At 43.4% G+C, this 144,179-nt stretch overlaps 1 protein-coding gene across 1 annotated transcript; it reads left to right on the top strand.

The window, feature by feature from the left end:
* Window positions 1–33,051: 33,051 nt before the first annotated feature.
* LOC126273365 (uncharacterized) lies at window positions 33,052–120,347 on the top strand. Its single transcript, XM_049976914.1, has 4 exons — window positions 33,052–33,290; window positions 88,676–88,829; window positions 107,921–108,060; window positions 120,131–120,347. Exons 1-4 carry the CDS (start codon window positions 33,052–33,054, stop codon window positions 120,345–120,347), a joined length of 750 nt encoding a protein of 249 aa, XP_049832871.1.
* The last annotated feature ends 23,832 nt before the right edge of the window (window positions 120,348–144,179 follow it).

Genomic DNA, 144,179 nt, shown 5'->3' with positions numbered 1-144,179 from the left:
GTGCACCAATCATAATCCCACTCCACACCATCAAACCACGACCTCCATACAGGTACCTTTCAAGGACATTTAGGGGTTGGTATCTGGTACCTGGTTCACACCAGACTAAAAGCCGGTGAGAATCACTGTTCAGACTATACCTGGACTCGTCCATGAACATAACGTGTGACCTTTGTTCGAATGACCATGTACTATGTTCTTGACACCAGGCTTTACCGCCTCTCGTGTGACCAGGTGTCAGTGGAATGCACCTTCTAGGTCTCTGGGCGAATAAACCATGTCTGTTCAGTTGTCTGTAGACTGTGTGACTGGAGAGAATTGTTCCAGTGGCTGCGGTAAGATCCCGAAGGACACTACCTCCAGTACTCCGTGGCCGTGTGCGGGTACTGATGGTGAGATATCGGTCTTCTTGTGGTGTTGTACACCGTGGACATCCCGTAGTGTAGAACCTGGACAAGTTTCCTGTCTGTTGGAATCGTTGCTATAATCTTGGGATCACACTATGTGGCACACGGAGGGCCTATGGTTCGACCTGCTGTGTTTCACCAGCCTTCAGTCGCCCTAGTAATCTACCCCTCATAACGTCATCAATATGTGTTCTTTGAGCCATTTTCACCACACTGTCACCATAAGTAAGTCTGGAAACGTCGGCACACTTACTCGCTGTACCATGCGTATGTGGACTGCTGCCAGCGCCACCGTGCGACGACCGCAGGTCAAATGCACCGCATGGTCATACCCCGAGGTGATTTAAACCCACAGACCGCCTACCAGAGCATTGTTTCACCATGTATCAGCATTATCCTCAACTTTTGAGCATGAGTGTACGAATGCTTCTTGTCTGACCGATCCGCTCTCCATTCTGGTGGGCTACGTTCTCTCTGTGGTTCTGTCCAGAAGTACGCAGCGTCCTCACCTTCACTCCGGGCGGCGGGGTTGTTGCGTCGCTCCCGCCCTAAGACTGCGATGACGGCTCCATTCTCGCGGCCCTTCAAATTTCCGTGTGACGCCTAATGGCAACACAGTCTCTGTTGCGAGAACTTACAGTAGCAACTGCATTCATGTTATTGTGTCTTTGCCTTGTAATAAAATAGCGACTAAACCAATATTAAGGACTATACTTCGATGAAAAGCTTTTTGTTGGTACTGTTGTAATCTGAGATTCAGTTCTTTGTTCTTTCCCTGCGTGCACACTGTGGTGATTAATTCGTACAAATTTAAGCTCTGTGGCTAACTTAGACGTTTCCTAAAACGTCAGCTCTCCGCAGGTTTTCCACAGTACCGTCGGAACGTCGTAGTGACCTTTCGCCTTTGCTGTAGGACTAGCACCTCCCACACAATGGTTACAGAGGAGAGTTTGGCTTCGCCGCTTTATCTACTCCAGGATTGAGAGATATGTTCAGTTTTTCAAGTGCGAACTATTGAACAGGTTGGTGAGTAGGAAGTAGGAGGAATGGAACATGTGGTTCAAGCAGCAGCAGAAAGTCATTAACGCAATGAAGATAATGTTTGTGTTTATTGCAGTTAGGGTTCACATTGCGACCCGCTGAGACCCTCCAGTCTCATTAGCAACAGGGTCGGGTGGCCTTAAGTCATCGGAAATTACTCGTAGGAAACGGACAACGGTATTACAGGGGCGAAAACCTAATACTAGAGTGGATTGGGTGAGTAGGAGGGGGGGGGGGGGGGGAGGCTCAGGCAAATGTTGCAAGAGGAAAAGGGGCAAAAGAGTAGGAGGCCAGCTAAAACATAAGAGAGCCAGAGTTAGACGGCTTAAAGTAGGAACAATACGCATTCTAGTGTGTCTCTCTGCTCGCAGACGCAGGATGCAATTATATTATTGCTGCATGCAGTTACGTTATTGTTGGATGCTGTTACATTTTTAAATCAATAATGAGCGATGCTGCATCTTCGTACGGGATGTGTTCTGCTCTTGGACTTTGGTTTATTGATTCAACAAATGGTTCATTTAGGGACTGAACATCTGAGGTCTTCAGTCCCCTAGACTTAAAATTACATAAACCTAATTAACCTAATGACAGCACACCTTTCCATGCACGAGGCAGGATTACAATCTGCAACCCTAGCAGCAGCGCGATTCCGGAATGAAGCGACTAGAACTGCTCGGCCACAGCGGCCGGCTATCGATTCAACACTCAGGAAAAGCCACATATAGACGACTGGCTACTGAACATAAAATCTCATCGATAGCTAAAAAGATAATACACTCCTGGAAATGGAAAAAAGAACACATTGTCACCGGTGTGTCAGACCCACCATACTTGCTCCGGACACTGCGAGAGGGCTGTACAAGCAATGATCACACGCACGGCACAGCGGACACACCAGGAACCGCGGTGTTGGCCGTCGAATGGCGCTAGCTGCGCAGCATTTGTGCACCGCCGCCGTCAGTGTCAGCCAGTTTGCCGTGGCATACGGAGCTCCATCGCAGTCTTTAACACTGGTAGCATGCCGCGACAGCGTGGACGTGAACCGTATGTGCAGTTGACGGACTTTGAGCGAGGGCGTATAGTGGGCATGCGGGAGGCCGGGTGGACGTACCGCCGAATTGCTCAACACGTGGGGCGTGAGGTCTCCACAGTACATCGATGTTGTCGCCAGTGGTCGGTGGAAGGTGCACGTGCCCGTCGACCTGGGACCGGACCGCAGCGACGCACGGAAGCACGCCAAGACCGTAGGATCCTACGCAGTGCCGTAGGGGACCGCACCGCCACTTCCCAGCAAATTAGGGACACTGTTGCTCCTGGGGTATCGGCGAGGACCATTCGCAACCGTCTCCATGAAGCTGGGCTACGGTCCCGCACACCGTTAGGCCGTCTTCCCCTCACGCCCCAACATCGTGCAGCCCGCCTCCAGTGGTGTCGCGACAGGCGTGAATGGAGGGACGAATGGAGACGTGTTGTCTTCAGCGATGAGAGTCGCTTCTGCCTTGGTGCCAATGATGGTCATATGCGTGTTTGGCGCCGTGCAGGTAAGCGCCACAATCAGGACTACATACGACCGAGGCACACAGGGCCAACACCCGGCATCATGGTGTGGGGAGCGATCTCCTACACTGGCCGTACACTGGTGATCGTCGAGGGGACACTGAATAGTGCACGGTACCAAGGGAACTTGCTGTTCCAACAGGACAATGCACGTCCGCATGTATCCCGTGCCACCCAACGTGCTCTAGAAGCTGTAAGTCAACTACCCTGGCCAGCAAGATCTCCGGATCTGTCCCCCATTGAGCATGTTTGGGACTGGATGAAGCGTCGTCTCACGCGGTCTGCACGTCCAGCACGAACGCTGGTCCAACTGAGGCGCCAGGTGGAAATGGCATGGCAAGCCGTTCCACAGGACTACATCCAGCATCTCTACGATGGTCTCCATGGGAGAATAGCAGCCTGCATTGCTGCGAAAGGTGTATATACACTGTACTAGTGCCGACATTGTGCATGCTCTGTTGCCTGTGTCTATGTGCCTGTGGTTCTGTCATTGTGATCATGTGATGTATCTGACCCCAGGAATGTGTCAATAAAATTTCCCCTTCCTGTGACAATGAATTCACGGTGTTCCTATTTCAATTTCCAGGAGTGTATGCATTAATTTGTACGAGTCCACGTTGCGACTGGCAACTACGGTTGTACGCTAACGACTATAGATTTACACTCCATACAGGACGAATATTATCAAATTTTACTACCAACACTGCGGCTACGAGCGAGCGCCAAATTTCCAAGGGCAGATATGTGGAGCGAAATACCAATAGAGCACACAGACTTACAGTCAAATAAATCTTTTCATTTCACGTAAGATGGCGTCGAGGACAGTGTTGCTACCGAATTTTTGATGTGGAAAGACTAGTTATTAACATTCTAGATATCCTATACATATCCGCAGCTCTCTGTCTCTAGACGGCTCCCCTTTGCACCGTTCAACAAGGTGGTGTGTAGCATGAGTATGACAATGTGTGAGAAACAGGGTGCTGTAATCGATTTTCAAATCCCATGAGTTCGTTCACACATGAGGCACCCTCTTCTTCAGCGTGACAATGGCAGACCACACACGACCTCTCCTTAATCTCTAACAATCTGAATCTCATGGATTCAGTGCCATCAATCATTCTCCATACAGTACCAACTAGACCTCGTCCGATTTTCATCTGTTTCCTGAACAGCACGTTGCAGGGCTTCACTTTGATAGTTATGAAGCGGTGCAAGCAGAGATGAGATTGTGGCTCCGTCAACGGGGTGAAACATTCTACAATGACGGTATCAACGAACAGGTTACCGAGCGAGGTGGCGCAATGGTAGCACACTGGACTCGCATTCGGAAGGACGACGGTTCAATGCCGCGTCGGGCCATCCTGATTTAGGTTTTCCGTGATTTCCCTAAATCGCTCCAGGCAAATGCTGGGATGGTTCCTTTGAAAGAGCACGGCCGACCTCCTTCCGCAATCCGATGACAGCGATGACCTCGCTGTCTGGTCTCTTCCCCCAAACAATCCAATTCAACAAACAGGTTTTTCGTTGGGAGAAATATGTTGGTCGCCAATGTGACTATGTTGAGAAACAACATGTAGGCTTGACGAATAAGCATGTAGAATGTTAATAACTTTTGTTTTACTTCAAAAGATTGATCAGTTTTCACAAAAAAATTTGGAGTCATAATTTTGTAACACGCCTTCCTTCCTTGAGTAAATTTCACGTGTTTCGGTGCCTTGATTGAGTCTACAATTCCCTTATTCATTTGTTGGAGGAAAATAATCTATAAACTAGTTAATGCAGAACAGGGAATCAGCGATCATAAAGCGGTTACTGCATCGATGATTTCAGCCGTAAATAGAAATATTAAAAAAGGTAGGAAGATTTTTCTGTTTAGCAAAAGTGACAAAAAGCAGATTACAGAGTACCTGACGGCTCAACACAAAAGTTTTGTCTCAAGTGCAGATAGTGTTGAGGATCAGTGGACAAAGTTCAAAACCATGGTACAATATGCGTTAGATGATATGTGCCAAGCAAGATCGTAAGAGATGGAAAAGAGCCACCGTGGTACAACAACCGAGTTAGAAAACTGCTGCGGAAGCAAAGGGAACTTCACAGCAAACATAAACATAGCCAAAGCCTTGCAGACAAACAAAAATTACGCGAAGCGAAATGTAGTGTGAGGAGGGCTATGCGATAGGCTTTCAATGAATTCGAAAGTGAAGTTCTATGTACTGACCTGGCAGAAAATCCTAAGAAATTTTGGTCCTATGTCAAAGCGGTAGGTGGATCAAAACAAAATGTCCAGACACTCTGTGACCAAAATGGTACTGAAACAGAGGATGACAGACTAAAGGCCGAAATACTAAATGTCTTCTTCCAAAGCTGTTTCACAGAGGAAGACTGCACTGTGCTTCCTTCTCTAGATTGTCGCACAGTTGACAAAATGGTAGATATCGAAATAGACGACAGAGGGATAGAGAAACAATTAAAATCGCTCAAAAGAGGAAAGGCCGCTGGTCCTGATGGGATACCAGTTCGATTTTACACAGAGTACGCGAAGGAACTTGCCCCCCTTCTTCCAGCGGTGTACCGTAGGTCTCTAGAAGAGCGAAGCGTTCCAAAGGATTGGAAAAGGGCACAGGTCATCCCCGTTCTCAAGAAGGGACGTCGAACAGATGTGCAGAACTATAGACCTATATCTCTAACGTCGATCAGTTGTAGAATTTTGGAACACGTATTATGTTCGAGTATAATGTCTTTTCTGGAAACTAGAAATCTACTCTGTAGGAATCAGCATGGGTTTCGAAAAAGACGATCGTGTGAAACCCAGCTCGCGCTATTCGTCCACGAGACTCAGAGGGCCTTAGACACGGGTTCACAGGTAGATGCCGTGTTTCTTGACTTCCGCAAGGCGTTTGACACAGTTCCCCACAGTCGTTTAATGAACAAAGTAAGAGCATACGGACTATCAGATCAATTGTGTGATTGGATTGAGGAGTTCCTAGATAACAGAACGCACCACGTCATTCTCAATGGAGAGAAGTCTTCCGAAGTAAGAGTGATTTCAGGTGTGCCGCAGGGGAGTGTCATAGGACCGTTGCTATTCACAATTTACATAAATGACTTGGTGGATGACATCGGAAGTTCACTGAGGCTTTTTGCAGATGATGCTGTGGTGTATCGAGAGGTTGCAACAATGGAAAATTGTACTGAAATGCAGGAGGATCTGCAGCGAATTGACGCATGGTGCACGGAATGGCAATTGAATCTCAATGTAGCGAAGTGTAATGTGATGCGAATACATAGAAAGATAGGTCCCTTATCATTTAGCTACAAAATAGCAGGTCAGCAACTGGAAGCAGTTAATTCCATAAATTATCTGGGAGTACGCATTAGGAGTGATTTAAAATGGAATGATCATATAAAGTTGATCGTCGGTAAAGCAGATGCCAGACTGAGATTCATTGGAAGAATGCTAAGGAAATGCAATCCGACAACAAAGGAAGTAGGTTACAGTACGCTTGTTCGCCCAATGCTTGAACACTGCTCAGCAGTGTGGGATCCGCACCAGGTAGGGTTGATAGAAGAGATAGAGAAGATCCAACGGAGAGCAGCGCGCTTCGTTACAGGATCATTTAGTAATTGCGAAAGCGTTACGGAGATGATAGATAAACTCCAGTGGAAGACTCTGCAGGAGAGACGCTCAGTAGCTCGGTACGGGCTTTTGTTAAAGTTTCGAGAACATACCTTCACCGAAGAGTCAAGCAGTATATTGCTCCCTCCTACGTATATCTCGCGAAGAGACCATGAGGATAAAATCAGAGAGATTAGAGCCCACACAGAAGCATACCGACAATCCTTCTTTCCACGTACAATACGAGACTGGAATAGAAGGGAGAACCGATAGAGGTTCTCAGTGTACCCTCCGCCACACACCGTCAGGTGGCTTGCGGAGTACGGATGTAGATGTAGATGTAGATGAAAATTAGAAATAATTTTTTTTCTAGAAATTTAATCCCAAGTTGGTTTAGGAACAAAATTTTTCACTACTGGTTTACAAATTAAGTTCAGGAAAAAATATTTGTAGCTGTTTCATGGGTATTTTTCACATACAAATTGAGACCTTCCCTCCTCCGTAACGCAGTTCTGTTAAGCACCAACTTTTCTGCAGTTTTCTTAATGATTTGCAGATCAATACTGAATTTATTTATTTCTTAGGCGCTTATTCTTCCATATATTTCCAGATAGATCAACAAAACAACTTTAACGAAAGTAATTAGGTTCATCTTAATATAATTCGTTTCAAATCAATTCACGTTAGACGATCGACACTTAATAAATGTTTCCGTGATGTCAGACTACGCAGCAACAGACACGCGAATGGTTATCCCCCTGGAGGCAGGAAAACAAGCCAGGAGAAATGAGATGTATTGTGAACGATGTTTCTCGTTTCGTTCCCCCCGGTAGCGAGAAATGAGCTCCACAGCTGCGGAGTGACTGGCGTCTGGGCGTGCTTTCTTTTTACGCCCCCGCCGTTGCGTCGAGCACTCACCGGAATATGAACTCATTTTCCGCGGTCGGCCACTCTGCCGCCGGGAGTGTAGACGAAGAGATGGAGTCGCCCACGGCTAGCGATACACGGCTCTCCACATGGCAAGCTTTCATTCTCTCTCTCCCTCCCCTCTCCCTATTATGTACGCGTGTTTGTGTGTGTGTGTGTGTGTGTGTGTGTGTGTGTGTGTGTGAATGTCAACGGGTGACTGCAGCAGCAAGGGAGAGATATAAAGAGCAAAAGCAGAAGAAGGTGCCTTACTCTCACTCACATAGCACTCAGCCCAATACAACGTTTCTGGTCCGATATCTCGGTTCTCTAAATCTACATCTACATCAATACTCCGCACACCACCTTACCGTGCATAGGGGAGGTTACCAGTACCACTACTAATTATTTCCTTTCCTGTTCCAGTTGCAAACGGACGACCGAATAGCGACTATCTATATGCCTCCGGATCAGCCATAATTTCTTGTATCTTATCTTCATGATCTTTACGCCCTAAACGCAGTGTACACTATGTGATCAAAAGTATCCGGACACCTGGCTGAATATGATTTACAAGTTCGTGGCGCCCTCCTTCGGTAATGCTGGAATTCAATAAGTTATTGGCCCATCCTTAGCCTCGATGACAACTTCCATTCTTCCAGGCATACGTTCAGTTAAGTGTTGGAAGGTTTCTTGGGGAATGGCAGCTCATCCTTCACGGAGTGCTGCACTGAGGAGAGGTTCCGATGTCGGTCGGTGAGGCGTGGCATGAAGTCAGCGTTCCGAAACATCCCAAAGGTGTTCTACAGAATTCAGGTCAGACCCTGTGCAAGACAGTCCATTACACGGATGTTACTGACGTGTAACAACTCCGCCACAGACCGTGCACTATTAACAGGTGCTCGATCGTGTTGAAAGATACAGTCGCCATCCCCGAATTGCTCTTCAACAGCTGGAAGCAAGAATTTGCTTGAAACATCAATGTAGGCCTGTGCTGTGATAGTACCACGCAAAACATCAAGAGGTGCAAGCCCCCTCCATGAAATACTCGACCACACCATAATACCACTGCCTCCGAATTTTACTGTTGGCAGATGAGTTTCGCCGGGCATTCTCCATACCCACACCCTGCCATCCGATCGCCACATTGTGTACCGTGATTCGTCACTTCACACAACGTTTTTATGCTGTTCAATCATCCAATGTTTGCGCTTCTTACACTAAACGAGGCGTCGTTTGGCATTTACCGGCGTGATGTGTGGCTTATGAGCAGCCGCTCGACCGTGAAATCCAAGTTTTCTCGCCTCCCGCCTAACTGTCATAGTACTTGCAGTAGATCCTCATGCAGTTTGGAATTCCTGTGTGATGGTATGGACAGATGCCTGCCTATATTACACATTACGATCCTCTTAAATAGTCGGCGGTCTCTGTCAGTCAACAGACGAGGTCGGCCTGTACTCCTTAGTGCTGTATTTGTCCCTTCACGTTCCCACGTCACTATCACATCGGAAACAGTGGACCTAGGGATGTTTAGGAGTGTGGAAATCTCGCGAAAAGAAATATGACACAAATGACACCGAATCATCTGACCTTGTTCGAAGTCCGTGAGTTCCGCTGAGAACTCCATTCTGTTCTCTCACGATGTCTAATGATTACTGATGTCGCTGGTATGGAATACCTGGCAGTAAGTGGCAGCACAACGTACCTAATATGTAATATGAAAAATGAATGTTTTGGGGGGTGTCCGGATACCTTTGATCACATAGTGTATTTTGGAGGCAAGAGAACCGTTCTACAATCAGCTTCAAATGCCTCTTTTCTAAATTTTCTCAACAGTATTCCTCGAAAAGAACGTCACTTGCCCTCCAGAAGCTTCCATTTCAGTTCCCGAAGAGTACCCGTAACATTTGAGTTTTTTCGAACCTACCAGTAACAAATCTAGCTGTCTGCCTCTGAACTGCTTCGATATATTCCTTTAATCCGACCTGGAACGGCTCCCAAAAACACTTACGTCTTTTATGCAGTCTCCTTCTCAGAAGAACCACACTTTCCTAGAACTCTCCCATTAAATCTAAGTCGACCATCCGCCTTTCCTACCAAAGTCATCATATGCTTGTTTCATTTAATATCGCTTTTCAGCCTTACACACAGACTCTTAACGACGTGACTCGGTCAAGCGGAACGCCATTAATGCCGTATACCAACTTTATAGGTTTGTTTTTCATCCGCATTAACATACATTTTTCTACATTAAAAGCTAGCTTTCATTTATAACACCAACTAGAAATTTAGTCTCAGTCATCTTCAATCCTCGTGTTCCTGTTGTTGTTGTTGTTGTTGTGTAGTTTTCAGCCCGAAGACTGGTTTGATGCAACTCTCCATGCTACTCAGTCCTGTTCATGACTATTCACATCCGAGTAATACAGCAACCTACATCCTTATGAATCACCTTACTGTATTCAGGTCTTGCGGTAGCGTTCACGCTTCCCGAGCACGAGGTTCCGGATTCGATTCCCAGCGGGGTCAGGGATTTTCACCTGCCCCGAGATGACTGGGTGTTGTGTTGTCTTCATCATCATCATCATCACCATCATTCATCCCCATTACGGTCGGAGGAAGGCAATGACCAACCACCTCCTTTAGGAACTTGCCTAGTACAGCGATCCGGGCCTCCCGCATCGTTCTCCCAAGCTGTGTCAAAAAGCATGGGACTTCATTTCCATTCCGTATTCATCTCTTGGTCTCTCTCTATGATTTTTATCCCCCAGCCTCCGCTTCAATCCATTATCAAATTGGTGATTCCCTGATGTCCCATAATGTGTCCTGTCAACTAATCCCTTCTTCTAGAGAGGTTAATTGCGCGATCTACCCATTGCATCTTCAGCATTCTTCTGTAGCAGCACATTTCAAAAGATTCTACTCTCTTCTTGTCTAAACCGTCTGCCGCCCATGTTTCACTGCCGTACACGGCTACACTCCATAAAAATATTTTCCGAAAAGACTTCCTGACACTGAACTCTATACTCGATGTTAACAAATTTGTCTTCCTCAGAAACGCTTTTCTTGCCATTGGCGGTTTACATTTCATATCAACTCAGTTATTTCGCTGCCCAAGTAGCACAACTCTTCTCCTACTTCAAATGTCTCATTTCCCTATCTAATTCCCTCATATCACCTGATTTAATTCGATTACATTCCAATATCGTCGTTTTGCTGTTGTTGACGTTAATCTTATATTCCCTTTCAAGACACTATCTATTCCGTTCAGCCGCTGTTCCTAGACCTTTGCTGTCTCTGACAAAATTACAGTGTCATCGGCAAGCCTCAGAGTACTTATTTCTTCTCCTGGAATTTAACTCCTCCTCCAAATTTTTCTTTTGTTTCCCTTACTGCTTTCTCATTATACAGACTGAATAACGTCAGGAATAGGCTACAACCCTGTCTCACTCACTTCTCAACTACTGCTTCCCTTTCATGCCCCTCCATATTACAGGGTGTCACAAAAAGTTACGGCCAAACTTTCAGGAAACATTCCTCACACACAAATAAAGAAAAGATGTTATGTGGACATGTATCCGGAAACGCTTAATTTCCACGTTAGAGCTCATTTTAGTTTCTTCCACCTACGATCAATGGAGCACGTTATCTTGATTTCATACGGGATACACTACCTGTGCTGCTAGAACATGTGCCTTTACAAGTCCGACACAACATGTGGTTCATACACGATGGAGCTCCTGCAAATTTCAGTCGAAGTGTTCGTACGCTTCTCAATAACAGATTCGGTGACCGATGGATTGATAGAGGCGGACCAATTCCATGGCCTCCACACTCTCCTGACCTCAACCCTCTTGACTTTCATTTGAAAGCTCTTGTCTACGCAACCCCGGTTCCAAATGTAGAGACTCTTCGTGCTCGTATTGTGTACAGCTGTGATACAATACCCCATTCTCCAGGGCTGCATCAGCGTATCAGGGATTCCAGATGACGGAGGGTGGATGCATGTATCCTCGCTAACGGAGGACGTTTTGAACATTTCTTGTAATAAAGTGTTTGAAGTTAGGCTGGTACGTTCTGTTGCTGTGTGTTTCCATTCCATGATTAATGTGATTTGAAGAGAAGTAATAAAATGAGCTCTAACCTGGAAAGTAAGCGTTTCCGAACACATGTCCACATAACTATATTCTTTCTTTGTGTGTGAGAAATGTTTTCTGAAAGTTTGGCCGTACCTTTTTGTAACACCCAGTATAACTGCCACCTGGTTTCTGTACAAATTGTAAACAGCCTTTCACTCCCTGTATTTTGGCCCTGAAGTCTTCAGAATTTGAAAGAGATTGTTCCATTCAACATTGTCAAAAGTTTTCTTTGAGTCTGCAAATGCTATAAACGTAGGTTTGCCTTTCCTTAACCTATATTCTATGAGAAATTGTAGTCTCAGTATTGCCTCGCGTGTTCCTGCATTTTTCCGGAATCTAGACTCATCTTCCCTGAGGTCGGCTTCCATCAGGTTTTCCATTTTCTGTAGGGAATGCGTGTTAGTATTTTCCTGCCATGATTTATTAAACTGATAGTTTGGTAATTTTGACACCTATCAGCACCTCCTTTCTTTGGAACTATAATTATTATATTCTTCTTGAAGTCTGAGGGTATTTCTCATGTCTGATACATCTTGCTCTCCAGATGGAAGAGTTTTGTCAGGGCTGGCTCTCCCAAGGCTATCCGCAGCTCTAACGAAATGTTTTCCACTGATGGGCCCTAGGTTAGACTTACGTCTTTCAGTGCCTGTCACATTCTTCACGCAGTATCATATCTCCCATTTCATCGTCATCTACGTCGTCTTCTATTTGTATAATACTGCCCTCAAATACGTCTCCCTTGTACACCCCATCTACAAATCTTTCCACTTTGCTGCTTTCCCTTCTTTACTTAGGACTGGTTTTCCATGTGAGCTCTTGATATTCATACAGGTGTTCTCTCTTCTCCTATGGTCTCTTTAAATTTCCTGTAGGCGGCATCCATCGTACTCCATCTGATATATTCTTTTAAATCCTTACGTTTGTCCTCTGGTTGTTCGTATTTAGCAGCTTTGCACTTCCTGACAATCTAATTTTTAGACGTTTTTATTCCCTTTCATCTACTTCATTTACTGCATTTTATATTTTCTCCTTTCATCAGTTAATTCCTCTGCTGCCTTCACTCTTCCATCTGCGAAAGCTAACCCTTTTTCTTCTACTGTATTCTTTTCCCCTGCTCTTGTCAATCATTCCCTAATGCTCCCTCTGAAAATCTCTACAACCTCTCGTTCTTTCATTTTATCCAGGTCCCATCCCCTTATATCCCTACATTTCTACAGTTTCTTCAGTTTTAATTCACAATTCATAACTAATAAATTGTTCTCAGAGTCCACATTTTACCCTGGAGATACGTTAGAGTTTAAAATCTGATTCCGAAATCGCTATCTTACCATTATATAATCAGTATGAAACCTATCGGTGTCTCCAGGTATCTTCCATGTATACAACCTTCTTTCATGATTCTTAAATCAAGTGTTAGCTATGATTAAATTATGCTTTATGCAGAATATTACCAGGCCACGTCGTCTTTCATTACTTTCCCCAGTCCATTTTCACCTGCTGTTTTTCCTTCTCGTTCTTTTCATACTATCGACTTCCAGTCTGCCATCACTGTCAAATTTTCTTCTCCCTTAAATATCTGAATAATTTGTTTCATCTTATCACACGTTTCTTCACTTTCTTTCATCATCTGCGGAGCTAGTTGGCATGTAAACTTGTAGTACTGTGTGGGAGTGGGCTACATATCTGTCTTGCCTACAATAATATATTCACTATGCTGTTCATAGTAGCGTGCGTGCTTTCATATTTTTTTATTCACAATTACACCTACTGCTGCATTACCACTATTTGATTTTGTATTTATAGCTCTGTGTTCACCTGATCAGAAGCCCTTTGCTTCCTGCCACCAAACTTCACTAACTCCACATTGTCTAATTTTAACCTATTCATTTCTGTTTTTAAATCTTGTAACTTACCTGCCCCATTAAAGGATCTGACATTCCACGCTCCGATCCGCAGAACGCCAGTTTTGTTTCTCCTGATAACAACATCCTCCTGAGCAGTCTCCGCCCGGAGATCCAAATAGGGGACTATTTTAACTCTGGGATATTTTACTCGATAAGGTTCCATCATCATTTAACCGTACAGAATAGCTGCATTCCCTTGTGAAAAATTACGACTATAGTTTCCCTAGTGCTGTTCGCAGTAACAGCACAGCAAGGCCGCACTGCTTGATGCTACAAGGCCAGTCTCTCGTCCAGACTATTAGCGCTGCAGCTACTAAAAAGGCTGCTGCCCCTCTTCAGGAACCACACGGTTGTCTGGCATCTCAATAGATACCACTCCTCTGTGATTGCACTTACGTAATCCACAGGAAGCGTTAGCTCATAATAAATGACGAGCTGACGTGAACTGACCCAAAAAGCACACCCTGCTCCCACGCGACGGCACTAAGAGCAGAATAAAAAGAAGAAGTAGAGGAAGAAGGCGATACAAGGAAAAGAAAAGCTATTGAAGATAGATGCGTTTGAAGTAGTATGAAATATGTCACAAATCTCATTATCTTATCCTGAAATATACTGTTATGCTGTTAGTCGGATCAAACTGTAATTACATGCATATTAATTTAACTGTATCACTAAATGAAAGCAGTTATCGATGTAGAGGTGACAGATTCTGAAATATTGTGCTAGGTTGGACATTCCTGAAATGTTTTTCACAGTGAAGTGCTTTCCTAGTCAACAAACTTCGTTAGGAATTAAGTGGGCGTTATATCTTCCTGTCACAACCAGCTTGTACAGTGCAACGCGCAGCGCATTAGTTCAGAAGACAGGTGGGCATAGGCGGCAGATTAAGGACCTTAGCGTGGTACAAGGCCAGCTTAAGTGTGGTTTTTAGGCTGTTTCCCACTTCCTTTTAGGTAAATGCTGTACGGGTCTCCACATTCCACCTCAGGCAGTACGGTTCACAAATATTGCTTACCTACTGTCCGAAGTGGTTTAACTAAATTTCAAACAACTTAAGTCAGGATTATCATATGGGGACTTGCATTCCTCTCTTCCCGAACGTGAAGCCAACGTTCAAGTCATTGCATAACCTCCTTCAATAAATGTTTCTGCTTAGTTTACCTAACTGCTGACTCATAAATGTTGTTTTCATTGTCGGAAAGTCTAGTACTTCTTCGGCAAAACTAACAGAACCAACAATTTAACGCTGTCTCTGTTTTGGACACTAAAACGTGGCAGTGATTAAGTTTGAACTGGAAAAACTCTCTCTTCCTCTAAATGAAAGATTGATGCAGTTATTGAAATGGGATTCTCTTCCTGTGTTGTCTGAAGTCTACTCAGTGGTCTGAAATTTGGACTTAGTATCAACGTGCTTTCTACATCTGAGTGGCGACATCTTCAAATCCTTTATGTTTAAAACGACTCATCTTCTCAGGTCTTGCAGATTTTAGCTCTAATATCGATACAAGGATTCCATCTAAGTTAATAGTAAGCCTCACTGTATTTTTGTAGCAGCTGCAGCCATACATCACTTTATGTACATTAAAGTGATAAAAATCCTGGGATAAATCCTAGTATCGTGTGGGACCTTCTTTCGTCCGGCGTAGTGCAGCAACTGGAAATGGCGTGGTCTCTACAAATCACTAGGAGAGCCTTGCAGATATACTGAGCGATGATACCTCTGTAGCCGACCATAACAGCGAAACTGTTGGCGGTGCAGGATTTTGCGTACGAACTGACCTCTTGATCATATCCCATAAATGTTCGTTTAGATTCATGTCGGTTGGTCTGCATAGCCAAATCATGGTTCCAAATTGTCGATAATGTCCTTCAGACCAATCGCGAACGATTTTGGCGCGGTGACATGGCGCATTGTCATTCATAACAATGCCATCATTGTCTGGGAAGAGGAAGTCCATAGATGGCTGCCTATGGTCTCCAAGTAGCCGAACATTGTAATTTACAGCCAATAATCGTTTCAGATGGACCAGAGGACCCAGTCCATTTCATGTAAACACAGCCCGCACCATTGTGGAGCTACTCTCCATCAGATCTTACCAGCTGAAATCCGGACTCATCTGCCCAGGCCACTGTTTTAAAACGGCGTCCACCATTAGGTCACGAGCCCAGGAGTGGCAATGCAGGCGATGTCCTGCAGTTAGCAAAGCCACCCAAGTCGATCGTCTGCCGCCATAGCCCATTAACGCCGAATTTCGCAGCACTGTTCTAAAGGATATGTTCGTCGTACGTCCCACATTTTTTTCTGCGTTTTTCGCAAGCACGGTTGCTTGTCGGTTAACTCTGAAAACTCAATGCAAACTAAACTTCTCTCGGTCGTTACATGCAGGCCGTCGGCCTCAGTGTTGTCCGTGATTATAATGCCTGAACTTTCATATTCTGTGGATCTCGGAATACTGAATTAACTAGCGATTTCCAAAATGGAATGTCCTGTGCGTCTAACCTCATCTACTGTTCTTCCTTAAGAGTCCATTAATTTCTGCTGTGCGGCCATAATCATGTCGGAAACCTTTTCTTATGAATCACCTAAGTACAAATGATACTAGTAGTTCCGCCAATGCACTGACCTTTTGTACCTTGTGCGTGTGATACTAACGCCATTTGTTTATGCACATACCGCTATCCCATGACTCTCTTCACCTCAGTGTGTGTCAAGAGAAATTGTTTCCTGCTCACATTTCAATTACAAAGCCAAATACAAAGACAGTTGTTTAAGTTGAAGTATGATACTTTTCTGTGAATAAATTGTAAATTAATAAGTGTTTGAAGGTATAGAACAGTATTATAAGTGGTGTTGAGACGAGAGGTACTAACTACGTAGATAATATTATTCGTCCTGCACGAAAGTAGTTTTGCGTAATTTAAGTTGTTATTCGGCGCCTTTCCTTCCATAATTACTAAACTTCACCAGGACGGTAGTGACCGTTAGATTGGTTCCTATGTATAGAGTTGGAAACCCTGAGCACAATAACACCTTGCTCAGGCAGGAAGCTGGCAGACAATAGCGAGCTAACAAATGTGTAAAGTACCTATAGAACGCACTTGCAAAAGAGGGTTACTTACTTTGATATCCCCGCCAGAGGACATACTGTACATATGGACGCAAATGGGCTGGTCTGGGTCACACGACAGAATAGTGCTCTAAGTTATCAAAGATGGCGCGCGCGGAGCATCAAACGGGTAGAACTCTGATCCAACTGTTTACTTGCCAGCAGCAGTAGGCCGGACCAGTCAGTTATTACGCTGCGAAGAGTGCCACAAGCAATGGGGTTCTTGTAATTGTTTTTATGTATGATACGTGAGTTCGAAACTCAATTGTTCGGTCCCCAAAGCTGTTCGATGCAACTGAAGAAATACTTGAGAAAATCGTCTTTGGAGTTTTCCTACCACGTTTAATGTGCTAAAATAAGGTTTGGCTCTGTGGTTTATGCTCGTTCTCTACATGCGGAGTCATGGTTCGTTTGTAGTGGAAATCAGTTTTTTAAACAAAGATAGATGTTCTATGAGCGTTTCCGTAAAGCGTAGAATGCATAACATGCACGAGACTGGTAAACGCTAGACCGAGTCTCGTTTCGCTCATTATTTTTTATTTTTTTTCCGTCCATTTAGATTACCTGAATCGTTTAAATACAAAATTCATCAAATACAGGGTGTTCAGCATAAAATGTCTAATACTTTCAGAGGTGGTAGTACTCAACGAAACAAGAAAATTAAGTCCAATAAACATGGTTCCGGAGACGCATACTTCCCGAAATAAACACGTGTTTATAGGAAGGGCTGCACGACGCTTGGGTGCCAATATTAGCACAGGCTTTGCATTGACGCTCCATCCAATGTGTCGGCAGGGTGTTATGAAGTCTTACTCACAGTACTCTACCTACCACTTGGTGGCATGCAGTCAGTTGTGTGGTTAGAGTCGTGTTGTAGGCTACGTTAGTTTTCATAGTGTTTGTGTGCCTTGCTGCCAGTACTGTGAACCCTGGGTGCGAATTGTGGTGTCTGACCTTCATCCAAACGCAGATTCACTTATGGGTTTACTGTTATTTGGCTGTACGGGCGTACAAATGGTGTTGTACGTTTAAGTTTCCTTTCTTCCACCAACTGTTAGCAGTGGAAGTATGCTTACTCGACAAGTGAAATGACGGATTTGATATTCTGCTGTGGTTCAGCAAATGGACGTAGCCTGCGTGCCCATTCTCTCGTCGATGAAAAATGTCCAGAGCACAGAGTCTCCACTGATCAGCTGTTCGGCACCTTTTTCCAGCGTCTGAGGAACACAGGTACCCTCGCACCTCGCAAGACGGGCATTGGAAGGCCCTGCACAGTCCACGCGTCTAAAATGAAGCAGCGTGTGCTACATTTGCTGGAAGAAACCCCTGGGACCAGTGTGCGAAGATAAGAAACATCAGAAAGTCTGTCTCACTCTTTTACCTGGAAGAGGAGGAGTTATTTCGTGAATAATTGCAGTACACATATTCTCTACAGCACGTCCATTCCCTAAGGCCACAGGATCACCACGGCAATCAGCGACTCTGTAACTGGCTGTAGCAGAAGCGTGCAGCAGATCCACTGTTCACAGCCAAGATTTCATTTACCGATGAGACAGAGTTCACAAGAGATGGTGTCTTGAGTTTCCATAACCATTATGTATGGGCAGATGTAAATCCCCAAGCAAGTCAGCAAAGAGGGCATCAAGACCGATTCTCAATCAACGTATTAGTAGGCATACTTCGGGATAGATCAATAGGGCCATGTGTGCTACTACAAAGGTTAACTGGGGCGAATTATCTGGACTTTCACCTAATATATTGCCCATCTTGCTGAAGGCTGTGCCACTGCAGCAACGAATACAAATGTGGTTCATGGACGATGGCACAACACCACACTTTCGTCACAGTGTACGCGAACATATGACGCGGACAATTCAGGACCGCTGGATTGGTTGGTGGGCCACACACCTTGGCCTGCTCGTTTCCCAGGCCTCAATCTCCTAGAGTTTTGGTTATGGGAGCATTTGGAGGAATTCGTCTACTCCACGCCAATCAACGATGTGCAGACAGTACAGCGTCGAGCCTTGAATGCGTGCCATCAGGTACATAAATAACCCAGTATATTTCAAAGGGTGCATCGTTCCTTACGCCAGAGGGCAGGTGGATGCATTGTCATGAATGGTTTTACGGACCCAGGTTTCTTGGACTTAATTTTCTTGTTTCGATGAGTCCTGCCACCTCCTTAAGTATTCGATACTTTTTTAAACACTCTGTATATGCTAATTAACACACCTCATCGTAGCTTTTTATTGAAAATGTAAGTATCCTTATTTCTAGTTATATTTTCTACACAAAATTCCAGTTTTCATTTGCAAACAAACATTCTTATTTAGCGCTCTTCGGGTAGCCGCGGCGGCCGAGTGGTTCTAGGCACTTCAGTCCGGAACCACCCGACTGCTACGATCGCAGGTTCGAATCCTGAAATGGGCATGGAAGTGTGTGATGTCGTTAGTTAGATTTCAGTAGTTCTAAGTTCTAGGGGACTGATGACGTCAGATGTTAAGTCCTATAGTGCTCAGAGATATTCAGCGATCTTTCATAAATGATTATTAATGAGGTCGTATAAGTAAAAAAAAGCATTAAATTCTTTTTAATTTTCTATTTTACTTTTGACTTAAAGAGCCATAGAAAATTCATCTTTGCTTATAAACTGAATTCGAAAGGGATTCGAATCGAGGCACTGCCACATGTCGGCCAAGCACTCTACCCCGTAGCTATGTTGCTTGTAAAAAGAACATCACCTAAGCTTACCTTATTAATTATGGTAAAAACTTCAAAGAGGACTTTTTCGAGGATATCGCATGTCACCTTTCTCTTGATTCCGCATGCTATATGCGGCTATTTGCGCTGGTCGCGTTTTATGCTTTTTGCCCGTGCCAGTCTCTAACGGTGTTCGGGCACCCTGCTCTCCGGAGGATTGCCCCGCACGTGGAGTCTTTTCCCTTCCAGGGCCCGCTTCCAGGTCGAGTCCCACTGCTGTCTAGAATAGTGACATTTTTGTCGACAGGACAGTTTCGCGACGTCATCACGCTAGTGCAGTGCTTCGTTGAAATCATCAATTTCAGGTGGCAACATAAATTACTGCCAGTCACTAATGCATAGTGTTTTCCTGCTAGGATCTATTATCCACTTGGATCAACGTTCCTCTCTTTTGTCAGTTTACTGGAGAAGTCAAAGATACACGTCTAGACAGTGTAGACAGTGTCAATATATCTCGTGTTGTAAGTAGGCTGTTTAGGTTTTTTTATTGGTAACGCCGCCGCCACGTAGCGCTCTGTATGAAAATCACTGGCTGTGCCGTTTGCAGTCTGTGGCTGGTTGGCATTGTTGTAATACTTGCCATTGGAGTGTTGGGCAGCTGGATGCTAACAGCGCGTAGCGTTGCGCAGTTGGAGGAGAGCCGCCAGCAGTGGTGGACGTGGGGAGAGAGATGGCGGAGTTTTGAAATTTGTAAGACTGGATGTCATGAACTAAAATATTTTGACTATTAAGGTAAATACACTGTTTGTTCTCTATTAAAATCTTTCATTTGCTAACTATGCCTATCAGTAGTTAGTGACTTCCGTAGTTTGAATCTTTTATTTAGCTGGCAGTAGTGGCGCTCGCTGTATTGCAGTAGTTCGAGTAACGAAGATTTTTGGTGAGGTAAGTGATTTGTGAAAGGTATAGGTTAATGTTACTCAGGGCCATTCTTTTGTAGGGATTATTGAAAGTCAGATTGCGTTGCGCTAAAAATATTGTGTGTCAGTTTAAGCACAGTCGTGTATAACTTTTCTAAGGGGACGTTTCAGTGTAGACATAATATTAGTAAATGTCTTGTATTGAGGGCTCATTCACTCAAAAGGGTACTAAGATATTCAGATATAATCTGAATAGATTAATTAACATTTTGCACTATCTGCATCACCTGTACATCTGCGAGAGTCTATATGCCAAGTATTAAAGGGAACAGGGAACAGGGGAAAAAGCTTTATGTAACAAAACAGAGCTTTACAGTGAAATAAAAGCAAAACAAACGGAATCTGTTTAAAAATACACGTTTGTAAAGTCAAAATCTACTGCCCGGTATCTTCCAGTTCCGCATTGTCCAGCTTCATGCATTGACACGTGCTTGGGCCCTCCGTAACATGTCCTTCCACACGGTGGTCGAGACGTTCCTGCCAGTCCTCTCCAACACTTCGACGGTGACCCACCTGAGATGATAGCGTAGTGACCCAGATGGCCCTGTGGCACTGGACTTGGATTCCGGGAGATGACTTTTCAAATCCGCGTCTGCCCATCCTGACTTAAATTTTATGTGAAATTTGTCCATTTAAATGCCGGGATGTTTCCTTCGAAAGGGTATTTCCGATTCCCTTCCACTTTCTTGAAACATTTCGATCTTGTACTCCGTGTGGAATGACTTCGATATCGATAGGACATTAAACCCTAATCTTTCTTCCTTCCTTTTCTAGTGTGTTTTAGAGGGAGTCCGCTTCCAATTAATTTGCGTGAAGACGACTCGGAAGCTTCAGATGACGGTAGTAGGATCCGGCGAAGTAAGTATATAAATAAATTTGTCCAAATAAAACTTTCGTCATCCTGTAGGACCTCTTTCCTTTCTTGGCTCCGGGAGGACGGGAACGAGACATTGTAAGCAGGTTTTAGAAGCTCACCTCTGCCTTCTTTGCCCCCAACCTTCCTCTTGGGCTTCTAGAGCATTCCAGAGACGACACGGTATAAGCGTCGTTTCAGTCGCCTGCACGACGTTGTTAGTGATATACGCTAAGTGTGCTCGTTCTCTGTAGCCCTGAAAGACGAATCCATAGCCGAATTTGGTCTCTAGGACTAGACTATTGGCTGTAGGATCCTGCCACGATACCGCACACCCTTGAAATTACGATCGATAGGGATAGAGGGCGGCAACAATACATCAACCGGTCCTTAAATTGAGCTTGACAGCGACGTAACACGTCCGACATCAGTAGATAATATTGCCAGAAAAATGTTTGATCCGTCTCCTTGATAAGCTCTTGGGATTGCATACACGAGACGTGCGTTGGTGCTAGCCCATCCCCACGCTTTTATACAATGAAAATGTGGAATGTCACATCTCAGTCTTCCCCTGGTTTAAATTAAGTTTCACATGGTTCAAATAGCTCTGGGCGCTATGGGACTTAACGTCTGACGTCATCAGTCCCCTAAAACTTAGAACTGCTTTCTGCTCTTACATCATCTATGTCAGTCAACAGTCGTATGTAAAATCATATAAACCTTGCACCATGGAAATGGAAAATGTTATAGACTTGCTGTTTCCCCACAGTGGGTTGGTAGTCAGGGGCTCCTATTCCTAGCCAATCAATATATTGTAATTATACTTAGAAAGAATATTTCTGTGCGAACATACACTTTTTTAAAGTGAAACAATGTTTCCTGACTTTAAAAAACTAGAAGTAGGGTAAATTAAAATGTCAGTGGTATTTGTTGTGGCATTCTAGTACATTCTAGTGGCTTACAAAGTGCTTGTTTGACCGATTTTTGAGTATTGTCCATTAATATTGAATCCTTACCAGGTAGGACTGAGAAAAGACAAAGAGATGATACAACACAGAGGGCACGATTCGTCACAGGATTGTCTCGCCGGCGCAAAAACATTACAGAGATGCTCAACAAACTACAGTGGCAAGCATTCCAAAAGAGGCGTTGTGTATCAGAGAGAGAGAGAGTTCTGCTGTTGGATTTCTGAGAGATCGCTTTCCGGGAAGAGCCGGACAAAATATAACGTCTTCCCAAATATAGCTCCCGAAATGACCACGACAAGAAAATTCGAGGAATTAGAGCTAATACAGAGGCTTACCGACAACCGTTCTTCCCACGCGCCATTCTCGAGTAGAACAGAGAAGGGGGGAAACAGTGATACCAGAAGCATCCTCTGCCACACGCCGTTTTGGGGCTTGCAGAGTGTGATGTAGACGTAGCTGTAGAACCAGCGAAACACGATCGTACGTGTCTTCACGGACCCTAATGTCTCTCAGTTTATTCTCATGACTCCTATGCGAAATATATGATGGGAATAGTAGTATCTTCCTTTAACACCGAATCTCTCAAATTTGTTCAACAGAGACTCGGGAACTCAATATCGCCTTTGTCCTAAGTCGATTCAAGTCCTTTGATGATCTCAGCACTATGAATCACATTCATACAGTGCTGTTTTTGAAAATATGTCTGATTTTGTTCGATGAATGCTCGAAATTATTCTTTATTGCGGCTTCAAAGCCTAGAATAATACTCTACTACTACTACTCATTCTAGAGTCTTATGCACTGCCAGCTTTGCAGATGCACCATACCACCAGAAGATTTCCAACAGTCTAAGACGTCTATTCGTTTTTCGTTTCGCATTGCAGTATTACTCCAACTTACATGCACATTATGATGTGCCGTAGAGCTTAACTACTAATCCTGTAATCGATAACTAACTTGCTCTTTCTCTTTGTTATGGGCGTTAACCGTCAGTAAAACACGTACCATGGAATACACTAGCAAGGAAAGGACCCCAGCGTTGTGATCGACTTTTTGAAATTGTCTATACTGTGATGTACACTGGAACCATTCGCCCTGTTGGGCCCTCGTTTGTCAGTAATTGACGAATGAAGAAATCGAATTTTTTTGTGAAACGCAATAGTTGTGTGGTGTAATGAATAGCTTCCCATGCAGGCGGTTGTCGGTTCGAACCTCGTCGGCAGCTCATTTTGTTGTTGTTTTTTTAATGATTATCATTTTTATTCAGTTAATTGGTTGGAATGTAATTTTTTTAAATCCATCCCTTTTTCTAACAACTTTAATCATAATGTCAACTTCTTCATTTACTCTCATTTTTATTCCTGTCATTCTTTTTCCGCTTGAATCTTTATTCGTATGTTTTTAATGAATTTTATGTACTAATTTCGATTTAGTATCTTTTGTTCTGTCACCCTGTTTTTTCGTCCACACTACTGAGTACTTTACATCTGTTTAACATTTTACTTGAATTTCGTTTTACTCATAAACCAGTCTTTCATTTAAATTTTTATCTACGTTATTTTTTCCACAGTACAATAGGTATTTAGGTTATGTTTTACATGTTTGTATGACGATTACCATGCAATAAAAACTTGCACTTCTGATAACAAAAATACATTTTTCACACCACTGCACAAATATAAATAGATTATTACGTCTTTTGTTTTTTAACTGAAAGACCGGAATTTTCGAATAATTGCATATTATAATAAATATAATTATATTCATATTCACAAAAATTCCGACTGAAAAAAGAAAAATGAAAAAAATAAGAAATCTCATAGAGTGACTAAAATAATACGATAGAGGAATAGAAATAAAAATATTCATTTAAAATAATTAACTGAATAAAAATAATGACCACAGTAATTTCGAAAAAGATTGTAAAATTACAGAAGCATAAATTATGCACCAGACGATATTCGAACCGAGAACCTGCTACGCAGAAAGCTGTTATTGCATTCATATCTTTTAATGTTTATATAAATGAATTCCTCAACAGGTATCACAAAACTTCTACATTGACCTCAATTAGATGTGTAAATGGTAACAACTTCTCTCTTTTTCATTTATTGATCAGGGTTGTTTTTTCGTTTTTCGTTCTTCAACCAAGCAACCACGCTACAGAGCGCAGCTTTTGTTAAGGTTATTAAGCGTCACACTTTTTTTTTTGTCACTTACTCGCTAACGAGAAACAACTTGAGTGTATGGCTGCAGTGAGTGATACCTGGGATCCTAGCCTACATCACTGTATAGACAGTTTCAAAAAGTCCATCACACAAATGGGGACCTCTCCTTGTAACTGAACACTCTCTGTGTGTGCGGGCCATACTGTTATGCACCGACGTAATTTTTCTGTAGAGAGTATCATCATCAGCGAAAAGTTTTAGACCAATCGCGGAACCAGACTTTGGCAACCGTTGCATAGCCCCGGAGCCGCGAGGGGTGCACGGGCCCCTGGAGCACTAAATAAAGACGTGGGAAAAATAATAACCTATCAGGAAAAATTAAAATGCCGAAGTTAATGAAATCGATCGTCCAAGCCAAGTACTTCCCTGTATTAAAATGATCAATGCGGGTTTCGGAAATAATTCTTGCATTCGAATCAATTAGTCAACTTTAACTAGTGCCCATTGCATCTATGTACTCGTAAACGAAAGCTGACGGAACACGTGGAGTTAAAGATAAACTAAGTGTTGCATATAATTGAACATGAAATGGTTGAAATTTATCGAGACGCTGTATGAAGATATTCTTTACACACAATATTGAAAGCTAAGATTGGTAGCAACTGCAAAGAACGGCATGAATCCATACGAGTCGTTCGACTTCTATCGAAACAGTTACTGACATCAGCCACTTTTCTGAGAGTATTTATAGAGTAGACGATTAATATTTTTTGAGTCACATCATCGTATACACAATGCCGTAAGAGGATGTTTTCAAATGGTACTCACTGCTACAAATTACCCATGACCGAAATGAAATAATTTGTTACACGACACCGCTACAATGTCGGACCCACTGCACAGAGTATCATTTGATCGCCAAAGTAAGCAGAGAGAAGAATCAACGTATTAGCAACTCAAATTCCAGTGGCGTCCGCAAGTTCAGTAATAGGGAGACGAAATTCCAATAAAATTTGGGCTTTGTACTGGGACTGAAGATGCAAACTGCTCTGGCTTAAAAACCAAAGCTGGCCCACCTTCTGTAATTATACGTGATCAGATCCCATCTCATTCTGTTTTATGAGAAAAATCAAATTAAATTTTTACCAAAAATACTGTCCACTGTTTGAAATTCATCTACAATCGTTAAAATTCTTATAAAAAATTATTACACGTAATATGTGCACGGCATATGTCTGTTATACGGCAGCATGGTGGCACTCTTGACTAGTCGATCAATACCTGTTTTCGAGCGAATACAGAGATCATTTGTCACGGAAACATAGTAGAAGAATCTATTGTTTATAGTATTCTTCTCTAATTATTCCTAGTATTCTTCTCTAGTTGCGAATGTATGACATTCACTTCCCCAACATAAAATGCCGCAGACAAACGTTGTTAACAAGTCTGGATGACTGATTTGTAAAAGCAAATTACACTGAACATACATGCAGTGTCCAATATCTCCATATTCATTAAACATGCATAAGTGACAACTTACGTGTTGCATACGCAGAAAGTTGCAGTCCGTTACGTGCCTGTGTTTTTGCTTTCATGGACTGCCAGAACTCAAATGATTATTGATGTCTTACCTTAGGGCCCGCTATTGTTGCTCCGCGATCTTCAGTGCATGTCGCAGCGGATCGAAACAATTACGTTTTTCGCTAGTCGCTTAGACTCTCACTGTTGCCACGCAACGGTCTTTGCCGCAGCAGCAACCTCGATATTGTTGAAAACTGCGCCACTTCGCGAAGGGGATGAAATGCAACAAATCTTCACCACACAGCGATAATAGAAGGCGCGCAGCTCAGGTGGGGCGACCGGGGCGATGCCTCCGATGATAATGGTCACCTGTAATGAAAAAGAAATAGGAGAGAAAAAGAAAACTTAAAATTGGGAGGCGGAAAAAGCTTTTAATATTGATCGGTTAAGGGAAGTCTATTTCTAGATTAAAATAATGTTAAGCTGGTAAGGAAATCATTCCGGCGTAAAGAAATGGGAGCCATTTACCTCCTTTATCCAGATAAATGTAACTCTGCAGTACAGTACCAACATCAGATAATTAACTATATAGAGCGAAAGTGCCAATATGTTTGCACGTTTTCTGGCCAATGCCATGACAGAGGATTCGTCATGACTGGCTATTACAATGGCACTTTAAATGTAGTCCCAAAATGCGCTGTAGAGACTAAGATGTTAATCAACAAATAACCCTGTATTCCGATACAGTCGAGAACAACCCGTTTTTTTGTTGGCCACAGTATGAGACATTAGCACGATTGAAAAATTTGTTCTGTGATTACTTCCAAGGTAGAGCTGAAAACAGCAAACGCAAAGCGTTGGCCTTGCAGAAAAGAAACCTTCTACGGACTGAAATAGAGATTCGATTGCATTCTTAAAGCTCCGAGAAACATAATTGGTAACAGAGGAAAAGCAAAGCACCAAGTGTAGCAACACGTCATAAAAACACGAACTTCCGCTTTTCAGAGTCAATAACATCGCCTAGAATGAATAAATACAGCTAACGGCGTGTTATTCTGAGGGTATGTACGTTACAGCTGCGTTACTTCCTAGGATCGTCCCATAGAGGATTAATGTTTAACGTCCCATCGGATGACGAAGCTATCAGGAACGGAGTGAAGACTTTCATGGGGGAAGAATAGGTAAGGAAGCCCGGTGTATTCTTTTCAAAGCAAACATCCCGTCATTTGTCTCAACGACTTAGTGGTCAATCACGGCAAAACTCAGTGAGAGAGGGCAGACAGGGCTTTGATTCACCGTGTTCCAGAATGCAAGCCCAGTGCCTTACTAGTGCTGTGAAAGATAGTACATGGAGTGTAAATTACCTAACAGAGTTATAGAGCAGCAATTCGACGAGCTTTGTATGGACGAGAAGCTGACACACCCAATAACTGAACTTAAAACGCCTTTTTTATGCAATGACTGAAAACATCTATTAGCAACTAAGTACCTGGTTTGAGGAAAATGGTTCAAATGCCTCTGAGCTCTATGGGACTTAACTTCTGAGGTCATCAGTCCCATAGAAATTAGAACTACTTAAACCTAACTAACCTAAGGACATCACACGCATCCATTCCCGAGACAGGATTCGAACCTGCGACCGTAGCGGTCCCGCGGTTCGAGACTGTAGCGCCTAGAACCGTTTGGCTATTCCGGCCGGCGTTTGAGGAAATTATATATATATATATATATATATATATATATATATATATATATATATATATATATATATATATATATTTATTGCAGATACCTACGTAGCAATAAAACCTCGAAACATGGCTACTGTTTGTTACGGAGATTTTAAAAGTGAACTTATTCAATGACATTTTTTCATGACATTTCTCTTTTGATATTATCACAGCTAAAGTTGGTAAGATTTTTATTTAAAATAAAAATATAAAAATGTCTTGTATACGAAACTTAGCAGTACTGAATTCAAATACCCTGAAGTATGCACAACCGTCTTGACGTATCTACCAACCGAGGTGAAACAGTAGTTAGTGAACTGGGCCCGCATTCGGGAGGACGACGGTTCAAATTCGAGTCCGGCATTCTCATTTACGTTTTCCGTAATTTCCCTAAAACGCTCCATAAAAACGGTGGGATGATTCCTTTGAAAGATCACACCGATTTCCTTGGCCATCCTTGAAAATTTCAGAGTGTGTGCTCCACCTCTACTGTCCACTATGTCTACGGGACGTTAAATCGTATTTTCCTTCCTCCCTCGTATATCTAATAAAACCTACGTATATTGAATCACAGAACGTTCTTTTTCTAAGCCAAAACTGTTTCTAAAATGGTTCTAAGCACTATGCGACTAATTAAACCTAACTAACCTAAGGACATCACACACATCCATCCCCGAGGCAGGATGCGAACCTGCGACCGTATCGGTCGCTCGGTTCCAGACTGCAGCGCCTAGAACCGCATGGCCACTCCTGCCGGCAAAACTGTTTCTAAAAACTACTTACTGTGGTAGATCGTGTTATGTATGGAGTCCCACTGTGGGCTTCATGAATGTGGTAATTCTCATGAGATTAAGCCCACGTTGGGCACTGGAATTTTTAGCGGAGATGTAATTGACTTCCAGTTTTGTGGGTGACAGGCTCGATCATAATTAATCAGACATAAAGACAGCTTCTCAATGGATGTGTGCAGGACATTAGAACGACTGAAAGGTGGAGACAGTAGTAAAATCAGGGCAGTTCCATAAAAGAACAAAATAAATCAAGAAACATCATTAACTATGTGCTCTCAAACCAGAAAGGACAGAGATGTGTTTTCTGAGGACTGCCTTGTCAGATATCACCAAAGTCTTGAATCGCCGTTGGCAGAGCAATGTTGGTTGTCGGCGGTCTCCGATTTGTGCCGGGATGTGCCTTGTGCAGTCACCTTGTCCTTGATCTCTGCGGGCAGGCACTGCGTGGTGGATGATTGACTGCTGTCGGCGGTTGCATTACCTGTTCCCTTTGTGGCTGCTTGATTGATATGGGGGTGGGGACGAAACAGCGAGGTTATCGGTTCCATCGAATTAGAGAAGGATTCGGAAGAAAGTCGGCCGTGCTCTTTCAAAGGAACCATCCCGGCATTTGCCTGAAGCGATTTACGGAAATCATGGAAAACCTAAATGAGGATGGGTGGACGTGGGCACATCCAGCGTGCTAAACAGTGCTTCACCTCGCTCCTTGTTCCCTTTGTGCAGACAGAGAGGATAAGGGCTGTGGTCCACTGACGAAGGGTAGGAGGCTGGGCCGTTCACCATTCAAGTATTTGCGTGACAAGGGGTGGGCACTCCGAAGTTTTAAATGCAGCTCGATTACGGAAACGGCAACCAATGCGTTGGATTAGAACCGTTTGACTGTGGTCAGAAGCGTAACTTCCACGCCAACGGAAGATATCGATTGCAATTGACAGGCGACAACAGAAGCGTGAGCGTCACATGGGGCCGCTTGCTTGCAGCACGGAGCTAGGTAAGCGGCCGTGGTTCAATCTGTAATAGTAGATGGGAAAATGTAGAAACGGGCACAGCTGTAAATATGGACACTCCTTCCCAAAGGGGTACCGTAGGTACTCCAGACAGGTGGCCATGTGTGTCAGCAGTACCACTTGTTGATAGATGACAGAGAGTAGCCGGGAACTTCTTTCCTCAAGTAGTGTGGATGCAACGTCGGTTGTTGTGCGAAATGGGCCGGTCTTGTGGCCCAGCGGTTCTAGGAGCTTCAGTCCCGAACCGCGCTGTACTACGGTCGCAGGTTTGAATCCTGCCTCGGGAATGGATGTGTATGATGTCCTTAAGTTAGTTAGGTTTAAGTAGTTCTAAGTCTAGGTTCGTTGAAATCAATATGCAGTGTGTCCCGGTAATCAAAGAACAGGCTGAGCATCACCGAGTTCTAGGAGTTCTTGGAGCGAGGGGACGATGGATGACACTACTGTATCGTCAATGCTTTCGACACAAGTTCCAAGTGGTGGCACCAACTTTCGTGACGAGGCTGGCCTTGCTCGTGTGTTGTGTCCCATAATGGGTGACGCTGACCTCCCAGATCGTCCGGCCTCTTGTGTCAAACCGTGATCAGCACGGAACTTAAGCACCATTCCGCAACAGCGATTTTCGGCAGACCTGCTGCCCAATATACATCCTTCATTCTCCGGTGGATGTGTACCAGTGTTTGCCCTTCGACAGCCACGAAAAGAGTAACAGCACTTTTCTCCTTTTTGGATTCATCTCCTAATAGTTCTCCTTTCCGTATTTACCGTGTCACACTAATCCTTTGCCTACAGGGCGGAGCTTATGTACCCGCATCAGAGTCGCGCTACGTTGCACATGCACTGCTGGAACGCCCTCAGGCGGAAACTTTTTGTCGCCACTTATGATTAAATTTTTACGGGACCCTCAGATTGCGAGTCCTACTCGCACTTCTCTGTTTCTGTTTTCTGAACTTGGCGATCTGTGCAGTTGATATAAGGAGAATTTAGAAGAAATTTTTAGGTGTGCACTTAATTCTATGGCTCATTTCTTTGAAACCTTATACAGAGCCAAAATCCTGCAGAGCTCGCCAAGTTCTACTTGTGATTCGTTAGGTCCTTGTGGTGGAACTTACAGAGCTTCAGGACCAAGCTATTATATCCCCTATTTCCATCAGTCAATGAAAGACACCTATGGTCGTCATTCAAAAATCGAACAGATCGTTACACATTTGTGGTGATTGTATGTCCACTATGAACCGTTAGTCAGCCGTTGACCTCTACACGATGCCTCGCCCAGAGGAACAGCTGAGTGGACCACTGTGCCCGAGCGATTCTTGGCGATTCAGTCCGGAATCGCGCTGTTGCTACGGTCGCTGGTTCGAATCCTGCCTCAGGCATGAATGTGTGTGATGTCCTTAGGCTAGTTACGCTTAAGTAATTCTAAGTCTAGGGAACTGTTGACCTCAGATGTAAAGTCCCATAGTGCTTGGAGCCATTTGAAATATTTTTTTGGAACTGTTGAATTGGTGGACTCAGTGCACTATTATTCAAAGATTGATTTAATGGATGCCTATCTCTGACTCCCATTAGATAATTCATCACGTCGGTTGCACGTCTTAAATACGCCATTCGCTTGGTAGGGTTTGCAAGTGCAGCTGCCGTTTTCCAAAAGTATATAGAACAAATGATTCAAGGTATTCCGCACAGTGGCTCTGAGCACTATGGGACTTAACATATGTGGCCATCAGTCCCCTAGAACTTAGAATTACTTAAACCTAACTAACCTAAGGACACCACACCCATCCATGCCCGAGGCAGGATTCGAACCTGCGACCGTAGCAGTCGCGCGGTTCCGGACTGAGCACCTAGAACCGCTAGACCACCGCGGCCGGCTCCGCACAGTGTTAATTATTTGGACGATATCAGTGTTACGGAATCGACGCAGTCGGAACGTCACAAGAATATTGATCACTTTCTAAAGGGCTCCAAGAAAAACGCTTAAACTGTGTGTAGGAAAAGTGCAGTTTCTTTGCTCCAAGCGTGAAATGCTTGAAGAAAATTCTTAGTCACAGCAGTATCACACCGACGCACCAACCTCATGTATGTCATGACAAATGTGCCAGCCTCTACTAAACTTAAACAGTTACTGTCGTTTCTGAGCAAAACCCACATACTGTGCCAAGTTCGTTGCCCATGTGGCACAGGACGTGCACCTTCTCAAGCAGGTGAGCAAATGCTCTGTCATATTTGAGCGGTCGTCCGCTCGTGAACGGGTTTTCGGCGCCTGGAGGGAGTTCCCATGGCGGTGCCATTACCACATACGATAAGCCTGCTGTTGACACTCGTGGTGGTCGCGTCCCAACACGGCATTCCGCCATTTTTAAGCTCCCGGATAATACAGCGCATCTTCTACAGCAATTGGAGGTGTTTGTAAATTGTTACCACGTTCACACCATCAACCAAAGCACCAGGTCCCTCTTAGCCCCAACTCGGAACTCGATGGCCTGGAAGTTGTTTTGCCCTCGACAAAACCTACAACAAACCCGCACGATTTCACAATGACTGCCTGAGAGGCAGACACGGGATCGCCCTACATTCCATTCCTGAATAAAGTCTTATCGGCGATCAGAAAGGGTAGTCAGAGCGTGATACTCTCGTGACCGACCTGGCTTTTCGCAATTGTTTCGCATTGTCTATAGGATCAATGCCAGTAAGGGGGTCTTTTCGGTGACCACAGAGGGCTATGAAAGCCGGTTCGGCCACGAATGTTCCAGCTCCTTCCTATTTAGCATTGGCAAATGACGTGTCTGAAGGCTTGGCCAGGCACGACGTTTACTGGTGCGGCATCAATGTCAACAATTAGCGCACGTGCCACTCCTGTGGAGCCTGCCCCTCCACAACGTGTCTTGCCATGTCCCCGCATTGACCACCCGCGGGCTGAGAGACCACGTCTATTTCGCTACGTCATTTCAGAGCGCTATGCGGCTCTGGGTAGTGGTCGCCCTCTCGAGCTTCCCGTATGCGGCGTGGACGCCGACCACTGGCGATCCTCCCTCGTGGAGGTCAGACATGTTCTATTGGAACTGTGACAACGGGTATATCTTCCCTCAGGTGCCCATGCAGACCATCATGGGGCAAGTGTCACATTCGAATGCCCCAAAAATCTGGATATTGCACAATCCGACCAGCTGGCCAAATGGAGACTCACGATGAGGTCGCCTTCAAACTCTGTTAGGTGCTGGTGACGGCGTCTCACACGAATATGTGGCATCTTCCTGTCCACAAGGGTCACTCAACACCTGCCGCTATTCACTCCCTTTGTACACACTACTATGTCTACCAACAACATTTATCACGAACAACGCAAATGCATTATGATGGCGTGTCTACCTGTCACACACTATTCCATCTCTAATCATTTTCATAGTCGCAAATGGTGTTTACGTTTATAAAGTCACATGGACAATGGAGCAAGCTTTCTGGATGCTTCTTTTTTTTTGTCTGGCATAAAATTTCATCAAGGCCTGGTATCATTTTCGCTTCTAGAGGACTGTTGGTTACGCAACACACACAACGAATTTAACTGCCGTACTGCACGAGTTTTTTACCCGTCGAAGAGTTAGTATCTCGCTTGCGTGCTGTGAAATTCGTCCTGCGAGGTTCCGTGACTGGAGGTCATGACGTCAGACGGGTTGTGCGCAGCGCCTGGAACAGGCGGCGTCCGGCTGTCGACCCATCTTCCGGCGCCGCGCCGCTACTTGTTGCCGGGGCGCTGGGGCGTGCAAATATTTGTGGGATCTCTGGAGGGGAAGCACCCCCTCCCACCACCCCTAAGTCTCGCTTGCTCTTCCAGCGCCGCCCCTCCCCGTGGCGCGGCGCCAAAGCGTCGCATCGCCTGCGGCCTCTTTGGGGGCCTGTGATGAGATCGACGCGTCGTGGAACGCGGGAGCCATGAAAACAAACATCCGGCCCGTCTCCCCGTCATTCATCCCACCATCCCTCAAGCAATTGTTCACTTCATTGCCGAGGGTATGATGGTTTTATTATCGTTTAAGTGCCTTACTGTTTTAACAGTAAATGGAGCAAGGAGGCACGATCGTCTATCTAGCCCCAAGAGACCTCTCTTAGTTTGACGTCAGTTCTTGCACGGAGAATTGGGAGGAAACAACAGTTCTCTAAAGGAACAGCTAATGGCTTTCAACTTCGGTCAAGTATTTTTGCAACGTCTGCATCCACACTCTGGAAACCAGTCCGAAGTGCGTGACAGAGAATCCTTTCACTGTAATGACATAATACGGTTTTTCCTATTCCTTTTAAGTCTTAAGTACTGTAACTAGTTTCATGTCTTCAAGGTCACTACACGAGGAATACATAGCAAGTTGTATTACTTTCCTAGATTTCTAACTTCGTAATGTTTCTTACACATTTATAAGAAGACCTTAGAAGAATAATTGACACCTAAATGTAACATTTCCGTGACACTCTCCTGTCAGTGAAACTAATCCCTGACTATACGCGATGCTCTTCATTGAAAACGTAGGACATTTCTTGTTAGTTGTATTTGGCATTGGAATTTTAACGTTAATGTAGAATGAGTCGCATGAGTATTTGTAAGCAGTCTCCCTTTTAGCCTGCTTGCATTTTCCTAGTATCTCACTTGTGAACCGGTGGATACTACCCACTTCATGTTCAACTGTGACTATGTGATCATTCCATATCTCATCCTCACAAGTCATTACACCCAGGTATTGAGATCAGTAAACCGACTGATACTGTGATTCAGTGACATTTTAATTACAGGGCGCTACGAATTTGCGTTTCGTGATATGCCATCAGTACTACTAAAGAGAAATATTATCAGGACTTGTGATATTTGTGATTTTTATTTTTCAGAGAGTAGGCCTACTTCATTAGAGAAAACTGTAGCGTCTGTATCAAATCTGAGACTACAGTTAGTGCTATCTGCCAAATCGTCACTATTTATACAATTTATTGCGGATTAGTGGCCGCAGTGACATTTGTTTATATTCTTTTCGGATTTGTAAGTGAATGATGAATCTTAAGTCTGTAACGTTTTGCATGAAACCTTTCGAGCCTCCTCAGGCGCTATGGAAACCCTCCCGCCAAAGTACAATTTTGAATTTTTAACGTATTTAGTCTTAGGTAATGATGCACGATGCACCCATCGCGTTGTAAGTAGAAGAACATCTGCACTATTTCAGTACGCCCTTTAAGTGTGAAAACTTGTTTGTTGATATACCTGTATACACACTGATAAACCAAACATTGCGACCACTGCTCACCGCGAGAGTGAACGCCGTCTGAATGCGTTGCGGGCGTGTGATATGGTAAGGTAAGTGTATAAACGGAGACGAGACGAGTGGGGAATCATTCTTATGATGATAAAGTACCGTGTAACCACGAGAAGGCGACAACGTGACGGTCGTTTACTGTCTCACCAAGTAATGCAGAGGTCGGAGGCTTTCCCAGTCCGTAAAGCTGCATAAGCGCAGATCTACTCTGTAGGAATCAACATGGATTCCGGAAACAGAAATCGTGTGAGACACAATTCGCTTAATTTGTTCATGAGGCCCAGAAAATATTAGATACAGACTCCCAGGTAGATGCCATTTTCCTTGACTTCCGGAAGGCGTTCAATACAGTTCCGCACTGTGCCTGATAAACAAAGTAAGAGCCTACGGAATATCAGACCAGCTGTGTGGTGGATTGAAGAGTTTTTAGCAAATAGAACACAGCATGTTGTTTTTAATGGAGAGACGTCTACAGACGTTAAAGTAACCTCTGGCGTGCCACAGGGGAGTGTTATGGGACCATTGCTTTTCACAATATACATAAATGACCTAGTACATAGTGTCGGAAGTTCCATGCGGCTTTTCGCGGATGATGCTGTAGTATACAGAGAAGTTGCAGCATTAGAATTTGCAGCGAAATGCAGGAAGATCTGCAGCGGATATGCACTTGGTGCAGGGAGTGGCAGCTGACCCTTAACATAGACAAATGTAATGTATTGCGAATACATAGAAAGAAGGATCCTTTATTGTATGATTATATTGATAGCGGAACAAACACTGGTAGCAGTTACTTCTGTAAAATATCTGGGAGTATGCTTACGGAACGATTCGAAGTAGAATGATCATACAAAATTAATTGCTGGTAAGGCGTGTGCCAGGTTGAGATTAATTGGGAGAGTCCTTAGAAAATGTAGTCCATCAGCAAAGGAGGAGGCTTACAAAACTCTCCTTCGACCTATACTTGAGTATTGCTCATCAATGTGCTATCCGTACCAGGTCGGGTTGACAGAGGACATAGAGAAGATCCAAACAAGTGTGGCGCATTTCGTCACAGGGTTATTTGGTAAGCATGATAGCGTTACGGAGATGTTTATCAAACTCAAGTGGCAGACTCTGCAAGAGAGGCGCTCTGCATCCAAGTGTAGCTTGCTGTCCAGGTTTCGAGAGGGTGCGTTTCTAGACGAGGTATCGAATATATTGCTTCCCCCTACTTATACCTCCCAAGGAGATCACGAATGTAAAATTAGAGAGATTCGAGCACGCACGGAGGCTTTCTGGCAGTCGTTCTTCGAGCGAACCATACGCGACTGGAACAGGAAAGGGAGGTAATGACAGTGGCACGTAAAGTGCCCTACGGCACACACCTTTGGGTGGCTACCGGAGTATAAATGTAGATGTAGATGTAGATCTGTGGCAGTCTGAGGACGGAGTACACAGCACGTACAGCCACCAGTGATACGGAATACATCGTTCAGTACACAATGCCGAACATGAGACTACGCATCAGTTGAACCCTACGTGTTTCCATGTTAGTCCGATGACATCGTCGATTACGTTTGCAGCTGGAACGAGATCATAGAAATTGCACGGTGTACCAGCGGAAACATGTCGTTTGGTTGTAGGAATTACTTTCCTTGTTACGCTAGAGCGATGGCAGGGTCCAGATACGCCGTCATCCAGGCGGACGGTTGCTCGAAACATTCGCCGTGCCTCCGACCCCGCACCTCTTCCTCTGCTAAAAAAAGAATCATTCTCCCGAGCTTCTGTGGGACCTATAAATTATTCATAATCGAAGGCACACTGACAGCTGAGAAGTGAGTGGGAACTGTTGCGGATCTGCTCCGTGCCTCCATGCTTGATGTCTTCCCCGGCGATGATGGCGTCTTGCAGCAAGATAACGCGGCCAGAATCCTGCTGCAAGGGTTCGAGTAGCGGGATTGTGCACACACGTTGATGTCTTGGCCAAAAAATTTGCCTGTCCTTTACCCGATGGAACACATGTGGTAAGTTGTCGGGAGCCAGCTCAGCACCTTCAGACCTCTTCCTCTGCTAAAAAAAGAATCATTCTCCCGAGCTTCTGTGGGACCTATAAATTATTCATAATCGAAGGCACACTGACAGCTGAGAAGTGAGTGGGAACTGTTGCGGATCTGCTCCGTGCCTCCATGCTTGATGTCTTCCCCGGCGATGATGGCGTCTTGCAGCAAGATAACGCGGCCAGAATCCTGCTGCAAGGGTTCGAGTAGCGGGATTGTGCACACACGTTGATGTCTTGGCCAAAAAATTTGCCTGTCCTTTACCCGATGGAACACATGTGGTAAGTTGTCGGGAGCCAGCTCAGCACCTTCAGACCACTGTTCCGTAACTAACGGTGATTGCATGACACCTGCATAGAAACCACTGGAAAACTACCACTGCATTTTCCAGTCATTACTACGTAGAATCGCTGCCGTATGCGTTCCAGAAGTTGATCAACACGCTACTAAGCATGTGGACACATAGTGAACCGTGTTTACACAACTAATTTATATATATCAAAAGTACTTATCAAACATTACTCAATCTACAAACGAGACTGACAACATTTTATTGATAAATATCTTTGTGATCCGTATTACTCAATAAACATCAGAAATAAAATACTTAAAAAATTCCTTTTTAGCAGCAAGCAAACTGTATATCAGTTCAAATACAACATTTTCGAAAGTAAAAAGAAAAATCAAATCTGTCATTTCGTTTTGCATAACGTAATATATTTAACGCACATCAAAAAGGTTCAAATGGCTCTGACCACTGTGGGACTTAACACCTGAGGTCATCAATCACCTAGACTTAGAACTATTTAAACCTAAATAACCTAAGGACATCACACACGTCCATGCCCCAGGCAGGATTCGAACCTGCGACTGCAGAGGTCACGCGGTTCCAGACTGAAGTGCATTCTTGTTCACCCTCTGTTAGAGTGCTGTTCTGCGGAATGGGATACTTACGAGACAGGACTGACTGAGAACATGGAAAAGGTCGAGGAAGTGTAGCTCGATTTGTATTATCTCGAAATAAGTGAAAGAGCCTCATGCACAAGATGCGAGAACTGGGGTCCCAAATATTAAAACAAAGGCGTTTTTCGTTGCAGCGAGATCTTTTCTCCAATTTTCTTTTCCGAATGCGAAAGTATGTTATTTACACCTGCTTAAGTAGTTAGAAATGATATTTGTAAACAAAACAACAAGAGAAATCAGTTCGTACGTTTGAGTGTTGGTTTTCCCGCGCGCTGTTGGAGAGAGGGACGGTAGAGACACAGTGTAAAAGTGGTTTGCTGCACCGTCTGTCCGGCACTTAAGTGTGAATGGCAGAGTAGTCATGTAAATGTAGATCAAACGGAAATATAAGGGACGGGATTAATTAAATCAAAAGCCTATTTCAGTTTAGTTGCTGTATTTCGACTGAGAAAGCATAGACTGTTAACTGAATAATGTTTGAAAATGTGAACATATCTCAGTTAAACACTGTTGAACCAAATATCGCTTAGACACAAGCATCAGAACGTAAAGCGGGTTTAGCAAACTGAACCAATTCATTCCGGTCAGTTCCTGCATTAAGTGCATTTAAAAGGATGTGGAGTGATGCCAAGATTTTCTGAGTTTATGTTTGACAACCTCGAAACATTAAGAACTGAGTTTCTGTATCATGACTCAAGAAATAAAATCTTCCCCAACTACGTCGTTCGAATACTCGCATTTGTAGTGACAACATACGCAACTGAGTTGGCAATTATGATCTCATTCAGCGTACACTGACATAAACAAAGTAGCATCCGGAAGATAGAATTTTCATACCATCACTTCCAACGTACCTGGATTATTGCAAATTTCTTACTAAAGATAAATGCAAGCGTGTTGAGCATCTGCTAAGCATACCCTGAGCAAAATGCAATGTAAGTGAATGGAACAATATTTGCATGCAACGAAGATTAATTACTCAAATATGAGGGCATGGTACACGAGGTAGAAATTTTGAACAAACGAAAGGTGTAAAACAACAAATCCAGATGTATGAAAAAGGATAATACAAGAAGAGATGTGATATACTAGACAGCCATTATACCTACGAACAGACATAGAGTTACAACACCTAACATCCCTTCCGAATAGTATACCGCAAATCGCAAAATTAACTGTACAAAATGTTTAGCGAATGATAGAAGTTGTTTGTTAGTCGCTTGGATTTAATAGCGGTTAATACAGAGATGGATATCGATCATTACTTTCTGAAACAACTGAAAACGAGAAGAAAGACCAAAATCATCCACGGCGAGTTCACATACAAAAGTCAACAAGGAAAGCATATGAGTTTCATTTGTACTTCAGTTTCCAGTCATGTGAAAGCAACCCAACTTCTCGCTGCTTGGGATCTAATCATCATGCTGAAGGTCGGACCTAATCAAAGCTCTGGCTCTGCAGTAAGAAATCCATGCTGTTCTATGTGTCACAGAGATCCACCGCTTTCGTGGACAGGAACAATATGCGACTGATCGTCTGTGAGTCGACAAGTGACTTACACACAGCACGGGTACACGAAGTATGGAAGGTCGCCAGTATAAAACAGGTGCTTTTCATAGTGAGCCAGAGGAGCGTCCCAGTTAGAGAGGCAGGGACAGATGGCCTGTAGAAGAGGTGAAGCGAGATTCATGTGTGTGTGTCTGCAGGCAGTCGTATGGACCTCTTTCACTTCGTCACATTCAATATTGAAAGAATGCAAGACTGGGTCGTTCTTCATAAGGGGTCTTTACTGCTGTTGGTCTCTGATATATCGAATCAGCACTCATGTAGCAGCACTTGTAGCTGCCAATTGCAAATCGGTGTGGTCGAAAGTAGCACCTTAACAACAAATTAAAAAGTGTAAAATATTTTATTCTGTATGTGTTCACAATCATACTGACAGCTGGGTTTGTACAATTCATTCAAGAGACTCATACACTCCTGGAAATGGAAAAAAGAACACATTGACACCGGTGTGTCAGACCCACTATACGTGCTCCGGACACTGCGAGAGGGCTGTACAAGCAATGATCACACGCACGGCACAGCGGACACACCACGAACCGCGGTGTTGGCCGTCGAATGGCGTTAGCTGCGCAGCATTTGTGCACCGCCGCCGTCAGTGTCAGCCAGTTTGCCGTGGCATACGGAGCTCCATCGCAGTGTTAAACACTGGTAGCATGTCGCGACAGCGTGGACGTGAACCGTATGTGCAGTTGACGGACTTTGAGCGAGGGCATATAGTGAGCATGCGGGAGGCCGGGTGGACGTACCGCCGAATTGCTCAACACTTGGGGCGTGAGGTCTCCACAGTACATCGATATTGTCGCCAGTGGTCGGCGGAAGGCGCACGTGCCCGTTGAACTGGGACCGGACCGCAGCGACGCACGGATGCACGCAAAGACCGTAGGATCCTACGCAGTGCCGTAGGGGACCGCACCGCCTCTTCCCAGCAAATTAGGGACACTGTTGCTCTTGGGGTATCGGCGAGGACCATTCGCAACCGTCTCCATGAAGCTGGGCTACGGTCCCGCACACCGTTAGGCCGTCTTCCGCTCACGCCCCAACATCGTGCAGCCCGCCTCCAGTGGTGTCGCGACAGGCGTGAATGGAGGGACGAATGGAGACGTGTCGTCTTCAGCGATGAGAGTCGCTTCTGCCTTGGTACCAATGATGGTCGTATGCGTGTTTGGCGCCGTGCAGGTGAGCGCCACAATGACTGCATCGACCGAGGCACACAGGGCCAACACCCGGCATCATGGTGTGGGGAGCGATATCCTACACTGGCCGTACACCTCTGGTGATCGTCGAGGGGACACTGAATAGTGCACGGTACATCCAAACCGTCATCGAACCCATCGTTCTGTCATTCCTAGACCGGCAAGGGAACTTGCTGTTCCAACAGGACAATGCACGTCCGCATGTATCCCGTGCCACCCAACGTGCTCTAGAATGTGTAAGCCAACTACCCTGGCCAGCAAGATCTCCGAATCTGTCCCCCATTGAGCATGTTTGGGACTGGATGAAGCGTCGTCTCACGCGGTCTGCACGTCCAGCACGAACGCTGGTCCAACTGAGGCGCCAGGTTGAAATGGCATGGCAAGCCGTTCCACAGGACTACATCCAGCATCTCTACGATCGTCTCCATGGGAGAATAGCAGCCGGCATTGCTGCGAAAGGTGGATATACACTGTACTAGTGCCGACATTGTGCATGCTCTGTTGCCTGTGTCTATGTGCCTGTGGCTCTGCTAGTGTGATCATGTGATGTATCTGACCCCAGGAATGTGTCAATAAAGTTTCCCCTTCCTGGGACAATGAATTCACGGTGTTCTTATTTCATTTTCCAGGAGTGTACAATTCAGATGACAAACTGAGTACGCTGTAGAGCTGATAGCATATACTTATTAGAACAGTTATACATACTATCAACAACAAAAAATAAAGTACCTGTATCAAGTTTGAAGTCAAAAATCTATCTCTGTTGGGAATCAATAGTGACATTCATATGTGTGACACTGTTAGGAGATGTGATTCACTTATCTCATCAGTCAGCCTTAATATAGCATAAAAATATTTAGTTATTGAGCCGCAAAAATTTTGACCACTTAGTGGCGAGATACAGAACCTAATCTCTGTTAACAATAAATCTGTGAAACTGTCGTGTCTATTTGTTTGTCTGTTTGAACACGCTTCTCCAAAATTACTAGACGAATTTTCATGGAGTTTCTAGACATAGCTTGTGAATAGCTTGGGTCACCATATGCGCTATATTTCGTCAAAACTGGATCACGAAATTGAAAACTTTACCTGTACTAATATTAAAAATGCGCAAGTAACTCTGTTACAACTAACCTGATCAACCAATTTCGTTAAAATGTGGTATGGAGACAGCTTGAACGCTGAAGAAGAAGTCAGGTTATTTGGAAAGTGTATAGTGCAAAGTTCTTATTGATTTGAAGATTATTAAGTGAATCAATGAAAAATATTTAGTCTTTGAAAAAACTATTTACTCTTTCAAACAACCATTTACTCTTTGACTTTGATTGTAATCACGTTTGTGATCCTCTGCCTGAACACCTTAAAGATGCCTAGAAATCAGTTCTTCCACCTAGTACGACGGCTTAGTGAGATACTTCGCCTGATGCCGTGTAGCCCACATAACATAACTGTCATACGTTTCGTTCTTTATTTCTAGTCTTGGCCGCAAGCATATACACTCCTGGAAATTGAAATAAGAACACCGTGAATTCATTGTCCCAGGAAGGGGAAACTTTATTGACACACTCTTGGGGTCAGATACATCACTTGATCACACTGACAGAACAACAGGCACATAGACACAGGCAACAGAGCATGCACAATGTCGGCACTAGTACAGTGTATATCCTCCTTTCGCAGCAATGCAGGCTGCTATTCTCCCATGGAGACGATCTTAGAGATGCTGGATGTAGTCCTGTGGAACGGCTTGCCTTGCCATTTCCACCTGGCGCCTCAGTTGGACCAGCGTTCGTGCTGGACGTGCAGACCGCGTGAGACGACGCTTCATCCAGTCCCAAACGTGCTCAATGGGGGACAGATCCGGAGATCTTGCTGGCCAGGGTAGTTGACTTACACCTTCTAGAGCACGTTGGGTGGCACGGGATACATGCGGACGTGCATTCTCCTGTTGGAACAGCAAGTTCCCTTGCCGGTCTAGGAATGGTAGAACGATGGGTTCGATGACGGTTTGGATGTACCGTACACTATTCAGTGTCCCCTCGACGATCACCAGAGGTGTAAGGCCAGTGTAGGAGATCGCTCCCCACACCATGATGCCGGGTGTTGGCCCTGTGTGCCTCGGTCGTATGCAGTCCTGATTGTGGCGCTCACCTGCACGGCGCCAAACACGCATACGACCATCATTGGCACCAAGGCAGAAGCGACTCTCATCGCTGAAGACGACACGTCTCCATTCGTCCCTCCATTCACGCCTGTTGCGACACCACTGGAGGCGGGCTGCACGATGTTGGGGCGTGAGCGGAAGACGGCTTAACGATGTGCGGGACCGTAGCCCAGCTTCATGGAGTGGGTTGCGAATGGTCCTCGCCGATACCCCAGGAGCAACAGTGTCCCTAATTTGCTGGGAAGTGGCGGTGCGGTCCCCTACGGCGCTGCGTAGGATCCTACTGTCTTGGCGTGCATCCGTGCGTCGCTGCGGTCCGGTCCCAGGTCGACGGGCACGTGCACCTTCCGCCGACCACTGGCGACAACTTCGATGTACTGTGGAGACCTCACGCCCCACGTGTTGAGCAATTCGGTGGTACGTCCATCCGGCCTCCCGCATGCCCACTATATGCCCTCGCTCAAAGTCCGTCAACTGCACATACGGTTCACGTCCACGCTGTCGCGGCATGTTACCAGTGTTAAAGACTGCGATGGAGCTCCGTATGCCACGGCAAACTGGCTGACACTGACGGCGGCGGTGCACAAATGCTGCGCAGCTAGCGCCATTCGACGGCCAACACCGCGGTTCCTAGTGTGTCCGCTGTGCCGTGCGTGTGATCATTGCTTGTACAGCCCTCTCGCAGTGTCCGGAGCAAGTATGGTGGGTCTGACACACCGGTGTCAATGTGTTCTTTTTTCCATTTCCAGGAGTGTATTTGGTGAACTGGAAGTGCTACGATTATTTGTGTGACTGCGATTTACGAGGTATGCATCGTCGTATGTGAACATGTGGCGAACAGTGATTTCGCACCAAAACTGTTAGAAGAAAGAGGATAGTGCGACTTATGGTTCTCATCGAATTGGCTGAAAAACTTTCTATTATAGCAGCCTCCATTACTACTATGGGGGGCTCGGAGTAAATTATTATTAAATAAAAACTGTAAACCGTCTCGCCAGTGCTAATTTCATTGTGTGAATGAAAAGAACAACGCCAATAAATAGTGATTGTACTGTGCCGTGAGAAACTGATATTAGTGTAATAATCGCCTAATTCTTGTTCCCTTGCATAAACTGTACTTACGTCTGAGTGAGTAATTTATTCAAAAAACTATAACTAATGCGCAGGTATCGAAATGTGTGCTAATGCACCAAGTGTGGAAATCATTCCTTGAGACTTATGTGTGAGCCAAAAAATTGCAATAACGTTTTTAACCAACATTTGTATATGCACATTCGTGTGAAAACGCTGTAACCGCACCGTCTTCTTTGTTATTTTCCGCCCCGTCGGAGGACCAGCGTAGAGGATTGGCGAAAAGCAGAGGCAGCTACCTTCTATGACGAGGCTATTGGAAAGTTGGTACAACCCTATGACGAATGTCAGTCAGACCGTCGACTATGTAGAGAAGCAGCTGTAAGGAGTAGCTAAGTATTGCAAATAAAACATTTTGGTTTTCACAGTCATTTCCATTTATCATCCGATTGGAACATACTTTTCGAATGGCTCTCGTGTTTTTCACTAAGAAACTGAAATAGAATTTAAAGTAATAAACGCACTGTATGAAGTTAAAATATTCTGGGTTGCTGGACCGCGTCATGTTTCTTCTAAAATGTTCGCCGTTTCGACCCCTCTGGTGGGATCTTCCTCAGGATCTTTTTGGTGTCCACTACTGCTAGAACACTGTCAGAGATGAGTGTCGCGTCCACTTATAAAACGGGAGTTTTCTGGTGTTCGTGCTGGAGAAGTGATAGTATTGGTTAAAATTCATATGGCTACCATTGGTGTCTACTGCAGAAGAAGGGGCGTTGGTAGCTCATCTCCTGTGGATACCATCGGCGATCATCGACATTGGATAGAAGAACACTATTCTACACTTATGATGGAGAAGGGTTATTGGTTGAAATGCCTGCTACCGCTATATTGGTTGGTCGTCATCAGTGGCTAGATTCGAAACGGACAGAGAAAGAGAGGGTGAATGTTTACCCAAAATACCTTCCACATAACATGTGCTGCCACCTTCTTGATACGAACAGGTGCGAAACTTAACACGATATACGATATTAAGACATTTGAGAATACTATGTCTGGCTGAGTCAGATGCAGCTACCTGTCCTGTTTCAGAGGATGATTCTCAGCCTTCAAGGTCCGGGCAATCGCAGAGGTTGGGTTTATTGGTAGTTGGGAGCTCCAATGTTAGGCGCGTAATGAGGCCCCTTAGGGATATGGTGGCTAAGGAGGGGAAGAAATCAAGTGTGAACCCCGTGTGCATTCCGGGTGGAGTCATTCCTGATGTGGAAACGGTTCTTCCGGATGCCATGAAGAGTACAGGGTGCAACCAGCTGCAGGTGGTGGCACATGTCGGCACTAATGACGTGTGTCGCTTTGGATCTGAGGAAATTCTCTCTGGATTCCAGCGGCTATCTGATTTGGTGACGGCTGCCGGTCTTGCTTACGAGATGAAGGCAGAGCTCACCATCTGCAGCATCGTTGACATAACCGACTGCGGACCTTTGGTGCAGAGCCTGGTGGAGGGTCTGAATCAGAGGCTCAGACGGTTTTGCGACCGTTTGGCTGCAGATTCCTTGACTTGCGCCATAGGGTGGTGGGGTTTCGGGTTCCGCTGAATAGGTCAGGAGTTCACTACACTCAGCTGGCGGCTACACTGGTAGCGAGGCTGTGTGGCGTGGACTGGGCGTTTTTTTTTTTTTTTGGTTAGAAGGCCTCGGGAAAGTACGGGGTGGGCTGCAATCTCAAAGAGTGCATGGCAAATACAGGACGTGCTTGGATCAAGGAACAGTCGGAATTGTAGTTGTAAATTGTTGTAGCTGTGCTGGGAAGGTCCCTGAGCTTCAAGCGCTAATAGAAAGCACACAAGCTGAAATCGTTATAGATACAGAAAGCTGGCTAAAGCCTGAAATAAGTTCTGCAAAAATTTTTACGAAGTCTCAGACGGTGTTCAGGAAAGATAGATTACGCAGAATTGGTGGTGGAGTGTTTGTGTCTGTCAGTAGTGGTTTATCTTGTAGTGAAGTCGAAGTAGATACTCCGTGTGAATTGGTATGGGTGGAGGTTCTACTTAACAGCCGAACTAAGTTAATGATTGGCTCCTTCTACCGACCCCCAGACTCCGATGATATAGTTGCTGAACAGTTCAGAGAAAAATTGAGTCTCGTAACAAATAAATACCCCACTCATACGGTTATACTTGGTGGGGACTTCAACCTTCCCTTGATATGTTGGCAAAAATACTTGTTCAAAACCGGTGTAGGCAGAAAGTATCTTCCGAGATTGTTCTAAATGCTTTCTCCGAAAATTATTTCGGTCAATTGGTCCACGAACCCACACGAATTGTAAATGGTTTGCGAAACCACACTTGACCTCTTAGCCACAAACAACCCAGAGCTAATAGAGAGCATCATGATTGATACAGGGATTAGCGATCACAAGGTCGTTGTAGCTAGGCTCAATACCGTTTCGTCCAAATCCACCAGAAACAAACGCAAAGTAATTTTACTTAAAAAAGCAGATAAAGTGTCACTATAAGCCTTCCTAAGAGACAATCTCCATTCCTTCCGAACTGACTATGCAAATGTGGATGTGCAACAGCAATTGAGAGATTCATACCTCATAAATTGGTAAGAGATGGAACTGATCCCCCATGGTACACAAAACAGGTCCGAACGCTCTTCAGAGTCAACGGAAAACGCATGCGAAGTTCAGAAGAACGCGAAATTCCGAAGATTGTCTAAAATTTACAGACTCGCGAAATTTGGCACGGACTTCAATGCAAGATGCCTTTAATAGGTTCCACAACGAAACATTGTCTCGAAATTTGGTAGCAAATCGGAAGAAATTCTGGTCGTATGTAAAGCACACAAGCGGCAAAACGCAGTCAATACCTTCGCTGCGCAGTGCCGATGGTACTGTTACCGACGACTGTGCCGCTAAACCGGAGTTATTGAACGCAGTTTTCCGAAATTCCTTTACCAGGGAACACCAATGAAATATTCCAGAATTTGAAACACGAGCAGCTACTAGCATTAGTTTCTTAGAAGTAGATACCTTAGGGGTTGCGAAGCAACTCAAATCTCCGACATTGTGCATGCTCTGTTTCCTGTGTCTATGTGCCTGTGGTTCTGTCAGTGTGATCATATGATGTATCTGACCCCAGGAATGTGTCACTAAGTTTCCCCTTCCTGGGACAATGAATTCACGGTGTTTTTATTTCAGTTTCCAGGAGTGTATTTACGAAATTTCAGTCACCAACTTTCTCTTCCAAAAGCGAAAATATTTTTTTCAGCCCAACCTACATAGGTAGGAATGATCATCAAAATGAAATAAGAGAAATCAGAGCTCGAACAGAAAGGTTTAGGTGTTCGTTTTCCCGCGCGCTGTTCGGGAGTGGAATGGTAGGGAGATAGTATTATTGTAGTTAGATGACCCCTCTGCCAAGCACTTAATTGCAGAGTAATCATGTAGATGTAGATGTAGATATTTAGCGATTCGCCCTCGTATTTGGTCATCAACAAGAGCGAAGTATTTATACGTGAGGAACCTATTATTAATCTGATACCTTGCTTAGTTTCGTGTTTCTACTATCTAATATTGTCGCCTAAAGTTACACTGAATAAATACAGGGTGGTTATAATTAAAGTTTCGCTACTGAGCCATTGTAGTCGAAAATGTATTTACCATATCGGTTCTCAACAGTATAGGAATGATGTTCAGACTGTACATTGCAGCAATTGCGTTGCAAATAGCGTTATTGTCGTAACCTGCTGTTAGGCACCTCTAATGGCACGATGACGGTCGGTTGAAAAAGAGGCATTATTGTGTATTACAGTTAACATGAGTCCGGACATGGTGAACAACGATTTACTCGGAAAGCTGTTTTACCAAAACAGTGCTGCTGTTCTTCAAGAGTATCGACGCATTGCTCGTTTGGTCAATCGGTAACTCCTTAACACATTTGGGGAAAACCGAATCATGGGCCGATCGTTCCAAATTGCGGCACCACTCATAGTGATGTCTGTCCAAGTAGATACATGAAGAGCTGGGTTTATCAACGGGGCACTAACACACGTTGGGCATTGAAGATTAGCATAACGAGGAAGGTAGCCAGCCTCTCATCTGAGATGTTTCGGGCAGCAACAGAGTCGACCTCTACTGCCGTTCCAGGGGGTCGTCGGTGCAGGAGGTCGTCATATTTAACAACGTTTGCACCCTGGAACGCATAACATGATACATAAATGACAAATATTATCCTTTCATGTAGAAATAAAAATGATTCTTTCAGTCGTTTATTCGTTATTTCTCTTCTGCATGTCAGTACACAAATTTCGACGAAGTTCATTGTTCTACGATCACCCGTTTTTCATGGTAGTGAAAATTTAATTAAAGCGCCTCTTGACTTAACTCATATTAGTGATTATGCATATAAATAATACAAAGATGTAATTTTAAATATTTGTGTAAATAATATACTTGAAGGTCCCCAATTCATCACCTGTAGCTCAATGGTTATTATTCACAAAGTAGTCCTCATTTATAAAAGTATTTTCTTATACTGTTACTCGCTGAATTTGCCCAACAGGCCGTCGATTTCCGACTGCTCTCCTTCATTCATAGCGATATCCGCACGATTTTGTTTTCTTCCTGCAGACTTTTAATAAGAGGGAACTAATATTCTAACCTTGACCCAAGATAAGCGATATCCGCACGATTTTGTTTTCTTCCTGCAGACTTTTAATAAGAGGGAACTAATATTCTAACCTGGACCCAAGATAAGAGTATATCTGATCGGTTTTACGGACTCGAATCATAAGACGCAGATGGAGCACAGGGCATCACACTGTAGCATTAATTCACCGATTCATGGAAGGACTTTTTCCTCAAGGCAGAATAATACAGGGAGCAAGAAATCGTGGTCATACTCATCGAGAACTGAAAAGCGACGGAGCTCTTTCAATGTGCAAGGCAGAAGTTAATAAGGGAGCCAGGCCATGGGAGAGGGTCGGGACTTTTATAGCGGGAGCCGCTCTATAGAAGTTCAGCTCCTTTCAGATAAGAAGCACGCCTCACTTTATAGGTCCAGCTCACACTCAGCAGATCTTTCAAGCGTTCGGCAGTCTACGGAAATCAAAGGTGGAGCGTGTCACACTTCGTATCGATACTGCTTTTGAGAAAAATGCAACACCATTCTAAGCCTCAGATCACTTTTTATGTTGATGTGTTAGCGGCGTGTTGTAGATTCGGTGGTATTGACGCAGTTCATCAATTGCTATTGAAGCTCTAAGCTGTCGGCCGCCTTCGTGATTCTCAGTGATTGCTAAGCTTAGACTGATATCGTTTGTAGACACTTCTCCGTCTACAGGTAGAATGTCTGCTGCTTGTTTGGCTAGCACACGCGAGTTAATACCGGAGAAACTATGGTGACGTCGTTAGTTTGTCGAATGGTTATCATGGACATTCACGGGTGTTACTTGAGTCTTCGTCAGGGTCGCAACAATCCACTCCGGCATCCATTTTCATAACTGTTCTTTTCATATTTAAGGTACAACCTGGTTTAACAGCGGTGACTGGGGACATATTAGTACACTTTTCCTATCAGAATATTCAATTAAGTAACATCAAAGTCGAAACATCCTGGCAGATTAAAACTCTGTGCCCGACCGAGACTCGAACTCGGGACCTTTGCCTTTCGCGGGCAAGTGCTCTACCATCTGAGCTACCGAAGCATGACTCACGCCTGGTACTCACAGCTTTACTTCTGCCAGTATCTCGTCGCCTACCTTCCAAACTTTAGAGAAGCTCTCCTGCGAACCTTGCAGAACTATCACTCGTGAAAGAAAGTCACCAAACAAGTGCGAAATCTTCTACTAGAATTTGTGCAGCAGAATATGCTTTAAATCAGGTCCGTTCACCGATTTGTTCGCGTGAGTTGTGTCGCGCTCACGCCCTGGCATTGAGCAAGTGGCCGACTCACGACGAGCAATGGGAGGGTGGAGGGGGCGCAGCTGTAGGAGGAATTGCAACAAGGCAGATCGGCACGAGAAACTGTTGTTAACGAGTCTGATCTACGGCCGTTAATAGTTCTATAGAGATGAATTGCTTCACGGTGGCTAATTAATGCCTTTCGTGGTAAATTTATTTGCTTAAATTGTTACGTTGATGATAAATGACAGTGAAATTAAACTTCAATTTTTTTTTATTGCGGAGGCAAAAACATGGCAGCGAAGTAAGAAAAAATAATTTTTTTTACAATTGATGTAATCTTATGGTGAATTTCGTTTTCGGGCGAAGTTTAAATTAGCATGTATTCCCTGGCTACTTTGTTCACAAGTTGAACATACACTCATGGAAATGGAAAAGAGAACACATTGACACCGGTGTGTCAGACCCACCTTACTTGCTCCGGACACTGCGAGAGGGCTGTACAAGCAATAATCACACGCACGGCACAGCGGACACACCAGAAACCGCGATGATGGCCGTCGAATGGCGCTAGCTGCGCAGCATTTGTGCACCGCCGCCGTCAGTGTCAGCCAGTTTGCCGTGGCATACGGAGCTCCATCGCAGTCTTTAACACTGGTAGCACTCCACGACAGCGTGGACGTGAACCGTATGTGCAGTTGACGGAATTTGAGCGAGGGCGTATAGTGGGCATGTGGCAGGCCGGGTGGACGTACCGCCGAATTGCTCAACACGTGGGGCGTGACGTCTCCACAGTACATCGATGTTGTCGCCAGTGGTCGGCGGAAGGTGCACGTGCCCGTCGACCTGGGACCGGACCGCAGCGACGCACGGATGCACGCCAAGACCGTAGGACCCTACGCAGTGCCGTAGGGGACCGCACCGCCTCTTCCCAGCAAATTAGGGACACTGTTGCTCCTGGGGTATCGGCGAGGACCATTCGCAACCGTCTCCATGAAGCTGGGATACGGTCCCGCACACCGTTAGGTCGTCTTCCGCTCACGCCCCAACATTGTGCAGCCCGCCTCCAGTGGTGTCGCGACAGGCGTGAATGGAGGGACGAATGGAGACGTGTCGTCTTCAGCGATGAGAGTCGCTTCTGCCTTGGTGCCAATGATGGTCGTATGCGTGTTTGGCGCTGTGCAGGTGAGCGCCACAATGACTGCATACGACCGAGGCACACAGGGACAACACCCGGCATCATGGTGTGGGGAGCGATCTCCTACACTGGCCGTACACCTCTGGTGATCATCGAGGGGACACTGAATAGTGCACGGTACATCCAAATCGTCATCGAACCCATCGTTCTACCATTCCTAGACCGGCAAGGGAACTTGCGGTTCCATCAGGATAATGAACGTCCGCATGTATCCCGTGCCACCCAACGTGCTCTAGAATGTGTAAGTCAACTACCCTGGCCAGCAAGATCTCCGTATCTGTCCCCCGTTGAGCATGTTTGGGACTGGATGAAGCGTCGTCTCACGCGGTCTGCACGTCCAGCACGAACGCTGGTCCAACTGAGGCGCCAGGTGGAAATGGCAAGGCAAGCCGTTCCACAGGACTACATCCAGCATCTCAACGATCGTCTCCATGGGAGAATAGCAGCCTGAATTGCTGCGAAAGGTGGATATACACTGTAGTAGTGCCGACATTGTGCATGCTCTGTTGCCTGTGTCTATGTACCTGTGGTTCTGTCAGTGTGATCATGTGATGTATCTGACCCCAGGAATGTGTCAATAAAGTTTCCTCTTCCTGGGACAATGAATTCACGGTGTTCTTATTTCAATTTCCAGGAGTGTACAAACATTGCATTTCAGTAAATATTAGTTAAGCTACTTTTCACTAAATCATCAAACTCTAATACTGCGAAGATCATCTCAAAAGTTCTGCACTCTGTGAGACAGAACTGAATAAAATCATTTCTTTTACAAAATACCTTTACAGGTCTCCAATATGATCTCAATTCTTAGTCATGACAGCTTCCCAAGATTCTGGGAACTTCTGTATTTCATATAGGGCACTTTTATTGATGAGCTGCCTGGTTGTGGATCACTTCACTGGAAGCTGCTTCAGTTGCATGAAAACCTTCTCGTCGGAGTTGCTCCTTCAATTTGGAAAAGTAGTCAGAGTGTGGTGAGGTCATATCATAACTTTATCGTGGGTAGGGAAGTATTTCCCTATCATATCTGCCAAGCGTTTCTCTCACTGGCAGAGCACTTGTATTATCGTGCTAACATGTCACCCCGTTCTTGACGAATTTTCAGTGTCAAATCATTTTGCAAAATCAGCACCCAGTACGCGCTTGTTACAAGACGACCCCTGGGGCACTCTAATGGTAGTATTACCACACTCATCTAATACACAAAGATCGTCATCACTTTCACCTTCGATTGTTGGCTGCGGAATTTTTTGGGCGTGGAGAAATGAAATTTTTCCCTTGAGACGACTGTTATTTCAGTTCTGGCTCTCAATCTCGTATCCAGGTTTCATCAAGTGCAACATTCATTTTAAGAAACTGTTCTCCTTCTGTTCGATAACGTTGAAGAAATTCTTCTGCGACTCTTTTGAGAGCTGCTTTCGGTTCTTCATTTACATCATGTATAACCCATCTGGCAGCAACTTTTCTCATCTTTAACTTCTCAGTTACGATTCTGTGAACTGAAGCGACAGATCTTCTGGCCTCATATGCTAATTTCACATGTTTTTCGTCGATACTGTCTCGAAATGTCATTAGCAATAACCTTATAAGTGCAGTTTTTTGTAGTTGATGGTCTTCCGCTCCGTGATTTGGCTCCTTACTTATCCGGCCTTCACTGAAACGAGAATACCACTGTGATACTGTGGAGCGATGCACTACACTATTCCCACAAATCTCTCTCAAAGCGTTGTAAACTTCCGTTGGATTCTTTCCACATAAGCATTCGATTTTTGATGTTGGAATGTTGGTCAACATGTGCAATCCGATGTGACCCAGTTTCAGCTTCCATTTTCAAACTGAATTACTCACGACACATCCACGCCAAACAGAAACACATATACGACCATCATGCCAAAGTCAGTGACAACTGACATAAATTTCAACTTGATCACGTCACCGTAACGGTCGTGCATGCGCAGCGGATTGTACTTTTGAAATTACCCTCGTAATTTTTGAGCAAATCTGTCAGTAAGCTTCTGTGGATAGATTTCGTTCTCTTCATTGCCGAATAAAGATTCTCGCACAAACATGTAGTTCCAAACATCGTTATAATCTTAGCCGAAAACTTGTAAGGTTGTGGAAATGTGTGCTGAAGAATATTTTTATACGAGTCTTCAAGAATGATGTTGCATTGATTGACTGTTCCGTCGAGTCTTAGGAGAATATTTTGTACATTATGAATGGTACACTCATAGAACTGCTGTAATAGTCTACTAAATATATTATTTGTTTCACGAACCGGTTTTCGGCTGTTACGCCATCATCAGAGACAAAGAGAAGTATGTGGTGCAATGAAATTTTGTTGGATCAAAGAATTTAAACTAGTGTATATACAGATTATCTCCATTTCCAGAGCTGAAAATGTTAATGTTAGAAGAGGAATAAAACAATGTGGTTATTTCAGTGTAAATGCGACGTAAGATTATCGAACAAACATAAAATATGTGACACATTAATTAGTGAATTACAGACAAGTTTGAACAGTTGTACATAGAAGAACATAATTGAACAATAATCTTTGGTGACATAGTCCAAAGATGTGACTGAACAAAATAATCTTGTCTAAACTTCATAAAGAGAATATCCCAATCTTTCCTCTGGTGTCTTCAATCTCAGCTCCATGTTATAGAATAGACATAGGGTTAGATGACCTGATCAAGAAATAAACCAAGTTCAGACTTAGTCATGGAATCCCTAATTCAGTTGCCGGCCGCTGTGGCCAAGCGGTTGTAGGCGTTTCAGTCTGGAACTGCGCGACCGCTACGGTCGCACGTTCGAATCACAAAAATGGTTCAAATGGCTCTGAGCACTATGGGACTTAACTTCTGAGGTCACCAGTCCCCTAGAACTTAGAACTACTTAAACCTAACTAACATAAGGACGTCACACACATTCATGCCCGAGGCAGGATTCGATTCTGTGACCGTAGCGGTCGCTCGGGTCCAGAATGTAGGCCTAGAACCGCTCGGCCACCCCGGCCGACCAGGTCAGAACCCTGCATCGGACATGGTTGCGTGTGATGTCCTCAGATGTTAAGTCCCGTTGTACTCAGAGCCATTTGAACCAACGCTAATTCTGTTGACCTAGAGAACTTGTTAAAAGACATGAAAATCCCCCAATAGTGCTAAGGTGGTTTCTTTTGATGTTAGCAACTTATTCATTAATAAATCTGTTGAGGAATGTCTAAACATTCTCACAGACTACCTAGATGAATCAGGAGTTAATCTGGTTGTCACAAATGACATAAGGTTGTCTACAAAAAACTTGTCTAACACAAAATTATTTCCATTTCAATGACAGGATATACAAAGCAGTTGTATGGTCTACCTATGGGATCCTACATTAGTCCAGTCCTTGCCGAAATCTTTATGGACAATTTTGAAACTCAAGAAAATGGTTCAAATGGCTCTGAGCACTATGGGACTTAAAATTTGTGGTCATCAGTCCCCTAGAACTTAGAACTACATAAACCTAACTAACCTAAGGACGTCACATACACCCATGCCGTTCCATTATCCTCACCAACGTTCTTTGCAAGTTTCTTGAACGGATGGTGAGCCGGCGCTTGAATTGGGTACTGGAGTCTCGGGGCCTTCTGGCTCCGTCCCAGGATGGGTTCCGTAAAGGTCGCTCCGCCGCCGGCAATCCGGTGAGCCTGGAGTCGGCCATCAGTACTGCCTTTGCCCGCCGTCAGCACCTGGTCGCTGTTTTTTTCGACATGCGGAAGGCGTACGATACGACATGGCATCATCACATCCTTTCTCCGCTTCATGGATGGGGTCTTCGGGGCCCTCTGCCGATCTTTATCCGCAATTTTCTGTCGTATCGTACCTTCCGCGTGCAAGTTCCTCACACGTCCAGGAGAACGGTGTGCCACAGAGTTCTGTTTTAAGTGTCTGCCTGTTTTTAATAGCCATTAACGGGCTCGCTGCGGCCGTGGGAAATTCTGTCTCCGCTTCCCTGTATGCTGACGACTTCTGCCTTTACTACAGCTCTATTTGCATTGCAGCTGCTGAACGTCAGCTATAGGGAGCAATTCTCAATGCGCAGTCTAGGGCTGTAGCGCATGGTTTTCAGTTTTCGGCTGCCAAGACCCGCGTTATTCATTTCTGCGGGCGCCGAACGGTCCATACTGAGCCGCGGCTTTATCTTGACAACGAACTTCTTGCTGTGGTGGAGACCCACAGGTTTTTGGGTGTAGTTTTTAATGCCCGGTTGACTTGGCTGCCTCATATTCGGCAGCTTAAACAGGCGTGTTGGCGGCATCTAAATGTTCTGAGATGCTTGAGCCACACCCGCTGGGGCGCCGACCGATCTACCCTGTTACGGCTCTACTAGGCGTTAATCCAGTCTCGTCTGGATTATGGGAGCCTGGTTTATGGCTCAGCATCCCCATCTGCGTTGCGCGTGCTGGACCCAATCCTCCACAGCGGGATACGCCTTGCCACTGGTGCCTTCCGGACCAGCCCTGTGGACAGCATACTTGTGGAGGCAGGTGTCCCTCCACTTCGGTTACAACGCCAACAAATACTGGCTTCTTATGCTGCCCATGTTTTTAGTTTGCCCGGGCATCCAAATTATCGTGTCCTGTTCCCGCAGTCAGTCGTCCGTCTGCCAGAACGTCGGCCCGGGGCGGGTTGTCCGATCGCCGTACGCGTCAAAGACCTTCTCTCCGGGCTTCGGTTTTTCCCTGTTCCACCTCCTTTCCGGGCACCTTTGCGTACACCCCCATGGTGAGTGCCTCGCCCTTGCCTTCGGCTCGAATTGGCACATGGCCCGAAGAACTCAGTCCCTCAGGATGCCTTCCGACGCCGCTTTTATTCCATCCTGGTCACATATCAGGGCTGTGGCGTTGTTTACACTGACGGCTCGATGGTTGCTGGTCGTGTCGGTTATGCTCTGACTCTAGGGGACCACTATGAACAACATTCATTGCCAGCTGGCTGCGGCGTTTTTACTGCTGAGCTGGTCGCCATCTTTCGTGCCCTAGAGTATATCCGCTCCTGCTCAGGTGAGTCCTTCATGTGTAGCGATTCCCTGAGCGGTTTACGAGCTCTCGACCAGTGTCTCCCTCGTTCTCGTCTGGTGATGGCTATCCATACTCTTGCCCGTTGCGGCCGCTCTGTGGTCTTTGTGTGGACACCCGGTCATGTCGGTATCCCGGGCAATGAACATGTTGACCGCCTGGCCAAACAGGCCACCAGTTAACCCACTCTAGACATTAGCCTCCCAGAGACTGATTTGCGGGAAGTCTTACGCCGCGATGTTCTCTCGCTTTGGGACACTGAATGATTCAATCTGCCCACGCCAAACAAACTCCGTTCTCTCAAGGCGATGACGCGTGTGTGGCAGTCATCCATGCGAGCCACTCGCAGAGATTCAGTTGTTCTTTGTCGGCTCTGCATTGGCCACACCCGACTGACACAGAGTTATTTATTGCGTCGTGAGGACCCGTCTCTGTGTCGCTGCTGGCTGGTTTTGACGGTGGTGCACATTTTATTAACTTGTCCGCTTCTAGCTGTGCTCAGGCAGACATTTGCGCTGCCTGATACGCTCCCTGCCCTTTTAACTGATGACCCTGCTTTGGCTGGCTTAGTTTTACGTTTTATTCGGGCAGGGTGTTTTTATCATTTAATCTGAGTGTTTCTGTTTTCTTTTATTGTTTTGTGTTGATTCTGGCCTTTGGCCTACGATTTTAAGCTGAGTTTATAATGTGTTCTCGGTGGTTGGCTTTTACTTTTTATCTCTATGGTCAGCCAACCACCATCACACTGTGTGATTTTAATTTGTCTTGTCTCATCTCTGTCTAAGTATTTCTTGTCATGTGTCGTCCTCCGTTTTTCCTGTTGTCCGTTTTTTTCACCTCTTTGGGTGGTTTTAGTTTTTTTCGGAAAAAGGGACCGATGACCGTAGCAGTCTGGTCCCTTTAATCCCACAAACGAACCAACCACCCCGCGGTAGGATTCGAACCTGCGACCGTAGCAGCAGCGCGGTTCCGGACTGAAGGGCCTAGAACCACTCGGCCACAACGGCCGGCTTGAAACTCACTTCTTGAAAAATAATCCACTCCCTTCCAACGTTGGATACAGGTTAGGTATGTTGATGACAGCTTTGTGATGTGCAGTCATCAAGGGTATACGGGATGGCGGTCGTCTTCGAAAGTCAATATCGATGATGTTTCGTTGAATGGTTTGCACGCTGACAGTTTTTGATGGCGCAGCACTGATATCTGCAGCAAATTGCTGAAGGGTTGCACTTTTGTCACGTTGACCGATTCTCTTCGGTCGTCATTGGTCGCGTTCCTGCAATATCTTTTTCCGGCCGGTACGATGTCCGTGATTCTATGTTTTACTGGATTCATGGTATGCACGATTCACAAATGAAATGGTCGTACGGGAAAATCCCCACTTCATCGCTACCTCGGACTTGTTGTGTCCCATCGCTCGTGGGTCGACTGTAACATCACGTTCAAACTCACAGAAATCTTGATAACATGCCATTGTAGTAGAAGTAACCGATCTAACTACTGCGCCAAACATATGTTTTCTTATATAGGCTTTGCCGAAGGCAGCCCCGTATTATGCCTGTTTACATGTCTCTGCATTTGAATGATCATGCTTATTCCAGTTTCTTTGACGCTTCAGTGTAGTAAGAACTGCTTACAGTGTAGGACAGAAGGTAACTAAAGGAAATACGTAATGAGAGGAACGGAAATGACACTTGTATTGAAAGACAATATTTATACTGAAGAATCTGCTATATATGATAGTCCCCTGGACATTATAAAAGATGGGGACAATAGCACATGTGATCACCAAGGACAACAGTTGGCCGGCCAGAGTGGCCGAGCGTTTCTAGGCGCTACAGTCTGGAACCGCGCAACCGCTACGGTCGCAGGTTCGAATCGTGCCTCGGGCATGGATGTGTGTGATGTCCTTAGGTTAGTTAGGTTTAAGATGTTCTACGTTCCAGGGGACTGATGACCTCAGAAGTTAAGTCCCATAGCGCTCAAAGCCATTTGAAACATGTTGAACAACATTTCATGCTCTGCAGTGTGCACCCATGTATGGCACTCGGTTGGTGAGGAGTTCTTGTGGTAGGGCCCTTCATTCCCCCCCCCCCCCCCCCCCCCCCCATCAGCGCGGTTGACAACTGATGGATGGTTGGTTGTGCCTGTGGGAGTTCTGCATTACCTCTTCCCAACACATCCTACTCATGATCGACGGTATTCGAGTCACGGGAACCGGCAAGCCAGTTCATTCGCCAAATATCATCCTGCTCCATGAGCTTCTCCACCTCCGCTATACGATTTGGTCGCGCACTACTATCCATAAAAATTAAGTCAGAGTCGAATGTACCCCAAAATAGACATCCAGGGGGAAGAAATACACTGCTACAATAACGTTGACCGATGCGTGTGTTTATGTCTCCCTGCGCCGTAACACCTAGAGCACCAAAACGATCATTTCCGACAATGCTGGACGTACCATCATATAGCAAGAGCCGTGAAGAGGTAATCCACCCCTCAACAAGGTCGAAGATCATAGTTTTCATGCTCCAGGTGTTACAGATTGAGGAGTCACAATGTTCCATAGGCATATTGACCTCTGCGTCTTTGAACGTAGAACACTCACAGGTCAGCTTTACTGTGACAAAAAATTTGACAACATATGCGTCAACTGAAGGATGTGTTAGGCCCTGTCATCGTTTTTATGGATGCCAGTGCGCGATGGGAGCATCACAAAAAGGGGGAGCTGTCGTGCACGTTCCCTTGACTTAAGCCTCATTGCTGCGTTGTGGAAACCAGTTGCAGTTCGTCCACATGCACCAATGGCCATCTAGCGGTTGTGAAACACGCTGGTGGCCGAGTGCAACACCCTACTATGCTTGTATACTATACTTACCAACCGAGTGACCTGCATGGGAGCAGGTTGCAGAGCACTGTCGTGTCTTGTGATCAAATACCCTGTTAAGAACCATATACCGCCTTTTATAATGTCCAAGCGACAATCATAAATCACGCCGTCTTCGGTGTATGTGTTGTCTTTAAATAAAAGTGCCACTCCTGTTTCTCTCACCAAGTATTTCTTTCACGTATCTTCTGTACTACATTTTAGCAGTTCTTTCTAAGTATGGCCCAAGTTTCAGCTAGCTACGTTATTTGGCAGTGACGCACCATGCGAGGGTTATTTTATGTTCTTCAGTTTTTCACAGCAGTGTGTTAACTAGGATGCCAGTGTTATACTGCATAGACGCATGAACTGTTGGAACCATAAAGCTTTCTCCTGGGATAGGATTAAGCACTGTAAACACACAGAGTAGACTAAGAGCGTGATGCCATAATTAAAGAGCTTTCGCCTGAAGGTTTCCTTTGATTGATTTTTTGGTGGTATGTTTCGAGGGTTCTTAACGATATTTCACTGTCGCCAAATTGTAGCTGTCAACTCATCTAGAAACATGGAAATATACCATATAAAATTGCGCACCTATTTTAAAGACAGTGTAAGTTCCCTGAGGATGAACACTGCAATTCTCTCCTTCAGCCTCCGCTCCTGGCGTGGACCTCCGGTGAAAACTTTTCAGTTGGAGGAATTTGCAACGATAATCGACGTCAGTCATTATGTCATCGTCTTGTGTCAATACAACAAAATTTTTGATATTGCCCGTTATGTTTCATCGTAAAACACGTAATTACAGCCCGAATAATTTCCAGTGCAGCTTGTGTTTACCGCAAATGGAAGGTATGTATTCTATCATCTCTAATATTCAGTGAAAAAATTACTGGAGTACCAGAAAAAGTAGGGGACAAAATAAAACTAACCACGCTGAGTCTATCGAACTAAAGATAATCTCACTCCACAGTACCACAATTACTTTAAAATTAATTCTCTCTATTTTCACACTCGAGGTGAACTTAATTCATGAGACTCTTTAGATTCTGAGGAAGCCAATGGTAAGCTACCCACTAACTCCACATACTTGACGCCAGAGGGAATCTTTTTCCGTCTCTTCTTGGTATCATAATTTTCTATTTACGGTTAAAAGCCAAAGAAACTGTATTTTGGTCCACCAGTATTTGTTCATTAACAATTGAATTTCGGCTTACTCGCCTCTCCGTTAACTTTTGTGTACTATTACAATAAATCAAAGTTACTTATTTTCCCGTGTTTGTCATTTTGTTCTCACGGGGTTAGCCTTACATGAGCGTTTATCTTTTCTTTTAATTCCCCCTCTAAAGGGTAAGGTGTTCGATACCGCTGGCTACTGAGGAACTTGCAAGTTGCAGTGTGGTACCAGTGAGAAACTAGGGCAAGGGTTTCTCTATTGGGAATATATGGGTGGGAGTGTTGGTCCCGTCGTCTGAGCTACAACCAGCTCCTCTAAAACTGTGGTCAGTACCTGATAAATAGAGATATATTTCACTGCATGACGATGTATCCTTGATATAAACGTGAAAATGTAATGTACGAGGGCTGTCCAGAAAGTAAGTTACGATCGGTCACGAAATGGAAACGACTATGAAAATCCGATATAGCTTTGCAAAGATGTGTTGGGCAGTGTCTCCAGTATGACTCTAGGTAGAATTATGTCGCTCTTTTCATACCTGAGCTCTTAGTGAGCGCGTAAAGATGTTATAGAAAATAGTGTTTCCCGCCAAGTACGAGGGCCTGGTGAGAATTTTCCCGTGAAGCTATGCAACCAACATTACATAACTGTCGTGCGGGTCCTTCTTCAAGACAATTCTCAGCCTCATTCTGCAGGAGCAATGAAGATGTTCCTGCATCGTTTCAATTGGAAATGTTTGTTTACCCACAATACAGCCCGCAATTGTCTCCCACAGAGATTCATCTCTGCTAAAACGAACCGCTGGCTAAGAAGACAACATTTTGGCATAGACAACTAGCTTTAGGCCGGCGTAGAGAATTGGCGGAAAGCACTGGCGGCTGCCTTCTATGATGAGGGCATTGGAAAGTTGGTACAACGCTACTACGAATGTCTGAGTCAGAATGGCGATTACGTAGAGAAGTAGCTGAGAGGTGTAGCTAACTGTTACAAATCAAACATTTCTGATTTTCACTGTGATTTTCATTTCGCGATCAAACGTAACTTACTTTCTGGACAGCCCTCGTATATGTACATTTGTCACTGTTTGCAACAGAATAAAGTCGATGTCCTTCTAGATATGTAACGCAGTGCAGCTATCGTCTTTTTAGCTTGAAAGAGTAACTTCTCCGTGGTGAAGGCGCACTTACGCTGTATAGCGGCTTTTCCCTTGCGTGTTGCTATTGGTAACGGTTGCGTGTTGAATGATGAGAAGTGAACACGACGAGTCACGAGTCGGATGTCGATAGCCAATGACATTCCTGGTTTGTAATTTCCTATGATTAATAAATGAAGTTAGCTGGTATTTTGTTTCACACGCAGCAGTTGAGCCGTGCTACAAGGTCCCAGCCTAACCACAGCCTCGAAACTTCAGACTTGTTCGGAAAATAGAAATGACACAGTAACCAAGATTATAAATATTATTACCGCTTCATTCACTTACAGCAATTTAAACTGTGCTAATAGGTCCTAACGTAACGACAATTTCAGAAACCTTGGCACACTGGGGAAAAATAGCGAAATAACGGCCACAACCGAGATTATAAGATTGAGAAAATCTTATTGGTTACCATATACTATCACATGATTGTTTACGAGAAACGAGAACGCATTTCCACCAACAGCATGTAAAGGAATAGTCGCGGTACACCGTAAGCGCACATTAGATGTTTAATTTTCCGTTGACGATGTTTTCCTGAATTCTTACTGTGAGCCGACAGTGAATGTAGTGAGCTCTGTTACTATTAGTGTATGCAGTATTAGGTCTCCAGCGTTATCAGAGACACTTCCACCAGTAGGATGTCGAAATTGGGATGTGAGTTGACGCCTCAAAATAAATGGACCCACAGTTTAAAACGCTTGAATCTACGCGAAAAGCAGTAATTGTGAGAGGGGAGAACTGATCTGGAAACCTGATGATACAGACTTACCTGCAGAGTCACGCAAGATCTGACTCACATCCTCAGTGTCACTTACGGGTCTTCACTTCTTGCTTCCCACTCGTTCCGCAGCACCATCCATTATTTTGCACTTACTTTCGAGTTTCTTCCCTTATGTTCTCGTACATTTTAACGGCAGCTGCCGAGAGGATCTAATGTTCGTAAGCTTGATTCTGTTTTGAATCAAAATAACGCTACCTACTGACTAGCGGTGTCTCGATAATGATACTATACTTGGTTTTGCGACAGGTCATGCAGCTCGCTATTTATCGCAGTATCCCACAACTCTGACGCTACATGAATCTGTTTCTCGCTGTGGATATCCCATTTGATGCATTTTACGAATAGTACTTTGCTCTAGCTCCGAATTCAGAAACTTTATTCGTGTAGCGTCGGATATGTGATGTACGTTTATTGTTCTGTACCATTCATTTATTGTACTACCTTGTAAGACATTGAATTCATTTCCCATAGTGTAACTGACTGACTCAACCTCTATCGTTACAGTGTCGACATTTGTCGTCTTATCTCAGATTTATCTTTCCATTCTCCGTTCTTTGGCCATTTGTTACAGCCTAAACATAAGCCAAAGTGTCCTCGGATTTTTTATCCTGCTTTTGTATTTCGAGCTTAATGTCTCGTACGTCTACTGTAGTGTTATTTGAAGTATTTCGCTGAATGTTTCAGTTGTTGCTGGATTTTCCGTCGTTTGTCATACCTCCATCATGTAGCAACAAATTAAAAATATTTTTCGCCTCGTAGTAGGCCTAAATCTGTATATACTGCTTCCCTAATTTATACGAATTCAACCCCACCGACTGCTTCGTTTCGTCTTAGCTCAGCCATCGCTCGTTTTGTGCCTCATGCAGTTCACCCATTCTGACTTCCAACAGGTTTTGCACTTCGCACTGTTTCTACTAAAAAGCTGTCACAGCACTCCATCAAACTATCCGCTTCTTGGCGTTTCTAGCTGCTACGATGAAGCGATAACTTCATAACGCGTTTCACTTATGTCTCTTCCCTTTACACCTTCCAAGTTCATTTGGGAGGACGGTACAAATACCCATCCGACCGTCCAGATTTAGGTTTTCCGTGATTTCCCTAAAACTCTCCAGGAAAATTCCGGGATGGTTCCTGTGAAAAGGGCACGGTCGATTTCCTTCCCCATCCTTTCGTAACCCGGGTTCGTGCTCCTTTTCTAACGGCCGCACTGTCCATCTGACATTAATCTTCCTTTCTTCTTCACTTTCCAAGTCCGTTACACGGTTTACTTCGTGAGGTTCCTTTATCTAATTCTTCCGTTCGCTGCTTACTCCTACATGTTCTATTACACCAGCCATGAAAATTCTACGTTCACTTTTTGTCCTATTCGTCACAACCACCCAAACGTATCAAAATGTAAGTAAAATGGAATTATTCCGTAATTTCATACATTATCTAATATTACCCTTTTGAATCAAATAGAGGTTATCTTACAATTTCTGGAAGCTATCATAGCTCAAAACAAATTTAACAGTTGATATATGCAGCATTAACGTATGGTGTGCTGATCACAGCCCTACAAGGTATTTCATCACACAATTGTGAGTCTCTCCGCGCACACTGACGGAAAAAAACAATGGAAACACCAAAAAATAATGTACAGTCATGAAATTGGGAGAATACATTTGGCTGTGTAAGTGATTAACATTGTAAGATCACAGGTTAATGTAATTGCGATTTAAGACATTACAAATGTGAAATTCTGTAAATTACAAATGGGTGTAACCACCAGAGTGTTGAATGCAAGCATGCAAACCTGCATCCATTATATAGTGCAGGTGTCGGATGTCAGTTTGTGCCATGAATTTCCATGCCTGTTCCCCTTGGTGAGTCAATACAGGGTCGGTTAATACTGTTTGTAGGTGACGCTGGAGTTGTCGTCTAGTGACGTCCCCTATGTGCTCGATTAGAGACTGATTTGGTGATCCAATAGTCGAAGGCAACATGTCGACACTCTGTAAAGCATGGTGGGTTACAATAGAGGTATATGGGCGAGCCTTGTCCAGTCGGAAAACACCCCCTGGAACGCTGTTCATGAATGGCAGCACCACAGGTTGAATCACGAGACCTAAGTGGCTGGGAGAGACTGACAATAATCTCCGTATAGTCAAGCCCACAATGCGTGTGTGGTGTACTTCCTTTCAGCCCCGTCGACGGGACGAGGTTCTCCTCACTCGGCTTCGGATACGCCACAGCCCTATGACGCATGGCTTCCTGCTCCGGCGGGAGGACCCTCCAATGTGTGGTGCTTGTGGCGTCCAGTTCACTGTGCTCTAGGTTTTATTGGATTGCCTTTTATTTTCTGACCAGCTGATCGCGGCTGACTTTCCAGCGTACCTTTTAGGCAACACTCGGACGAATGTGGTTAAAGTTGTAAAGTTCTTTGCCATGTCAAATCTTTTTACAAACATTTTAGGGAGACGATCTTAATTTCCTCACTGCGTGACAAGCTCGCCCATATTTTATGTAAGTGGCCAGCCAATGACAATTTACTGTGGCATTCTCGTTGCTACGTTTTCCCTTTCCTTACGTTTTACTTTTTTATGTAGCATTTTCCTTCTTTTCCTGCTTTCTCTGCGTGTGTGCTTCAGTTGTATTAGGTCTGCCCACATTCGTTCCCTTTAATGTGTGTAAGGGCGCTGATGACCTCGACGTTGAGCGCCCATAAGCCCCAACACACACACACACACACAATCACCAGACTGACACGTAAATTCAGTGTCATGCTGAATGGGAAAACCACGAGAGTACGCCTGGTGTAGCCCGCCCGCCTAGCTGTGCAGTTTAACGCACTGCTTCCCAAGCGGGAAGGCGTGTCGGTCCCCGGCTCTATTCGGCCCGGCGGATCTCTTTCAAGATATGGTGTGCCGGACAGCCTGTGATCGGTTTTTAAGGCGGTTTTCCATCTGCCTCGGTGAAGGCGGGCTGGTTCCCCTTATTCCGCCTCAGTTACACTATGTCGGCGATTGCTGCGTAAACACTGTCTTGGTTCGTTGGTTGCAGGCCCTCAACTGTCCTCCTTGCAACCAAAACACAGCCATCGCTGGCATCGAGGCAGAACCAGCTTTCAACAGAAAACACAACAGATCTCTATCATATCCTCCCAAGACCTCTCGCTAGACGTAATGGAAGACGCAAATAGTGGCGGTATGGGGTCAGTGGAGTGTGCGCTACATGGCGTCTGGCTCGGAGCTCCCCTTGAAGTAACCGATTTCTGACAGTCCGTTGTGTCATTGTGGAGCGAACTGCTGCTCAAATTGCTGTTACAGATTCAGTGCGATGCATCCGAGCCATACGCCGAACACGATGGTTTTCCCCCCAGATAGTGCCACGTGGCCGTCTCGAGCCAGGTCTTCTTGCGACCTTACACTCCCGTGACCACCTCTGTCAGCAATCATATTCGGTGGCTACATTCCTGGTAAGTCTTTTTGTAGTATCGTAGAAGGGGCATCGAGCTTCTCGTAGCCCTGCTGCACAATATCGTTTAACCGCAATGGTGTTGATAATGGCGCCTTCGTCGCCTTAAAGGCATTCCTGACTAGCTGCAGCTTACCATTTCCATTGTTAAAGGTAACTAATTCTTACGATCGACATAGCTTGTATTCAAATGAAATCTGATTTGCATTCTCATAGCTGCACCACGAGCGCCAGTCTTAGGCCACCGACGCGCTATCTCAATAAACATCATTTTCCAGATGTGGACACACGCTTACCAACTTTCGTTTATGTTGCATAACTCCTTCTTGGTGTTACGATTTCTTTTCCGTCAGTGTATTTTATTTGTTTATCTACTTTTTTAGAGAGATAGTCACTGTAAACCTGTGAATGATTTAATAACAAAAGGTATATTATACCCTTAAGTGTTATGGGCTGAGCTGTGTTATGGACTGAGCGTACGCTCTCACCACGCTCAAGGCATGGCTTTCTCTTCCCACTGCGAAAGGTCACGGCAGCTCCCTTTGTGGCAAGGATTGTAGCTTGTAATTGCTCCCTGTGTACAAGGGATTCCCAGCAAGCAGGGGCCAAACGCTCGTGCTGATTACGGTCCTGCCCTTTACGCAAACCTCTCGCCGCTAGAACCGACTAAGTGACTAAGTAAGATCTTCGGAGCGGTGCTTGATATCTCCTCTACACTTCCCCTAGTATCAAAAAAGTAACAAATCTGAGTTCCCACACAATTACAGCACGTTGAATAACATCTAACATACAGCATATGTTTACGGCTGAAGGGTAAATATTTCGAGAATTAACACCTGTAGCTATTACCATTTTCTTGGTCGGAAGTGTTTTCAAAGCCTCGTGGACCGACTGTTAGATACTAATTCGCGATTATATGAAATCGAAGAGGTTTGCTAAGTTGTATTCGCCATCGCCATCATTAACCATGCGTTTTATAATCCCGTCACTCGTTGCTAGCAACATAGGAAGAAAACCAAAGCATGATATCCCCTAAAACTGAGCTGATCTGGTCTTATTCAGTAAAATGTTTTGCTGAAACGTATTATTCTATGTAAGAAAACCCCTTATTATCAAAATTTGCTTACAGATCATTTTGTATTTTGATCTGTGATTGATTTTGAAGCAGAATCAATCTTGTTCCAGCTTTTTTAAACTCGTACTGTTGTGAGATTCCAGTAGACGATGAGTTAAAAACTACACTTTATATGCTCAGGTGTTAGTGCTACAATTGAGCTCTGTAGGTCAACACTCATGCGTCAGTCTCATATTTCAAACCAATGAGTGCCAGTCATTCGTGCCTGATAGTGAGGATTGATTCAGTTCTACCTGTGATTATCTTGGGAGATGAAAACACCTGTATACTGGACAAAGGCATAATCTAGGAAGCGTATCTTCGATTTTTTAATTTTATTTACTTAAGTATTTTTCTTTTTTTGCGTGGAGAGGGGGGACTGTTGGGGAGGGCAGGTAAAACAGGTAAATTCGTTACCTTATAAAGTACCCACGAGGAAATAAAAATACCCGTGAAATGATATCCTCAAGATGTGATCGCGTTAACCGTTTTGTTATTTTCATCTATTACTTATTTCTTAATTTAAGCCCCGTGTTTTATGCTATTAGACTTCTAGTACAGTAGACGAGGAATACCCTCTTAGCCTGTGCTAATCCCTGAAACCTTCCTTCCACCATCCGTCTTGTACTATTTTCCTTTCTAGCTACAACTATTCTTCATTTCGTTCAGTAAGTGGATCGCAATCTTGATTTTATGTTCGTCTCTGATATCGATTTCATTGCTCCTCAATACTTCCATCTTTCTTCGATTTACTCGCTGTTCATATTCTATGCTCAAAATATTGTTCGTTCCAGTCAGTACGCCCTCTATGTCTTCCCAACATTCACAGAGGATATCAACGTCTTCACTGAATCTTACTCGTGTCGTTAATATTTGCTTCCCTGGATTTTAATGCCATTCATCAAATTTTCTATTATCTCCGTCATTCTTTCTTTATTATAGAGACTGAATTGTAGAGAATCCCGGTATCTCTCCCTTGCTGAACTATTATTCTTGTTCCCTTTTGGTTCATTAGCCTTTTTCCCTATAGCGTATAGACATTATACCGAAGATTTAAAATATTTACTATATGAAATACTATTCTGAAGAATACTTTTACTGATGGTTTAAAATACACTCCTGGAAACTGAAATCAGAACACCGTGAATTCATTGTCCCAGGAAGGGGAAACTTTATTGACACATTCCTGGGGTCAGATACATCACATGATCACACTGACAGAAACACAGGCACATAGACACAGGCAACAGAGCATGCACAATGTCGGCACTAGTACAGTGTATATCCACATTTCGCAGCAATGCAGGCTGCTATTCTCCCATGGAGACGATCGTAGGGATGCTGGATGTAGTCCTGTGGAACGGCTTGCCATGCCATTTCCACCTGGCGACTCAGTTGGACCAGCGTTCGTGCTGGACGTGCAGACCGCGTGAGACGACGATTCATCCAGTCCCAAACATGCTCAATGGGACACAGATCCGGAGATCTTGCTGGCCAGGGTAGTTGACTTACACCTTCTAGAGCACGTTGGGTGGCAAGGGATACATGCGGACGTGCATTGTCCTGTTGGAACAGCAAGTTCCCTTGGTACCGTGCACTATTCAGTGTCCCCTCGACGATCACCAGAGGTGTACAGCCAGTATAGGAGATCGCTCCCCACACCATGATGCCGGGTGTTGGCCCTGTGTGCCTCTGTCGTATGCAGTCCTGATTGTGGCGCTCACCTGCACGGCGTCAAACACGCATACGACCATCATTGGCACCAAGGCAGAAGGGACTCTCATCGCTGAAGACGACACGTCTCCATACGTCCCTCCATTCACGCCTGTCGCGACACCACTGGAGGCGGGCTGCACGATGTTGGGGCGTGAGCGGAAGACGGCCTAACGGTGTGCGGGACCGTAGCCCAGCTTCATGGAGACGGTTGCGAATGGTCCTCGCCGATACCCCAGGAGCAACAGTGTCCCTAATTTGCTGGGAAGTGGCGGTGCGGTCCCCTACGGCACTGCGTAGGATCCTACGGTCTTGGCGTGCATCCGTGCGTCGCTGCGGTCCGGTCCCAGGTCGACGGGCACATGCATTTCCGCCGACCACTGGCGACATCATCGATGTACTGTGGAGACCTCACGCCCCACGTGTTGAGCAATTCGGCGGTACGTCCACCCGGCCTCCCGCATGCCCACTATACGCCCTCGCTTAAAGTCCGTCAACTGCACATACGGTTCACGTCCACGCTGTCGCGGCATGCTACCAGTGTTAAAGACTGCGATGGAGCTCCGTATGCCACGGCAAACTGGCTGACGCTGACGGCGGCGGTGCACAAATGCTGCGCAGCTACCGCCATTCGACGGCCAACACCGCGGTTCCTGGTGCGTCCGCTGTGCCTTGCGTGTGATCATTGCTTGTACAGCCCTCTCGCAGTGTCCGGAGCAAGTATGGTGGGTCTGACACACCGGTGTCAATGTGTTCTTCTTTCCATTTCCAGGAGTGTATTTTGCATACGAAAATAATTTGGACTTTCTTACGTTTTCCTCCCCGTATCACACATAACGCGAGAAACATCTCTCTGGTCACTTTGTACTTCCAGATAGGTTAATCGTCGTCTAACAGAGTCGATGTTATGTTTTCGGTCTAACATATTCTACTGACTAACCTGAATAATTGTCGCTGCTGCCACTCCCGTCAATGAGTTCACAAATTCAGAAGGAATATTATGTATCCCTTTCGCCTTATTTGGTCCTATGCCTTCCAAAGCACTGTCAGTCTCTGACTCTAATACTGCATCACCTATGCTCTCCTAGTTAATTTCTTCTTCTATCCATCAGCAGACAGATGTTACAAATCGCAGAAGCCCTCAGTGTGCTATTTTCACGAATTCGCTCTCATTTCTGGCTTTAGTAGTGTAATCACTTTCCAATTCTTAACTTTCATTTCCTTGCTATTAACTTCTTCGCAGTTTATCTTCAGTTTTCCATACTAATATATCACGATAATTTAAAATTCCTTCCAAGCTTGCATTCTAACACAGGTTTCCTGCTTGTTAGTAAGGTTGCCTTATTCATTATGTTCTCTGAGCACAGCTCCAGGTCTGATCAAACTTTCATTTTCGCTGATGTTTACACCTATTATATCCGAACACTACTACCAGAGATTGTCCCACGTCGTATGAGGAAACAGTACTACTACGGAAACGTAACCGGGGATCGACCGTGGCTTGAACTGAATTAAATGCACTGTTGTAAACTGATTGAAGGGTATGAAATTAAAAACATGAAATGCCTGCCAAAAAGGCACAATCAGAACGTGCCGACCTCCCTTCAAGGAAGCTCAGCAATTCAGATATCTGGGTTCGACAGTCACCTACTCAATCGATATTTCCTATGAAATCAAACAGTCTAGTAGAAGGTAACAGAGCCAATTTTGCTCTAATAACACACTTTTATCACCGAAGCTCCTGACCCGTACCACCGAGTTACTAAACTACAAAACACTAAACTGGCCTACCGGAAGAAATCGTAGTTAAATCACCCAGACTGAGATGGGTTGAGCATGTAGCACGGATGCGTTATGCGTAAATGTCAAAAACAGTGCAACAGGGAAATCCAGGAGGACACACAAGCCGTGGTTAAGGATCAGATGAGAGGATTGTGTCGCTGAGGACCACCGGGACATTGTTATAGAAACTGGAGAGCTCTAACAACGGTCCGAGAGGAATGGCAGTAAATACTTCAAGTATTCTTCAAGCATATGTTGATCAACACATACTTGAAGTACGAAAACAAACGGAATACAGCGGTGTGCGTAGAATGTGTTGTGAGAAATGCATAGTGCTGTACAATATCTAAAAAGTAGACGAAAATTACCAGTGTTTAACATAGAAAAACAATGATGTGGTAGCAGTCGTCATTTCCCGATGTAAGCGAGAAAGCAGCCGAAAAATCGCCACCACTGGTGATGCTTTACCTCAATAAAGCGAATCGCGTCTGGTGAAGGAATCACGCATTTTTGTGCTTGCAACGACGGATCAAAAATAACCTCATGAATAATAAAGCAACTACGGACAATATGGTAATACAAATGAAGAATTTAATTTTTTGGGTACAAAAACAATATTTGCTGATCAAGGGCTATCACCATGCTCGATTGGTTTTTGGCTATCTTGTATGGTTCCTATAAACATTATCGCCTGTTGGTATGCAGAATTGTGTGATAGGCGTTGCTGGTAGTGGACCATTTGAGCTAAATAAGTCTGAATATTCCAACAACAAAGCTTTCATGGATTCTCGTTCTCTATCTTCCAAGTAACGAACATTGTCATGTAGTACAGATGCATTAACGGTTTGTTTGGTGTTCTGATGACAGCGTGACCCTTCGATATCCCCAGCCTCTAGTACCTCTCATCCTTTTAGGAGATTCATTTCATCTTTCCTGAAGTTATCCTAGCTTACAGGAATAATCAGTTTCCATTAACTTTGGTTGCGCAAGCCACATTTCTTCGTATAAAACAAAGGATTTCATCTAATGCTTCAATGTTCTACAGTGGCTAAACCACACATACTCTCTGCTGTGGCACATCGGCATCTACAGATTCCCAGACTAACTTCCTGTACCAGCAAGTACTTTGTCATGCGAAATTTTCTTTGTTGTACGTGTAGGCATTCTGTCTGTGACACCTTAGCAATAGGTGTACCTTCTGACATTGAAACATTTACAGCTCTTGGTCCCATTGGAAACAGGTTCCCGATAAATTCAACATTGCACTGTGAAAGATTAATTTTTGCATGATGCCTAAAGAGGAATCACGAAATAACCTTGTCCCACAGTTGTTAACCGTTCCATATGCTCACGAAACTCTATAGTTCCAATCCTAAACACGGGCTGTGTTGTTCCTAATAATACCAAGCCGTTCTTTCCCACTCCATATAATTTATACCTTGATGTCCTTAGTCTTGTCCCACCAGCGGGATCCAGTGTAATAGTAGATATACACTCCTGGAAATGGAAAAAAGAACACATTGACACCGGTGTGTCAGACCCACCATACTTGCTCCGGACACTGCGAGAGGGCTCTACAAGCAATGATCACACGCACGGCACAGCGGACACACCAGGAACCGCGGTGTTGGCCGTCGAATGGCGCTAGCTGCGCAGCATTTGTGCACCGCCGCCGTCAGTGTCAGCCAGTTTGCCGTGGCATACGGAGCTCCATCGCAGTCTTTAACACTGGTAGCATGCCGCGACAGCGTGGACGTGAACCGTATGTGCAGTTGACGGACTTTGAGCGAGGGCGTATAGTGGGCATGCGGGAGGCCAGGTGGACGTACCGCCGAATTGCTCAACACGTGGGGCGTGAGGTCTCCACAGTACATCGATGTTGTCGCCAGTGGTCGGCGGAAGGTGCACGTGCCCGTCGACCTGGGACCGGACCGCAGCGACGCACGGATGCACGCCAAGACCGTAGGATCCTACGCACTGCCGTAGGGGACCGCACCGCCACTTCCCAGCAAATTAGGGACACTGTTGCTCCTGGGGCATCGGCGAGGACCATTCGCAACCGTCTCCATGAAGCTGGGCTGCGGTCCCGCACACCGTTAGGCCGTCGTCCGTTCACGCCCCAACATCGTGCAGCCCGCCTCCAGTGGTGTCGCGACAGGCGTGAATGGAGGGACGAATGGAGACGTGTCGTCTTCAGCGATGAGAGTCGCTTCTGCCTTGGTGCCAATGATGGTCGTATGCGTGTTTGACGCCGTGCAGGTGAGCGCCACAATCAGGACTGCATACGACCGAGGCACACAGGGCCAACACCCGGCATCATGGTGTGGGGAGCGATCTCCTACACTTGGCGTACACCTCTGGTGATCGTCGAGGGGACACTGAATAGTGCACGGTACATCCAAACCGTCATCGAACCCATCGTTCTACCATTCCTAGACCGGCAAGGGAACTTGCTGTTCCAACAGGACAATGTACAATCCCGTGCCACCCAACGTGCTCTAGAAGGTGTAAGTCAACTACCCTGGCCAGCAAGATCTCCGTATCTGTCCCCCGTTGAGCATGTCTGGGACTGGATGAAGCGTCGTCTCACGCGGTCTGCACGTCCAGCACGAACGCTGGTCCAACTGAGGCGCCAGGTGGAAATGGCATGGCAAGCCGTTCCACAGGACTACATCCAGCATCTCTGCGATCGTCTCCATGGGAGAATAGCAGCCTGCATTGCTGCGAAAGGTGGATATACACTGTACTAGTGCCGACATTGTGCATGCTCTGTTGCCTGTGTCTATGTGCCTGTGGTTCTGTCAGTGTGATCATGTGATGTATCTGACCCCAGGAATGTGTCAATAAAGTTTCCCCTTCCTGGGACAATGAATTCAAGGTGTTCTTATTTCAATTTCCAGGAGTGTATGTCTACCAGTATCGGCTATAAATTTACATTCTTCACCATTTACAAAGCCCATCCAACAACAATCTGTCTGTACCGTAGTGTCTGCAATGCTCTGACTTCCCGAGAATGTTTCCCGGCGGACGAAACACCCTCGCTTATTCTTGGTGGTTTCCGTTGAATATTTCCTTTACTTTTCTTCTTATTCCCACAATAGTTTGCCTTGTTACAAAACGCCGACGACCGTAACATTGAGGTTGATTGGATTGCCTCCTAAAATGCCCTTTCATCCCATAACGATAACAATTATTTTCGGATGCCAAAAGTTGCTAATCAGTGCGTACTCATGTAGCAACATCTATCTCCCGGAGGTGCGTGGCAATACGCACTGCTGCAGCCTGCATTTTCCATTCTGACTCCTCGTGAAAACTACGCAGGAATTCCTCGCAAAAACACATGAAATGATCTGTCTTTCTGAATCGCTGGGTAGTATGCGATCCGCGTCAGGATTTCCAGTGAGCTCGTATGTTTCCTCATTTATTTTACGGATTCTGTCTGAAAAAGTCTCTACAGTTTCATTTGCATTCTGTGTCAACCCAACCTACTTTTCCGTAAGTAACCTAAGTATCTCTGACGCAAACCTTCCTTTAACTGCTCAGATAAGTTTGGCTTGCTCAGTAATTCACGATACATTGCTTATGTCCTGGCTTCACCCATAAGGAGTAAATTGGCCATCCGCAGAGTAATTTAATCTGACCAATTACACATTCTAGCTGTAGCCAATACGTCATTAATGAATACCGTGACGTGCTATGTTGTTTAGCCGCAGAAGGGTTTGATTAGGTTAGCTACTGAAGAATCTTCTGATAAGTGGGGCATTGCTATTGACGACTTAAATTCACTGGAACCCGGATGTGAACTCATGCGTCCCTCCAACATTATAGCCGTGCCACCAATTCCTCACGACGTGACTTCTGTTGAGACGTTATCTGTAACGAATGTGACACTTGATCCGTTAAAGTGGCTATACTGTCACTAGTAGTAACTTCACAATCACATCAAAAACAGTCGACTTGGGCAGCATTAGAACGGTTGAAGTTTCGTGATGTACACTACTGGCCATTAAAATTGCTACACCACGAAGATGACGTGCTACTGACGCGACATTTAACCGCCAGGAAGAGTATGCTGTGATATGCAAATGATTTGCTTTTCAGAGCACTCACACAAGGTTGGCACCGATGACGACACCTACAACGTGCTGACACGAGGAAAGTTTCCAACCGATTTCTCATACACAAACAGCAGTTGACCGGCGTTGCCTCGTGAAACATTGTTGTGATGCCTCGTGTAAGGAGGAGAAATGCGTACCATCATGTTTCCGAATTTGATAAAGGTCGGCTTGTAGACTAACGCGGTAGCGGTTTATTGTATCGCGACATTGCTGCTCGCGTTGATCGAGATCCAATGACTGTTAGCAGAATATGAATCGGTGAGTATAGGAGGGTAATACGGAACGCCGTACTGGATCCCAAAGGCCTCGTATCACAAAGTTCGACGACGTTTGCAGCAGCATGGGCTATAAGCTAGGAGACCATGGCTGCGGTTACCCTTGACGCTGCATCACAGACAGGAACTCCTGCGGTGGTGTATTCAACGACGAACCTGGGTGCACGAATGGCAAAACTTCATTTTTTCGGATGAATTCAGGTTCTGTTTACAGCATCATGATGGTCGCACATTCGAAGCGTATATTCGTCATCGCCATACTGGCGTATCACTCGGCCTGATGGTATGGGGTGCCATGGTTACACGTATCGGTCACCTCTTGATGGCACTTTGAACAGTGGACGTTACATTTCAGATGTGTTACGACCCGTGGCTCTACCCTTAATTCGATCCCTGCGAAACCCTACATTTCAGCAGGATAATACACGGCTGCATGTTGCAGGTCCTGCCTTTCTGGATACAGAAAATGTTCGACTGTTGCCCTGGCCAGCACATTCTCCAGATTTCTCACTAATTGAAAACGTCTGGTCGATGGTGGCCGAGCCACTGGCTTGTCACAATACGCCAGTCACTACACTTGATGAACTGTGGTATAGTGTGGAAGCTGCATGGACAGCTGTACCTGCACACGGCATTCACGCTCTGTTTGACTCAATGCCCAGGCGTATCAAGGTCGTTAATACAGCCAGAGTTGGTTGTTCTTGGTACTGATTTCTCAGGATCTATGCACCCAAACTCCGTGAAAATGTAATCACATGTCAGTTCTAATATGGTTCAAATGACTCTGAGCACTATGGGACTATGGGACTTCAGTCCCCTAGACTTAGAACTACTTAAACCTAACTAACCTAAGGACATCACATACATGCATGCCCGAGGTAGGATTCGAACCTACGGTCGTAGCGGTCGCGCGGTTCCAGACTAAACCGCTAGAACCGCTCTGCCACATCGGTCGGTTCAGTTCTAGTATAATATATTTGTCTAACGAATACCCGTTAATCATCTGCATTTCTTCTTGATCTAGCAATTTTAATGGCCAGTAGTGTAAAATAAAACTGCCAAATCTTGCGTAGTAGCTGCCTCGTACTAGACTGGATTGATTCTAAGTAAAAGAAGAATACGTAATCAATACCAAGTTTCCAGTGACCTTCCTGTAACAGAACGCTGAAGTGATGAATTAACGACTTGAGCTTGATGGATAAATTCACATCACATTGCTCTGGCGTGGTTCCTTTTATGTGCGGAACATGTGGCACGTTTCATCTTAGTATGCTAGCATAGATCCAAATCCTGAAGATAACTAATGCTATGACAAAATGTCTGCACGTTTCACCAAGTTAACATGAAATGAGGTGCAAACACCTTGAGCATCATCCAGTCGAGTTCTCGCTGCGCCCTAACCTTTAACGAGCACTCTGCTCCGTGTACGAGCAACAGGAGCTTAGTGTTTGCATAAAATGGAGAGCTGTCTCACTTGATGGTGATTCAGAGGTACTTCCAGATTTTAGTTCGTTTAAAACAGAGGGCTTAAAAGCATTAGTATCCCTGAAAAGCCACGAATGGTGCATCTGCAAACTAAGGACGTACAAATATTAACCCTGAATGAGAATGAGTGCGATTTATAACACTTCGAGTGATGTAACTATATGAAACACGAGAGACTACTCTCGTTAAAATAAAGTCAGGTAAAGACTGTGTTGCAAATACGTCTGCGAAAATGTGATGCAATCGTTCCACCAAGACACGACTGAAGACTCTACGTACAATGGTAATTTGGTGCGCTGCTATCACATAGTATAAAACAAATTTTCCACTTTAGCTTTGTTACAAAGTCTTTTTCTTTCACGGATTTGATCTTCATTCAAACATCATACCTTACATGAGCATTGAATGGCTGCCGAAAAAGACGTGAAACGTCAATAAGCACTTCTGATATACCAAGAATAAATATCTTACCCATCTGACAACTGAAAGAGCTTTGCGGGACAGTTTCCGCAACTGTTGTATTGATTTACATTCAAATAAAAGCACCAGTTGCCTTTTTTTTTTATACGTCACGACCGATTTCGAGCCCCAAGGTCATTTTCCGCTCGACCTGACTGTCTGTCTACTTTCACGTCGACATGCATGTAAGTGTTTATATTCGATCAGACAGATTAAGGGTGGGTTGGGGTTGAAACGGGGGGGAGGAGCCCAAACTGCGAGGTCATCAGTCTCATCGCTTTACGGAAGAATGTCGGCTGTGCCCTTTCTAAGGAACCATCCCGCACATGTACCTGAAGTGATTTAGGGAAATAACGGAAAACATAAATTAAGATAGCCGGACGCGGGTTTGAACCTTCGTCCTCCAGAATTTAAGTGCAGTGTGCTAACCACTGCGCCACCTCGCGCGGTAGTTTATATTGGATTGCAAATCAGTACTGAAAAATAACTTTCTAGTTTTATACGGTCTTACATAAAAACAAAATTCAGGAACTAAGTTTTGAAATAATTAAAGCAATTACTTCCAATCCATAGTCAACAATATAGTGAAGATTTGAAAAGTAGTGTATTCTATGAACACATTTAGTAGTAGTAGTAGTAGTAGTAGTAGTAGTAGTAGTAGTAGTATTAGAGCTGGTCCTCAATCAGAAGATTCATTTGCGGAAATTCAACATGTTCTGTCCTGTGCAATTTTATTCATGTCTTTAAGTATTTTTATTGTGTGTCTTATAATACTACAGATATTATTGAAGTTAACTGAAACATCGTCTTTATTTGCTGCTTTCTATACGGTTGTGACCTTACGTCTGTCACGAATTAGTGGCACACCTGTTTCCTCACGAATAATACGGGATGTTACAGGTACAAGTGTAGATATTTTTATTGCTGACTGAGAATAGTGTACTGTACAACATTACATCCGTATTTACTTCATCTGTAGACTTTCAATTACAGCTATTGTGAGCAGTATGTTTTAGCTTGGTTAGCACATTAAAGCACACGTGACAAGAGCAAGCCATCAATTATTATTTGCCCTGATTAGCAAGTCAGGTGTTGAAGGTGTTGAAGTGTGTTGAAGTGTGGACACTTGGACGCAAACGGTAAGTCTATACTGAGAGTTGTTCTCCACTTAATGGTATAGTTACGATTGTGCAGAAAACATTAGGTTATAAATTGTGTGGCGTGGCTGTAGGAACACTGTTAGACGCTTAGAATAAAAAACAATAACCACACTAATGTGGAGACATAGTAAGGTACCAATGACCACAATATCTGCACTTATACCCCTAACACCCTGTGTAGGAAAAATTACATAGTCCTTACTTAATTTCCTTTGTTTTGGTAGCAGTGCTATGACTGATTTAAGCGTTTCACCAGCACTTCCTCTCCTGTGTGAACTTCATAACCAAGCATCATCTACACCCAACGGCGTAAATTATTTGTAATAGATATGTTGAATGTTAATTACTTCTGTATGATGCCAGTACAAAATCTTAAGAGATCGTCACTGAGCTGAAAGTGGCCACCAAAATATACTTGGCTATGCTTGAGCAATGACTGATTCCACAGCTTGATACGGATTCCAAGCATAACACGTGACAGGAAGATGGAGCACTCATAAGTTTCGTTGTGGAGGTTCACACCGTTGCACGGGCCGTGCCCTGTTCTTGGACTCCTAGACCTCCTGACATGATGACCATGGATTTATTTTTACGTTGTTATGTAAAAAAAAGTCCTTGTGTTCGAGACTCCTCGAGCGAAAGGAGTTCCACAACTCAAAGCACACATCTATAATAGGGTCGCGTTAGTAACGCATCATATGGTTCAGGAAGTATGATGCGAAATGAACTGGGGAATAGACGCCGTCTGAACAAGGGGCGTCATATGGAACACCAGTAAAGTATGCTTTCTCTTACTTTCTCTGTAGTTGTTATCGATGGATGGCCCTTCATTAAATACCAATAATTACAGCCATTTTAATCCCAGTATTCATTTTTAATTGCACTGTAATTCGTGAATTACCGATGTTATTATAGCAAAATATATACGGACGAAAAACGAGTTTACTATTACTAGACACTGTTCAATTTATTTCCACAACTCGTTTCAAAGTTTTAAACTTCCATCATCAGGAGGATGTATTTGTGTTCGTTTTAGGTGGGTGCACTAGTTCGTAGCGTTTTTGTTTTGGCGTCTTGGTATTCCTGTTGCTATGGGTTTATTTATCGATTTTCTTTTCTTTTCTTTGTAGTTCATTAGTAGTACTTGAGTTTATTTCTGGTGATTTTGTCATTTGGAGATAGTGAGTGGAGCTGTGCACGCTAGAAAATGGAGTGCCAAATGGAGAAATCGGAACATTTCCGACTATTCTTCTGTTTGAGTTCAATAAAGGGTTGACAGCAGTGGAGGGAGCCAAGAACATTTTCACCGTGATGGGGATAATAGCATTGGACAGAGTACGGCAGTAAAATAGTTGTATCGTTTTAGTGACTCTCCAGTTTCAGGAATACTTTCAGGGTTTTATGTAGATAGTTTTCACGGATTAATCCCCAACGATTCGTGTCAGTATGCTCGAGAATTGTGAGTGGAGATGGTTCAAAAATCGAGTGTACGGGTACCGCATTCTCAAAGCCAAAAGTCGCAAAAGGTAGCGGGTGACGATACGTGCATCTCCGCTTGTTCGTATCAATTGGTTCGTGAATAACACCGACCATTCCTATCTTGTGTCGGTACTGGTGACGGGAAATGGTGTCTTTATGCTAAAAGAAGGACAAGATAGAAATGGCTGAGCCCAAGAAAGCAGCAACGCTCCATACACTTACGAGCATCCACAAATGATAATGTGATGCAACTGGTGGAACAGGGACGGTGTGGTGTACTGTGAATTGCTGTCCCGGTGTGTAGCCATCCCTGCTGACATTTATTGACAACTGAGACGTCTTGCAGACGCAGTCCAAGAACAACGATCAGGAAGCCTGCGTGAAGTGATGCTACTTCACGATAACGCCTACTCGCTTTTGCTAGACTGACAAGACCCCTAGACAATTATTGGGTCGGGAAGTCGTTCCTCATCCAGAGCATTTACCTAACCTTGCGCCTTAAGATTTTCACATTTTACACTGTTCATCTAACAGCCTTCAAGAGACTTCCTTTCCGGATGAAAATGGGCTCCGAACGTGTCTCGACGAGTTTTTCGCCAATAAACCACGTTTTCTACAGTCGCGTAATAGAAACGTTACTCCAGAATTGGCAGACTGTTGTAAATACTGAAGCAGAATACATTACTGACGATCAAAGTCTCTGTTAAGTGTATCTGTTATTGAAAAACGCTGAGAAGTTATGCACCACATAAAAAGTATGGCTTGTTATTGTTTTACGACTTTAGGGTAACCTGTGGCACTGTGTGCAGCGGTTGTAACATTTCCAGTAAGTTGTGAAATTATTTTTCCAAGGTAGACTGTTAAGTTGCATTAACAGAACATTTTACAAGAGCTGCAGCAGGAAAGGAAATTACACGGAATGTTCTGAAAATAAGATCTGGTAGTATAAAATTCCCTGTTTTAGCTGATTCTGCGCGTATTATCGTTTCTTTTGACGTTATGTTAAGGAGACAGGTATAGAATTCGCTGCCGGATAGCAATACATTGGGTGATGTACAAACGTGTGAAATTTCTGTACACTGCGAGGGAATATATCGCACTGGGCGGCAGAAAAAAATTGTATTTCAAATGCAAGACAAATCAGACAGATACTCTAAAATAAATGAAATAATTAATCATGTAGTAGTACGCAGGTGGCGCATAGTCATCACGTCACCGAACCTATACTTCACAGCAGAAAAATCAGACTGAAACATAAATTGCAACAACACAAACAATCAGGGATGCAATGTACGATTGTGAAATGAAAATAACCTCAAAATTTTCCAGATTTATGATAATTATTAGCATTTAACTTCAGAGTAATAACGTAGATGTCTTAGATTTATGTTAGCCGTCGAAAGAAAGATGATTCTGGACGACTGTAGAATATAATATTTGAACGTGACAATGCAATTTAAATTACGAAATTGGTCGAGCATTTTATCTAACAAACAAAAGTTTACTTGAGGATGTCCGTCCAGCAGTGTTATGTTCGAGTCTGAAAGACGCGGTCACCTATCGTTTGCTCATAAAAGAAATACGAATGAAATTATGGCTAAGACACATAAATGATACTCTCAAATCAAAATGATAAGGACGTTTTATATGGTCCCGGCCTGTGACAACTGGAGGCAGTGCCACAGGGTCTCATAAAGTCATAACACAACAAACACGTCATACTGACACAAATAAATTCATCTGACGATGGAGGTTTAAATCTTCGAAACGCGTAGTAGAAATAAATCAAAAAGTAACTGATAATAGTATACTTGTTGTTTCATTAGATATCAACACAGTCACGGTAGAGACTGACCTAAGATATTCACAATTAAAGTTAAAAAAGTATAATCGCTATTCCTGAAATCGTCTCTTTTTGATTAAACTAATCACCTATGTCGTGGGATTTCGACCTTATACATCGACTATGATACCTCAGCTGCCTCTAAACGCTTTTCAAAGACAGTGTCCAAAAGTCAGTTAAAGAATGCTTTCATCTAAGGCTATGGGGAATTAGTTCATGGAAGCTATACTTCATAAAACCATTATGTCATTGGGAATGAAAGGTGATTTTGACTCTCAATACATGTTAGTAATACTGCGTATAATTTCTGAAAATGAAACGCAATACCAATATTCGAATCAGGCGAAGAATTCTGTTACAATAATTATAAAAGAAGACATGGTAACACACGGAAAAATTCTAGGATTTTTAGAGAGTAATCGAAAAGATCTGTTATGCTGCAACAGAACCATATTTCATTACTCGAAAATTTAATATTGCTCCTAAGCAATCAATTTGGCGTACATCGAGTACTAGCAATCGGTTTAGGGTTTACAAAATGAGAGGGAATGCCACAGAAGTGCGTCGAAGGAGCCTACTTTCCTTAGCTTTGTCATTTGTATTTTTTTACATGTCACAACCAACAATTATCGACCGTTTTTGACTGTGATTATTAGCCTGATTGGTGTTTTACTTAATCCTTTCAGTCACCAATTATTTAAAAAAAATCATGACTTTGCCATCCAGTTCTTCGAATTAAATTATGATTTTTCAGACGTATAAAGTACTCCAAAGTTCCCCCCATGCGAAGATATAATGGACATTGTATTCAAGAGAGTGCAGAATAAATCTAAAAGTCAAAGTACTTTATTTGATTTTATTTCACTGAAATACATAAGTTACACAAATGAAGCAGTTGCATAACGATTGGAAATCACGATATCCACTGTTTTATGGTGTTATACGATAAGTTTGTTTCTTTGAATAAAAGCGTATGAGGTCTTTAGATGGCAAAATGAATTGCCGAAACTGGTTGTCTTCAGAATAAAACAAAATATCTTAAAGTATGCGGCTGTTGGTGAAGTTTATTGACATTGAAAAATTCATTTTATGACATTTTGAGGGTGGGCACACAGCCGTATATATTCTTTCAGCGCCTACATGATGCAATATGTTTCCGGTGCAAAACCGGCTATAAATCGTCGAAAAGGACTGTCTAAAATCGTGTTCGGTTTCAAAAGCAGCTAACTCCATTTTGTCTTCGGGTGCAAAGTCCGCTCAATGCCGAATAGGTGTGGCTGTCGCCCTGCCATGTCCGGATGCAAAGCACGTGAACAGACATCAGACTTACCAATCTGGACATTCAAATCTATCTTTTAGTTTGTTACTGTCAGAAGAGATATTTTTCTTATTGATCTTTAGGTAGGCTGCGCTGCAACAAAATGGTACGCAATACTAACATTCACGCGGCCAATGCATTGTGGTTTGGATGGGACGAGTGTTTCGTAATTATCTCAGTGTCACTTATCATGCAGTTAGCTCGCTTTGCGTCTAGGCTACACAGCTTTCAAAAAACCGTACGATGTAAAACGTCTTAACATTACCTCCTATCATTATCCTCTTGTTCAAAATTATAGCCAGAACCATCGCATAGAACGTCAATTTCAGACGAATTAAGAAGCTCTGTAACTTCTTCTACTGTAAGTGGCCTTCGTCTATCTTGGACTGGCGGCAATGTGAAATCACCGTAAGACGACTAAAAAGACAGCGAAATAATGTAAATTTCTACGCTATTACAACCTTTCAATCACAATGTCCTCATTTGGAGACATGAATAAAGTTATAAATATGTCATTTACATTTCGTTCTCCTTTAGTTTTCACCATCAAGAATGCACCTTTCCACGTACAAATAATTTTTTATTTTTTACCTAAGCTCAGAAGATATTTACCAGCTGATGGAAGGTACAAAGGTTATTGAGAAGCGGCCATGTGGCTGTGCACATTCAGTTATGTTTTGTGCTACCACAGATTCAAAGGAGATGTCGATACTTTCTCAAATAAACTCTCTGCTTCTGACAATATGAGAACAACAATCACTAATGGTATTGGCAATATCAGTGTAACTTCCAGTATCTTCCCTTCTGGATTAATTAACAAAAATACTTAAATACACACTCAAAATGTTTGTCAGTGTTATTTCCATAAATAAAACGTATGTCAAAAATACGTAACACTAGGAACATTATTAGCGCAACTTACAGTATTTACTTATCTAAATTGTCTGCAAACTATATAAGTATACTTACAACACTGAAGTATCTTATAGTATTTCCATGGCTAAAATGTCTGCATTATTTATCAAAATATGCAAGCTTTGGAAGAGTCTCTTATTATGTAATGTGCAGGATAAGACACATTTGATACACAAAACATGACTGTGGACTCTGTAATTGACATAATGCTGTCTGTCTGTTTACATTGTCGATATCATTGTTCTATAACAATATAATAGCAATACAAAATATGGGAAGGCTAAAATAAAATTCTTATGGGTTGTGCGTTAGTAGTTGACATTTTTGTCTAAGGCCTAAGTGAACCTGTGTTAGTGATGATACAAAATCGAAATTTCATTGGCTGAGCAAGCACCATTTCAGGGTGGGGGAAGAAGATACCACATCCAGAAAATGTGCCATTGATAATGCCAGTGTCTGTACAATTTTTATCAACCAGTTTCATAATTTCTGACATTTTAGCAGAAAACACCATAAGAAAAATGGAGTCTTTCCACGAGATCTTTAATGAATTGTATCACATGAACTGGTTATTTTCCTAATGAGGAAGTACAACTTCGAAATGCGTCAAAGTGAAGCTGTGTTAGTGACGATACAAAATCGAAATTTCATTGGCTGAGCAAGCACCAATTCAGGGTGGGGGAAGAAGATACCACATCCAGAAAATGTGCCATTGATAATGCCAGTGTCTGTACAATTTTTATCAACCTGTTTCCTAATTTCTGACATTTTAGCAGAAAACACCATAAGAAAAATGGAGTGTTTCTACGAGATATTTAATGAATTGTATCACATGAACTGCTTATTTTCCTAATGAGGAAGTACAACTTCGAAATGCGTCAAAATTTGGTATAAACACTGCTTAGTCAAAGGCAATGTTGAAGAAGGTTCCATTTAGAACTCTGATTGAGAACGCTAATTCGGATTTTGCACCAAAATAAAGTTGCCCTTATTATTTATCGAAATACTTAAAAACTTCTTCTGTAAGAGTAGAAAAAACATATGGCATTGCTGTTGTAGCTTCATTGTTCTACAACCCATAGATGAATGTGTCTAAAGCTCTCTGATCGTCTTCAAAGCGATGAATGCGATCTAATTGTCGTGTTGTACGAGCTCATATGCTTCAGCATTAACGTTTCAATTGCTAAGTAGACTGGTCGGGCCACACCCGCATATTATGAAGATTTTCGCTGAAAAATGTGATCACATATTTATGATTTAAATTTCTGGACGGCTATACTTTTAAACTCTTTATAATCTTCTAATTTCACGCAAGTAGGTTCTGCATTAAATAGTCGTTGTGCCGTTCCGTGAATTCTTAATTTATCAACTGCTAAGTTATCGGAATCATTCAGTGAACTCAACAGGGCAGTCCTTCCCGGATCCCGAAAGAACACTTTCATCTCTTCCGTGGTTTGGCAGTGAACGTTGTCACTAATGGAAATGACAAAGAATTCTGTATTACGCCAGCAGTGCATAAGCTATCATCTGATAAGCCATTCGGGAGAATTCGCTCACATATGGCTGTTCCTAGCTGCTGCATCCCTCTTTGTTATTCACTATAACAGTTTGGAGAGTGACCATGTAGTTCTGCCTGGATTTTGCCATTTTGACTAATCTATGTCAGTGAATCACTCAAGCACAGGAAAAAGTGTTACAAATCCGTTACTGCGTTTCAAGTTTCAGAAACATTTTAGCAGGAAACCTGAATACCAGCAAATTTGGATCGTGTCATTCCTTATGCTGCTTTGCTATGGGGAGATGGCAAGGACTTCGCGGAATTCGCACTTCAGCTCTGTAGAATTTCCATAACTTATGACATAAATCTGTAGAAGAAGTCTGCTCTTGGCTGAGGAACCCAAGTACTAGTTACCACGAACTGTAGGCATTCGGTCCATGAGGAATAGAAAAGAAACGGGAGGAAGTAAGTAACCTTCGTCATTTTGTAAGATACGATGCGCTATTGCAATGCTTGTGTTATCCAGAAGTACGATGCAATATTCCTTCGGATATGGAAGTTTGTCTGAAGAAACGGGCACTGCGGCAACTACAGCCGTGATCAAACACATGAAACGTATTCACAGTTCCGAATAAGGACATCCATCGGCTGTTTAATGGAATGACTGCAGTGAAAATCTGTACCGGACCGGGACACGAACCGAGATTGCCAGCTTATAGCCAACTATCACCTTAAAATTAGGCTATCCGAGCACGCTTCACAGCCAGACCCAAACTTTCAGTCAGCCAAATGTCTACAATCTCCGTCGTTCATCCATTATGTACACTCTTTGACATAAAACTCCACACTTTTCCCCAGCTTCTGATGCCGATTAGTTGCCGTGCTCAATGAGTGCAACCACACGAACCCTACTCCCTCGATTCCACAGCGATTGCATCGAGACTGTCGCCCTTGTGACGTTACCACGCGTTTTCTAAAGAGAACCCCTTACTTCTCAGTTGAGAAACGAAAACTGACCCAATGAAAGCCGGCCAGGGTCGCCGAGCGGTTGTAGACGCTACAGTGTGGAACCGCCTGACCGCTGCGGTCGCAGGTTCAAGTCGTGCCTTGGGCATGGAGGTGTGTGATGTCCTTAAGTTAGTTAGGTTTAAGTAGTTCTACGTTCTATGGGACTGATGACCTCAGAAGTTAAGTCCCATAGTGCTCAGAGCCATTTGAACCGTTCTTGATTATGAACGTTACGAAAAATTATGTTACATGCTTTATGCTGAATGAGAAACACTGAATCAACCGTTTTGATTTCCCTATGTTGAAATGATATAATGTCGACGTGAACAGCCTTCTTCCATGCCGGAAGCTGAAACGTGTAACTTTCTGGATTAATGATACTTGATCGCCTCAGATGTATACACAGCCCACAAGGCAGCGTCAGCAACTATCAGGGAAGAACGCCGCATAAAAACCAAACGTGAGCGCGCGTCTCCCCTCTGAAGAACCGTACCGGAAAATCACGTCAAGCATTGCGCTAAAGAGCTGCCTCGTAAGAGAGCTGAGAATTGGCAGCGTCGTAGCAAGTATTTGTCAACACTGGGGCACTGCATTTACTTCCGGGTGTAGCCCGGCATTACCTCGCTAAATTCACTGAGCATTCGTTTTTCACATCGAAGACTCATACGATATAATCCACTGTAAAATGAGACACTTAGAAAGTATATTTTATTTGTGGACTCCAAGAGAGGAGTTCTTCACATAAGTAACGCCTGTTTGTGTGTTTAATGTTGCGTTTTGGGGCTCAGGCAATATCGCAATGACTATAGTCCGCCTCTTGCCGCCAGTGTGTCGTTAGCTAAGTGGTTCCATTATGCGTTGCGATGATAGTGCTGTATGAGATGGCAGTTCCAATTTCGGTGAAAGCCGCTGAAGGCAACCTTTTGTTTTCCATTTTAATTAATGAAGTAGCAAACTGCAAGTAAAAATTCCTTACACGAAATCTGAAGAATGCCTTTACACATAAATCTTCGTGCAATTTCGACTTAGTAAATTACGGTAATATCACGGATGTCTGCTTTGCAAATTCGAAGGTGCTTCACTGTAGACTAGTTTCTGAAAAGATTCAAACCGACTGTCAACGATACGCATTTGAGCTTTGTTCGTCTGTTGATTAATATAGTTCGTTTCCTCTAAATTTTTACAATAGCATTTAACTGTAGAGGTTTTCTGACACCGGCGTTAGCAATTCCTTTCCGTTCTCTGAAACCTCAAAAACGATAACTTTTTCTGTTTTAAATCTGATGACCTTAACTATCACCTCCGATAAACGTTAAATATTTCATGAATACATACATGGAACTCCAAATGTGCAGTGTTCCTGGACTGCTACAGAGCTTGCATTGCAAGATTTCACACAACTTATCGCATAGACTTACGATAAGGAATGAAACAAAAACTGTAATACACTTTACACCACAGACGCTCATTCTGCCTTGACGAAAACATTCGAATATTGGCCAAAAGTTGCACAAATTATGGACTTTGAAAGGAAAAGAAACGAGGTATGAAACATTTATAAATTCTTCGAAAGTAGTGAGGTGGTTTAATTTCGTCCCAGTCTATTAAATAAATTTCGGGCCATACTGTGCTCTTGCCGATTAATGTAATACAGTAATCTTCGTTGCTTTCGAGCGCGAATGGAAATCGTAGAAATTTTGTTTGGAGAAACATTTAATAATAATAAAGCGTTTTAAATTATGAAAAGCGATGAGCGGTAGCAGGCGCTTTCTATAAAGAACAGGGCCGCTGTTGCCGGTAGTCAGCAAATGGATCCCGGAGCTTTGCCGCATACGGAGTCCCGAGGACGACAGTCCGCGAGAAATCTGCCGCAAAATGGATACTGGATAAAATTTAGTTATCGGTGTGTCAGACAGTGAAATAGATTGAATCTGCTCTACCACTAATTTCACGTCTTCAGCATTCCGACAGAACAGGCTACAAAAATCCTCTGCGCCAGTTTGTCTCGACCCACAGACATTGTAGATATGAACAACGCAGGCTACCGCTAGACCACGGGCATTAACAGTATACGTTTTCTCTAACATGGTACAAGCCTCCCTCCAGGAAGTACCGCAGTCTGCCGTGTTGCCAGATTGTGTAGATAGCCGAACTTAGAGAATTAGCGAGGTGGTCAGTTTATATGTCCCATGTCGCGATCGGCGCGGACTTAGCCTCTGCAGCGGCCGGCCGCCGATCGAGTTTTATGTTAAACGGTGTACATCCCTGAACAAGGGAGATGTTTTTCTTGAAAGCCGCTTGTCCGGTGTCGGCAAATAAATACGACATTATACAGCCGGCTAGAGTGGCCTAGCGGTTCTAGGCGCTACAGTCTGGAACCGCGCGACCGCTACGGTCTCAGGTCCTGCCTTGGGCATGGATGTGTGTGATATCCTTAGGTAAGTTGGGTTTAAGTAGTTCTAAGTTCTAGGGGACGGATGACCTCAGAAGTTAAGTCCCATAGTGCTCAGAACCACGTGAACCATTTTTTTGACATTATATAAAAACTCCCTCCTGTACTGGAATAAACATAATGGATGTACGAGTGTAGAATGTAGACATATGGTTGACAACATACGGAAGTTTATGTCTGACAATGAAGCACGCTCATGTAGGTTAATGGTAAGGCGGCAGCTCGCGATAAGTGGGATATCCGAGTTCGAAGCCTGGTCCACCACAATTTATCACTGTCGTCATTCCATTACACATTTTATGGTCGACTATATTCACAACTGCGAATATATTTCAGATGTTTCACGAGTTTATTCTGAAAAAGATTTTATAGTTAGCAATGCACACGCTGAAGTGACGCTACATCACTATGTCTATCACCCTAGCTCTGGATAACTACGGACTTACAGAATTTCCACTGTGAAATGAGAAAGACACTTACACCGGGTGAGAGCGACACTGGTAACAAACTACTTTACAATATGCAGGCAGCCAGCGACTCCCTGTGTAGGCACTCTGTGACCGACGTACACCTCTACCGACCCAAGTAGTTCGTCAACATTCCGCACATAGCGGCAGCTCACTCGCATGTACGCCCCAGTCTCCTGAGTGTAAGCCTTTAGATGCAGTTACACTGGTCAGCATGATGGCGCCGTGCTAGAGAAAGCGTTGTTTTGCACAGTATGTGTGGTGCCCGCAGGTACGTGTGCTGGACGGCGTACCTCCTGCGTTACCACGGGAAGGGCGGGCCTGTGGAGCCGGTGCCGCTGCCCGGAGCCCCCTTCTCACACTACTACGCGCAGGAGGTGTCCGACGAGGGCATCATCATGGAGACCGGCGTCTCCGTCAAAGAGGTACTATCTCTCCCGCCCTCTCTCCTTCCCCCCTCCCCCTTTCTCTCTCTCTCTCTCTCTCTCTCTCTCTCTCTCACACACACACACACACACACACACACACACACACACACACACACATACACACACACAATATCGCAAGCTAAACATTAAAGATAAAGAGATAGAGAAATTATATGAAGATATTGAAAGGGTCGTACAGTACGTAATGGAAGATGAAAACCCAATAGTCAAGGGGGACTGGAATGCAATTGCAGGGCAACGACCAGAAGAAATTGTTACAGGAGAATATGTGCTTGGGACAAGGGACGAGAGGGTAGAAAGACTAACTGAGTTCAGTAATCAATTTCAGCTGGTAAAATACTCTGTTCAAGAACCGCAAGAGACGGAGGTATACTTGAAAAAGGCCTGATGATACGGGAAGGTTTCAGTTAGATTACATCATGGTCAGACAGACTTTCCTAAATCAGATCCTGCGTTATAAGACGTACCCAGGAGCAGGTATACACGGTGAGTCACCCAACATTACCACTGGAAACACCACCCAAACAACCGCAAACACTGAATAACCAATTCCGCAGGAGAGGGGCTGGTGGAATTGGTTAATACAAACCATTGAAAAATGCAAACAAGTATGACTTTCAACACATACTTATGATTATTTTTAATTGAAACCTGTTGTTATATTTAGCACAACTGAAAATGGAAAAAATTCTTAATCACTGTCGTTTGTTACATTGTAAAATGTTAATTACATCCAGAGTAATTTGTGACGTAAAGTTGACCCTTGAGTAACTCCATAGTAGTTCAATCGAGTGTATCGGGGAGAACGGAATTAATTAGGGGTACAGAAGAGAAATGTACAAAACGTTACGTCCACATTCTAACATTTTTATTAGTCTTTTTCTCTGAAGAATATTGTACGGCACTGATTTGTTAGAAGAAAATGTACATTAACATGTAGTTAAACTTACAAATTTGTTCTTTTGTTTTGGGTTGCAGAATGTAAAAGAGTGTGTCCTGAAATTTCAGGCCAATAAATGTTCAAAGTGGTGCCCATCATTTGCTGCACACATTTTTTAATCTAATGCGTAATGAATGTATTACACGACGCAGTACATCTGGTGTAATGTTGTCACAGGCTGCCTCAATACGATGTTTCATATCCTCTGGGGTTGTAGGCACACCGCGGTACACATTATCCTTTAATGTACCCCATAGAAAGAAGCCTAAAGGTGTAAGATTAGGAGAACAGACTGGCCAATTTAAGCGGCGGCCACATCCTATGAAACGCCCGTCGAACATTCTCTCAGGGGTTACCCTAGTGTTCATTGCGGAATGTGTAGGAGCACCATCATATTGATACCACATACGTCTACGAGTTTCCAGCAATGTTAGGAGTTCATTTTGCTGTAGAAACTCGATGTATTCAGCAGCTGTCTGGTTGGCTTCAATGAATTGAGGACCAATGAAATGGCCGCCAATTACTTCGCACCACACATTTACATTCCACGGCCGCTGTCGCTCTACCTGTCGAAGCGGACCAGTAATGCATGTTTCATAAATTCACTGCACCGTGGTTTGTGAAACCTGCTTCATTGGTAAACTGGTAAAACTAAAACGCATTCTCAGGTAATGCCCATTGACAGAAATTCACTCGATTATTAAAGTGGTCTCCATGTAATTGCTGATGCAGCGATACATGATGCGGGTAAAATTTGTGGCGATGAAGTATGCACATTACGCTACTTTGACTCTATGCACTGCCTCTAGCGATGTCACGTGAACTCACGTGTGGGTTTACGGCAACAGCAGCTAACACACCAGCTGCAGCTCGTTCTCCTGTGACGGTTTGTTACGGACCCGTTCGCTTGTTACGACCAGACCTGTTCCATACAAATGTTTGTAGATATTTTCAAATGTGCGGCGCTTTGGGTGATCTCTGTCCGGGTACCTTTCTGCATACAACCTGCAGGCTGCAGCTGCCTTTTGTCTACACTCGCCATAGATGAGTATCATCTCTGCCTTTTCAGGGTCAGAATAAACCTCTTTCACAGTTCTTACAACAATGTACACACTATTGTACTTGCGATCTGCCGGCTGCTGTGTTGAGCGGAAGCGCTTCAGTCTGGAACCACGCGGCTGCTACGGTCGCAGGTTCGAATCATGGACATGGATGTGTTTGATATCCTTAGGTTAGTTAGGTTTAAGTAGTTCTATGTTTAGGGGATTGAATACCCCAGATGTTAAGCCCCATAGTGCTCACAGCCATTTGGACTTGCGACCTTCCCACGTTCCTACTGTGCGTACAGCTGTTCTTATTTGTGTGCAGTACACTCACACAGACGTCCGGTAGCACTGAGTACTATACTTATTCTGAGTACGTGGACCAATTCAGCAAGTGTTACATGCAGACACGAAGACAGCCATACTCGTAAACATCGTAGTACTCGTAAACATACCTCTACAGATCTTGTTTGTTACAACACGCCACTGAACGTCTGAGGTTTCAAAAGTCAACTTTAAGTTACAAATTACTCCCGATGTACTTAACATAATACAATGTAACAAACAGCATTGATTAACTATTTGTTTCTATTTTCAGTTGTGCTAAAAATAACAGGTTTCCATTTCAAAAATCATAAGTATGTGTGGAAAATCATACCTGCGTGCATTTCTCAGTCGTTTGTGTTAACCAATTCCACCAGCCCCTCTCCTAACATTCGGTGTGTGGAATTGGTTATTCAGTGTTTGTTGTAGTTTGGGAGGTGTTTCCAGTGGTAATGTTAGGTGACTAACCCTGTAGATTCAGATCACAATGTAGTAGTGACGAAGAGTAACTTGAAGTTTAAGAGGTAGTCATGAAGAAACAACAGACAAAGAAGTGGGATACAGAAGTACTAAGGAATGACGAAAAACGTTTGACATTATCTAAAGCTATATATAGAGATATAAATAATTGCTCAGAAGGCAGAACAGATGAGGAGGAATGGACATCTCTAAAAACGGCAATCACGTAAGTTGGAAAGAAAAACTTAGGTACAAAGAAGGTAACTGCGAAGAAACCATCGGTAACAGAAAAATATTTAAGTTGATCGATGAAAGAAGGAAGTACAAAACCGTTAAGGGAAATTCAGGAATGCAGAAATACAAGTCGCTGAGGAATGAAATAAATAGGAAGTGTAGGGAAGCTAAGACGAAAAGGCTGCATGAAATAGAAAAGGAAATCATTGCCAGAAGGACTGACTCAACATATAGGAAAGTAAAAACACCCTGCGGTGAAATTAAAAGCATGGGTGGTAACATTAAGAGAGCAACGGAAACTCGCCTGTTAAGTGTAGAAGAGGGAGTGGATAGGAAGGCCTCTACGAGGAGGAAGATTTGTCTGATGTGATAGGAGAAGAACAAGAGTGGGTTTTGAAGAGATAAGGGACCCAGTATTAGAATCAAAATTTAAAAAACTTTTGGAGGACTTCAGATCAAATAAGGCAGAAGGGATACATAAGATTCCATCAGAATTTCTAAAATCTCTGGAGGAAGTGGCAACGAAACAACTATTCACGTTGGTGAGTAGAAAATATGAGTATGGTGACATACCATCTGACTTTCGGAAAAATATCATCCACACAATTCTGAAGACTGCTATAGCTGACAAATTTCAGAATTATCGCACAGTCAGGTTAACAGCTCATGCATCCAAGTTGCCGACAAGAATAAAATACAGAAGAAAAGAAAATCGATGAAATGTTATATAACGATCCTTTGGCGTTTTAAAAAGTAAACTCGCCTTAGAGGCAATTCTGACTTCACGGTTTATTATGGAAGCAAGACGAAAGGAAAATCAAGACACGTTCACAGGATTTTTTGACCTGGAAAAAGCGTTCGACAATGTAAAATGGTGCAAGACGTTCGAAATTATGAAAATAATAGGGGTACCCTATAGGGAGGAACGGATAATATACAATGTGTAGAAGAGCCAAGAGGGAATAAAAAAAGTTGACGACCAAGAACGAAGTTCACCAATTAAAAAGGATGTAAGACAGGGATGTAGACTTTCACCCTACTATTCAGTCTGTATATCGACGAAGCAGCGATGGAAATGAAAGAGAGATGCAGGTGTGGGATTAAAAAACAAGGTGATACGATATCAATGATAAGATTCGCTGATGACATTTCTATCCCGAGTGAAAGTGAAGAAGAATTGCAGGGTCCGCTGAATGAAATGAACAGTCTAATGATTACAGAATATGAATTGAGAATAAATCGAAGAAAGACGAAAGTAACAGAAGTAGCAGAAATGAGAATAACGAGAAACTAAACATCTGAACTGATGGTCACGAAGTAGATGAAGTTAAGGAACTGTGCTACCTAGGCAGCAAAATAACCAATTATGGATGGACCAAGGAGGACATCAAAAGCAGACTAGCACTGGGAAAAAGGACATTCTTGGGTAAGAGAAGTCTACTAGTATCAAACGCAGACCTTAATTTGAGAAACACATTCCTGAGAATGTACGTTTGCAGCATAGCATTGTATAATAGTGAAGCATGGACTGGGAGAAATCCGCAGCAGAAGAGAATCTAAGAATTTGAGATGTGGTACTACAGACTAATGTAAAAATTTACGTGGACGGGAAAAGGTAAGTAACGAGGAGGTTCTGCGCAGAATGGGAGAGGAAAGGAATGTGTGGAAAACACTGACAAGTAGAAGGGACCGGACGATATATATTTTTCGCGTATGGGCACAATAGGACCACGCGACGTACAATCAGTCAGTGTCGCGGTGGTTGGTTGGCCTTCCTTTGTGTCCAAATTAATATCTTTTGGCTGAATGTTTATCTATATGTATTATCTGCCTGAGTTATACCGGCTACTTTAAGATCCTCCTTAATCGCACTGTAGCTCAGTTTTGGCCTTATTTCTATTTTCCTTGAATTCTGCTGTTTGTTGTGTAAAGCTAGTGAAAACTATTTTTTAATGTGCCCATAAATTTAGAGTCTTCGTTTTCTAATGTCACCATGTATGTGTATTCTTCTATTTGCTTATTACTTCTCAGCCTCTGATTTCCTCCATCAGTAATTATTGTGCCTAATGTTTTCGTAATAATCTTTCTTTCTTTCTTTTGAATTCCTTCAGTATCCCTACTTCTATTTAAAATGAAAGTTTCTGCTCCATGAAGACATTCAGGGTTGATTACAATGCTGTAATACCTAAGTTTACTTAATTTAGAAAGTGATTTTTGGTTATACATATTCTGTGTTGATCTGAATGCAGTTGCAGTATTTTGACAGCGATCTTCGTTTGCAGCTTTTTCCAGACGTTTTCGTTGTATCATTCCTCCCAAGTATTTAAATTGTGAAATCTGTTTTAATTTTTCCATATTTCGTGTTCAAAACTCTGGAGCTTGTTTGTTGCATGTTATATATTCCGTTTTTTCGAATGATATTTGTATTCCTACTTTTTCCACAACTTCTTTATGAATGTGTGTGTGTGTGTGTGTGTGTGTGTGTGTGTGTGTGTGTGTGTGTGTGTGTGTGTGAGTGAGTGAGAGACAGAGAGAGAGAGAGAGATCAAATTTTCAACAAGAACCGGAATTCATCCAATTACAATCACTGTGTCCCAATCAAGGCCATTATTTTAGGTAAGCTCTCTTTGAAGTTTTGTTACCAGCCGTTATAATGGCAATTTATTTTGCCCACAAAAGGTACGAAATGTTAGAGTTTACAGGAAGTGATATAGCTGGGTAATAGTGGTCCCATACAGGTTGCATTTTTTTAGCTTTTTTTGTGTCTTCGGTCTTTCGGCTAGTATGACGCAACCCGCAACCATTTCTTCTCCTATGGCAATCGTTTCATCTCAGAGTAGCAATTGCAGCCCTCGTTCTCAGTTATTTGCTGGCTGTATTCAAATCTGTGTCTTCCTCTACGGCTATTACCTCCTACAGTCCCCTCTAATACCATGTAATTTATTCCCTGATGTCTTAACAGATACCCTATCATTCTGCAAATTCTTTTTGTCAGTGTTTTTCATATATTCCTCACCGATTCTGCTGAGAACCTCCACGTCCCTTGTTTTATCAGTCCACCTAATATTCAACGTTTCTCTTCTGCTCTTATTTTTCCCGCATGGCACGTTTCACGTCCTGACAGTGCTGTGCTCCAAACGTAAATGCTCACAAATTTCTTCCTGAAATTAAGCTTTTTTTATTTTACAGGATTTCTCTTTACCAGCAATGTCCTCTCTGCCAGCAGTAGTCTCCTTTTTATGTCATCCTTGCTCCATCCATCATCCTAGGTAGCAGAATTCCTTAATTTCATCTGATTCATGGTCCCCAGTTCTCACGTTAAGTTACTCCCTGTTCTCATTTCTGCTGCTTCTTGTTACTCCCGTCTTTCTTCCATTTACTCTAGATCCATATTCTGTACTCATTAGACTGTTCAATTTAATCAAAAGCACTGTAATTCTTCTTTGCCTTCACTGAGAATGGCAATGTCATCAGCGAATCATATCACTGATATCATTCCACCCTAAACTATAATATCACTCTTGAACCATTCTTTTATTTCTATCATTGCTTCTTCGATGTATAGATCGACCACTAAGGCAGAAAAAATACATCCCTGTCTTTCACTTCTTTTTTAATTCGAACACTTAGTTCTTGACCTTCCAGACTTATTGCCCCCTCTTGGTTCTTGTAGAAATTGTGTATTACCATCTTTCCCTGTAGTTTTTCTAAGAATTTCGAATAGCTTGCACCATTTTACTTTTTACAGATCGAGAAATCCTATGAAGTGTCTTTATTTTTGTTCAGTCTTGGCTTCCATTAACAACCACGACATCAGAACTTTCTCTCTGGTACCTTTACCTTTCCTAAAGCCAAATCGTCATGTAAGAGATCTTCAATTTTCTTTTCCATTCTCACTTATATTACTCTTGTTAACAACTTGGATGCACAAACTGTTAAGGTGATTGTATGATAATTCTCGCACTTGTCTTAACTTATTATCAACGCAATACTGAGGATGGTGTTTTCCCGAATGTATGATGGTATATCCGCACTCTCATAGAATCTACTCACGAATGTTAATAATAGTTATTATGCTGCCACTTCTCCCAATGATTTTAGAAATTCCCGTGAAATGTTATCTGTCCCTAACTGTTCTCTTATCTGCGTTTAACAGTGAAATTTCCAAAGCACTCTTAATGTTTACTCCCTTGCTTTTAATAATGTTTTTCCTTTTATGGATGGCGAGTCAGTCCTTCGGACAATCATTTCCTTTCGATTTCTTCACATTTTGCGTGCAGCCATTTCGCCTCAGTTTCCCTACACTTCATATTTATTTCATTCCTAAGTGACTTGTATTTCTGTATTCCTGAATTTTGTACTTACTTTTTCCAGCGGCCAACTGAAATATTTCTTCTTTATTTAAAGATGTTCATTCCTCTTCAACTGGACTGCCTACTGAGCTATTCATTATGGCAACCTCTGTCTATTTCAGCCATTACCTATAGCATCAGCGTATTCTTAATTCCCTAATAATTACGTATCCCACTTCTTTGCACATTGACTCTCCCTATCTGATCTCTTAAGCTTCAGCCTATTTTCCATTACTAAACTGTGATCTGAGGCTTGTCTGCTCCTGACTTCGGAATCTCTGCCAGATCTTGATGTAATGTAACTAGAATCTTCCCTTATCTCCCGGCCTTTTCCAAGTATACCATCTCCCCTTGTGGTTCTCGAACAAAGTATTCACCCCATTATTAGCTGAAATTTATTGCAGAACTCAATTGTTCTTTCTCCTCTCTCGTTCCTGTTACCAAGGCCATATTCTCCTGTGAACCGCTCTTCTGTTCCTTCCCCTACAGCAGCATTCCAATACCCCTAACTATTAGATTTTTATCGACCTTTGGCTGCTGAATTACCTGTACAATATCCTCACATAGTTTCTCAATCTCTTCATCTTCAGCTTGCGACGTCGGTATGTATACCTGAACTATTATTGTTGGTGTTTGTTTGCTCTCGATTCCGATGAAAGGAAGCCTATGACTGAACTATTCACAGTAACTCACTCTCTGCTCTACTATCCTACCCATAGACGAATACTACTTTCGGCAAGCCATTTTAGACTGCTGTTTATATACTGTTGACATTCTCGTCTGAGCAGAAAACCTAGCCTTCTTTCCATTTCATTTCACTGGCCGAATTATATCTAGTTCGAGCCTCTCGTCTGCCCTCTTTGACAGGGCCGTTGACAGAACAAGGGTGACTTCTTATACCAGAAGTCTTTAGCTGCTGATGAGTTTTATTCGAAATTTAGGCATAAGCGAGTTCTAACCCGAGACCAGTGGCGTTCTGTATTTCACATCTCTAAAGGTTCCAAAAGGGACATAGGAGCAGTCTCACAAGGGACCTTACACACTCTCCCACTTTATTTTGTTAATAACTACAGAATATGAATTCACTCAAGCAGAACACTTACATACAAAAAATGAGAAAGAGAGAGAGGCGCTATTTAACATTCAAGCTTTGAAAATGTTCATGCGCTGATAACAACAAAATAATTCAAGCACTGTAGCAGAACCTTATGAACCTTGGTGGATAGTATTCTTCTTTTGCAACTGTGAGATTGCTGGTTCAGTTGTGGTTAGATTAGGACTATTTATTGTTCTCTCAATCCAAATTTTTATCAGATTGAAAGGTTAAATAATAAGCATAAAATCATAATAAATTAAAACATAAAGTTATTATATTTTAATTTACCGGTTGTATGTAATTAGACTATATTCATAATAATTTATAGTCTGGAGAAAATCGCAAAATGTTTATCATTAAATGAATAAGTTATATACATGGATAATACTGTTTCCAATATTACGTTTGCATATGTTCACCGTCTCTAGAAACATAAAACTTTTTTATATTGAGTGTTTCTAATTTCCGTTCAAAATTTTAATTTCCTATGAACACTTGCATTTTAGGTGATTTGTAATTAAAAATTAAATACGTAAATTTATCAGAAAATTATTTTATTATTATTAACACAAATTTAATAATAAATGTATTATTAAAATAGAAATCGCGATGGCGAGAACAAAACCCATCTTCAAAGGGGATTTGTTCAGATTTTTTCGGGGGGGGGGGGGGAATGAAGGGTGGGGGGAGGGTGTTGGAGGTGTTCCGCTGAATCGTGCTGCTTTAAGAAATCGATATCCTATAAGTATGAAGAAAAACGAATAGGTCCAGTTTGGAAGGTCTCCTCGTCCGGGATTTTTGGGGTTTCTGCAGATACTATTTTAGTCACTCCTTCCTGTCATAGTGAGCAGGGTGGACTATATCGGGATTTTCCCCCATGTGGATTCTTCGTTCTCAGCCAAATCCTAGCGACATAGGTATGATCCACAGGAGTTCACAACATTTAAAATGTTATTTCCAGGTACAGCAATTGTCCTACAAGAAGAAAGAATTCCTGTGGAGAGGGCGGAAGTAGATTTTAATTTAGTACTTTGTCTCAGTGAAAACTATTGGCACCTCGTGTACACTATCTGATTAAAAGTATGCGAACAGCCCTATGTTGTTGTTGTTGTGGTCTTCAATCCAGAGACTGGTTTGATGCAGCTCTCCATGCTGTTCTATCCTGTGCAAGCTGCTTCATCTCCCAGTACCTACGGCAACTTACATCCTTCTTAATCTGTTTAGTGTATTCATCTCTTGGTCTCCCTCTACCATTTTTACCCTCCACGCTGCCCTCCAATACCAAATAGGTGATGCCTTGATGCCTCAGAACATTTCCTACCAACCGATCCCTTCTTCTAGTCTGGTTGTGCCTAAAATTTCTAGTCCCCCTATCCTATTCAGTACCTCCTCATTAGTTATGTGATCTACCCATCTAATCTTCAGCATTCTTCTGTAGCACCACATTTCGAAAGCTTCTATTCTTTCCTTCTCTAAACTATTTATCGTCCACGTTTCAATTCCATTCATGGCTACGCTCCATAAAAATACTTTCAGAAAAGACTTATTAACACTTAAGTGTATATTCGATGTTAACAAATTTTTCTTCATTAGAAACGCTTCCTTGACATTGCCAGTCTACATTTTATATCCTCTCTACTTTGACCATCATCAGTTATTTACTCCACAAATAACAAAACTCATCTACTATTTAAAGTGTCTCATTTCCTAATATTAATCCCGCAGCATCACCCGATTTAATTCGACTACATTCCATTATCCTCTTTTGCTTTTGTTGATGTTCATCTTATATCCTTCTTTTAAGACACTGTCCATTCCGTTAACTGTTCTCATCAGTCCTTTGCTGCCTCTGACAGAATTACAGTGTCATCGGAAATCCTCAAAGTTTTTATTTCTTCTCCATGGATTTTAATTCCTACTCCGAATTTGTCTTTTTTTGCTTCACTGCTTGCTCTATATACAGATTGAATATCATAGAGGATAGGCTACAACTCTGTCTCATTCCCTCCCCAACCATTGCTTCTCTTTCATGTCCCTCGACTCTTATAACTGACATCTGGTATCTGTACAAACTATAAATAGCCTTTCGCTCCCTGTATCTTAACCCTACCACCTTTAGAATTTGAAAGTGAGTATTCCAGGCAACACCGTCAAAAGCTTTCTCTAAGTCTACAAATGCTAGAAACGCAGGTTTGCCTTTATTTAATCTTTCTTCTAAGATAAGTCGTAGGGTCATTATTGCCCCACGTTGTTCCCATATTTCTATGGAATCCAAACGAATCTTCCCCGAGGTCGGCTTCTACCAGTTTTTCCATTCATCTGCAACGATTTCGTGTTAGTATTTTGTAGCCGTGACTTAATAAACTGATGGTTCGGTAATTTTCACATCTGTCAGCACCTGCTTTCTTTGGGATTGGAATTATTATATTCTTCTTGATATCTGAGGGAATTTCGCCTGCCTCATACGTATTGCTCATCAGATGGTAGAGTTTTGTCAGGACTGGATTTCCTAAGGCTCCAAGGCTATCAGTAGTTCTAATGGAATGTTGTCTACTCCTGGGGCGTTATTTCTACTTAGGCCTTTCAGGGCTCTGTCAAACTCTTCATGCATCATCATATCTCCAATTCATTCTTTATCTACGTCCTCTTCCACTTCCATAATATTGCCCTCAAGTACATCGCCCTGGTATAGACCCTCTATATACTCCGTCCACCTATCCGCTTCCCATTCTTTGCCTAGAACTGGGCTTCCATCTGAACTCGTGATATTCGTGCAAGTGGTTCTCTTTTCGCCAAAGGTCTCTTCAATTTTCCTGTAGGCATTAGTTACCTTACCCATAGTGATACATGCCTCTACATCCTTACACATCCTTACATGTGTCCCTTAGCCATCCCTGCTTAGCCATTGTGCACTTCCTGTCGATCTCATTTTTGGGACGTTTTGAAACGTCCCCTTGGAACGATTATACATAACTGTGCTCAAACTGACACACAATATTTTTTTAGCGCAACGCAATCTGACTTTCAGTAATCCCTAAAAGAGAATGGCCCTGACTAACATTAACCTATACGTTTCACAAATCACTTACCTCACAAAAATCTTCGTTACTCGAGCTACTGCAATACAGCGAGCGCCACTACTCCCAGCTAAATAAAAGATTCGAACTACTGAAGGCACTAACTACCGACAGGCATAGTTAGCAAATGAAAGGTTTTGATAGAGAACAAACAATGTATTTACCTTACCAGCGTTCAAAAGTCATAATGTATTTAGCAGTTCAAGACATCCAGTCTTACAAATTTCAAAACTCCTCCATCTCTCTCCCCACATCCACCACTGCTGGCGGCTCACCTCCAACTGCGCAACGCTACGCGCTGTTCACATCCAGCTGCCGCTGCCCAACACTACAATGGCAGACAAGAATGCAAACCAGCCACAGCCTGCACACACCACAGCCAGTGATTTTCATACAGAGCGCTACGTGGCGTTACCAATAAGAAAACCTAAACAGCCTACTTACAGTTTGTGTTAAAAAAATAGTTCAAATGGCTCTCAGCACTATGGGACTCAACTGCTGTCGTCATCAGTCCCCTAGAACTTAGAACTACTTAAACCTAACTAACCTAAGGACATCACACACATCCATGCCCGAGGCAGGATTCGAACCTGCGACCGTAGCAGTCGCACGCTTCCGGACTGCGCGCCTAGAACCGCGAGACCACCGCGGCCGGTCGACGTTTGTGTTACTTTTTGCCTGCTTCGTTTACTGCACTTTTATATTTATTCCTTTCATCAGTTAAATTCAATATTTCTTCTGTTACCCGAGGATTTCTACTAGCCCTCGTCTTTTTACCTATTTGATTCTCTGCTTCCAACAATATTTCATATCTCAAAGCTACCCATTCTTCTTCTACTGTTTTTCTTTCCCCCATTCTTGCCAGTCGTTCCTTAATGCTCTCTCTGAAACACTCCACAACCTCTGGTTCGTTCAGTTTATCCAAGTCCCATCTGCTTAGATTTCCACCTTTTGGCAATTTCTTCAGTTTTAATCTACAGTTCATAACCAATAGATTGTGGTCAGATGCCACATCTGCCCATGGAAATGTCTTACAATTTAAAACCCTTGGTCGTAAGTCTCTGTCTTACCATTATATAATCTTTCTGAAATCTTCCAGTGTCTCCAGGCCTCTTCCATGTATACAACCTACTTTCATGATTCTTGTACCAAGTGTTAGGTATGATTATATCATGCTCTGTGAAAAATTCTGCCAGACGGCTTCCTCTTTCATTCCTTACCCCAATTTCACTTTCACCTAATACTTTTCTTTCTCTTCCTTTTCCTACTATCCAATTCCAGTCACCCATGACTATTAAATTTTAGTCTCCCTTCACTATCTAAATAATTTCTTTTATCCCGTCATACTTTTCATCATTCTCTTCGTCATCTGAGGAGCTAGTTGTCATATAAACTTGCACTACTGTGGTGGACGTGGGCTTCGTGTGTATCTTTGCTACAATAATGCGTTCACTATGCTGTTTGTAGTAGCTTTCCAGAACTCCTAATTTTTAATTCATTATTAAACGTACTCCTGCATTACCCCATGTGATTTTGTATTCACCAGACCAGAAGTCTTGTTCCTCCTGCCACAGAAGTTCACTAATTCCGACTATATTTAGTTTTAACCTATTCATTTCAATTTTTAAATTTTCTAAGCTACCTGCCCGATTAAGGGAACTGACATTCCACGCTCCGGTCCGTAGAACCCCAGTAGTCTTTCTCCTGATAACGACGTCCTCCTGAGTAGTCTGCGTCCGAAGATCCGAATCGGGGGGGGGGGGGGGGGGGCTATTTTGCCTCCTGTATATTTCACCCATGAGGACGCCATCATCATTTAACCATACAGTAAAGCTGCATGCCCTCGGGAAAAATTACGGCCGTAGTTTCCCCTTGCTTTCAGCCGTTCGCAGTACCAGCACAGCAAGGGCGTTTTAGTTAATGTTTCAAGGCCAGATCAGTCAGTCATTCAGACTGTTGCCTTTGAAACTACTGAAAACGCTGCTGCCCTTCTTCAGGAACTACACATTTGTCTGGCCTCTCAACACATACCCCTCCGGTTGCACCTACGGTACGGCTATCTGTACCGCTGAGACAAGCCCTATATAATGCGGAATTGACCACTAGATGTCACGAGAGGCCAGAATAAGAGGAGACGTGGAGTATGACGTGGTCTGAACTCACGTCATGGAAGATGACGTGTGTGTGAACTAGGAGAGGGAAGTAGAAGGACGAGTGGCTAAAATGAAAGAGATTGAGGAAATGTATTGACAACTGTCATGTGAACTTCCATCGGCTATAGTCAGAATATGTGGTAGAAGGAGCACCACTTTACGTGAGCGGTCACCTTAACCGCTTCGGCTATCTGCACACGAATCGCGACCAGACGTAAAATTCCATACCTCGCCGTCCATGTGTCACAACCTGTACTCGTAAAGTACATATTTTCCCGTCCAAGAAAGACATATTTATTTATAGTCGAGGGTCTGTAATTGGCGAATAAACACAAAGTAGCACTACATCCTACTTCTTAATAACACACGTACTGCTATTTTGTATGAGAGACATCAGGCCAGAAACAGAGTTCACGTGGTTTCCAATGGCCTTTTATGTGCTTGCGTGAAACGACTAAAGAAGAAAAGATTCCCTACTCCCAACAAGGTCCGTGTCCTACACCTAAAACACCTAACTCCTTCTGCAGTCACCTACTTCACCACAATTTACAACCAATGGGTCTCCCTAACCTATGACCCAACCATCTGTAAAACTCCTCAGATTATCACCTTACCCAAACCACACTACAATCACATGTTTCCCCAAAGTTACAGACCCATATCACTTCTGTGCTCCTTAAGGAAAGTACTGAAGTATCTTATACGTTCCCTCCTCCCCCCCCCCCCTCAGCCAGCCCCCACCCTCCAACCAGCACGCCGATTCCACGAAGACAGCAACATAATTATCCCTGAGCTCTTTGGCTTTCGACCTGGACACAGCACCATCCACTAATCACTACGACTGGTGCAACGCACATAGAGGCGAGAGACAGAAGAAACACTGAAAGCGTTCGACAATGTCTGACGTAATGGGTTAATATACAAATTATTCGAGTTAGACATTTCAGGAAATATGGTCAGTAGCACTGAATCATTCCTAGCGATGAGGCAGTTATCTGTTAGATAGGACAAACGTGTCTGCACATTTAGGAATGCTGTGGCTGGGGTCCCGCAGGGCTCGGCTCCGGGCAGCACACTTTACCCGCTCTACACTAATGACGTGCCAAAAATGGAGGGAGGTGAAACTGCCCTCTAAGCGGACCATGCGGCGGCTTATAAAGGCAGCAGCGACCTATACTGCAGCGACAACTAGATGCCACCGTACAATGGGCCAACAACCGACAAATCTCTATGTCTGACAGAGTGCTGTAATGGAGTGACTCCGCACCGTACCTGGCCCTGCTGCTCGACAGGTGTCTGACGGTCGCAAAACAGATCAATAGATCAAGAAGAAGTGGTTGAATCTCTGTATATCAATCGTACCCAGTCCTACAGGGTGGGAAATTATCGCTAGATAGATAGCTTAGGTAGCTTCAAATGGTTCAAATAGCTCTTAGCAGTATGGGACATCGGAGGTCATCAGTCCCCTAGGACTTAGAACTATTTAAACGTAACTAACCTAAGGACATCACACACATCCATACCCGAGGCAGGATTCGAACCTGCGACCGTAGCAGTCTTGCTGCTCGGGACTGAAGCGCCTAGACCCCTTGGTCACCTCGGCCGCCAGAGGTAGCGCAGGGATGGTATCGTGCCAACGATTCTGTACTGATTAGAAGTCTGGTAAATGCCTGCACTACACATCTCAAGAAACTCCTATCATTGTAACGAAAAATTCTCCGCATCATCATAGACGAAGACCGACACGCACCAAACACTCATATTAGGGACCTATTAGGCGAACCAGCCATCTTCCCATACATACTGAAGGAGTCTGAAAACATATTCAGGAAGCTTCCAGTTCGCCTCCACCATATCATCCATTATTAAGTGCTTCCGATAAGAGGCATGTATCAACACTCAACAGATAATTTAGGCTATAACAGACTGCTCACAATAATCATCCATGCACACATCATTCAGATACATAATCATCACCATTTCTGTGTAATCCTAAAAGTTATGCTGGGAGTGAGACACGTGTAGCGATGTAATGCTTCCACGATACGAATAAGCAGACGTCGGGACGTTGTGACGCCAGTAGAGAAGCGGCAGCAGAAGAATGGGACAGTCACGAGAGCTCAGTAATGAAATGATGGTATGGTATTTATTGTCCAGGATATCCACTTTCGGGTTCGGCAGTCCTGTTGCAAGTTTTTTTTAATTCACGCCACTTCGGCGACTTGCGTGTCAGTGGTGATGAAGGACACACGCTACCCAGTCCCCTGCCGGGAATGAAACCCGGGCCCCCTTGCGTGGTAGGGGGTAACGCTACCGCTGCACTACGGAAGCGGACACGAGAGCTTAGTGACTGCGAACGTGGCAGTCATTGTATGTCATCTGAGTAACAAATCCAAAAGGCACATTTCAACGCTTCTAAAGCTAGCCAATTCCAATATTTGTAGAGTGATTTTGAAGTGGAAACGTAAAGGAAGAAACAAAGATAAATCAAGTGTACGCAGATCTCGTTCACTGACGGTCAGGGACCATCGAGCAATATGTAAGGCAGTTGTAGATAATTGCATGACATCAGAGGAAGGATATAGTCGTCAGCTCCACAGCACTACCATCAGTCCACCTAGCATAATGACTCAGCGTAGGCCGTTAAAAAGAATGGGCTACATTGGTTAACAGCTCCTCCTCAGGTAAAAATTTCTGTAGTCAGTGCTACGCGACGCTGGAAGTGGTGTAAAGAGCCACTGGACGGTAGGTGACTGAAAACGACTGATTTGGAGTGACTAATCATGCTATATCTTGTGGCAATCCGATGGAAGTGTCTTGGTTTGCTTAGTGCCTTGAGAATGGTACATGCCAAAATGTGTAGTGCCAAAAGTAGGTATCTTGTGGTAATATGGTGTGGCGGTGCTTCCGCGATTATGGTGTGGGCCCATTGTTGCACTTGAGAAAAAGCAAAATTCGGAAGGATATGAACTAATTTTACTGCACTGTGTTGCCAACAGTTGAGGAACATTTCGAAAACAATGACTGTATGAGCATCATATTGCTCCTTGTCATAAAGGAATATCTGTAAGGCAATGGTTTATGGACAATAATATTCCCAATGGACCGACCTGATCAGAGTTCCAGTCTGAACCAAATGGATCACCTGTGGAATTAGTTAGATCTTCGACTTCCTCCACACCCCAAAGTCCAATCTTGTCTGCTTTGGGCTGTTGAGGAAGAATGGGCTGCCATTCCTGTACAAACAGACAGCTCTTTGAATGAGTCCCCAGCAGAGTTTATTCCGTCATAGTGGCGCTTGGTGGCCACATTCACATTAATTTCTACCAAGAAGTGCCCAGATACTTTTGATTGGAAAGTGCATATGTGCCATTCCCTACACTAACGATAAGTGTTTGAGTTCTCAATCCATTTTCGCCATAGAATCTTTGAAACAAGATCCCAATGAGTAAGAAACGGAACTGAGGGATTTCCGATGTTGAATATCTATAAGAATTTCTAGGTACACCTCAGTTGCATTTCGAACCTGTGAATCATTTTTGCTGTTGCAAAGACTGCTCCTCGTTTCAAAAGATTTACACAGGTATACTGCACCCGTATAGCAAATAACTCATTTCACTTTCCTACATTTAAAAACTGATACGCCAAGCCTCATTAGGACCTTATAGCATTCCCAGTACGTGTTGTCCCAGCATTCAATTAAACATACCTAAAATCCCCCGGTTTTTCTGCAGGTTGCCTTGGTCGTGAGACAAATTCCGGGACTGATAATCACTATCAAAACAATCGAAATTGCGAATTCCTCTGCCCCACTTCCAGTTGACAAGGATGAAACAGATTAGCTCTACAAAGAGCGTCCTCTACTCTTTGAGCTATAAAAATGAGATATATTAGAAAAGAAACGATGTGCACAAAACAGTAATGAAAAAAACGGAACATATAGTTACACTGTACTACAGTTACAATATTCCAGTGAGTCCAGAAACTAGGACTACTGTAATTCAAATATGGCCTGTGTTCTTCTGTTCCACAGATTCCTGAACATGTGTAAATTCCCATAATCGGCTCATCACTTGTGTTACCGACTGACTTCTTGAACTTTCTATCGATACATCATGTGCGTGATACTAACACTGCAATCACACAAGCGCAACCATATTATCTCAACATCTTCCATTTATCATAGAGTAAAAGTGGTTGTCAATTGGAGTGATATTAGGAATTTTCGTACTCTCAAATTTAATAACAGCCGTGCAAATCAGGATTAACTGAAGTACTATCTTGATAGATTTTTCATTCTGCTGTAATCTCAGGCAAATAATATAGACGATTTCATGAGACTGTCATCAGACTGCAGTGTCACTGCGTGTATTAAAGGCTTCTAAATGTACGATTAGCCGCAGCCATACTCATCCAAGTTCGTCCTTAGAGATTTCCAATGTCATCTATCTGTCCTACATTAGGAGGTCAGTTGTAAGAGCCATATATTTCTCTCTTTCTCTGTCCTGGTATTTCCAGACATGCAGCTCTCCATTTCCATTTACCGCTGAGGACCTCTCAGTTATCTAACAGTTTCTGCGTTAGAAGCCCCTGCCTATATGACGAAATTTAAAATTAATAACGTTTACTGAACCTTAGTATAGAAATAATATATTCTCTACCAGAACCTCTCGGCACTCCTTTTGCTCCTCCAGTATTTGTCTCCAACTGCCGTTAATAAATCGACTCGTAAACTGTTTCTTCGACTTCATCATTAATTCGTGATGCTGCATTTAGATTTCTTGATTAATAATTTATTGTGCAATCTGCCAAGTGATTTGATCGAGTGTGATGCCCTCCGAGCATAATTTTATGTTTTCTCTTCCGCGTATCCTTATTGTATCTCTCAGCTATTTTCCATATTATCGTCTTACTTGTTTTGAAAGCTATTTCCAGATAGATGCCTTTAATTCATCGTTATCTGTGACGTATCTGTAGTCGTTACCTTGACTCTCCAGACTTATTTTGGCTACATGCCATGTTCCACTTCAGATTTTCTTGAGTTCCACTTTCGTCGCTGTTTGCTAACACGTCTATGGTAGATACCACGATTTCGCCTACATCCTTTTTCAGTAAGTAAGGAACTTAGTTCTTTACTCATATTGACTGAATATTCTACAGGTAAATACAGCATGTTTCAGCGGTTGGTAAGTGACAAGGAAGATCTCTTTGCATAAGTCTGATGGTAGCCATGTTCCTTGAAACATGATCGCGCTTCTTGTTAGCAATGTACTAAAGCGCATAGTCGACCGGCTCTTAGTGCAGCTTCACCGTCTAGCTTGTACCGCGTGCCTCGGTGGTTGGTTGGCTGCTCCCCGGTATTTGGGTGGGTCCCTGTGTTGTGTTGCAGGTGCGAGAGCCGGGCTGCCCGTACCTCACGGAGAAGGGACAGCTGCGAGTCCAGGTGGAGTGGGAGGAGTGTTACCTGCTCTTCCAGGCCACCTACCACAAGTACGACGACGTGTGTCGCATCCACAACTACCAGATGAGGTGCGTGGCTGACTTCACTAGGCAGCTCCTCACATCTCTTCACCTGCCTCCACTTAAATTTTTATTCTGTTGAGTCTGTATTTCATTTCATTAATTTCTTTTTTTCTGTGGCCACATCTTCTGCAGATGCTTTACGGTTATTGAGGTCTTACATCTGCTTTGCACCTGCAATGAAATGTGTGTTCTTGTCGCAAAACGATTTTACTTTTATTGAAATAAAACATCGTTATTGGCCTGTAAGCAAAGTTATTTAAATTTGACTTGCGTTCTGTATCTAGAAACAGTTCCTCAGAAAAAGGAGGATTCTACATACGGCATTTTATTTTAATTGAAAGAAGTTTGACATTAGGAAATGCCGTCTGCTTGCACGATTTTGTGTCTTATTTCCGTTTGACACTGTTGATTCTGGATTAACCCCATACTGCCTTGCAGAACTATTCATTCCTTGTATTATTTATTTCACTTATCCGGGACGTAGATAACACAAAGTAATAAAAACAGAATTATAAAATGTCGTGTGACTAGGGCCTCCCCTCGGGAAGACAGTTCGCTGGGTGCAAGTCTTTCGATTTGACCCCACTTCGGCGACTTGCGCGCCGATGTGGATGAAATGATCACCCAGTCCCTGAGCGGAGAAAATGTCCGACCCCACCGGGAATCGAACCCGGGCTCTTAGGATTGAATTCTGCCGAGTTCATACTCAGCTACCGGGGGTGAACATAAAAACAGAATACAAAAACACAAATCGACACTGCAATATAAAGTGATGACAAATATTCTCCAAGAGACTGCTGATTTTTATTAGAAAAAGTTAGAATTCAGCTTCCTTGATGTCTTATCACTTGCTAAATATAGAACTCCTGTGCGGGAAGGATCGGACAGGGTTCTGCAGACCAGATTTGGGTCGTGCAGGTCACCACACTTACACAACTCGTCTTCATTCGTGAAACCTCACTTTCTCTAAGGTTCACCATGCATCGTGACAATACTGTCTTCAGTCCGTGTCACGTACGATAGACGAACTCGCGCGGTAGGTTCCTCTTGATGTTCTCCCCAACACTGTCGGTTAATGAATTTCGCAATAACTCTGTTTCACGAGCTCCAGATGCTGATGGAATTGCTGATGATGTGCCTATGAAGCTCCTCCTTGGTCTCAGCCTATATTTTTGCTGCTCACGTCCGAATAGGGGGTGCCTGGGATCGATTTCCTCCATTTTTTGCGCCTGTTTCTCTGTAAATTGTACAGGAGGCATTACACCCACAATTTGACAGATTTTGTTGTCAGGAGTTGTTCGTAGGCAGCCTGTCACAATGCGTCCAATTTCATTCAACGCTATAGCCCACTTTTTCGTACGTACGTAATTTCGTAAGTTATGTTAAACACAATACATTGAAGCACTAATACTCTTTAATTGTGTCTCTCTGGCTAAATATGTCTCGCGTGTTCTATGTAGTGTGGCCAACATTACACTAGTTTTTTCAATCTGAAACTGTTCTTTCACTGCCGTTCACCTTATGCATACATATGTTATTCCATTTCATTATGTTACTATGTACGATTATTTATTTAATATGTAAGACAAATTCAAGAGTACTGATGAAACTGAAAATCTAAGGAAAAAGGAAGATTAGGTTTAACGTCCCGTCGAATTCGAGGTTAGGGAAATCATGGAAAACCTAAATCTGGGTGACCGGACGGGGCTTGAACCATCGTCCACCCAAATGCGATTGAGATATGTTAACCACTGCGCCACTTCGCTCGGTAATTAAAAATTTGTCTGGAGAGAAGATGGTGGTGGGGGTGTGGCAGAGGCGGTAACGGTAAGTGAGCAGTGAGTGGAAAGTGGTAAAATGAAGAGTGACTAGGAAAAGGGTGGGGTTCAAAAGATGAAATGGATTGGGAGGGGGTGGGGAGGGTGAAGCAGAGTTAAGGATTGAAAAGGGAAAGTATATTTTTTTCTTTCACCATGCAAGTTTTCAATTATCTTATATAGTGTCTTGTTTCCAATAGTTATTTGCTCACTGAGTATCTGTTTGTTGTGTATTAATGCTTTGTGTACGAGTATACTCGATGAAAGTTTTCTTCGAATTAAGGAGGTGTCTGTCTTTTTCTATAGTGCTTGGTCGATGGTATTCCTGTTTAAGGTGTTCCGCAAATGATGAATGGTTTGTAGTTTATTTCCATGTCCTGATGTTATCTTGACATCTGGTGTCTAATGTCCTGCCAGTCGTCCCCATGTACGTTTTTCTCACAGTCCCCGGAATTCCTGTAGTTGCGAAGACGGAATTAAATTACACTCAGTAATTCATTTAACTAGTTCCTGACTCGTTGGCGATAAATAACTCTTACTCGTTTCAAATCTTATCTTGTTTCTTAAACAACTTTTCTTTTCTGTGAGTTTGTGTACAACAATATAGAGAACATCTTTGTTCTTCCCACAATACTGTTGATGATATCACATTTCACCTTTAAAAATAAAGATAATGTCTTAACGTAGTTAACTCCAACCAGCTGTGTATGTTTAGTAGTGTGAACATAAACCATCGTTTCCCCTGCCTTTTCCTGTTTTCACGCTGCAAAGAATTATCCATTACATTTCGGCTGCAGAAATCCTATTTCTTCGTCTCATTTTAAACATATTTCTACATGCGGTGTAACAACTTTAAATAAACGTTGTGGATAGGGACTACGTCAACTGAGGATATGGACCATGTGACTTGAGTTAATGTGCTTCAGTCTTAGACTTTCCCTGATATATGGGAGTAAACCCCATACACACTTCCACCTTTGAGAAGTTCGTTCCAGTCAAGCTACCCCTACTCGCTTCTCCAGAGCATTCTGGAAACCTTAGTTTCATAGACTGTATTAAGGTTTTTATACTGTAACTAGTACAACAAATCCAGCTATAATGACGGGGCATTTTCCAGAAGTCATCCGCCAACGTTGTCCCGAAAGCTACGGAGAGTCTCAGTATACTTCGTTGCACTCTCCACAGTATTGTCCTGTAGCTGTTCAGCCGCAACAAGTGATCCAGAGCTGACTGCTGTATTGACGACGGCGTTATTTTACACATGTGTAGCGTTTAACGGTATATGCAGTGTTGGCGAGGGTTATACTGTGCGTAATTTGGCTGCCTTCTCGACACAGTAGCTACGGTAGTCGCAAAACTACTTCTCTCTTCAAGATGCCACGAATATACCAGTAGACATTAGTTCCCTTTAGTGACATTTTATACGTTTCAGTAACAGAACATGGCAGTAAGATCATAAAGGGAATATTTTCCTTATGTTCTGAAGCTGTCATATGTTTTGTCACAAGACAGGTTTTCGGCTTGATAGTCCACCGTGAAGGGACAACGTAAACTAAACTACGGACGACTTTCAATGGCATTATTGATACAGATACAAGAGATACGTAAAATAATGAGATAGAGAGTTTACAAAGAAAGTAGGTTATATTTAACAAAAATAGTAATAAATATTATTTTACTGTTGTAATCTAACACAAGTGTAACTGAGACTTAATTTAACAGACGGGAAAAGAACTAAGATTCGATCAGTTATAACCTGGTATGTGTCCCATATGTTTATTTCAAGTATTTCCGCCGGCTTTCATCTTTGTATAAATAATTCAAAAGCCAAGATCGCTTAAACACTGTTTACTAGATGACCTGCTTCAACACACTAAAGGCAGCTCGAGCTGCGGTCATGTGTCAAATAGTTTTATCTTGTGACTTCGGTTTTATATATCTGATGGAATAGAATGACCATGAGAGCAGTTGGTTTTTAATTTTTATTTCTGCGACAATCATTTTATAACAGCTGGCCTGCCTCATGTATCGTTATATGTTATGCGACGTTCACATCCGATGATGGCACCTTTAGTGTGTCGAAACCGGTCATCTAGCAAACAGTGTTTAAGCTATCTTGGCTTTTTAATTATTTATACAAGAGAGAGATCGCCCCACTGAAGGATGTGCAGATGAGATCTTGCAAGATCCAGGATGATGAGCTGAAATCGGTCTGCAAATTTAAATACCTGAGGTCTTACATACAGAGGGACCTAGGACTGGAAAGCGAGATACAACACCGAATAGATTGCTGTTGGAACAACTGGAGGAAAATGAGGGGAGTGTTGTGTGACAAGAAGGTGAGCACTGGGTTGAAAGGTAAAGTGTACAAGTCGGTGGTGAGGCCTGCTATGATATACGGGGCAGAGACATGGCCAATCACAGTAGCCCAGGAAAGGAAGATGGAAGTGGCGGAAATGAGGATGCTGAGGTGGACGTGTAGGGTAACAAGGAAGGACAGGATTAGAAATAAATTTGTTAGAGGAGCTGTGAAAGAGGGATCCATGGGGGAGAAGGATACAAGACTAAGGTGGTACGGACACTTACAGAGAAAAAGGGAAGAGTATATCGGAAACAGAGTTGAAGATATAAAGATTGAAGGAGCGAGAAGGGGAGGAACACCGAAGATGAGGTGGAAGGATAAGATATCTGAGTACCTAAGGGAGAAATGAAGGTAGAAGCAATGGATAGAGTACTATGGAGGAGAAGGATCCAGAAGAGCAATGCCGACCCTACGTTACGTGGGACAAGTCGACAATAAAGAAGAAAGAAAAAGAAGTGATCGCCAACAACACACAATGTGTTCATTGCAAGTTTCATCTTTGTGCTATTTAAAATGCAAAACTTAACGATATACATCGTATATTTAGTTTTCCGTTAAAGCATGTTCCACAGAGAATGAATAAGTCTGTCCCAGACCCAACCTCTGTAATGTTACGACTACGTCAACGTTCTCTTACTCCTCAAAATATGCAGGTCAATTCAAAAAGAATTCAGCGATTACAACAGGCTGTAACTACACTGTTCAGAAATATCCAAAAACAGCCATGTAATACAAATTGACCACTAGATATCATTACATGAGGACCCGACATTATAAAAAAAAAAGACGGGGAAGACTATGTTTTCAATAGAGAAGTAGTAAAAAACCCGCCAGGTTAGCCGAGAGCGCTAATGCGCTGCTTCCTGTACTCTGGTAGGCGCGCCGGCCCCGGATCGAGTCTGCCCGCCGGATTAACGACGAGGGCCGGTATGCCGGATGTGGTTTTTAGGCGGTTTTCCACATCCCTCAGGGTGAATAATGGGTTGATCCTCACGTCCCGCCTCAGTTACACGACTCACAGACATTGAAACGCATCCGCAATTTTCCATGATTTACACTTGACGCTGATAGATGGGGTACTCTGATTCCGACCTGGGGTGGGGGGGGGGGGGTACAGGGTGGCGGCAGGAAGGGCGTCCGGCCCCCCTTTCACATTAACATGCCAAATCAGATTTAACCACGCTAACCCCGTGCAAAATGCGGGACCAAGGCGCAAGCGATAGATAGTAGAGAAGTAGTAACAGCAGAATGAGTTGGCCAGGAAAGCGTAGTGGCTTACAACATGGAGTCACTTCAGTAACAAATCGAATAGGGACGTTTCAGTCCTTCCAAATCCGCCCAAGTGGTCTGTTAGTGATAAGACCGGGAAGTCTAAATGCGAAGGAAGAAAGACAACTAAATCAAGACCAGGTGGACCTCATATACTAACGAAGAGGAACCGACAAGCACTGCAGTGGGTGGTTATGAGGAAATCACATGAAATCAGCTGAACGAATCACTCGTGAGTCCCAAAGGGCACAATGATTATGAGTAAGTAATTAGAAAGAATGGGATGCAGTGATCGAACAGCTCCTCATAAGCCACTCATTTCTGTTGTCAGTGCTAAGCGACGAATGAGGTGGTGTAAAGAACGACGCCAATGGAAAGTGGATGACTAGAAGCGAGTGATTTGTTTGGATTTGGCGAACACCTGGATAACGTCACTTGGTATCACGTTTAGTACCAACAGTAAATTACGGGTGAAGTGGTGTTACGGTATTGGGGTGTTTTTCATACTTGATGTGAGGTCCCCTTATCGTGGTTATGAAAACGCTAAATGACTGTGATATGAATACATTTTACAATGTTGAGCACTGCGTAAAATGGAGGAACAGTTCTGGGAGGGTGAGTATTTGTACCCGCATGATAATGGACCCTGTCATAAAGGCGTGTCTATGAGGCAGTGATTTGTGGACAACAAGATTCATGAAATGAACTTACGGGCCTAGAGACCTGATCTGAACCCGGGGGAACTTCACTCAGTTGAGTTACGTCGTAGAATTCACTGCAGATGCCAGCGTCTAAGACCACCGCTTTCTGTGCTTCCGACTGCTGAGGACGAATGAACTGCCGTTCCTCCACAGACGCTCAGATGCCTCACTGAAAGTATATCCAGTGGAGTTCTAGCCATCAAAGAGGCTACACCCCATTACAATGTCCACTAAAAGGAGTCCGGATACTTCCGTTCAGATAGTGCATTCAGTTCTTAGCAGTATATCTACAATAATTACAGAAAATGTCATAATTGTAAAAACTTTCGAGTGGTGCAAGCCAAATTAAGTTGGAGCAACGGTGGAGACATACAGGATATTTGGAGGTGAGGCAGCCTTCCACGTAAGTGGCACGGTTAATATTCGAATATGACGTACAGAAAAACCTTAATGTTTGTGAAATTGGCAATGAGGCAGCCTTCCACGTAAGTGGCACGGTTAATATTCGAATATGACGTACAGAAAAACCTTAATGTTTGTGAAATTGGCGATGAGGCAGCCTTCCACGTAAGTGGCACGGTTAATATTCGAATAGGGAGCACAGAAAAACATTAGTGTTTGTGAATGAATAACAGCGTATCATGGAAAGTTAGTGTGTACTACGGGCTGTCAGCACAAAACCTGTCCTCTCCAGTTTTCTTCATTGAGTTAAATGCCTTATTTACCTGTAGACGCTTGAGCAATGATTACTGGCACAGCTTGATAAGGATTCCATACGTCAGACAGAAGGAGCATCCCCACATTCTCAGACCAGCGTCTTCCAAGCAGTAGAGTCGTTCACACTAGAGATGACGACAGTGTGGTCTGCTCTTGCCCTCCTGTATCTCCGAATCTGACTCCCTTAGATTTATTTTATAAGGTAATATGGAAGACCATTTGTATGTGACTCCTTGACTGAAAACTATTCCGCACTGAAAAATTTACATTCCCAGTGCGTTGTCATTGGTGACTGCATATATCCTTCAGAATGTATCCCACGAAATCTATGATCTCTTATACACAAAACGCCAAAGAAACTGGTATACGTACGTGTGATTAAATACAGAGATATGTTAACAGGCAGAATACGACACTGCGGTCGACAACTCCTAGATAAGACAAAAATTGTCTGGCGCAGTTTTATGTCGGTTACTGTTGCTACTATGGCAGGTGATCGAGATTTAAGAGAGTTTGAATGTGGTGTTATAGTTGGCGTTCGAGCGATGGGACACAGCATCTGCGAAGTTGCAATGAAGAGGGGGTTCTGCGTATTATGACTTCACGAGTGTACCGTGCATATCAGGAACCGGTAAAACATCAAATCTCCGACATCGCTGCGACCGGAAAAAAATCCTGCAAGAGTGGGACCAACGACGACTGAAGAGAATCGTTCAATGTGATAGAAGTGCAACGCTTCCGCAAATTGCTACTGTTTTCGGTCCTGGGCCATCAACAAGTGTCAGCGTGCGAACCATTCAACGAAACATCATCTATATGGGCTTTCGGAGCCGAAGGCCTACTTGTGTACCAATGATGACTGCACAACACAATGCTTTACACCTCGCCTGGGCCCATCAACATCGAAGTTGGACTACTGATGACTGGAAACATTTTGCCTGGTCGGATGAGTCTCGTTTTAAATTTTATCGAGCTGAAGGGTGTGTACGGGTATGGAAACACCATCACGAATCAATGGACCCTGCATGTCAGCAGGGGACTGTTCAAGCCGGTGGAGGCTGTGTAATGGTGTGGAGAGTGTGCAGTTGGAGTGATATGGGACCCGTGATACGTCTAGACACCACTCTGATAGGTGAAACGTACATAAGCATCCTGTCTGATCACCTGCACCCATCCATGTCCATTGTGCATTCCGATGGACTTATGCAATTCCAGCCGGACAATGCGACACCCCACACGTCCTGAATTGCTACAGAGTGGCTCCAGAAACACTCTTCTGAGTACAAACACTACCGCTAGCCACGAAACTCCCCAGACATAAAGATTGTTGAGCATATCTGGGATGCGTTGCAACGTGCTGTTCATTAGAGATATCGACCCGTTCGTACTCTTAGGGATTTATGGAGAGCCCTGCATGATTTACCGTGTCAGTTCCCTCCTGCACTATTTCAGACATTTGTCGAGTCCATGCCACGTCTTGCTGAGGCACGTCTGCTTGCTCGCGGGGATCCTGCACGATATTAGGCAGGTGTAATAATTTTTTTGGCTCTTCGGTGTATGTTGTCCGTGTGACAAAGGTAATTCACGTAGAACAGCTGTAAAGTATGTGAAAACAATTTGAATATTCTTTTTCATTCCCTGTACTTCTTATACATTAACCACTATGCGTGAAACAGTGTAGTCCGTTTGTAGTCGCTCTATTAATTTTGATTTTTCCTGTACTTTTCCTCACAAAGGAACAATTGACCTGTTAATCGCGAATTTTGACGAGTGTTCGCTATGTTGCAGAGGGATTTGTCCTGAGCAACTGGCTAGCGGCTTTTCATGTGACGGCCCCTAGTTTCCGAGGAAGTCGATGTGGGAGTGTTATGAGTACCTACTATATCGGTAACTTTAAATATTTACAGACCGAGAGAGCGTAGTAAGGGGCTAAGGGTTACACCTACCACGCTGTGTTCAAACACTGCACGAGTAAATTCTTTTGCTTTGGCTTTTATTATACAGCGTGTCATTAATTAGTGTAACTCACGCAAAATTATTCTAAAATAGCCATTTTCGCTGTAGTAATTACATTAACAAATCAGTCACAATAGCGAACTCTCTTCAAATGTGTACTTCGTTTGTTACAGAATCGTCTTATTCACAGACACTTGCATTGCTTGCAGAGTTGGAACAGAATTCCCTGACGATATTTGTCGCAGAAGCAACAGGTACACACATCTGTAGAATATCATGCACATTTAAAGAAAGCTGCTGCCTACGGATTTTTCAGAAGCGATGCCGGAAAATACAAATGGGTCGAATGTAAAAACTTTGTTCTGGGTTCGATGAACTCCGAAGCAAACCACGCGTATTTGATCACTTCTGTGTAAGCAGACTCACTACAATGTTATGTTTCTCGACTGTCCCCTCGAAGCTTTCTCTCTATTAGCCCTTAGAAAGTCGAAGACTAATCGGAATATTTTTTGTGAAAACCTTTACCTGCCTGTAAAATAAACACCACAGGTAGGCGAAGTGGAGTACATTTGGAAGGTATAATTTTTGCAGTGCTGGTGCATGCTCCGTTTTCGTCTACGAGAATTTAATCGTGAAGTATCTGATCAGTCCTGTCGCCACACGAGTCAATAATGTGAAGAAATTTTTCTTGCCCACGTACAGAAAAATGACAGATTTGAAAAACACTTCGTTCAGCATTTTCGTGCAAGTCACAGTTACGGATTTTTTTTTAAATTTATGAGTCAAGTCGGAAGCTCTCTTTTGAACAATCGGACGAAATATAAAGGATGGCTCTTGCACACATAAGGAATGTAACGGAATATCTTTCCCAACGCATTTTTAGTATACTGTGCTGTGCAGGGACGACTAATCATGTTCAGCGCAGATTTTGCTGCTTGTTCCGTAAGCGATCTATTGTATGTGCATCGACTGACACTGACGGTTGGTTTATTCGGTGTTAATTACATAGTCCAGGTCAGAACTAAAGCTGAGTACCTTAGACGGTATCTGGAATCATTATGCAGCTGCTAATACTTCGTCCATGGAGCTTTCGAGATGCCCAAATACTTACAATTCAAACTGCGAACCACAGACGGGACGCACATTTGAAGGAAGTGTACTGTTATGACTGAATAGTTAATGACATTATTGTGGCGAAAATGACTAGTTTTCAATAATTTTGTATGACGTCCACTATTTAACGATATTCTGTACGATGAAATGGAAATAAGAGAAGAAAAAGTACATAAGCGAGATTTGAACCCCATATCGCCGGCGGGTTAACTTTCAACCTTGGCACCTGTTGTACAATGCCTCGGTCGAAACATACACTTCCAGGCGTCGCCTGGTGAAATGTTGTTGTGATGCCTCCTGTAAGGAGGAGAAATGCGTACCATCACGATTCCGACTTTGATAAAGGTCGAATTGTAGTCTATCGCGATTGCGGTTTATCGTATCGCGACATTTCTGCTCGCGTTGGTCGAGATCCAATGACTGTTAGCAGAATATGGAATCGTTGAGTTCAGGAGGGTAATACGGAAGGCCGTGTTCGATCCCATAGGCCTCGTATCACTAGCAGTCGAGATGACAGGCATCATATCTGCATGGCTGTAATGGATCGTGCAGCCACGTCTCGATCGCTGAGTCAACAGATGGGGACGTTTGCAAGACAACAACCATCTGCACGAGCAATTCGACGACGTTTGCTGCAGCATAGACTATCAGCTCTGAGAACACGGCTGCGGTTACCCTTGACGCTGCGTCACAGACAGAAGCGCCTGCGATGGTGTACTCAACGACTAACCTGGGTGTACGAATGGCAAGTCGTCATTTTTTCGGATGAATCCAGCATCCGTGTTTGGCGACATCACTGTGAACGCACATTGGAAGCGTGTATTCGTCATCACCATACTGGCGTATCACCCGGCGTGATGGTATGGGGTGCCATTAGTTACACGTCTCGGTCACCTCTTGTTAGCATTGACGGCACTTTGAACAGTGGACGTTACATTTCAGATGTTTTACGACCCGTGGCTTTACCCTTCATTCGATCCCTGCGAAACGCTACATTTCAGCATGATAATGCACGACCGCATGTTGCAGGTCCTGTACGGGCCTTTCTGGATACAGATAATGTTCAATTCCTGCCGTGGCCAGTACATTCTCCATATCTCTCACCAATGGAAAACATCTGGTCAATGGTGGCCGAGCAACTGGCTCGTCACCATACGACAGTCACTACTCTTGATGAACTGTGGTATCGTGTTGAAGCAGCATAGGCAGCTGTACCTGTAAGCCGGCCGCGGTGGCCATGCGGTTCTAGGCGCTTCAGTCCCGAACTGCGAGACTGTTACGGTCGTAGGTTCGAATCCTGCCTCGGGCATGAATGTGTGTGATGCCCTTAGGTTAGTTAGGTTTAAGTAGTTCTATGTTCTAGGCGACTGATGACCTCACATGTTAAGTCGCATAGTGCTCAGAGCCATTTTTGTACTTGTACACGCCATCCAAGCTCTGTTTCACTCAATGCCCAGGCGTATCAAGGCCGTTATGACGACCAGAGGTGGTTTTTCTGGGTACTGATTTCTCAGGATCTATGCACCCAAACTGCGTGAAAATGTAATTACATGTCAGTTCTAGTATAATATGTTTGTCCAATGATTACCCGTTTATCATCTGCATTGGTGTAGGCCAGTAGTGTAATCATATGCACTTTCGCAATAGTAAATATTGAGTGACTTGGAAACCTAAAAAATGATGTAATATTTTTTCGGGCACTTTGGTTAACATTACGGATATAAGACGTACGCATAACATTTCACCATCGATATTCTCGGATACTAGGGACCGCCGCATGAAAAGCTACTAGCGAACTCTCTGTACAACACATCTCATGAAAATCCTGATGCCGGCCGCGGTGGCCTTGCGGTTCTAGGCTCCTGAATCGGGAAACGCGAGACTGTTACAGCCGCAGGTTCGAATCCGGCCTCGGGTATGGATGTGTGTGGTGTTCTTAGGTTAGTTAGGTTTAAGTAGTTCTAAGTTCCAGGGGACTGATGACTTCAGAAGTTAAATCCATAGTGGTCAGAGCCATTTGAACCATTTGAAAACCCTGGTCGACAGGTATGATGGTCCGATTGACAGTACTCGCAGCAGTTTATACGCACGACTCTGTGACAGTGGTTGAGTCGGGCTGCGCCCGGCTGTGTTGTCCGCAGGCGGGAGATAATCGCGCTGCAGGCGGAGAACTACAGCCTGGAGCGGCAGCTGTTCAGCTACCAGAAGAGCATCGCGTACGCGCACTCTCGCGGCGCCTACTCGGACGAGCTGGCGACGCCCGACGGCCGCGAGGACGACGACGAGGAGCCGTACTACGAGGAGCGCGCCTACTCGCTGGGCGACCGCAGCCTCTCCACCGACACCGAGTACGCCTGAGCCAGCGGCGGGGGCGGCGCCGGCGCCGGCGGCGGCGGGGGCGACGGCGACGACAGCGGCGGCGGCGGTGGGCGCAAGCGTGGCCGCCCGCGAGCCCTCCAGGACCGCGTGAGTAGAGCCACTCCTGTACGGCGGTAGCCACCTGATTGCCCTCCGACTCTCCTGTGCTCTTCACAGTTGGATCGCCCTCTATTCCCTTCAGTCCGTCCCGCAACAATTCCTTGATTTTATCCGGGAGAAAACGTCAGAAAGACCAGACAACACGAAGGATCTGCTGTTTGGATTGTCCATTTTAGGTTCTCCAGCCCATGAGAAGTCACGCTACGAACTCTTACCTTGCGCCTTTTTCTTGGCGTCATTTTGTTCATTCACCAAACCAATTCCCCAAGATTTATTTATTCTGCGTATGGCGCTACACACATGCATTACACTTACTACATTATGAAATTATATGATAAAATACATTAGTCAAGGATACATATTCAGATAAAATATAATACATTGTTGTTATTGTGGTCTTCAGTCCTGAGACTGCTTTGATGCAGTTATCCATGCTACCCTACCCTGTACAAGCTTCTTCATCTCCCAGTACTTACTGCAACCTACATCCTTTTGAATCTGCTTAGTGTATTCATCTCTTGGTCTCCATCTACCATTTTTACCCTCCACGCTGCCTTCCAATGCTAAACTGGTGATCCCTTGCTGCCTCAGAACATGCCCTATTAACCGCTCCCTTCTTTTTGTCAACTTGTGCCAGAACTTCTCTTCTCCCCAATTCTAATCAATACTTCATCATTAGTTATGTGACCTCCCCATCTAATTTTCAGCATTCTTCTGTAGAAGCACGTTTCGAAAGCTTCTATTCTCTTCTTGTCCAAACTATTTATCGTCCATGTTTCACTTCCATACATGGCTACACTCCATAGAAATACTTTCAGAAACGACTTCCTGACACTTAAATCTATAGTCGATGTTAACAAATTCCTCTTCTTCAGAAAGGCTTTCCTTGCCATTGTCAGTCTACATTTTATATCCTCTCTACTTCAACCGTCATCTGTTATTTTGCTCCCCAAACAACAAAACTTCTTTACTACTTTAAGTGTCTCATTTCCTAATCAAATTCCCTCCGACTTCATTCGACTACATTCCATTATCCTAGTTTTGATTCTGTTCATGTTCATCGTATATCCTCCTTTCAAGACATTGTCCATTCCCTTCAGCTGCTCTTCCAAATCTTTCGCTGTCTCTGCTAGAGTTACAATGTCATCGACGAACCTCAAAGTTTTTATTTTTTCTCCATGGATTTTAATACCTACTCCGCATTTTTCTTTTGTTTCCTTTACTGCTAACTCAATATACAGATTGAATAACATTGGGGGAGGCTACAAACCTGTCTCACTCCCTTCCCAACCACTGCTTCCCTTTCATGCCCCTCGACTCTTACAACTGCCATCTGGTTTCTGTACAAATTGTAAATAGCCTTTCGCTCCCTGTATTTTACATAATACATAAACACAATAAAAAGTAACATCACACCAGATATTTTGCGATTCACAAGTCTTCAAATTCTGACGTTCAAATAGGCGATCCATTCGAGGCAGGACAGTGTGGCGTTGAAGAAGTGAGCCCGACCACCCTGGTAGGCTCTTAATTCACAGTCCTAGGCGATGTGCTGTATTGTTTGATTAAGTGCCCCAGAGTCACAGCTAGGGCTGGGAAGCTCTCCCCACTTGTGTAGATTGTGTTCGCATAGTCCATGTCCTGTTCGGATTCTGTTTAGGCTTTTCCATAACTGTCGTGAAGTTCAAAGCCCTTAGGTTTCTCTGATGGACAGTTAAGTTCACGGTTGTCAGGGGAGGCACTATCACTCCAGCTCTCGTGCCATTTAGTATCCATGCTGAAGTTGGCGGCTAACAGTTGTTGGTGCAGTCTTAAAGAGGGATTTCTGGAGCGGAGTTGTGTTCATTCCAAAGTTGGGACATCGTCATGGATAAAAAGTAGAGGGTTATTCATTATTTTTGTGTATTTCTTAATCACAGCTTCCTGTCTTCACAGGGAGGGTGGAGCTATATGACAGTTTTGGAAGCCAATATAGTGCAGTAGTCTTTATGCATCCAGTTATCGTCCTCATAGCAGCATTGATCTGGGTGTCCACCTTGTTTACATGCTTGCTGGTTAACTACGCTGGTGCACAGTAGTCGGCTGCCGAGTACACTAAGGCGAGTGCAGAGGTTCGTAGTGTGTCTGCTGCTGCTCCCCACTTAGTGCTGCAGAGCCTCTGAGTGAGGCTGTTTCATGAGCTTATTTTATTGGATACATTTTCCATGGGGTCTTTGGAAGGATAATGTCCTATCTAGAATGACCCCCAGGTACTTTGGGTATGGCTGATATCGCAGTTGACTGTAATTCATATGAACCTTCAGCTCATATCCCGTCATTCTGTTGTTCAAATGAAAATATTTCCCCAGAAAAGCCTCGTGACTGAGATTTTCATATTTTTATACCACCTGCTGCTGGTCCTGGGAAAGTTTGTTCTTCGCCAACCCGGTTCCCGTCGACTTGCGTCTGTTTTTACGCACTGTAGCAGTCATTCCCAAGGGATGGACGTTTCCTGCATCCAAATGGTACGCCAAATAAAAGCTAGGAGTTTCCAGGAATATCTCTTCATGATGTAGAACTAGCCCTTACATTCCTATTATCTATCATTTGAGAACTAAACTTGTAGGGTGCTTACGCCAGTAACTGGAATCACATCACAGTCAAATAGCTCATCTCTATATTAAATAGCTTTACTCCTACAATTCCCATCATATACACGCACTCTGTCATGGAAGTGCAGCTATCTGTAACTCAAATGACGCTTTGAAACCTAATTAATTTTATACAGTCGATTCTTTCTTAAGAGACTGCGACGGAATTTGCTTCGAACGTTCTATGACAGCTGAATATTTCCCGTGAAATGAATCATGATTGTTCTGTGAATGACTCTCAGGAACAACAGAGCAGACACAGGTACTAGTTGTCCTCTCTCCTTCAGGCCGGAAATTGTTCTTGACTGCTACTCCACTCTCCTAGACAACTTTAGGGCGTTAACGATAGAGACATACGCATACACAGGACACACAGACTTCTAAAATATCATGATGATTCCACCCTCAATCACAAAAAGATAAGAAAAAGAACTGAGGTCTTGCATACAAACACTCTTGAGACAAAGAAACTTAATTTTTAAATTTTGTTCTTAATCTCAATGTTATTTCAGTTCTGTGGCCCAGGGAATGCATCTGAAGACAGAACGTTCTCAGTTTTAAAAGCGAAACAAATTTCTTATGTATCCGAGTAGGCTACCGCGGCCATTTATCTTCAACAATTTCTTAGCGGTATGAATCACGCCGACGTACCTTCAGACAGACATAAGTCTTAACACTGTGGTAAATGGCCATTATGAAGGATGTGTATTTTGTATTACTTGTTATTGCGATTTCTGCAAAGGGAAATGCCAGTTTTGCAAGCGAAACAAATTTTTTACGTGTCAACGTTGGCACTGTGGCCATTTATCGTCAATAATTTCTTTTGGAAATGTCCCACGTCACCATACCGTCAAACAGACCTGTGTCTCACCACTGCAGCAAATGGCCGTAATAAAGATTGAGTATTTTCTTTATTACTTGCATATGCGATTTCTGCAAAGAGGTGGGCAGGCATCAGATGATAATGTTCTTCAGACAGAGTGTTAGATGATTTCAAATATTTAATTTAAGGCAAAGAAGTCGTCAATTTGGTTATAAAATTCCGCACAGGTGGCAGTCAATTTGAATGACTGTTATACAGTATTAAGAGATAATAATATGCTATGATATAATGGTGTTGCTGGTGTTCTTTGAGAAACAATAATGTTCACGATGGAAATCAAAATTTCTTTTGCTATAAGAGGATCAAGACGACTGTGCGGAATAAATTTCGTGGTTGAGTATTGGCGTTGACTGAAGTTCCGGTGAGAGATGATGGATGAAGCGTGAGGTTCACAGACAATTGGATGTGGGTGTAATGGTGCAGGAGGTTACCTGGCTGAGAGATTAGGCAATAGGATACTGGGTGTCGTGACTACGTTTTGCGGTTGATGTACTGAATTATGATTTACTCTGGGAGAAGGTATAGAGTGAGGACGAGTTGCAGTAGCATGCGAGGTATTAAAGATAAACCGCTGTGGAAGGCGAGGTGAATTCCTTATCATTCTGTGACATCATAAGATCTGTAAAGTCTTAGAGAGGCAGAAATTGAAAGAGGATTGGCACAATTTAGGATGGGAAAAATGAAGATGAACCTGAAGACCAAAAGTGCACAATGTCAGCAGTTTTAAGTCGTTGTGAATCTTGTGTCAGATGGTAATATCACTGCGTCGTGGATGGGCGCAGCCTGCTCCATGGAAGTCCATCTGCCGTTCTGGAGTCTGAAGATGATCCTTAAGGATTGAAACCGGTCACTCCGATTAAAAGAAATTTGCGATCAAGATTGTTTTCTATTTATCACGAACGTCAATGTGTTATCTGCAGTCCCATGCTTTAATGTTTGCAAGACTGCGCCGGCCTTGCGGTATTATTTGAAAGGCTACAGGCCACTATGAGTTGACCCCCTGACATTAATTACTTTCACTAGTAAGACTTCCACTTGTCTACCTGGCCCGTGCGTCTGCTAAACAAATTTTGCCCTTTGACAGTGGTTGTTTTGCCAGCCTACATTACACATTATCATTTTTATCAGAATCTAAATAAACTTGAACGTTGAAATAATTTAATAAAATGGTGGCCCTGCCATTACTGTAGTCAGCTGTTGATGAGTGAGTAACATAGTAACACAGGATTAGACATTTGTAAAAATTATGGCAAAAATTAATTGACCGTACAATAGGACAAACAATTCATTTAAGCGAGATAACAAATAAATCATGAACTATTGGCAAGACAAATAGACACAACAAATAGTTAACACTCCACTGGGTTCTGATAGCTTGGCAAGGACTAAGGTTTGTCTCATCAAACTATTTACTCTCACTCAAAACAAGCATAACGTAATCTGAAGTTATCTAACACTGAATAGACTTTGATGGATTTGTTCTGCACAGACTACATTGGTTTAACTGAGAACAAGTGGCGACGCTGTGATTCTGTACGCCCTTACAAACCAGAGCAGCAATACTACACCCCTTTCTCGATGTGTAGTGAGGTCACAGGTGATGGTCGTGACGCATGCGTCCGCAGAAGAGCGATGGGTGACGTTATCAGGGGCACGAAATACGCAAAGTTAAATGGATCGCAATTACTCTGAAATGCAGTCCTGAAATCTCAGCAGATTCCAGTGTGTGACATACCCGTTCATTAGTCATGCCATGGACCAGTTTGACTCACTTGTACAGCAGTGTGCACAAGGAGATCAAACGTCATGGTAGTAGACCAGACACAAATACGATTCCCTCAACATGACGAGTTGTCTGAGATCACTGAGGTCTAAACTGTCCAGACGTCTTCACCTCGGGTTCCCACGTCAAGGCCAATGCCAGTGCAAAATCACACTCAGACTGAGTATCCCGAGTTCAACTGGCTCAATACCAGACTCGAGACCAGAACCCTCTTCAGGTAAGACTCAATCAGAAGACGTTGTTTCTCATCTTCTCATTTTCTTGGTAAACACCCCACAAACACCCACACAACTGCTCCACAAGGGTTTCGTACCATTCACAAGACTCCACCAGCTCCAAGTCTCCCTTCTAACTCGTCTGCTCTACCCATTGGCCAGTTCTGATCAGAGTTAATAATATTCTCCTCTTTTCTGGAGAAGCAGCCAGTCCTTGTTTCATAAATTCCCACGCAGAAAGAAGATGATGTAGCACTCCTGACTTGTTTTCTCCATGCCCACCTTAGGACCGTGTTTTGAGTTTCCGTTTAGGCCTAAAGTGAACACACATTTATCACAGTGTTAATTATCTGGACAGGCCGAATTCTCAAGCATGTCAAACCAGGGGCGTTGGGTAAACTAAGAGCAGTGATTTTGTGTCCTAACATATACCGTTTCAGAGTCCCCATAAAAGTTGCATTCCATTCTAAAATTCTTTCAAGGGCCTGAGGCACTCAAAAAGCTCAGCAATAAGAGGAATGACACCACCTGACCGATCCCTCGATAGTACCCGCTCCACGGTGAACATCAAAACTTTTGAAATTTAATGGCCGCCACCCCTGTTCGCAAAGAGCGTTCACCACACTGTCGATATGCCTTGGCTGGGCCACCTACATTTCTCTTGCATCACTGCCCTTGCTGTGGCTAGAGGTATCTAACAGGTAGGTCCAGGTAGGCAGTTTTTCCGTCGCTTAGGCCAAAAGCATTGTCTGAACACAAGTGCGAGAAACTTATGGCACCAGTGTTCTGTCGCTAGTAAATGCTTTGAGATGTTCCTTTCCCTAATAGCTGCATGAGTCTTCCAAGCCCCAAACATCCCCTGCAAAATTTACTTACACGACCAAACTGCCTGCTTGTTCTCAACTCCAGAAAATACTATTCAAAGGAGAGCCACCTTAAAGACTCCACACGCATTAACAACGTGCATGCTCAACTATGCCTGCCCATGTTCATAACTTCCTTTCGTCTCATAAAAATAAGGTATTTATTTGGAAAACTGTGAGAGAACGACTCAGCTTCTCTTATGTTCACTGTCGCTTTTTCTTCCGCGAAAAGACCATTACAGAAGATGTGTATCTCTGGACGTGCTGAAATTGGCTCTTGCCATGACTGGAGACCGAGAGTGCGGACTTCATCTAACAACAGGATGGTGTTCCAGGGCATTTCCATCATGATGTTTCTGAATACTTAAACAGGAAACTGAGATACCGACGGATCGGTCATGGTGGGGCTGATGATCAGCAAATCGTTTCACAGCCTCCGCATTCTCTGAACCTAACCCATGAGATTTTTTTGTATAGGGTTATGCGACAGATTCAGTGTTCATACCTCACCTACAAACAAACATTTTGAAATTGCGAGATCACGTCAGCAGTGATTTCGAACAGATTCACTGGGACTCGCTTTACTGAACTTGGGAAGAACTTTTTATCAATGTGGGCACTTACGGAGTACTCTCGGTAGGTCAAAAAGGTTTTTGAATTTTTCTATGTATGTGGTAGGGGCATGTGACAATTTTTCAAGTAATATAGCCACAGCAAATATGTGAAATCGCTTGAGTTATAACCTTGTATTTTACGGTATAAGAGGAATGTTTTCAGTGAGTACGGATAGGTGGATAATGAGAGTAGAGAATCGGTGAGTGGGACAGCCGAATGGTTGCTTCACTTTGCTGTGAATTGACTTGCAGCTTCTTTTATCAAAGGTTTGGATGAGTTTGGAGGGAGATATGGGAGAGTTCTTGTGTACGTTAGCTTGGTAAGCGCTGTTGTCAGTATACTGGAGAAGTTATGTACGGAATAGAGCTTCATAAATGTCCGCAACATACAAGATATTAAGGTGAGAGGGCAGAGTGAAGTGTAGGTTGCTCGTACAAGTGAGAATGTTTGTGAAATATTTTGATGGACACTGAAAGTGTTAAAGAATAAACGTCTTATCTAAACGCTATGAAACTGATAATTTAGTATTTTTCTGCATGTGGAATATGTTGATTAAAAAGCGAACTTGCTCTCCCAAGGGGATCTTCCGGTCACGGAAATTCAGTTCGGGATGACACTTCACAGGTTAGTAGCATACCTCAAGGGTGTCCACTCATCGAAGTCTTAAAGGGTAGTATCCAGAAAACTCCCAAAAAAGGGCTGTAAAATTGTAAACATAGCTCACCACACTTCATGTATGGGTAATAAGGCTCAAGATTCCAGATAAGTGAGGTAGCTCAGTCATTAGTATGCTAGACTGTCCTGCGGCCGATTTGGGTTCGATCGTATCTACCTGCCAACTTAGTTTCATTTTGTTTCTTTAATTGTTTTAAATTATAACAACTGTTAAATAAAGTTGCTACCTAAAGTATTATTAATTAAATGCTAAATAATTTTCTTTTGTTCATAAAGTCGCTGTCACAGCTACTTAAAATGTGAATTACATCCATCAATATTTCCTTTTTAAAACGTTGAATAATTTCAGATGCATTTTTAAGGGAGTTAAATTAATTGCCACTGCCACAAAATTCTCTGTGGAGTTTCATTTAAGTACATTATTTTACAATATCATGTTCATTGTATTTTACGTGCAAGCACCAGAATGGTAACTGTCATAAAAACAAGGAAAACAAAAAATATTTTGACATTGGCACAATTTATGAAGGACGATTGTTTACAGGAACAACAGTTTTTAAAAATGATCTGTTGAAAAACATATTTTGTTGACGTTCCTGAAAACTTCTCTTTCACCAGAAAGGCTGAAAGCATACCAGGAGTATCGGATCATTTCCTTCAACATTGGCGATGTCAAACGACAATGGACTATTGACTGTATTTTTATACAGTATTCATTGTAATTTATTTCTCTATCATTTTCAATAAGATGAGTGCAATTGTGTATGCACTTTATCCGATTTTTTAGTTGTTCGTAAAAATAGACGTCACATGGTTGAACAAGTGAAGTATATTTCGGAGGAATCACTTAAATTTTACATTTTGATGATTCTTCGTTATCCTGAAAGTTTCCTCGTATCATTCAGGCTTTACTTGTCCACCTCAAGGGACAATAATTAACAGAAACCGTTCTTGACCCACATAAGAATTCAAACGCCGGTTGAGTAGATCAGTATTCGTATAGGTAAGTGTTTACGAGTGTCATTAACATTTTGTATAGCCTGTGGCAGCGATTTCATAAAGAAAAGAAAATTATCTTTGTTTAAAAGTTATTGTAATTTTTTAAAACAATTAAGAAAACAAAATAAAACCGAACGTGCACGATGGATCGAGCCCAGATCGGTAGTGTGACATTCTAGGGCGTTACTGACTGAGCTATTTCACTTTCATGTTGGAATGCTACTTCTGACCGTACATAATGTCTGTATGAGCTAAGTTTTAAATTTTACAACCCTTTTCCTCGGAATTTTCTGAATAGTGCGCTTTTAAGACTTCTGTGAGTGGACACCATTGAGGATACTACCAGCGTGCGTAGTCCCATCCCGAACTGAATTTCCGTGACCGGAGGGTTCCGTTGTCAGTACAGGAAAAAGCCATTCCTGCAAATGAAGATTAGTGTGAGTACATGATGACTGTTAGATGCGTGTAGTGTTACTGGAACATTCCAGGTGGAGATCATATACAGCATAGAACAGAACGCGCATGTCTGGCTAATTACCATCGTTCAGACTTTGAGAAAGAACGAATCATCGCCATAAGGAACACGGAGTATCGTAACGACAGATCACCCTTCCAGAAGGACTGCATGAGAAGGTTTTAGGATTGTATGTCGGGTTCGTAAAACTAGACAGATGACAAATATTGAAATCCGGGTTTGCATTAGACGCAGATTGTCACTAAGAAACATCGGCATTAGATTACGGCAATCTAGTTATTCTCGAAGGGCCTTGCGACATTTATCGCTGACCCATACCAAGACTACACAGACTTAACATGGTGTGGAACTAGTTCTGCTGGAACATCGAATGGCATTCCGTGGTTTTTAGAGATGAGTCTCACTTCGGTTTGTGACCATCAAATATTGGCTATGGCAACTGGACTGGTTTGGTAATGAGGCGTTGACATGCGGAAGTTACTAGGTACCGAAAATGAAGCTTTTCAGGAGGAACGAAAAACATTTTGAGATGGCTTTGATACTTCATTACTAAAATATAGTTCCAGATTGAAAAAATTCCACACACTTAGTATACTGTATATTGAATTTTACTGATAAGTCGTCCTGTGGTTGTTAAATTAGTAGTTTATACATTATAGGAATAGAACGTTCAGCACAGTACTCTTACATGAAACTCCTTTTCTTAGGCCCAAATTTCCCTGTGAAGTGCATGACACTTTTCATCCAAGAAGTCCACCGTTTGTAATAAGTCTTCCTTCTTTGCCTCTCTGAGAACCAGTCTTCTCCCTATGGATTGCAAATTTTAAAGATTGACGATGCCGTTGAATGACTGTTGCCTTTCGAACGTACTATACTCCTTCTGCAAGCTGATTGAGCGACTGTCTCGTTTTAACAGACGAGGAATCTTCTCTTGAAATTCAATTCCTACTGAGTGTGCTTTCTTTAAAAACAGAAGTCACACTCGAATATTTATAAGCTTCAGCAGCAGAGTCAAAGTCTTCAGTTTTCAACGTAGTTACTTTATTGGGCTTGAAGGCTTTAGCTATGCGAAAAATTTCAGCTATGTCTTCTGAAGCCACAGGGTTACAATGCATTTTGAATTATGCCAAATTCACTTTCACAGGGCACGTGTCCAGAAAACAGGAACTTTAATCCCACAGAATCGAAATAGTTTTTTGCAGTAACCTAAATTGTAACCATTAACATAATACGATTCTTACTTTGCTCTGTGCGCTAATGGCATCATACATTCAAACTGCCTTTCGCAGTGATACAAGAGGGAACAACTTTCAGCACGCAAGAATGATCTCACCATGTCCGGCAATACCTCATGCGACAAGCACATGAAACTATTCTCTTCGTCACCGGAGGCGAAAGCACAACCTATAATTGGAAAGTTGACGACAGAAAAACATATTTCAGTGTGTTAATCTAGGAATGAGAATAACTTATTTTATGTCGACACACGAAGTGTGTGATGCGCTTGAGGGATACGTGAGATTCTGTGTTGCCAAGCTCAGAACATTTGTAGCCTTTTCAGCATTGCGTGGGTGTACTTCTTTCTAGAACATGGAAGAAAATTTTTCTAACCCAACTGCGCAACTGCTTTTCATCTGCAATCGGTCACAACTCGTGCAAGTATCAGCACAAGGCCAACGAAATGATTACTCTGGAAACTATATCTTAAAATGATTCCGTTAAACCCGTTATCAATGTTTTTGTTAGGATATCGCAGTTTAGTGCCCTGTAAATCTGGTGAATGTTAAGACAAGGAGTAAGCTAACGTTTTCAAGATGAATGGCGGTAACACTGGCTTTCTTCCATAAGAAATGACTTGATATGAGATTTTAGAATTTTTTAATCGGTTTCAGACTATTTCAACTAGCGAACATGCGATGTAGGACTTTTTTCGTGCGGCCTGTAAACGCGTCTTCCCCTTCTTCGGTTTTTCGATCACAGTGAATACACGTTTGTCTTTTAGATCTAACAGGTCTTTAAACGATCTGCTACGCATCGCCACATGTTCATTGTCACACTGTAAACACTAGGTTGAGGTAACTCACCTTTTACTTCACGATGGATCATTGTATTTCCGGAATTGATCATAGAACATGCTTACAGCCTCTACAGTGAAACTGCAGTATTTGCAACAATATTTTCTCAAGGCCTAGAAAAGAAGAAAATATCGGTTAGGTTATGTTTGTTGGTTAAAATGCTCCCTCGTACCCACATCAACCATAAAATCAATAATAAAATGATAATACATATTTCTAAAAGGCCTTAAATTTTGCTGACCACGTCTGACTTTAAAGGAGTCTTACTCTGCAACAATATGTTCACTGTCAATTCCAAGCACTCAAGAGCGAGCTTGTTTGGGCAAAGTCGATTTACTACCTTCTCTAACTGTAATTAAAAACAACGTTCTCAGTGCTGTTGCTCTTAGCTGTTAATTGCTTACTCACGACAAAACTAATGCTTCGCCCTCATTGATTTCCCCATGTCAGTGCATTTTTAAAAGGGAGGCTGAATGCTCACTCACCAGTCGGTGTCATTAGTGGTAAACCCTGTTGTCATGCCCTTAATGCCTAGGGTACGAAATGGCGCACTTCAGCAGAATAATTAAGACACGACTCTTCAGTACACACCATAAACACCATGAGTAACGAACGGACACCTGATTCGCCAGCCTTGTCCTTTCATTTGTCATAGAGTATATATATGGGACATGACGGAAAGTCGTATGCTTACGTACCAACTTACAAAGAACTTTAACAGCATGCGTTTCAGATATGCAGAAGTTCCCCAAGATAACATTGGGAGGCTGTTTGCTTCCATGATACAACCACCACACTGAGGTGAGACAACTACAGATATCAATGTGTGACGTACGATGAAAGTTTCCGTTACGACAGTGCGGCGAAAATTTGCGTTAATGGGCTATGGCAAGAGACCTACAACGTGAGTGTCTTTTCTAACAGCACGACTTCATCTGGAGCGCCACTCTTGGGCTCGTGACCATATTGGGTGGACCCTACTTGACTGGAAAACCATGGCCTGGTCAGTTGAGAGCAGATTTCAGTTAGTAAGATCTGATGGTAGGATTCGACTGTGGTGCAAACCCAACGAAGCCACGGACCCAAGTGGTCAACAAGGCACTGAACAAGCTGATTACTCCATAACCGTGTGGGCTGTATTTACATGGGATGGATTGGATTCTCTGGTAGAACTGAACCTATCATCGACGGGAAGTCGTTATGTTCGGCCACATGGGGACCATTTGCAGCCAAACAATGATGACATTTTATGGATGACAGTGTGCCATTTCACCAAGCCACAACTTTTCGCGATTGGTTTGGAGAACATTCTGGACAATTAAAATGAATGATTTGACCACCCAGATCGCTCGACATGAATACCATCGAACGTTTACGGAATACAATCGAAAGGTCAGTTCGTGCACAAAACTCTGCAGCGACCACCTTCCTGAATTATGGACGGCTATAGAGACAGCATGGCTTAGTGTTTCTGCAGAGACTTCCAACGAATGATACGCAGGGCAAAAGGAGATTCGACACAATACTGGGAGCTATCATATGACTTTTGTCATCTCAGTGTCTTGTGGAAGGCACTCCACACACAGTTGCTGATGATGGACATCTGTTCCAAATGATATGGAAGCTTACTTATTTAATAATCTTTGTGCAGTGAATATGTCCACTGAAAAATATTGGACTGGTGCTTCGTAGTGCAACGATTATCATTTGCGACTGTGTCTGTCACAGTGATGAGAAAGGGGAGGATATTTTTAGTAAGCTAGGAGATCGTACGTTGGCAGTTTGGACTGCAGATCAGAATGTCATACTCGTAATGGGCTTTTTGTTCCTGAGAAAACTAACATTTCGCATATTTATTTACTTAGTTAATAGGGGATAAGAGAGATTAGTTCCTTTACTCGATCATGTCTACAGTAGTGCAGATGGAAGTCACTTACGCAGTTGGAAATAGACAGTCGCGTTGCTAGGTGTTGACGAATTCGTTGGATGACTGTGGCTTAAAGGATTGTGCTTAAAGACAATCTTGAGGCTGATGAATCGTAAGAATGAGGTCTGAGACAACTGTTCACCACTTTCTCCGAAGGGAAGGACTTTGCAGGTTTTCCACTGCTGTAGGGAGTAAGCAGTATAACTGAAGGTACTGTTTACTATTACATGGCTTTTTTGATAATCTCTAGGAAGTTGTTTCAGTTGGTGGTATAATATCGCATCAGAACCGACGCTGTGTTCACTTTACGAGTTTTGTCTGTAGCTGTGCCTTTAGGTTGGAGTATGGTGGGTTGAATTTTTATCTGGAAGTATATGATTTACAGTGCTTTGTTTATAACTTTTTCATTTATTCTAGGTGCGTTAACTGCAGTCTTTGAAACTGTCTGGCTTGTAAATGCGAACGTGTTATCAGAGCTGTAGATGGGAAGTGAGAATGTCTCAGTACAAGTATCGAGGAATTCTCTGTTAAGATGACGAGATCTTTTGTTTAGTGGAAGATCACCCAAATAAACAGATCGGATGGAGATATAACTGTTAAATGTTCATGTTGTAATGAATTAGCTGCGAAGTAGATCTTGACAGGAATACAAAAGTTAGGATTGTGGCTTTAGACCAGAGAATGAATTTGAACACCGTGCGCATTCTAGGACACTTGGGATTCGTCCTAGGTTTCTCAGGATGAATAACGGTGTTACGTTGTGCCTTATTAGGGGCACATTAGGAGACGTTGGAAAGGAAAAGTAAGTAACTGATACCAGTAGGACCCAAGACTCACCTCAAGATGTTTGCGGAATAAATAATAGCATTAGGAATGGCAGTTTTATCAGCTCTTGTATTTACAGTGATGTGCAATACATCGTCGTTCAGCTTGTCAATAAACTCACTCGACTACTGTTTTTAGCAGACGAGTGGAACTTCTTTTCTTTATGTGCTATGTGTTTGGTAGACATGGATCAGGGAATCATACAGCATTAGGTGGTAAGGGTGTATATAGAAACTGTCAAGTGCAAATATCAGTGTCATAGGAAGATGGTGAGGGAGACTACTGGGACCGTTTAGGACCGGTTGAATGTTGGAAGGGTTATTCTGGAGATAGACACAAGCGATTCCTTCGTAGGTGACAGACTACGTCTTGCAGAATTACGTACGAGTCGAGGAGAAGTACGTATGTATTAAGGGTGTTGAGGAAAGGTTAAAATTTGAAAAAAGTAAACGGACGTCATGTTATCTGAGGGTATGAGTAAGAAGATATGTCTTGAATGTGATGGAATAGGTGATTTGGATTAGAATGTTGTACTCATCCTGCGCCATTTACATCGAGTTACGAAAGGTTATCTTAAGAACGAAAGGTTATTTTAAGAGGGAGTCAGGTGATTAATTTTAGGCAGTCATAAATTTTTAAAGTAGTTTACTTTTGTGTTGAAAAGGGAGATGGATTACATACTAACTGATATCTTTTGAAGGGATTATGGCTTTATAAGAGGGTCGATATTTGGAGGACAATCTTTGGAGGACTAATGTAAATGCAGAATGGAAGCAATTATTGGTATGGAGATGCCTGTCAGCTGTACCAATGAAGGTGGTGGTTTCGTGTGTCCGTTGTGGTGGATTTGCTTTATAATTTTTGAGAATGGGTTGAACAGGGTTGATGACAGACAGGTAAGAAGATTGTTGAAGATCTGAGGTAAGGACATTTTTCCTGAAGATGCTGATGTTTGGTTGAGGACAAGTGGTTGAATTATTATAGTTTTTGGTAAGGTGATCATTGTGTTGTTTCAATGGACCGAAAGCAGTGCCCCTTTCAGTGTATCATGGCTGTCCATGTTAGTACATTATCATGGGGTCAGATGATTCTACTCTTTAAATGAGAAGTTCGTTTTTGGTACAATTGCACAGAGATTTTCGTTTGTAACTTCATGGTATCTAAGTTAATTTTCAATTTTTCATTGGTGATGTCTACATCAACTCCTTTTACTACTGCAGTTAGTGGCAGAGGCCAGTTATAGGGTGTGATTGTTTTGATGGAGGGTTTCTAAAGGGATTTATTGATGTATTTCCTCTAAAATAGATAATTATTCTGAAGACAAAGGAACAGAAGTGTGGATCTTGAGATTTAGTGATGTGGGAGTCTCTACGTGAGATGAGCTGATGTATTCAACATTATGGTTAAGTCCTATAGACATGACTTAGAAATATAAAAGATTTAGTGAATGTCACATCACATAAGATTAATAAAACTCGACAGCGGGAGTTGAGTATGGAAAAACTTGTGTTCTCAATTTTGCCAAGCAGTTTTATTGTGTCTTTGTGTGACTGGGATGCTACCATATGGTGCATTCGCAGTAATTTTTACCTACAGGTGACGGAGACACTTGATGTACTGCTACGGGAAGTGTTGTCGTGTATTTTGCTATCGATGATTTTGTTTTGACGATAGTGTAGCTCCACTTACTGTTGCTAGTGATGGTATCCTGGTTGCTTCTCGTACTATGGCTGATAGTGATGATGCTTCTGCTGCCTAGGTGACTGCTGTTGTTGTAAAGTTGTAATGTGGTCTAGACGTTGTCTGATATGTTCATGTGGACCCTATTGTGATCGACGATCCTGGAAGTCTCATGTAAACAGCGACTTGGTTCTTATAACTATTATTGTGGAATATGTCCTCATCCTGATGCAATGGTCTTCATTCTAGGGTGCAGCCGTAGCAGAAGCGTCCATCTACAAAAGAGGAAGCTAGACTCTCAGTGTAGATTTAGCAAGTAATCCAGGTATTCCTGAAGGCATGGGACACCTAAAACCTACCCTGACGCCGACTGGAGTGTGCCCTGCGGTTCTAGGCGCTACAGTCTGAAACCGCGCGACCGCTATGGTCGCGGGCTCGAATCCTGCCTCAGGCATGGATGTGTGTGACGTGCTTAGGTTAGTTAAGTTTATGTACTTCTAAGTTCTAGGAGACTGATGACCTCAGCAGTTAAGTCCCATAGTGCTCAGAGCCATTTGAACCTACCCTGACAGATTTGATTTTCGTGTTCATAAAAAGGATCTGCCATCTCATCGGTTAACATTAAAATCGCTAACCATAGTTTTTGTTGATAACTGATGAAATGGTAGACCATTTTAGAAATTCGATGAGGAAATCTATAAGAGTAGGTTCAAGGTACCTCATACCTTCAGGAAGTACCATAATCAGATCTTTCCTACTTTACTGATATTTCATCTTGCCCATAGTATCAGTTGCTTAGAATATGAGTGGACTCTAAAGGAGTGAGCGGTGATATATTTATCGAAAGAAGCTTTTTCTGTATATTCCAATCATGTGGTGTAACCGAATGAGGAGCATACGCAGTAGTCCACCCACTGTTCCCGGTGGCAGCTGAGACAACAAATTGCCCCACATAGCTTTGATAGTTACACTCACTACCTCACTCGATAAAGCAGTTAAGTGAACATTATCAGCAGGTAGGCTTGTTCCTGATGGTAGTCTCCGACGTCGCAGTTCATATTGGCAAAATGAGAGTAATTTCAGTTTTCCTCTTGAGGACAAGTGGCTTCGTATCTCGTACATAATCATCCAAGAACTATATACTTTTTCTGTACACATTATTATGTTTTACTCCACCCTCCTGTTCCCCCCCCCCCCCCCCCACTCAACCCTCCACCCCCTGTGACTTGCAATGCCATCAAATCTCTGAAGCATCTCATGTTCCGTTAGACGAACGATAACAGTTCACTCTTACTTGTAATGTGTGAGATTCATCGTCAAATGCTGTAAATTAATACTTCTTCTGCTTTTGATTCTACACCATTCTGAAGTACCTCACTTGTACATTTACCCACTGACTAAAAGATTAAAAGTCATATTTGTGTGGTTGTTTCTACAGTCGCTATGCAAAGAACACGACACACTATTGTAGCAGTAATCCAGAATTAAAGTCCTGTCACAATCATAGACTGACTTAGGTGGAAAGTGCTACACCGCGAAGAACCATTTCGACGTTTAACGAAAACTTTGGAAAATGTTCGACACATAACGAAAGTTACAGGGTGTTTCAAAAATACTTTTACTAACTTTAGGGACAAGTTCCTTACTACAAAACAAGAAAGAAATCATATAAATATATGTCCGAAAATACTTCGTTTTCAGTAGTTAATGAAGGTTAATGTTCAACTGTTTTCCAGGTGCAACCCAACAACTTCCCGTATCGATATAACCGTTTGATTCAATGTATTGTAGATAGCGCTGTGTTGATAGGGAAACTCGTTTGTATTCGTCGTTCGTCTGTCTTCAACGTGTCCGTTGTGCAAATGTGATGCAGGCTGTGAGTTAACTGAAAGTGCTCCGTTCAGACATGGCATGATATTCGTGTCACAAGTAGGCGAAATTGATATTTATATAGAGCCGCGTGAACAGTAATCGACATGAACCTGCACGATTGAATCAGACGCGTTTCCAGGCCGAAGACAGCCAAGTCATTCAAGAGTTTTGCACTGTGTACCGTCACGATGCAGAGATAGGATCCGTAGCACCACAGGCTATTGACGGAGGAAGACCATAATTATGTTTATGTGACTATAGGCTTTCCCGGAGTAAACTACTGATGAAAGATTCTCGGGTCTCCAGCCGGGTGGTAACGTTGATATCTCGCGACGTTTCGGGAAGTGTCATACTACCCATCTTCTGGCGAAGTCGCCAGAAGATGGGTAGTATGACACTTCCCGAAACGTCGCGAGATATCAACGCTACCACCCGGCTGGAGACCCGAGAAACCTTCTACCGTAATTATGTTGCTCATATGTTCGACCAGGAAGAGCATGTTGCAAGTGCTGTCAAAGACGAGAAAGGTCTCAGACTAAGACAAGTGGCTCTTGCATGTCGCACATCACTAAAGTGGAACAACGGAAGTGCCAGTTTCATGTGTATTCCATTATGCCTGCCAGTCACTCACCATGGGAGAACTTCTGCCGATGACTTGTTGCACGAACTGAAAACCCATTGTTTGTCTCTTTAGTTTCACTTTCAGACGTGGTGACGTTTTCCGGGGAGAGAGTAACAAATTTCCACACCCAACACATAGATACCGATCACGGGCCTTAAGCTAGAGTACAGGCTAGACATCAGCATCAGTTATTAATGCGTGGGCTGAAACTGTAGGTGGCTGCCTGCTGGGGCCATACGTTCTCGCAGCACGTCTCACTGCTGTTATCTACAGGGCTTTATTCTCAACACCTATTAGACGATGGGCGTCTGCAAATAAGAAAAACTGGTGGTTTATGCATGATGGGGCCGCTGCGTATTTCAATGGTCGAGGTGCACCGGCTGGTACCTATCATGACAGATGGTTACGTACTGGAAGACCAGTTGCATGGCCTGCACGTTTCCCCAAACTCAGTGCTGTGTATGTTTATCTCTTCTTGGGTCACCTTAAACAATTGGTCCATGCAGCAGGCCACCTGGATGGAGAAACTCTTCATAGACATATCACGGAAGCCTTCGAAGTCATTGGAAATCATCAGGGAGTACGTGAAAGAGTCTGACAGTCCATAATTCAACGAGTGCACGCAGGTTTAGAACCAACAGGAGGAAATTTCTACATTTGTTACAAGTTTGTGCGTTAATGAACCCCAATCACGTAAATTGTTAACTTTTATCAATAACTCGAATACGAAGGATTATCGGACTTAACATGAGCCTTTTTCCAAAGTTTGAATGTGTGTATGCGCAATTGGAACTGATGTCTGTCGACATCAGTAAGAGGTGTGATTCCTGCGGATATGAATATACGGTGACGTTATAAATAATCGGAACAATTCCATAGATTTGCTGTGGCTTTACTGTTTAAAATACTGTCACAGGTCACATAGAAAAACTGAGAAAGGTTTTTATTAGATTTTACAAATGCTCAATATGTGTACACTACTGAATCTTCAGATACCAAGTCGATAATGACGTTTTTCCAGCGTTCGACGCAGGAAATCCCTATCAATCTGTTCAGAAGCACTATTGACACGAGTTCGCAGTTCTGGTGGGTTTGTTGATGGAGGAGATGTAAACACTGAATATTTTCCATAACTTTGTACAAAAAGATCGCAAGCGGTTTGCCCGGAAGGGCGTGGAGGCTATGGCATTAATTGCTATTCATCAACCTCACCACGACCGATCCATAGGATTCCCAGCTTCCTGTTTAAGGATTCAGGAACATCACGGTGTAAATGGTGTGGAACCATCCTGTTGGTAGATGAAGTAATGCTGTCAGCCTTCAGTTCTGCCATGAACCAATTTACAAGCATGTCCAGATAGATGTATGCTGTAACGTCCTTTTTGCAGAAGATAAAAACTGCAGGCTGACCCATTGATTTGACCTTCCAGAGACATCCTGTAGCTTTAAACTGCGGATAACATCTTGGTTGAACTTCGTTTTGTTGCGTCGTAGCACTGTTTCGGTAGAACGGACTGAACGCATTTCGACAACATCATACATTTTCTCGGCGCCTGCCTCCATCTTACCTAACTGCCCACTGCTGCGTTCTCGTGGCTGAAATCTGAAGTGCGAGTGGATCAATAGATTTCTTTTTCAGTTTTCCTATATTGATGTTGAGTTTTGTGACAAAATATCAATTAATGTAGTTACAGTGAATGTATGATAGTATAATAACCCTGTAGTGCGCTGTCCTCTGTGGCTTGGGAGCAAACATTTTTCTAAATTAGGGTATATTGATCATTTTTACATATTATTCTGAAGATTGTATTGCCATGCTTGAAAAGTATGTAGTGTCTGTTTAGGAAAACTGCTGCCTGGAATATAGTATGACACTGTACATCTTCCCATCACGACCCACATATGCTACATGACAAATGGTAGGACTAGGAAGGCCAATGAAGAATCCTTATATTCTTCAAGACTTTTGTAATGCGAAATGCAGTGCGTGTTTTGCATTATACTGTTGGAATATGCCATTTAGAGCACTGCTCATGAGTGTGTTATGGGATGACAACAGGACCTACCATTATTTCCACATACTGGCGAGCATTCAGCCTTCTTTGAACAGTTAACAAATCAGTCTCGTTGTCCTATCTAATAGCTACCCATAGCATGAGTCGTGGAGTTGATGTTCAGGCCTCATGAATCCCTGCTTCCACCAACCCTTCTCAAGGTAGTCTAAAGACACGTTGGCGTCAAACCGCCACAGACATAATCAGCACTCATCACTGAACTCCACAGAATGCCACTCGATATCCAAATTGATTCTGGTTATGGAAGTCTTTGTTGTCTATGGTATAGTGTTCGTGGTAAACGACACACGGCATTTCCCAGTAAACAGTTCCCGATCGTTCTTGACGAGTCTCTAACTCTAATCTAGTGCCCTAGATTCCGCTTTCGTCATATTTCTACGCTTCAGAGCTGTTAGGAAAATTTTATGATCTTCCCGTGTTCTTCTGGAATGACGTACACCTATCCTTCTTACCACACTGTTGTTCTCATTCCACCTCGAAGCCATCTCGTTCTGCAGTCAATGCACTAAAATCATTTGCAATCTGTCGATATGATGCTCCCATAGTCGTCATACCAATCTTTCGAAAGTCCAAAGATAGTAATGAACTGAATATGTAAGTTCCTTAGATCCGTTGTCATGCCACCTCTACTTCAAAGAATCAAGTAACATCAAGCACGCCAAATTTCCATCAAGCTGTAACGGTTACTCCTTCGCGTTAGGAGAGCAGTAGCTGTCGAAGATGGACAGATGAGGCAATGGCGCTAAAGTGTCGGAGGCCGAGCTCCGTGGGCTAGTGAGTGTTCGTGTGTCACACCCGAAGGCTTCAGTCAAACAGCAGTATCCATAATAACATTTTATTAATGTGATTGCTTCAATGAATATTGTCTTCTCAGCCGCTCAGAAAGCGTGCCGAGCTGCTCGCTCAGGCGTCGGCGAGGAACGCTATAGAAACAGCACTCCGGCGGCTCACTCAGCTCTGCAGCAGACCGTGCCGCTTCCTGACACCAGAGGAAGGCCCTGCAGATCCGCATCCTCTATCAGTCACGACGGTGGCCAGTTAGTAGGAACAGCGTAGAGGGATGTACTCCCCCTCCCGCCCCCGTCCATCCCCCCAATACACACACACACACACACACACACACACACACACACACACACACACACACGCACACAGGGTCAAATTCCTCCAAATGAAGATATAAGCTTTCATAAACAGACTGATACAATTTTTCGACAGACTTGTTGTTGCATACATATTCATCCTGTCTTATCGGTCACCAAATGCAATATACGCTATTATCAAATTCTTTCACACTGTACCTGTCGAATGTAGTAAGTAATGTGGACGCCTGTGACCTCAGTTAATTTGCAACTTAAACAGTTTACTCAATGTATAGTAAATGACTGTCACTAGACATGGCACTGAAGTACGCCAAAGTAGACACAAATTTCGGCTTCAGACTCTATTAGCCAATACTCTTTGTTTCTACTAACCGTATTACGTCTTGGATATGATTGAGAGTATTCGCTATTGTGCTTTTTTTTTAAAGACTTTCAGATTTCTGCTAAACAGTCGCCTAAATATCCTACCTCATCCCAGAAACAGTTTCTTCATTACGTAGCTGAGAAAGTTTAAGAAATCAAATCATACAACTGACGCTGATAACCCATCAGTTTAAATGAAAGCTGAAACCAAGTCACTTAGAAACGCACATTCGTATTAGCACCTGAATACAATAGCTATGCCGGCCGGCGTGGCCAGTGGTTCTAGGCGCTACATTCTGGAACCGCGCGGCTGCTACGGTTGAAGGTTCGAATCGTGCCTCGGGCATAGACGTTTGTGATGTCATTAGGATAGTAAGGTTTAAGTAGTTCTAAGTTATAGGGGACTGATGACCTCAGAAGTTGAGTCTCATAGTGCTCAGAGCTATTTGAACCATTTTGAACAATAGTTGTGCTCAGCGATAAAATGCTGTAATTGACAGAAGCATTTGTGAAATAAAACTCACCAATGTAGTTCATCTTGACTTGCTATTTTTGTTATTCCAAGGATACTATGAAATTCTCGACATACTATTGGTTACTAACCGAAGATCAAGTTGACACATTTATAACAACAACAGTGTCTATAGTGTACAACTACGTATCATAAAATGATAATGAATAGCGGGTCTCAAACAGTTCTTCACGATAATGATTTACACGACAACGTAAATTAAGAGGTGATGGAAATCATATACGTCAATAGCCTTCTTCCCTCAGAAAAGAGGTGGAGGCTGTAAAATTTCTAACGGAAGGCAGAATAATCAGCGCTATTTCACCTCTGCTGCCAGCTATAAATCCCTTGATTCTCTTTCCCTGCGTCCAAATCAATTACTGGAATCCCCTTACGTTGGATTAGTGGGAAGCGAAGGCTATTAGGCCCTCCAACACGCATCGACAGGATAACACCAGGCTCATTCGATAACCGAGTAGTGACTGTGCCTCGTAGCTCCACAGTACAGTTCAGCATCTGCGATAAAAATGCTGGCGCCCGTTGCGCTTATGATGTCAATGGGTGACTCCTTTCCAACGCATTTATATATGAATATATAAATCTGTGAGTCTTAGGCCAGTTGGGGCTATATTCTTGTCTGTCTACAGTGATAGTGTATGGAACTATTTGAATATGAACTACAGACTATTACACAAGATTCGGTTTCTTTCACTGGAACTTATAGACTGATTTCGTTCAGTCTTGAGTTATAGTATTTAATTAAATGAGTGTTATTAAAAGTCTAAAGCTAGGCAAGAGTACAGGCCGTGACAACTTACCAACATAAATCATCAAACTTGGCTGCGTTTTGCCGATATTGTATCAAATCCTACTGCAGTGCTGGCATGAAGGCACAGTACCTCAAGACGTGCGAGATGCAAATATAGTAACAATCTATAAGGGGAGAGGCGACAGAGGTAACTGTAACAACTATAGAGGAATATCTCTCTTCAGCATTGCTGGAAAGGCGTATGCAAGGATAATCCTGAAGAGACTGGACGCCTTGGCTCCTCGGATCTACCCTGAGTCACAGTGTGGAATTCGAACTGGCAGATCCACAAGTGACACGATATTCACCTTGCGCCAACTACAAGAGAAGTGCCGCTAAGACAGAGTGCCATTATATGTGGCTTTTGTTGACCTCAACAAAGCCTTTGACACCGTCAGTAAGGATAAACTCTACAGCATATTGGAAAAAATGGGATGTCCCCCAACTTTGCTGTCTTTAATAAGATCTTTTCATTACAATATGCGTGGCTCTGTAATCTTCGATGGCAGTACATCTAAACCATTCAGTATGAACTTTGGCGTAAGACAAGGCTGTGTGTTGGTACCTACACTTTTTGGAATTTTCCTCTCGGGTCTGCTCCAAGTGCCTTTCGAGAATTGCAATGTTGGAGTACATCTGCCTACTAGGAAAGATGGAAGGCTTTTCAATGTCAGTCTTCTGAAGAGTAAGACAAAGCGCTACGAGATAGTCGC

Source organism: Schistocerca gregaria, chromosome 5, assembly GCF_023897955.1.
Source record: "Schistocerca gregaria isolate iqSchGreg1 chromosome 5, iqSchGreg1.2, whole genome shotgun sequence".
NCBI lineage: Eukaryota > Metazoa > Arthropoda > Insecta > Orthoptera > Acrididae > Schistocerca > Schistocerca gregaria.
The sequence above is the reverse complement of the archived record's forward strand: the minus strand, read 5'-3'. Positions and strand labels throughout refer to the sequence as shown.

What these genes read in the sequence shown, in the direction of transcription:
- LOC126273365 (XM_049976914.1), top strand. Translation starts at nt 33,052, where the DNA reads ATGACGTCAGACGGGTTGTGCGCAGCGCCTGGAACAGGCGGCGTCCGG. An exon ending in TGCGGCCTCTTTGGGGGCCT is followed by an intron (nt 33,291 to 88,675) that starts GTGATGAGATCG and finishes TGGTGCCCGCAG; the next exon opens with GTACGTGTGCTGGACGGCGT. An exon ending in CCGGCGTCTCCGTCAAAGAG is followed by an intron (nt 88,830 to 107,920) that starts GTACTATCTCTC and finishes GTTGTGTTGCAG; the next exon opens with GTGCGAGAGCCGGGCTGCCC.